The sequence below is a fragment of the Mobula hypostoma genome, chromosome 9 (genome assembly GCF_963921235.1).
Source record: "Mobula hypostoma chromosome 9, sMobHyp1.1, whole genome shotgun sequence".
Classification (NCBI taxonomy): Eukaryota; Metazoa; Chordata; class Chondrichthyes; order Myliobatiformes; family Myliobatidae; genus Mobula; species Mobula hypostoma.
The window spans coordinates 12,040,772-12,162,667 of record NC_086105.1 but is presented as its reverse complement, the minus strand read 5'-3'; the positions used below and the strand labels follow the sequence as shown (position 1 = coordinate 12,162,667).

Sequence of the window (121,896 nt, the reverse complement as noted above, 5' to 3'; positions counted from 1 at the left end):
AATTGCTGTGCTGTACGTTATTAGCAGTTACAAGTTCAGAGAATATGATTGTCCCAGGTGAACAAAATGAGGAAATGCCCATGATATGCCCTCCCATCTCCAGTTGGCTTTGAGCCTGAAACTCAACCTCTTAAGATATTGGACCTTAAGACTCATTGTAACGAGGAAGTGAGGCACAGGTTGTGGCTAACAGGTCCAAAGATTAGGAATACAAACATGAGAAAATCTGCAGATTTTGAAAATCCAAAGCAACACACTCAAAATGCTGGAGGAATTCAGCAGGTCAGGCAGCATCTATGGAAAAGAGTAAACAGTCAGTGCTTCGGGCTGAGACCCTTCTTCAGGACTTGCTTGTCCAGTTCTGAAGAAGGGTCTCAGCCCGAAACTTCAACTGTTTACTCTTTTCCATAGATGCTGCCTGGCTGCTGATTTTCTCCAGCATTTTGTGTGTGTTGCCAAAGGTGTTGAATTGGGAGAGGGCCCAGTAAGAAGGAATGAACTTGAGAACTTAGAGGCAGTTGTGTGGACTGTGGGTGGAATCTGAGCCGGAGTCCATATTGGGTTCAGAATCTGCAGGATTCAGGCCTCAGGTAGAATGGTCTTTATGCATGACCATTAGGGAGAAAAACCGGTACATTTTTTAATGTTTGGTTAGAAGAGCTCCTACTTCACCTGCTGTTACATTCAGATAAGTTCAATCATCTTCTTTCATACAGACCAATTCCTCCAAGTCCAGCCTAGAAACTGATTGCCTGACTCGGGGTCAGAAAAGTGCCTGACCCTTTGCACACATAAATAAAAGCCACAAAGGTTTCTGACAGAAATCTCTTGGCCATTGTAGCGACTGTACTCTTTCAGCCAGCAATCTCTTAATCATCACACTGGGGCTTCAGTAACAATTAAAAAAAAGCACTTGAAAAAGTCTTAGAGAATTGAAACTACTGTATTTTTGCCTCAGTGCCAATCCTTGCCCTGTGGGTAAGACTGTGGGTGTCGTAAAAGGATAATCCCCTCTACAAACCTCAATTTTTAAAAATAAAATTATGTACTGGGGTTTCATTGTTGTTGCTCCTCCCCGCGCCTTTTGCTGCATCAAGCGGCAATCTTGCCATTTCCTTAGCATGTATCTGTCTTTTACGAGGCCAAGTTGCTAGCTCGATGCTCAGCCCAGCATGGATGGAAAGCGTGCAAGGAGACGGCCGGATCTGAACCTGGGACCACACGCCCCGAAGTCCGGTGTGGATGTCACTACACCACCGGCTGGCTAAGGGGTTTCATAAGCTAGTAAATAATTTGCAACAATATCAGTTTACATTCTTAGTTCAGTGTTCAAATTAATCCTAAATGTCTGCATATGTCATGTAAAGTTTAGAAATGAGAATTCCATACATTTGATGATTTACATTGATAAAGGGTAATCTGTGACTGAGAAACGAACAGTTTTTTCTTCAAAAAAGATGATTACTTTTTTTTTCCTTATAGGGATCACTGAATACAATCTTATAGAACTAGAAATTCAGAGCTACTGGCAGGGACAGTATTTCAGTATCACTAATATGGAAAAATATAGTCTATCTACAGGATATACATGGTACATATGCCACATTCATACTCTGCGTGCTTCTGAGTGGCAATTTTGCGCAATGTAACAACATACACACAGCCAGGCAAAGCTCAATCAGAAGCTACAAGTCCGATTCAGGCATGTCAGCCATTAAGTATCCAATGCCGTAGCGGCCATTCGGAGCAGTGTCTGCTTCTGGAGTGGGGGATCCAGTCTGCTTGCGGTAAATGCTGTTACCAACCACTGGGGAGGGCATCTCACTTCGGGTTTTGCTCTGCAGGAGACTGGCATCATCTTCCTCCAGGTTGGAGTTCTCCGTCAGGATCCGTCCTTTTTTGTAGGAGACCGAGGCCAGAGAATTGGAACCATCATCAATAAGGTTGAAATAACGAGTGATGAAGACTATAGGGACGGGGAGAACTGCCATAATGATGAGGCCGATGCAGACGGTCAAGCCCCACACTGGGAAACTCAGAAACTTTTCACCAGCCTACGAAAATTGATAGAACATTGATCAAGAAGATGGTTAAGAAAGCATATGACAGGCTTGCCTTTATCAGTCAAGGCACTGCACTCAAAAGTCAGGAATGCTACAGTTTTATGAAACTCTAGACAAGCTGCATCTGGAGTATTGCATATATTTTTGATTGCCCCATTGCAGGAAGCACATCGAAGCTTCTTGAAAAGGTGCAGAAAAGGTTTATCAGGATGCTGCCTGGATTAGAAGGCATGTGCTATAATGAGAAGCTGGACAACTTGGGTTGTTTTTTTCTGAAGCGGCGGAGTCTGAGGGGAGATCTGATAGAAGCTTATAAGATTGTGAGAGGCATAGACAGAGTAGACAGGCAGTACCTGTCTCCCAGGGTTGAAATGTCAAAAACCAGAGGGTATGCCCTTTAGGTGAGGGGGGAATGTTTAAAGGAGGTATGAGGGGCATTTTTTTTGATAACACTGAGTGGTGGGTGTAGAGACAGCTACGTTAGGGACTTTTAAGAGACTGTTTAGATAGGCACATGAATGTGAGGATGTGAGGGAAATGGAAAGATATGGGCATTGTGCAGGCAGAAGGGATTTGTACACTTGGCAATTTGATTTAACAGATTCTGCACAACATTGTGGGTCAAGGGCCTGTTCCTCTGTTATAACTGTTCTATGCTCTGGTAACGATTCAAATCAATTGAATAATCTAATAATTGCTTCCATTACACTTCAGGCAATATATAGACGGTTTAAACAAGAGGATTAAGGTATTAAAATAACCAGTATCAATGGATCAGGGATAAGGGCAACTATTTATATTTCATTGGAACAAAATCAGGGAAAGTGTGAAGTGAGTCTGCTACCTGATTCTGCTCTCTCCCTTCAAAATTTTACAGATTTCAATCCCAATTTACGGTTTTAAGTCACACATTCTGCAACTTTTCTGTTCAAACAATCTTGATACAATCCAACTGGCAATGGCAACAATAAATGTAGTGCATCACTCCTGCCAGTTTCAGTCACAAGATCCTGGGACATGAGCGTTGTGGGATGAAATTGAGATGGTGATGCACTATCAATTACTCCAAAAGACTGGAAGTAGAGTAAATACTGAAAAGCTTTTATTAACAGTAAATGGACCAACGTCCATGCTGAATATCTGCCCTGGACTGAGGGAGGCGCAGTGACACAATCACCTTTATTCAGGGGTCTGTGGGAGGAGCCACAGGAGCAGTCAGCAGAGGGGCATGTCCAGGCGTGTCCAGACAGGTAACCCAGTTACAACCTATATATATGGTTTACCACAGATGGTAACAGTGAAGGTGGGATGGCAAAAGTGGGGACAGCTATTGCAGTACCCAAACAAAATTCACTTTGAATTACCTGCCACGCCCCGTCTTAGAAGTGTAATAGATGGTGAGTTAAGCAGTCTTTTTAAAATTTACATTTGTCAATCTTGATTTTCTTAATTATTACCTCCTAAAAATTAATCTGAGAATGGCTGAAGAATTATGCTCTCTCTCAAAGAACTTGCTGAACAATTTCTTCTTCAGAAAAATATGACATACCATCCTTGATTGGAGCATGGTTTAAACTGGCGTAGTGCCAAATTTACAGTTGAACTGGCACTTTGGTACCCAATTTCAGGCAGGTTAAAAACCAAAATGAGAAAAAAATTGACATCTTAACATCTAGGCAACACTTCCACATAGATTACAAACCAGGCTATAATCTCTCTCTTCCAGTTGACATAATTTTATAACGTTGTGACTAATGTCAATGCTCCTACAGGATTACATGTACTAAGTGCAAAGCTACTTCTCCTTCCGATATTGGTTGTTTCTGAATTTCTGGTGCAGAGAGCAATCAGGAACACTGGAGTAGACGTACTGCCTATGGAATTCCCTGCTATAAATTATTTTAAAAATCATAGGTGCGAAAGAGTAATACGTACAGACACATATATGCACATGAACAAACTCACACATGTCTGGTAGCATTCCTTGCCAGTATTACAGAGCAACATTTGATCAAAATAACACTCACCAATTCACTTATCCAGGCATAGTAGCCCGGTGGACTTAAGCACATCTGGACGATGCTTGCTATGAGCAGAGCAATAAGAATTAGTGGAGAGACGTATTTCCATGTATAATAGTAGTATCGGAATGGAGTAAAACCCAGCATATCCTTTAAGTCCTCCATGAACCTATGGAAATGAAACACAGTTGTGCATTATAATATGCTAGCTTGCGTTTTAATTGTAGTCAACTTGTTTTTTGCAGATAGATTTTTAATGTGATTCTTTACAAATGAGCTTGTCACTTTTAAATCTGGCCTGTTGACTTTGGTGAAGTTAAGATACAAATCGAGTGTGAATCCCCGTGGGGAATTTACACGCGATTTTTCACAGATCTCTTGAGAGTGCAATTGTCAGTGAGAAGGCAAATCCTTAACTTAAGACCATAAAATATAGGAGCAGAATTGGACCATTTGGCCCTTCGAGTCTGCTCTGCTACGTCAACATGGCTAATCCATTTCCCATTTCTGCCTTCTCCCTGTATGACTTCATGCCCTGACTAATCAAGAATCTATCAACCTCTGCTTTAAACATCACCAATGACTTGGTATCCACAGTCACCTGTGGCAATGAATTCCACAGATTCAACACTCACCGGCTGAAGGAATTCCTCATCTACATTCTAAATGGACTTATCTCTATTCTGAGGTTGTGTCCTCTAGTCTTAAACTCCCCCACCTTTGGGAACATACTCTCTGCATCCACTGTATCGAGGCCTTTCAACATTCAATAGATTTCAATGAGCTCACCCCTCGCTCTTCTGAATTCCAGTAAGTTCAGGCCTTTCATCCCAGAACCATTTTTGTAACTCTCCTTTGAGCCCTCTCCAATGTCAATACATCTTTTCTTAGATAAAGGGGCCCAAAACTGCTCAAAATACTCCAAATGAGACCTCACGAGTACCTTATCAAGCCTCAACATTACATACTTGCTTTTATATTCCAGTCCTCTTGAAACGAATGGTAACATCATATTTACCTTCCCCACCACCAGCTCAACCTGTAAATTAACCTTCAGGGAATCCATTTCCAATCAATGAATGAGTTGAGAGCGCAACAACTAAATTAGAAATAGATTCCACTAGTTTGCTCCTATGGGGTTGCAGTGAACTGTTTGAAAGGTGTTGTGTGCAAGTGTCACAGCAGCTCAGGTTACCAGGCCAGAATTTGCAGTCAGTAGGAAGCCAAATGTTGATTTACAGCCCAAACCTTCCTGATCCTGAAAGGGCAAGCCCTTGCCTTAACACAATGCCTCCACATGGATATGCCAGAGCAAACCCCACACAAGAAACATTGGATAGCTGGCTAAGCAATGCCTGCAAATTTAGCCAGGTGTCACTCTATCAAAGACATATACTGTACATTAACAAGTTAAAGGACTTATTAACTTACATATAACTAAACACATTTATTTAAGTGAAATCAGTTAAATGTAAATTAACTAATACCTAACAAAGTTTCTCAAAACTATTTTTCACTGAAAGCCACAAGACCATAAAACATAAGAGCAGAATTAGACCATTTGGCCCATCGTGTCTGCTCTGCCATTTCATCATGGCTGATCTATTTTTCCTCTCAGCACCAATCTTCTGCATTACCTCTGTATCCCTTCATGCCTTGACCAATCAACCTCTGCCTTAAATATACATAAAGACTTGGCCTCCATAGCTGCCTGTGGCAAAGAATTCCCTCGCTAAAGAAATTCCCCCTCCTCTCCGTTCTAAAAGGACGTCCTTCTATTCTGAGGCTGTATCCACTGGTCTTAGACACTCCCATCATAGGAAACATTCTCTCCACGTCCACTCTATCAAGACCTTTCACCATTCAATAGGTTTCAATAAGGTCACCCCCCCTCATTCTTCTGAATTCCAGTGAACACAACCACAGAGCCATGAAACGCCCTTCATATGACAAGCCATTCAATCCTGGAATTGTTTTCATGAACCTCCTTTGAACCCGCTCCAGTTTCAGCACATTCTTTCTCAGATAAGGGGCCCAAACCTGCTCACAATGCTCCAAGTGAGGCCTAAACAGTGCTTTATAAAGTTTCAACATTATACCCTTGCTTTGTACTCTTGTCCTCTTGAAATGAATGTTAACATTGCATTTGCCTTCTTTGCCACAGACTCAACCTGCAAATTAATCTTTAGGGAATCCTGCACAAGGACTACCAAATCCCTTTGCACCTCAGATTTTCGTATTTCCTCTCCATTTAGAAAATGGACAACCCTTTCATTTTTGGCCAGCTGAGTTCACCAGCAATTTTTATGTGTGTTGCTTGAAATTACAGCATCTGCAAATTTCCTTGTGGTTGCCTTTCATTTTTTCTACCAAAGTGAATGACCATACACTTCCCAACATTGTATTCCATCTACCATTTCTTTGACAATTCTTCTAATCTAAGTCCTTCTGTCGCCTTTTTATTTTCTCAAAACTACCTGCCCCTCCATTTATTTTCATATCATCTGCAAACTGCAACAAAGCCATCAATACCATCATCCAAATCAGTGACATATAACGTAAAAAGAACTGGTTCCAACACAGACCCCTGTGGAATGCCACTAGTCACTGGAAGCCAACCAGAAAAAGTTCCGTTTATTCCCACTCTTTGTCTCCTGCCAATCAGCCACTGCTATATCCACGCTAGAATGTCTTCTGTAATACCACGGACTAGTAGCTTGTTAACCAGCACCATGTGTGACACCTTGTCAAAGGCCTTCAGAAAATCCAAGTACACAACATCAACCAAATTTCCTTTGTCTATCCTGTTTGTTATTTCTTCAAACAATTCCAATAGATTTGTCAGGCAAGATTTTCCCTTGAGGAAACCGTGCTAACTATGGCCTATTTTATCATGTGCCTCCAAGTACCCCAAAACCACATTCATAACAATCAGCTCCAACATCTTCCCAACCACTGAGTTCGGACTAACTGGCCTATAATTTCCTTTCCTCTGCCTCTCTCCCTTCTTGAAGAGTGGAGTGACATTTGCAATTTTCCAGTCTTCCAGAACCATTCTAGAATCAAGTGATTCTTCAAAGATCATTACTAATGCCTCCGCAATCTCTCCAGCCACCTCCTTCAGAACCCTGGGGTGTACACCATCTGGTCCAGCTGACTTATCTACCTTCATACCTTTCAGTTTTCAGGAATTTTCTCCCTAGTAATGGTAACTTCATACACTTCATGTCCCTGACACCTGGACCTTCCACCATACTGCTAGTGTCTTCCACAGTAAAGACTGATGCAAAATATTTATTCAGTTTGTCCGCCATTTCCTTGTCCATCATTACTACCTCTCCAGCATTGTTTTCCAATGGGTCAATATCCACTCTCACCTCTCTTTTACACTTTTATGTATCTGGAGAAACTTTTGGTATCCCCTTTAATATTATTGGCTAGCTTACTTTCATATTCCATCTTCAACTTCTTAATGAATTTTTTTAATTGTCTTCTGTGGGTATTTAAAAGTTTCCCAATCCTCTAACTTCCCATTAATTTCTGGTCTATTATATGCCCTCTCTTTGGCTTTTATGTTGGCTTTGACTTCTCTTGTTAGCTGTTTATTCTCATTTATACCATCAAATGAGACGACGTTTCTCTGGACCAGGGTGAAAATCACAGTAGTACATGTAACACACAGTAATAGGAAAGTAAGAATTATATCTACAATTAAATTATGCATAAGTAAACTAAGTAAAGTGCATAAATTAAATATGTAGGGATCAGAACAAGTCAACTGGTGACACTTCAAATACGATGTGGCAGGGAGTTCAGAAGTCTAATGGCCTGAGGGAAGAAACTGTTTCCCATCCTGACGGTTCTTGTCTTCATGCATCGGAGTCTCCTGCCTGATGGTAGAAAGTCAAAGAGAATGCTGGATGGATGCATAGGATCCCTGATCATACTAAGGGCCCTGCGTATGCAGCGATCCTGATAAATATTCCCGATGGATGGTGGGGAGACCTCAGGGATATCACTATAACACTATAATGGAGACACACAAAGGACGACTTGTGCTCCTGCTGCTGAAAAGGCCTTGTACAATGAATATATAAAGTAAAGTAAGAAGGCGTAATGTGAAGAATTAATTACATTTTCAGTTATCCATTTCTTTTGTTATACATTTTACCAAATGAAGTAAAATTATCATCGGGGTGTGGATGCGTACTTATCTGTGCCATAAACCCAAGCAACAGCGACGTTCTCCAGGATAACCACAATCAGAAGGGGCAGGGTAGCTGAGTAATCATCAAACATGGTAACAAAGTAGTTTCCAGAGCGCTGTACAAAGACCAGGCCAATACCGAAAGCTATGAGACAACAGCCAACTAGAGCAAAGAAAAATAGATATTATGGAGCTGACAGGCGGCCAAGGTACATTGCAAATCAGCTACAAATAAGCTGACTGTAATCCTCTAATTGCTAGCAGGGTAAGCATGAAAAGGAGGCAGAATTTGAAAATCGCAAGCCTTTTCCGCACAGTGTTTGCAGAATAAAGGCACCAGTGTTTCTTGTCCAAAACCTTTCACAACTCCACACTGGAAATAAAATTTATACATTGTCCACTGTGAGACTTTCAATACTTATTTTATTCACGTACGGAGATGGGAACAGAGCTCACTCTTGTTGGCTGATTTGGAATTTAAAGTATAGCTCTCAAGTCGGAGCTAAACAATGAAATGCTGAAACTTTAATATAATTCCCATGCAAGATAGAACCCCCGGATCAACAAAGGTAAACTGCGTGAGCAAACTTTTAGCTAACTCAGCAAACAATAACCATTTTGTAACAAAGACCCTGTTGGATTTTCATAATTTTCGAAGGGGTTGCTAGTAATCAACATACAGCACACGGAGCTGAAGAGGGGTGTGGAATTTGAGAGGTTTTATCAGGCCACTGTTGAGTCCTGTCGACCTCAGTCTCAGCATCACAAAACACTGGGCCACAGGCCATGAATAAAACATAAGGAGCTGTCTGGAGTCTGGACCACGATGGGAGGTGCTGGCAAGGTCCATTTATGTCATGTTTAGATTGGATAATGGCATGCAGTCTAGACCTCCCAAACAATGGAGTAATGGACAGTTCTCTTAATTTTCAATGTATATATGACAGTATTGGACATTGTTGTACTTCATTTAATTATACTTACAAACACACACAAACTTGAAGATGCACTGATGTATGCCCGCAGGAAAACTAATCTCAGGGTTGTCTAATGTGACATATATGTACTCTGATAATAAAATTTACTTTGAACTTTGATATATCCAGTAAGAAACATCTACATGAAAGGCTGTCGTAGGAAAGCAGCATCCATCATCAAGAGATCCACACCACCCGGGCCATGCTCTTTTCCCGCCACTGCCATCAGGTAGAAGGTACAAGAGCCTCAGGACTCGCACCTCCAGGTTCAGGAACAGTTACTACCCCTCAACCATGAGGCTCTTGTACCAAAGGGGACAACTACACTCACTTGCCCATCCATTGAAATGTTTCCATAACCAATGATCTCTTTTTTTAAGGACTCTCTACCTTGTTATTTCATGTTCTCATTATCTATTGTTATTCACTTATATTTGCAGTTGCACAGTTTGATGTCTTCTGGTTGACCTTCTATTAATCCTGTTATAGTTACTAATCTATAGATTTACTGAGGAGGCCGACAGGAAAAGGAAGCTCAGGTTGTATGTGGTGACATACGTATACTTTGAACTTTGACAGAAACTTTGAAGGAAGTCTCCTTAAGTCGTATCCATATTCATTCACCTTCCATATTATCTAAGTTGAATTTTCTTGATGCATGCAATTTTTGTTAAGGAATAAAACTTTGGAAGAGTCACTTCATGACCTTTCTACTCACTGGTCAAGATTTCTTTGCGTACTTTGAACGTATCCACCAGTGGTGTGAGTATTCCTTCAATGGTGCCGAACATGCTGCCCAAGCCTAGGTTTACCAGCATTAGGAAGAACAACACTGACCAGAAAGGGGATGCTGGGAAATGAGTCATGGCCTCAGTGAAGGCAATAAAGGCTAAACCAGTACCTTGCACAGCCTGCAAAACACAGTGGAAGATTAAGTAAGACATTACACTTGCAGACTATGACATTACAGCAGAACAGCAGCTTTATGCATAGGTCATATGAAGAGCATTTGATGACTCTGGGCCTGTATTCACTGGAATTCAGAAGAATGAGGGGTGACCTCATTGAAACCTATTGAATGTTGATAGGCCTCGATAGAGTGGATGTGGACAAGATGCTTCCTATGGTGGGAGAGTCTAGGACCAAAGCACACAGCCTCAGGATAGAGGGGCGTCTTTTACAAATGGAGATGAGGAGGTATTTCTTTAGGCAGAATAGAAACATAGAAACATAGAAAATAGGTGCAGGAGTAGGCCATTCGGCCCTTCGAGCCTGCACCACTATTTATTATGATCATGGCTGATCATCCAACTCAGAACCCCGCCCCAGCCTTCCCTCCATACCCCCTGAGCCCCGTAGCCACAAGGGCCATATCTAACTCCCTCTTAAATATAGCCAATGAACTGGCCTCAACAGTTTCCTGTGGCAGAGAATTCCACAGATTCACCACTCTCTGTGTGAAGAAGTTTTTCCTAATCTCGGTCCTAAAAGGCTTCCCCTCTATCCTCAAACTGTGACCCCTCGTTCTGGACTTCCCCAACATCGGGAACAATCTTCCTGCATCTAGCCTGTCCAATCCCTTTAGGATCTTATACGTTTCAATCAGATCCCCCCTCAATCTTCTAAATTCCAACGAGTACAAGCCCAATTCATCCAGTCTTTCTTCATATGAAAGTCCCGCCATCCCCGGAATCAATCTGGTGAACCTTCTTTGTACTCCCTCTATGGCAAAGATGTCTTTCCTCAGATTAGGGGACCAAAACTGCACACAATACTCCAGGTGTGGTCTCACCAAGGCCTTGTACAACTGCAGTAGTACCTCCCTGCTCCTGTACTCGAATCCTCTCGCTATAAATGCCAGCATACCATTCGCCTTTTTCACCGCCTGCTGTACCTGCATGCCCACTTTCAATGACTGGTGTATAATGACACCCAGGTCTCATTGCACCTCCCCTTTTCCTAATCGGCCACCATTCAGATAATAATCTGTTTTCCTATTTTTGCCACCAAAGTGGATAACTTCACATTTATCCACATTAAATTGCATCTGCCATGAATTTGCCCACTCACCCAACCTATCCAAGTCACCCTGCATCCTCTTAGCATCCTCCTCACTGCTAACACTGCCACCCAGCTTCGTGTCATCCGCAAACTTGGAGATGCTGCATTTAATTACCTCATCCAAGTCATTAATATATATTGTAAACAACTGGGGTCCCAGCACTGAGCCTTGCGGTACCCCACTAGTCACTGCCTGCCATTCTGAAAAGGTGAATGGTGACTATGGAACTTGTTGTCACATGTGCCTGTGGAAACCAAGTTATTGGGCATATTTAAGGAAGAGGTTGATAGATTCTTGATTGGTCAGGGCATGAAGGGATACGGGGAGAAGGCGGGAGATTGGGGCTGAGAGGGAAAATGGATCAGCTATGATGAAATGGTGGAGCAGACCCGATGGGCCAAATGGCTGATTTCAGCTCCTGTATCTTATGGCCTTTTGGTCTATATCATTCCCTTAGGGTATCAGAGATATGGGGGTAAATTTGATACTTTGCTACCCATGAGCCTTGGATGGTTCCACAGATTATAATCCTGCAGCCCTCTAAAGACAAAGACAATTTGCAGCTCAGGCACCTGAATACTGAATGGCTAAACAGGTTCAAAGCTGTTCAGTCATTTCCACTTTGTTGACTGTTAAGAGCATATTCTGGATTTAGGGTGTATAGCAGTATATTCACTTCAGCAACCGAACTTTAGATCTGAATGTGGATTGTAGATTATATTTAAAATTCAGCTCTGGACGGTAGATTCCTAGAGCCAAGAATTGCAATTAACAGGAAAACCAGACAATGCTGATTTAATATTCATTTTGGGAGTCTGCAGTGTGGGTGCGAGGAAGGAGATGTGAAAGTTATATGTAATTCAAAGAAAGCATTGTAGATAAATAGTACATATAGAAATGCCCTTTGAACTTTAGCATGTAATAAGTGTAATACTGGGTCGAACAGGCCTCTTCCTCTGAAAGGGCCTTAACATGTTGCCTGCTGTGTCTCATTTTGTTGACTAAAAGACTTCTTCATAACTATCAGCTGCATCTCTCTGGTGATTTTGTTCACACTACAACGTCATCTATATCACCAACAAACACTTACTCAACTTAAATACACATAATCCTGATATATAAGATTATGGTTATTTATTCTCATTAATATCTGAAATGCCTGCTTCACTGCCGTTGCTACTGTGCGATCGAGAGTCTCCGGAGGGGAAGGCCCCAAATCCTCGGCTTTGCCTATTGCCAGGGCCGGGGTTGAAGCGCTCGGCAGAGATGGTGCTCGGTGTCGGAGGGCTGGTCAGAGGCTCGAAGTTTTCGGACGGACTCGAGTCGGCTGTGGTCAGGTGCTTCCAGGGTGCTGCATCGGCAAGTTTGTGGTGCTGGAGGTTCATTGCAGGGAGAGAGTTTCTCTTCCTTCTACCGTCTGCGTGAGATGATGGGACTTTCAAGAGACTTTGAGACTTTTTTCTACCGTGCCCATGGTCTGTTCTTTATCAAATTATGGTATTGCTTTGCATTGTTGTAACTATATGTTACAATTATGTGGTTTTTGTCAGTTTTTTTAGTCTTGGTTTGTCTTGTGTTTCTGTGATATCATTCTGGAGGAACAATGTATCATTTCTTAATGCATGCATTACTAAATGACAATAAAAGAGGACTGCGTGTCCTCATAATCTAATTTAATCATCTAATATCTCATCATTGTGCCATTATTTCTGCTTGTCTACTTGGTGCAGATGTTCACTGACATCAAATTAAGTGGATGAAGACCCTTTCTCAAGTTCATCTCTCTGCCCAGATAACGTGATCTTCCCCACCCAAACAAAAAGCTGGAACAACTGCAGTGCTCTGACCCTACTCAGTTTAATTATTAACTGACCTGGTTAAGTTCATCCTCCAGTTGACATGAATCCAAACCTAACTTCTGAAAGTCTTCTTCTTTCACTTCCTTTATGATGTTGTACATCTGATGGTAATCGGTGGCTGAAACATCGGACAGATTAACGTGGTGAGGGATGAGATCATGACTGATAACTCCTGCCTTCAGCATTTCCAGGATCTTGTCTGTATTTCTGCAACGTAACCAACAGGACTTCATCAAATTGAGGAAGAGTGCTCATACCTGGGCAAAAACATGTTCATCATCATTCAACGGCACCCACCTAGCAACACACTTCTCATTTATTATATTTGCCTTGAAGCCCAAGACAGCAAACACCACAAGCGTCGCTAAGATAGACGTGAAGAAATTGATCAAGGACACGAGGACTGCATCGAAATGGCAGTTGTTGTTACGTTTGTTGTAGCTGGAGAAAGCAATCACACCTCCAAATCCCAGGCCAAGAGCAAAGAACACTTGTGTTGCAGCTCCTCTCCAGACCTGAGGATCCAACATGATCTCCAGCTGTGACGGAGAAAACAACGTGTGAGTAATCCACAGTTCAACTTCAGTCATCACTGCAAAAGGAACCCAATCAAAATGCCGGAATCTAAATTGATAAAATTGAAGAAATAAATCAAATATTAAATGAAGATCATCTGGAAACACTTTAAAAATAAGCAGTGGATCTCTCCTGATATTTGTATTGGATCGAGCTTCCTCACCTTTTGGATTTAGAGATCTACAGCAAGATAACAGGCCTTTCTGGCCCAACAAGCCCATGCCACCCAATTCCACCCATGTGTCCTGTACATCTGTGGAATGTGGGAGGAAACCAGAGCATCCGGAGAAAACCCACATGGTTACGGGAAGAATGTACAAACTCATTAACAACAGCAGAGTGGAAAAAGACTTTTGCTACTCGACACTGCGGAGATTTCAATCCAATTGCTGATAACACAGAAGTTTGTTCACAATGCCTCCTTCCACTGACTAAACTTAGTAGCTTTCTATCAGCAGGTGTTCCCAACCTAGGACCCAGGGACCCCTCAGTTCATGGCAGGGGTCCATGGCATAAAAAAGGTTGGAAACCCCCCACACTAAAGCAATAATAGGAATAATTTCTGTGAGTTCCTGCAGGCTTTTTGCATTCGATGGGAGTCATGTTTATATTATTGTGCATGAGTTGTGTGACCTCTGTAAAAGTAGAGAAGGGAAAATGGTTCTCCTTGTAAACCAGGTTGGAAGAGAGAGGTACCCAACAATGTTCCCTCTAATTTGAAATTACCAGTGTGTGCAAAACTGTTACGCTGTGCACATTTTTACCCCGTGACAACAACATGTGCACACTGAATCTTTAAGTGGAAGTAAACCTGAAGGATATTAAGCTGCCAAATCCAGTCTGATGTACATTGTTTAAAAGAAATAAAACTACATGAGAAACCAGAAAAGATAACGTGATTGTATATAATCATGAAATATAACATGCCAATGAGGTTGAGGGTGACAAAAGTTTAAATTCCTCAGTGCGCTAGTAGCAAAAGATATGTGGACACGCACATGCACACGCCTCAGAGGGAACACTGGTACCCAACATAGCTCTGATCCTGACGGCCAACTTAGTATGTGGCTACGTTAAACTGTGCATAGGCTTGGCGCTTGCAAACACTAGGAGTCACCATGTGACAAAGTCACAGGAAAGCACAGCATGTAATCAGGCCTTTCAGCCCATCTAGTCCATGCTGAACCATTTAAAGTGCCTACTCCCATCGACCTACACCGGGGCCATAGCCCTCCATACCCCTAACATCCATGCACCTATCCAAACTTAAGTATTGAGATTGAACTTGCATGTACCACTTGTGCTGACAGCTTGTTCCGCACTGTCTTGACCTTCTGAGTGAAGAAGCTTCCCCTTAAATGTTTCACCTTTCACCCTTAATCATGACCTTTGGTTGTAGTCCCACCCAACCTTAGTTGAAAAAGCCTGCTTGCATTTATCCTATCTATACCCCTCAATTTTGTATACCACGATTAAATCTCCTCTCAATCTTCTATGTTCCAAGACATAAAGTCCTAACCTATTCAATCTTTCCTCACAACTCAGGTGCTCCAGACCCAGCAACATCCTTGTAAATTTTCACTGTACTCTTTCAAACTGATTTGCATCTTTCCTGCAGGTGGATGACCAAAACTGCACACGTACTCCAAATAGGGTCTCAACGATATCTTGTGTGACTTCAACATAACATCCCACGTGCTGAAGTTCTACTTGTATTACAAAGGCTTGGCCTGGTCCAATTGTCATACAATGTTCCATTCGCTTAGGCCTCACTACACTATCCATCCTTCATTAAAAAAAGTTACTGCACAAAAACACCTTTGTTAACAGATCTATCAGCCAGTGTCCTGTAGAAAAGGGGCACAATTGCTCCTGCGGGGTAGTTTCCTGAGGAAAGTGCACAAGCCATAATGTCTCATCACTAAAATCTCACAAACAAGCTGGCGTGAGAGGGGCCTTTGCCATCAGTTCCTCTATGGATAGCTGTACACTGCCCCTCATACAGCAGCCGTGTGGAGGAGACCACACCCATCCTGGTTATGGGCTGTTTGTCCCAGCCCCATCAGGGAAGAGGCTACATAGCATCCAATCGACTTAAAACAGTTACTTACCCCAAGCCGTCAGACTGATCCAACACCTCCACCTACTGACCCACGCCATCACTCCTCACCACTAAAATCATCCATAATCAGCCACTCCTATCCACAGCCCAGCAGCATCCTCCATTCCCACCCCCCCGCCACTTTATGCTTACACTTCACACCTACACACTACTGTAACGTCACAGTGAGCACGGCGCTATTACAGCTCGGGGCGCCAGAGTTCAGAGTTCAATCCCAGTGTCACCTGTAAGGAGTCCGAATGTCCTCCCTGTGGAATGTGTGTGTTTTCTCCGGCTGCTCCCGTTTCCTCCCACAGTCCAGTAAGTTGGTCTTTGCAAACTGCCCCATGATTAGACTAGGATTAAGTCGGGGAGGTTGCTGGGCAGTGCAGCTCGTAGAGCCAGAAAGGTCGATTCTACTCTGTATCTCAACAAACAAATAAATAATACCAACACTGACACAGTCACCATCTTTTCATTTGCTCTGCTGCCACCTTGAAGAGTTCCTTTTGTCAAAAGTCACTGTGTCACTTCCTCATTTCCTGTCAACCACCTTATGTACAGGTTCACCTGCACCTAGTGTCCCGCTATGTACTGTACATTCAGTCGCTCTATGTATGCTGTATAAGCTAATCTTACGCATATACGGCTACACTCAGTTACTTGTATGTTATGTTTTACAGGATTGCTTTTACATTTATATTTATTGTGTTTTTTTAATGCAGCATCAGATCCGGAGTGACAAAAACTTTGTTCTTCTTTTCCCTCGGCTACTGAAGAATGACAATAAACAATCTTGTACAATTGTTCATCTCCTTCTGGCAAGAAGACCTGGAAAGGGATGCAGTGGATCTTAACGAGATTCACCCAGGCCAGAGGTAGGCTGTTCCTAGGGACACAAATTTGTTGATCTTCCAGTGCAAGGAGATATCTGACCGGCTCAGTCTAGGGTCCATGAATACCTGTTGTGGGATACAGAGAAGCGCAGTGAGACTACTGAAAATGTTTCTTGGGGAAGGACCACAGCCTAGGGTCTTGCCACTATGGGACACTGAGGTGATGTACCCTATATAACAGCATCACAAATGCTTCACTGATGAGATGCTTAAAGAAGAAATGATTCCGGGGTTGAAAAGTTTGTCATATGAAGAGCATTTGAAGATTCAGGGCCTGTACTCATTGACCTCAATGAAACCTATCAAGTGTTAAAAGGCCTCAAAAGAGTGGATGTGGAGAATGTTTCTTATGGTGGGAGAGCCTAAGATCAGAGGACACAGCCTCAAAATAGAGGCACGTCCTTTCAGACAGAGATGAGGAATTTCTTTAGCCTGAGAATGGTGAATCTGTAGAATTCTTGTCACAGGTGCCTGTGGAGACAAGTCATTGGGTATATTTAATGTAGATGTTGATAGATTCTTCATTAGTCAGGGCATGAAGGGATATGGGGAGAAGGCAGGAGATTGGGACTGAGAGGAAAAATGGATCAGTTATGATAAAATCACCTAATTCTACTCCTATATCTAATGGTCTTATGATCTTATTTATGGCATTTGTACATTGTCAGAGAATGCTTTGTATTGCTTGATAAAATGAACTTAGATGACGTCCTAATTGATTTAATCTACACAATAAAGTATACTTACAGATGAATAGAACATGCTGGGAATTGTATACACCATTGTGTCTGACCACTTAGTGTTCTCCAAATTCCAGAACCCCCTTGAGAGGTGTGTACCATACAAAACACTGGTGGGGAGTCCCTACCAAAAAGCTGGTCTCAAAATTTCTATGTATTAGAAGTAGACATTATGTGCCGTGCCATACGACATGGGTGCTCATGGTCTTTGACCATGATTATTTTTGACAAATTTTTCCACAGAAGTGCTTTGCTATTGTCTTCTTTTGGGTAGTGTCTTTACTAGAGAGGTGACCCAGCCATTATCAATACTCTGCAGAGACTGTCTGTCTGACATCAATGATTGCATAAGACCATAAGACATAGGAGCAGAATTAGGCCATCTGGCCCATCGGGTCTTCTCTCCCATTCAATCATGACTAATCCTTTTTTTTTCTCCTCCTCAACCCCAGTACCTGGCCTTCAACCCATAACCTTTGATGCCATGTTCAATCAAGAACCTATCAATCTCTGCCTTAAATACACCAACTACCTGGCCTCCACAGCTGCATGTGGCAACAAATTCCATAAATTCACCACCCCTTGGCTAAAGAAATTTCTCCACATCTCTGTCTTGAAAGGGTGCCCCTCTATCCTAAGGCTATGCCCTTCTGTCCTCGACTATCCCACTGTGGGAAACATCCTTTCCAAATTTACTCTATCTAGGCCTTTCAACGTTTGAAAGGTTCAATGAGATCCCCCCCACCACCCCATCGTTCTAAACTCCAGCGAGTGCAAACCCAGAACCGTCAAACGTTCCACGTATGATAACTCTTTCATTCCTGGAATCTTCCTTGTGAACCTCCTCTCTACCCTCTCCAATACCAGCACATCTTTTCTAAGATGAGGGGCCTAAAACTGCTCAAAATACTCAAGGTGAGGCCTCACCAGTGCCTTATAAAGCCTCAGCATCACATCCCTGCTCTTGTATTCTAGACCTCTTGAAATGAGTGCTAACATGGCATTTGCCTTCCTCACCACTTCCTCAACTTGCAAGTTAACCTTTAGGACGTTCTGCTCAAGGACTCCCAAGTCCCTTTGCATCTCAGCTTTTTGGATTTTCGATTTTGGATTTTAGAAAATAGTCCGCACATTTATTTCTACTACCAAAGTGCATGACCATGCATTTTTCAATATTGCATTTCATTTGCTACCTTCTTGCCCATTTTCCTAAGCTGCCTAAGTCCTTCTGCATCCTACCTACTTCCTCAACACTACCTGCCCCTCCACCAATCTTCATATCATCTGCAAACTTGGCAACAAAGCCAACTGTTCCACTAAATCATTGGTATACGGCATAAGAAGAAACGGTCCCAACACTGACCCCAGTGGAACACCAGTAGTCACAAGCAGTCAACCAGAAAAGGATCCTTTTATTCCCACTCGCTGCCTCCTACCAATCAGCCAATGCTCTAACCATGTAAGTAAGTTTCCTGTAATACCATGGGCTCTTAACTTGGTAAGCAGCCTCATGTGTGGCACCTTGTCAAAGGCCTTCTGAAAGTCCAAATATACAACATCCACTGCATCCCCTTTATCTATCCTGCTTGTAACCTCCTCAAAGAATTCCAACAGGCTTGTCGGGCAGGATTTTCCCTGAAGGAAACCATGCTGACTTTGTCCTATCTTGTCCTGTGTCACCAAGTACTCCATCACCTCATCCTCAACAACTGATTCCAACACCTTCCCAGTCACTGAGGTCAGGCTAACTGGTCTATAATTTCCTTTCACTGCATTCCTCAAAGAGTTGTGATATGCACCACCTGCTCATACAACCATCCATCACCTGCTTCCGTGGCTTCACGTGACCCTGATCGACGTGGTGGGGAGGGCGGTTTAAGCACCTTGCCCAGGGGTGACCCGCAGAATAGCAGAGGGAAGGAGCACCATTGGTGGAGATGTATCTCCACCCTGCCACCCAAGCAGACGTAGTACTGTTTCTTTACTTGCTATTTAAAATGGGATCATACTACTTATGCCCAAAAACATTTGAATGTTCAATCTGTCATTACCAGCTTTGCCAGTAACTACCAGTTTTTATAATTTTTATAAAATGAAATATTTAATCTTGAAAAAAATTGTTACAATTGTTAAACAGCAATCTTAAAAATGAAGATATTCTGATTTTTCAAAATAGACGGTCTTTAACCGCAGTACATTTAATTATAATGGGCATATGACAACTTCATACCTACACATAATTAGCGTACAATAGATAATTCTCATGTGAAAATGCGTTTAGATAATTGAAAGTTAGAAATAGGGCACTTGGATCCACTGATGTGGTGTACAAATCTCCTCCTACCCTTCTTCATCTACATTCATCAGCATTCCCTTTCCTTCCTTTCTCCCTTCTGTATTTATCCATTTTTCCTTCTACAAACTTCAGTTACCAAGTTCAAATCATTCTAATCATTGCCTGGTTAAAGATATTTCTCTTAAATTATGTCCAGAACTTACCAATAGCTAACAGTTCTATATCCCTTTTACTTATGAAATTATTTGCTCTCCCCCCCCATGCTACCAAGACTTGTGCAATACTGCCTGGTCTACTGGTCTGGGGGTGTATGGGGTATCCAGGGAGGATTAGCACCTCTGGTGAAGGGGCTTGCTGGGACAAGTCTAGGGCAGCTCACTCACCTTTGGTCCCCACTAGACACTCAGCTCTCACCTGTGGCTCCAAGTTGCTGCTTGCATGTGACAGTGGCCACACTCTGGTACACCACCTCGACAGGTGGGCTGAACCAGGTGAGGATAGCTGGCGGCCTCATACCCCGGTGAGATAGGGACATGCCTGACCCTGCCGGTGAAGTCAGCTCCAGCGGACTGGGCGGATGAGATCCAACGGCCAAGAAGGTGGTACTGCCACACTCCGTGGAGAGAAAAGGGCACGACAAGGCACAGAAGATGTCATGGTCATCCACTGCAACCAACGAAGACCCTAGTTTGTGACTCTTGTCCGTACCACTGGACCTGGACTTCTGAGGTCAAGAGAGTTGAAATATCCTAGTGCAATAGCACTTCCACTTTAAAAACTTTCCGTGTGGGTATCCTGTCATCATTGAATACAATGGACAACCACAACTGGTCCAAGTTTTTAACCCTTTCAGGCATATAAACCTGCACCTGATATGTTATACATACATTCGTCTTTATACGACGACATATGATTCTATTGACTGATCATAAAGTATTTGGAGTGTGTACATTTCCAATTAAAATGAGACTTGCTTGCAATTTTTTGCTTGTATTAGACAAACATTCAGCTTAAAGGAATAAAAAACAGTTTGTTTGCATCGTGTGACCTTCCTTGAAGTAACAGGATCAGCATTGTCAGTTATTACCATATCCACACCACTAGGTGGCGAGAAATAGAATAATTGGAAGTGTTGAATTGAAAACCTACCACTAGGTGGCACCATTAACCATAAAGCAGATTGTTCAGAGCATATTAGAAACATAGTCTAAAAATCAGCTTTTTTTTAAACTTATTCCATTCGGTTTCAAAAAACTGTGCCTCCCCATGCAGGCTGCATGTTAATAGTACGATGTCTCAGAACATACCTTCGGGGTAAACATGTAACGGATGCCATCAAAAGAACCCTTCAGAAGAAGGCCTCGAACCAGAAAGCAGATAAGTACAACGTAGGGAAATAGAGAGCTAAAATACATCACCTGAAAAACAATGCATGAAGAGACGTTAGTCCACAGCACCGCACAAAGACATGAAGACTAATGGCTTGGTATGTATAATGTAACTAAGTCTGCTTGACTTTGCTATACGGAGCAATACACATTAATCCTGCTGGGTTTATTCTGTATAGTGGACTTACAGATGAAGAGTAAAAAATAACCATCTTTGAAATGATGACTTCTGGTCCAGTACAACAGACAATATATATCTGTGAATGGATGCTGCGAAAATTCAGATCACAAGGGCACGGCTAATGTTAGGGGGACATAGGTAGAACGCAGAACAGAAAACACTACATCACAGTGCAGGTCCTTTGGCCCATGATGTCTTGCCAGCGTTCTAACCTACTCCAAGATCAATCTAACCCTTCCCTCTCACATAGGTCTCCATCTTTCTTTCATCTATGTGCCTACCCAAGAACCTCTTAGATCTCCCTAAGTTATTTGTGTCTATCCCCAATCCCAGCACTTACCACGCTGTACAAAAAATCTGCCTTTGACATCCCCCTATGCTTTCCTCCAATCACCTTAACATTATGTCCCCTCATGCTAGCTATTACTGCCCCGAGGAAATGAAGCTGGCTGTCCAGTCTAGCCATGCTGGTCATACACCTCTATCAATTCAACTCTCATCCTCCTCTGCTCCAAAGAGAATAGCCTTAGCTCAGTCAACCTTTCTTCATGAGACATGCTCTCTCATCCACACAGCATCCTGGTAAATCTCCTCTGCACCTCCTCTCAACCTTCCACATCTTTCCTATAATGGGCAACCAGAACTGAACATAATGTTCCAAGTGTGGACTAACTAGCATTATAAAGAGCTGCAACATTGCCTCACAACTCCTGAATTCATTCCCCCTGTTTAATAAACGCTAAAACACCATACACTATGGACATACATAATACATAATCATAATCTATGGACATGGACCCTAAGAAATCTCTGTCCTCCATAATGCTGATAATCTTGCAAATAACCTTGTATTCTGCCTTCAGGTTCAACCTTCCTAAGTGAATCACTTCACAGTTCGCCTGATTGAAGCCCATCTGCCACTTCTCAGCCCTGCTTTGCGTCATACCGATGTCCCATTGTAACCTTCGACACTACATACATCACCAACCATCATGTCATCTACAAACTTACTGATTCAACCTTCCACTTCATCATCTAAGTCATTTATAAAAATCACAAAGGGCAGGAGTTCCAGAAAAGATCCCTGTGGAACTCCAGTAGTCACAGACCTTCAGGCAGAATATACTCCATCGACTGTAGTTCTTTAAAAGTAAAAATCTACAAATACTGGAAATCTGAAATCAAAACAGAAAATGCTTGAGAAACTCAGAAGGTCAGACAGCATCTGTGGAGAAAGTCATAGGGGGGCAATGCTTCAAGTCTGTAACTCTTAATTAGTGAAGTTAGGGGAGACATGTCTTGACTGTAAACAGAAGGTACCGAGAACAGAAGAGATCACAAATACTTGATCTTATCATCCAACCCCAAATGTTGCTTTTGAACTCTTTTGAAATAAAAGACAAATAACCATAATTAGTTCCTTGGATACAGAACATTTGAGCTAGTTCAACATCAGCCATGCCCTTGTGATTACTGAAATAAGATTATTTCAGTAACCTTACTAAATGGAAAAATTTGGATTGTTGACATGACATCAGCTCACTGACTACTGAGTACATGATGTTCTTTTTCCAAGATGCACGGATATATTGAATAAATTCAGTGGAGCTGGATTAATATTACAGGTATACACTCTGATCTTCAATCCCAAACAAAAATAGGGTGCACTTTGGGTAGCAACAGGAGCAATCGCACCGCTTAAATGCGCCAGCACAAGTACCAGTCTGAAGAAGTACTGGAATTTGTTTGGTGTTCAGTATAGCAATTTTATCAATATCATCAAAACTGATGCCGTTGATGCTACTGGACTATTACATGGCCTTTGCAAAACAAAACTTCCCATTCTCTGATGCTATCAAGGATGATCACACAGAAATGTATTATCAGTGCCGGACATGTAATACGGTAGAAAGGAAATGTATAATCCTCCTGCAGTTTGATTCAATTAACATCAGTGTAAATAAGGCACATACTCCTTCACTGTGTACCTTGGGGCAGCAAGGATCAATGTTCAAAGTTCCAAGTAAATTTATTATCAAAATACATACATGTCACCATATACAACCCTGAGATTCGGTTTCTTGCGGGCATAGAAAATCCAATAACCATAATGGAATCAATGGGAGGCCACACCCAACAGCGTGGGCAAACAACCAATGTGCAAAAGACAACAAACTGTGCAAATATAAAAGAAAGAAATAACAACAATGATAAATAAATAAGCAATAAATATCAAGAACATGAGATGAAGAGTCCTTGAAGGTGAGTTCATAGGTTGTTTGAACAGTTCAGTGATGAGGCATGGCGGTTAGTGTAACGCTACTACAGCGCTGGCAACCTGGGTACAATTCTACCGCTGTCCGTACGGTCTCCCCTCCCCATGACCAGGTGGGTTTTCTCCCAGTGCTCTGGTTTCCTCCCACATCCTGTCGGGGTACAGGTTAGGATTAGTAAGTTGTGGCCACACAATGAAGAATGGCAACACCTACTGGCTGCCCCCAGCACATCCGCGGACTTGGACTGTGTTGACCAACAACCCTTTTTCACTGTATGTTCCCATGTACATGTGATAATCCTGCCATGTCACTGCCTGTGGAATAGACATCTGGAAACATAGAACAATCATCATTATGTGCCGTGTCCTATGACATGGGTAACCATACTCTTGACCATGGTGATTCTTGGCAAATTTTTCTACAGAAGATGTTTGCCATTGCCTCCTTCTGGGCAGTGTCTTTACAAGACGGGTGACCCCAGCCATTATCAATACTCTTCGGAGATTGTCTGCCTGATGTCAGTGGTCACATAACCAGGACATGTGATATGCACCAGCTGCTTATGTGACAATCCACCATCTCCCACATGGCTTCACCTGACTCCTATCAGGGGGCTAAGCAGGTGCTACATCTTGCCCAAGGGTGACTTGCAGGCTGGTGGAGGGAAGCAGCACCTTATACCTCCTTTGGTAGAGATGCATCTTCACCTTGCCACCCTAAGAAACAATGGGTTATTTAAAGAATGTGAAACTAGCCTACAATTGATTGAAGATTGCTTTAAATTGTTTAAGGTTCTTTCTGCTGCGAGAGATTGGCTTTCTGTACATGTGGGTTTTGCGGATCTGGGCAACTTCTTCAAGTTCGTCTATGCAACAGTTCAATTTCTCTGGCAGGTGTATGGGGTTGAGTGTGATCCGGACCTCTAGAGTGTGAATGGCCTAACTCTGCTTCTATGTCTTATGGTCTTATGGAACCAGAAGCAAGGGTTGAGCTGGTTCTACGCTCCGTGACGTTTGCTCAGCTCTGCACTGAACTGAGGGCGTGGCCTACTCCAGCTGAAGTGATGCCTGGCTTCATGTCTGTGCTCTCACTTTTGTTCTGAATGCTATTTGCTTGCTTTTAATGTTTGCACCATTTGTTTATTTCCTCTCTGCACGTTGGGTGTTTGACTGTCTTTTTTCAGCGTCTTTGTTTTGTGGCTGCCTGTAAGGAGATGAATCTTAAGGTTATATAATGTATGCACACTTAAATACTAAATGTACTTTGAACTTTAAAGTTCCATTTTGCTTGTCTTGTTCTGTGAAGACTATGGGTATGCTAGGTTGGCACCGGAAGGTGTGGTGCAGTTGCGGGCTGCCCCCAGCACATCCTTAGGTTTTGTTCGCTGTTTTTTAAAAAAAAATTTAATTCAATTTTCAAATTTGATTACGTAGAATAATATCTACCCTCCCCCCTCCCCTTAGCCCTTCTCCCGGTAACATACCCCTATCTAAAAAAAAAGGAAAAAAGTGAAAGAAAGAAGGAAGGGAGGAAGGGAGGGAGGAAGGGAGGGAGGGAGGAAGGGAGGGAGGAAGGGAGGGAGGAAGGGAGGGAGGGAGGAAGGGAGGGAGGGAGGAAGGGAGGGAGGAAGGGAGGGAGGGAGGAAGGGAGGGAGGAAGGGAGGGAGGAAGGGAGGGAGGGAGGAAGGAAGGAAGGAATATTGGAAGGTCTCCACATGCTCCATGGGATTCGAAATAAATTTAATATATGTATTTGTTTCTTTCCCCAAAGGACCAACATCTTTATCATCGGGTTCCATTCACTGTTAATGCAAACAATGCATTTTACTCTATATTTCAATGTACACGTTTCCCAAGAGGACCACGACCTTGTCGTTGGGTTTGGAGGCTTGTGTGCCTCAATGACCCAGAGAGCGATGTTGGCTGGAGTCAGGACTTTATGCTTTGGCTCTCGGCAAGGTCCACTATGCCAAACAGGTCAAAAGGTAGAGGCCAGACTAAGAGTGGCACACCGATCCTCCAGGTTTAGGGGTTCAGCTCAGGGCTAACATCCCTGACTGGTCAAGGAAGACTGTTGCAGAAACAGTAACAAAGAACCCTTCTACATCTGAGTGCGACGGTATTCCCGAGCGTCCACCCAGAACTTGCATGACTGACAGTTGTGAAAACCGAGCAGAAGCTACTGACAAGGTGAAGGAAGCCCTGAACACTGCCAAAGATGGAGGATCTTTACTGCTGCCCCAAACACCAGCGGCATAACGGGCAAACAGTAAGTCAAAGTACACGTGATAAATAAATGATTGTGAATTTTAACATGTATACGGAATGAAATTGGTCAACTGCTGTGCAAGGTTTGGGAGTAGGTGGAGCCAAGGCAGCGGATAGAACATATCATTAAACAAAATTATTGTCTTTAGAAATTATTAATCAAGAAGTGCCCACTTAATTACCCGACTCCTCTATGTAGATGAACAGCTCACGTTGAAGGATTAAGTGAGCATCATTTGTGTGGCTCATGTGCACTGGCCAGATGGCACATCATTAAAATTCTGATTTCTGAGCAGCCAGTGATCACACAACAATGCTTCCGAGCCAACCTCATTTACATCTCGCCTGCTTCACTGTGGGTGCTTTCACAGATGGATGGCCGAGGAACTTTCTTGCTACTAATGGCAACAATCAGGATTTGTGTTTCCAAGGGGTAAAACGCTGGCAGTATTAGAACCTAACTCCCAAGAGCAAAACAAAATGGAAACTCCAATGTGAATAAATATTTAGCCTTTGCCAAAAATTTATATGATTGAAATTAATATATAGGTATAAAAAATATGCATTTTTGTTAAAAAAAAATACATCATTGTTTAAATAATATTTGTTAAAAATTTAGGGGGAACACGAGGGTAAACTTCTTCACTCAAAGGGCTGTGAGAGTTTCAAACAAGCTGCCAAATGGTAGATGCCAGCTTGATTTCCATGGTTAAGAGAAGTTTGGATAGGTACATGAATGGTAGGTGTATAGAAGGCAGGCCAATAGGAGTAGGTAGTTTAAGTGTTTCCGCACAGACTAGATGGGCTGAAGGGCCCGTTTCTATGCTGTACTTTTTTTATGACTCTCTATAAGCAGTTTGGACCCGGCAGCTGGTGTAGTGGCATCAGCACTGGACTTCGGGACGAAAGGTCCCGAGTTCGAATCCAGCCAGCTGGCTCCCCGGCACGTTTTCCATCTGTGCTGGGTTACGAGCTGGTGATCTCTCTGGAAACTCACCCGGCAGAAGGCAATGGCAAACCACTGCTGTAACTTGCCTCGTACGTGATTCCCCACTACGTCAGAGAGGCATGGAGGGAAATCGTCCGCTAACAGGTGAACCCCTGCATGTGAAGTACTTTTCCTTCCTTTCCTAAGCAGTTTAATGATCTTTCCTCTAAAATGACAGGCAAAGAACCAACGTGTTCTTTATCAATAATGGGAAACGTGATTTTGAAACTGTAGATTTTAAAGACAATTAATACAAATATTATTTTTCCCCAAAAGGCAGCTTTCTCAAGGTAGCAAATTGCCACCACTAAAGATCCAGATAATGATCATCTACATTTCTGCTAAATCTATCATTACCAATCCCAGAAACGTCTGCTGAGCTATCCATCTGTCTCTTTATTCTTCCTGGTAATACACCTTTAGGAATTATGCTAGAAAATCCTTGCTCAGACCACATACTTATTCTGATATCGTGGTACATATAGGTACCAATGACATAGGTAGGAAAAGGGATGAGGTCCTGAAAGGAGAATATAGGGAGCTAGGAAGGGAGTTGAGAAAAAGGACCTCAAAGGTAGTAATCTCGGGATTACTGCCTGTGCCACGCGACAGTGAGAGTAGGAATGCGATGAGGTGGAGGATAAATGCGTGGCTGAGGGATTGGAGCAGGGGGCAGGGATTCAAGTTTTTGGATCATTGGGACCTCTTTTGGCACAGGCGTGACCTGTACAAAAAGGACGGGTTACACTTGAATCCTAGGGGGACCAATACCCTGGCACGGAGATTAGCGGGGGCTACTGAGGTGACTTTAAACTAGAATGGTTGGGGGGTGGGAATCAAATTAAAGAGGCTAGGCGTGAGGAGGTTAGTTCACAACAGAGGGATGGGAACCAGTGCAGAGCGACAGAGGGGTGTAAAGTGAGGGTAGAAGCAAAAAATACAAAGGAGAAAAGTAAAAGTGGCAGGCCGACAAATCCAGGGCAAGCATTAAAAAGGGCCACTTTTCAACATAATTGTATAAGGGCTAAGAGAGTTGTAAAAGAGCGCCTGAAGGCTTTATGTGTCAATGCAAGGAGCATTCGTAATAAGGTGGATGAATTGAAAGTGCAGATTGTTATTAATCATTATGATATAGTTGGGATCACAGAGACATGGCTCCAGGGTGACCAGGGATGGGAGCTCAACGTTCAGGGATATTCAATATTCAGGAGGGATAGACATGAAGGAAGGGGAGGTGGGGTGGCGTTGCTGGTTAAAGTAGAGATTAACACAATAGAAAGGAAGGACATAAGCCGGGAAGATGTGGAATCGATATGGGTAGAGCTGCGTAACACTAAGGGGCAGAAAACCCTGGTGGGAGTTGTGTACAGGCCACCTAACAGTAGTAGTGAGGTCGGAGATGGTATTAAACAGGAAATTAGAAATGTGTGCAATAAAGGAACAGCAGTTATAATGGGTGACTTCAATCTACATGTAGACTGGGTGAACCAAATTGGTAAAGGTGCTGAGGAAGAGGATTTCTTGGAATGTATGCGGGATGGTTTTTTGAACCAACAGGTCGAGGAACCAACTGGAGAGCAGGCTATTCTGGACTGGGTTTTGAGCAATGAGGAAGGGTTAATTAGCGATCTTGTCGTGAGAGGCCCCTTGGGTAAGAGTGACCATAATATGGTGGAATTCTTCATTAAGATGGAGAGTGACATAGTTAATTCAGAAACAAAGGTTCTGAACTTAAAGAGGGGTAACTTTGAAGGTATGAGACGTGAATTAGCTAAGATAGACTGGCAAATGACACTAAAAAGGATTGACGGTGGATATGCAATGGCAAGCATTTAAAGGTTGCATGGATAAACTACAACAATTGTTCATCCCAGTTTGGCAAAAGAATAAATCAAGGAAGGTAGTGCACCCGTGGCTGACAAGAGAAATTAGGGATAGTATCAATTCCAAAGAAGAAGCATACAAATTAGCCAGAGAAAGTGGCTCACCTGAGGACTGGGAGAAATTCAGAGTTCAGCAGAGGAGGACAAAGGGCTTAATTAGGAAGGGGAAAAAAGATTATGAGAGAAAACTGGCAGGGAACATAAAAACAGACTGTAAAAGCTTTTATAGATATGTAAAAAGGAAAAGCCTGGTAAAGACAAATGTAGGTCCCCTGCAGACAGAAACAGGTGAATTGATTATGGGGAGCAAGGACATGGCAGACCAATTGAATAATTACTTTGGTTCTGTCTTCACTAAGGAGGACATAAATAATCTTCCTGAAATAGTAAGGGACAGAGGGTCCAGTGAGATGGAGGAACTGAGTGAAATACATGTTAGTAGGGAAGTGGTGTTAGGTAAATTGAAGGGATTGAAGGCAGAAAAATCCCCAGGGCCAGATGGTCTGCATCCTAGAGTGCTTAAGGAAGTAGCCCAAGAAATAGTGGATGCATTAGTGATAATTTTTCAAAACTCATTAGATTCTGGGCTAGTTCCTGAGGATTGGAGGGTAGCTAATGTAACCCCACTTTTTAAAAAAGGAGGGAGAGAGAAACGGGGGAATTATAGACCGGTTAATCTAACGTCGGTGGTGGGGAAACTGCTGGAGTCAGTTATCAAGGATGTGATAACAGCACATTTGGAAAGCGGAGAAATGATCGGACAAAGTCAGCATGGATTTGTGAAAGGAAAATCATGTCTGACGAATCTCATAGAATTTTTTGAGGATGTAACTAGTAGAGAGTGGATAGGGGAGAACCAGTGGATGCGGTATATTTGGATTTTCAAAAGGCTTTTGACAAGGTCCCACACAGGAGATTAGTGTGCAAACTTAAAGCACACGGTATTGGGGGTAAGGTATTGGTGTGGGTGGAGAATTGGTGAGCAGACAGGAAGCAAAGAGTGGGAATAAACGGGACCTTTTCAGAATGGCAGGCGGTGACTAGTGGGGTACCGCAAGGCTCAGTGCTGGGACCCCGGTTGTTTACAATATATATTAATGACTTGGATGAGGGAATTAAATGCAGCATCTTCAAGTTTGCGGATGACACGAAGCTGGGTGGCAGTGTTAGCAGTGAGGAGGATGCTAAGAGGATGCAGGGTGACTTGGATAGGTTGGGTGAGTGGGCAAATTCATGGCAGATGCAATTTAATGTGGATAAATGTGAAGTTATCCACTTTGGTGGCAAAAATAGGAAAACAGATTATTATCTGAATGGTGGCCGATTAGGAAAAGGGGAGGTGCAACGAGACCTGGGTGTCCTTATACACCAGTCATTGAAAGTGGGCATGCAGGTACAGCAGGCGGTGAAAAAGGCGAATGGTATGCTGGCATTTATAGCGCGAGGATTCGAGTACAGGAGCAGGGAGGTACTACTGCAGTTGTACAAGGCCTTGGTGAGACCACACCTGGAGTATTGTGTGCAGTTTTGGTCTCCTAATCTGAGGAAAGACATATTTGCCATAGAGGGAGTACAAAGAAGGTTCACCAGATTGATTCCTGGGATGGCAGGACTTTCATATGAAGAAAGACTGGATGAACTGGGCTTGTACTCGTTGGAATTTAGAAGATTGAGGGGGGATCTGATTGAAACGTATAAGATCCTAAAGGGATTGGACAGGCTAGATGCAGGAAGATTGTTCCTGATGTTGGGGAAGTCCAGAACGAGGGGCCACCGTTTGAGGATAGAGGGGAAGCCTTTTAGGACCGAGATTAGGAAAAACTTCTTCACACAGAGAGCGGTGAATCTGTGGAATTCTCTACCACAGGAAACTGTTGAGGCCAGTTCTTGGCTATATTTAAGAGGGAGTTAGATATGGCCCTTGTGGCTATGGGGGTCAGGGGGTATGGAGGGAAGGCTGGGGCGGGGTTCTGAGTTGGATGATCAGCCATGATCATAATAAATGGCGGTGCAGGCTCGAACGGCCGAATGGCCTACTCCTGCACCTATTTTCTATGTTTCTATGTTTCTATATATCTCACCATGAATGTTCAGGTTAACACCTATGACTGTTACGTTTCTCAGCCAAGTTGTCTCTTCCTATTAGGAAACTGTCTGCTGGTAGTCATTCATCGAGTTGTACAAGACTACCCTTCCTAATTTCACATTTTCTAGCCAATCACGTTTGTGGGGGAAAATATATTTGAAGTATTAGATGCTCTTCCACACCCTTGTGCCTCAGCCAATTAGGAAATGAAATATCAATCAATAAAACCAGACTCCTTTCCATTGATTCTGTCTACACTTCTCGCTGCCACAGAAAAATAAACAGCATAACCAAGAATCCCTCCCACTTAAGACATTCTCTCTTTTTGCCCCTTCCATCAGGCAGAAGAGATGCACAGTCAGTTCGAAAACATGCACCACTAGGCTTAAGGACTGTTTCGGTCCTGTTATAAGGCCCTTGAATGGACCTTTTGCATATTAGAGATGAACACTTGATATCATAGTCTACCTCAGCAGGGCCGTTGCACCTTAGTGCCTATCTGCACAACAATCCCTCTGTCACTGTAACTCTATAATCTGTATTCTGTTATTACCTTTCCCTTGTAATACCTGAATGCACCTACATTTTGAAATGATTTGTATGGATGGCACAGAAAACTAAGATTTTTCACTGTATCTTGGCATATGTGACAATAATAAGTCAATTCAATTCACCTAAAATCTCAGCTCCCATTGTCCTTATCCCCACCTCCCCCTTCCTCCATCTCCCCCTCCAATTTTTACCAAGGTCTATGGAATATGGCAATTGTCCCGTATCGGACTGCAAAGCACTCCAGTGGGTGGTGAAAACTGCCCAGCGGAATATCGGCACCCACTTGCCCACCATTGAGAACATCTACCATAAACGCTGCCCGGGCAGGGTGAAAAGCATTATCAAGGATGCATCTCACCCTAACCATGGACTTTTTACTTTCCTGCCATCCGGTAGGCACTACAGGAGCCTCCGCTCCCGCACCAGCAGGCTCAGGAAGAGCTTCTTCCCTGAGGCTGTGACCCTGCTGAACCTCACATCACACCGCTAAGCAGTATTGCACCCATATTGTACTGTCTCAGTACTTTTATATTTGTGTGCTGTAGTACTTACTTTTTATTTGCAGTTATTTTGTAAATAACATTACTCTTTGCATTTCTGGTCAGATGCTAACAGCATTTCATTGGCTTTGCATCTGTACTTGGCACAATGACAATAAAGTTGAATCTAATCTAAGAAAGCATTCTCTGTTGCTGTATAGTGACTTGGTACAGCAACTCTTCTGCATGTGACCTCAAAAAAACAGCAGAGTTGTGGACTGCACATCACAGGAACGAACCTCCGCCTGTGGACTCTGTACTTCTTTCTGCCTCAGTAAAGCAGCCAGCATAATCAACGATCCCACCCTTCCCGGACATTCCCTCGTTTCTCCTCTCCCATTCAGCAGAAGATATTCCTCCAGGTACTGTACCTGGAGAAGGTTCCTCTGGGTGCTCTTGTTTCCTCCCACAATCCAGAAGATACCGGTTGGTAGATTAATTAGTCATTGTAAATTGTCCTGTGTTTAGGCTAGGGTTAAGTCGGGCATTGCTGGGTGGCAAGTTCAAAGGGCCAGAACAGCCTATTCCACACTATGTCTCAATAAATAAGTAAAAATATAAAGTAAGATACAAAAGCTGAAAGGCATGTATTACCGGGCTCAGGGGTGGTGTTGTTGAGCCTGGTGGTACATGCCTACAGGTTTTGTATCCCACTGTTTTCAGTCTCCTGAGTGGACCTCTTGTATGATAAGATGAGTTCTTGGCCTCACAACCTACCTCGCTACGATCTTCTACTTTTATCATTTACCTGCACTGCAATTTTTTGGTAGCTTTTACATTTTATCCTATATTGTTATTGCTTCATCTTATTCTAGCTCAGCTGGCACGTGGCCAAGTGGTTAAGGCGTTCGCCTAGTGATCTAAAGGTCGCTAGTTCGAGCCTTGGCTGAGGCAACGTGTTGTGTCCTTGAGCAAGGCACTTAATCACACAGTGCTCTACGATGACACTGGTGTCAAGCTGTACGAGTCCTAATGCCCTTCCCTTGGACAACATCGGTGACGTGGAGAGGGGAGACTTGCAGCACAGGCAACTGCCGGTCTTCCATACAACCTTGCCCAGGCCTGCGTCCTGGAAACCTTCCAAGGTGCAAATCCATGGTCTCACAAGACTAACAGATGCCTATTATTCTAGCTCAATGCACTGTGTAATGATTTGATCTGTAAAAAACAGAATGCAAGACAAGCTTTTCACTGTATCTTGGTATATGTGACAGTAATAAACTAAACCAATATCAATCTCTTTATGATTTCCAGAACTTCAAGTACAGTTCTTTTCTCTGCCGTACTTGACTAAACCAACTGAGGGTAGCAGGTGGTAGCCTGTCCTAGCATGTAAAGTCAGCTCTGGCAGTCGGGGCAGATGAGATTAGTAGAAAGATCCAACAGTCAGGAAGGTAGTTCTGCAAGCCTAGGTGAAGAGTGAAGGGCCTGACGAGGCATAGAACAAGTCATGGCCATCCACTGCCACCTCAGTTGTGTTGGTACCATTGGATATGGACCCAGTGCAAAAGCTTTTCCTCTTTAGAAACTCTGCCGCACTGGTTTCAAACAGTCATCATTGGATATGACAGACAACCAATTACTATCTCTAATGTTCAAAATTCAGAGACACCAGTATCAACAGACTAAATTAATGCTGGTGGAAAATACCATCTGTATGTGCCACTTCAAGCAGTCTTGAGCAAAAGTCTTAGGCACATATACAGTTATTTTCCAGGGTGCCTAAATTTTTTGCACAATACTGTAGTAACTTTACAATTTTGCACTGTACTGCTGCTACAAAAAAAAAACAAATTTCACGACACATGTGAGTGATGATAAACCTGATTCTGATATTGGTCTCTATTCGTGGACTGAGAGTGGGAAGGGGGCAGGGAGAAGAAGGAAATTGTGGTTGGGAAAAGGGGAAGTGAAAGGGGAGGGAGCAGGAAGCACCAGAGTCATTCTGTAATGGTCAATAAACTGATTGCTTGCAATCAAATGACCTTGCCTGGTGTCTCAGGGCTGGGTGTGTCTGCACCTGCACCGCCCCCACAACACTCCTTCTCTGCCACCTGTCCAGCACCCCTCCCATGGCGCTCCACCCTCACTATTTCCAACATCCTTTGCTCCACTTGTTCTCTGCTCCACACTGACAAGTACAGAACTGTGCAAAAGTCTTAGCTATATATATGTACCTAAAACCTTTGCACAATACTGTCGTTCAAAGCAAGCTTCTTCATGTAACATACATGTAATGTATCCACAAGGGGATTCTGACTCCAATGCTAAAGCCTCTCCCTGATTTAGTTTCCCAAATGTGGCATAGTTTAGAAGAGAAGAGACAGAAGTAAAAAAAATGCTCAGTGGCATTAAGGGAAAGAGCTAGATCCCATTGAGGGAGTGAAAGAGAGCTAAAGATATGACAGCTGACATTGTTGTGGATGGAAGGACAGCTTCTCTGTTTGTCCCTTAATTCCAGCAGAACAACCAATTACCTTTGGTTGTCATGGTGACAGTTGGGCACCAATGTGAAAATAGCCAACTGCTTATAGGCTGCCTACAACTTAATCTGCCAAGGCAAAGAGCAAGGATTTTATGGCAAAATCTAAAACGTGTGAGGGTCAAACTGAGCAGAAGATTTCAACCATGGCAATTTTGACTAGCGGCAGGCATCTTGAAGCCCTTAAGGCTATGCATTCTAATGATACCAAAACATCATGAATTTGAATTTCTTCCCGATTTTCCCTACTGGAATTAATGATCCCTTGAGGTCATCCTATGATGAAATTCTCCTAACTTGTACTCTCAATGGTGTGTGGATAGTTTAGGTAACCAACATTGCAATGCTGCTTGACTTAAGAATGGCATTGAGCTGTACTCACTTGAATGTTTTAATTACTCCGGCCTGATTCTATTTAGAATCCACAGCCGTAAATTGGAGGTCATGGAGCCTGAAACTATCTCGCCCTTATTCTGATCCCTTCACATACTTAGGGACCAGAATGGGGCTAAGATAGATACAATTGGCATCAGGAGGCACCAAGGTGCTCTATCATAAGTGGGCAAGGGAAGGGAGTAACATCTGTGGAAAATGGATAGAGAAATAACCATTCAAGTTGAGAGAACTCTCTTATGGAGGAATGGGTCTAAAGAGATGTTTAAGACCATAAGAGATAGCAGCAGAATTAGGCCATTCAGCCCATTGAGTCTGGTCCACCATTTTCATCAGGGCTGATCCACTTTCCCTTTCAACCTCCTTAAGGTCTTATGGAGGGAAAGGTCTATGCAGAGTGGAATTACATCTCGACTCAGAGGATCAAAGCTCTAGCCAGGTTTAAAACATTTCTTTCTGGCACTGTTTTGTTAGAGTCTGAAACAATAAGTTAGCAGTAAAATCTGTATGTAAGCTTTATCCTTATTTAAACTCTAACAGATATGTGAACCGCCAAGCAGGTGATGGCAAAAAAATGAGATATAACACAAGCCCAAACATTACATTGCTCAAAAAGCTCCACCTGATTTTGTTCATACTCAAATCATGAATACACCATCAACTCGGCAGAGCAACGATGAAAAGTGTTTGAACAGCAAGTTTTTGTTTGCTCGGAAAAGAGTGAACTAGCTCAGCAGCTTCGCTTAGTTTGTTCAAGCTGAGAGTACTTCAGCTGAAAATTAAAGTGCAAACTTTGGATATACATTGCGTAGACATTGCTTCTCACTCAGGGATACCCAGAAAACTGTGGGTATTTCCTTTCGCGGATTAAAGCATCCATTAATCGCCGATTGAAGCATCAAGGGAGATTGAAACATCAAGGTGAATGCAGAAGGTGAGGGAGGGCTCAGTGACAACTGCCTGCCTTTTGATCACTGATGGGTTCCCTCTGCTGCCAGAAAGGGAGACTGTGTGCGCAGTGGGTAGGCCACTGTGTTCGAGTGGTCTCTCTCTCTCTCTTTCAATGGTGTTGGGGGATGTTACCGAGGTTCTGCATTTATGGATTGGACTATGGACTATGGATGTTTTAAATCTTATGGTTTTTATATTCTGTGTTTCACCCATTCTTTCTCTTGGGTTTTTTTTGTGCGGGATGAGGAGGATTTGGGCATAGATGTTCTTGTTGTGTTTTGTTTGGTGGAGTGGGGTTTGGGGGTTGATGTTCTTGTTAGCATTCTATTTTGTATGGGAGGGTGAGTTTGATGTTTATCTTTGAATGATTTCCATGCTTTTCTTTGTTTCATGGCTATCTGGAGAAGATGAATCTCAGAGTTGCATTGATACTTTGATAATAAATTAGCCTTTGAACCTTTCCTTGCTTCAAATTTTGACAAATCCTTTCCTCCTACATTTGCTGCTCAACCCTTCGATTTCCCCCAGTAGATTGTTTGCTGCGTGATTTACATTCAACTTTGCTAAATGCATGGTATGGAATTACAATGGACAACAGAGATTTGGTTCCTGAATACTTTTGGATGTATCTTATCGATCTTGGGCTGCTGATCATGAAAATCAGTATGAAATTTCCCTATTGTGCACCATTTTTAAAAAATCTCCTATATTTGTTATTCTAACTCATAATTCAAGTCAGAGTAATTGATACCAAGATTAAGAAAGGCATCTTTGTTGGTCCACAAATCAAACTGGATATCAATGACAGGCAATTCAAGGAACTTCTAGTGGGACTGGAGAAAATTGCATGGAAGGCATTCAAGGATGCTGCTGAAAATTTTCTTGGCAATTACAGAGCGGCAAACTAGGTGTAGCTGGTTGGCAACATGCTTCAAGCATACAAAACCATGAAGTGCAACATGTCACTAAAGATTCATTTTTTGCATTCCCATTTAGACCTCTTTTCTGCAAATCTTAGCCCTGTCAGTGACGAGCATGGTGAAAGGTTTCACCAGGACATTGTGGTCATGGAGAAACTGAATCAGGGCAACTGGAACCTAAAGCAAAATTTATCACCAAAACATTTTTAGCTGAGTTGAACGATTGCAAACCGTCAGCGCTATTTTGCAATTAAACACATTGTATTCAATAAAAGCTACATTTTTGTTTCTCTAAGTTCCTACATTATACAAGTAGTCTGCAATTATATTTGTGTTCAGCTTCTAGCGGTCTATCCTAAACAAAAAGAAATCCTGAGGAAGCAGGACTTTTCAAAAAAATGTGTTGTCCACTGCAATGTACCCTGCCTCTGAAATTCATTCCACTGACTTTATGACATGAATTTCAGAGCAATATCAGAAGACATTAATGTTACTTCGTGATGTATTTATTGATAAAGACAGTGGTTAAATAAATCTTTTAAGTTGACGGTATATAATTTAAGAAACAGTGATAACAAACGGGGACACTTAAACAGGTGGCAATCAGTTTTGAATACACTTCATTTTATTGCTGAAAGTTTGTATTGCTACCTTTTAAGGGCTGCGATCATCCAATTTCCAGACTAAATAATGTATTCAACAGCTAGAACAAAGAGCACAACGAATGTAATCCTTTGATTTGACATCGGTTGAATGAGCTCTCACTCCACATACACTATTCAAACTCTTCCCTTCTGCTTGATAACAAATACACATTATCATTCATATTTAAAAATGTGTTTAGAAAATAAGTATGTTGGCTAACTGTAAAATAGCCAAAATTAAAGATAATGACCTTACTAAAGATATTCATGACAGGTAATGATAACAAAACCACCAACCTTTCCAGAGGATTGAATGCCTTTGATCATGGCAAGACACACCATAAACCAAGCAATGAATAGGCAAATACTCATCTTCCAGTTCAGGCCCGCACTCTCAGAAATGGAGTCAGATATGTCCAGCGCTTCTCTGTACCAAAAGTAGGTTGTGGCGGAACTCTTTTCACATTCAGGAACAACAACTGAGACAAACAGAAGGACATCACTTTATTTCCATCACTGAGTGCAATATGTGAGTCATAGACATAGGATGAATCAAAAAGATTGCAAATGCTGACACTCTAAAACAAAAGAAGAAAATTCTCGAAGAAATCAGGAGGCCAGGTTGCATCTGTGGTATGCGAAAAAACCAACATTTCAGGTGAGGGACCGTTCATCAGATCTAAAAAGGACTCAAAACAAGCTTATAAAGCTGCAGGAAGGGTGAGAGTGTTTGTCTCTTGGTGTAAAACTCTGGGTAACCATGGGGATAATCTGTAAACAAGGTGTTCTGCTCAGTGCGTGAAGGGGAGTAGTTTGAGTTGAGAACATTACAGGAGGCCATAGACAATTGAGAGTGGGATGAGGAGTTAAAATGGCAGACAATGGAAGCTCTGGTTCACCTGGTACACTCAACATGGAAGCTCCTATCTCAATCTGCATTGGTTTCTCCGATGTAGAAGAGTCCACATTGTGAGCAGTAAATGCAGCCCACAACATTAGTAGTTTAATTTGCTTACTGAGATACAGCGCGGAATAGGCCCTTCTGGAGCCTCGAGCCACACCACCCAGCAATCTCCTGATCTAATCACAGGACAACATTACAATAACCAATTAACTAACCAACCAGTACACCCATGCAGTCACAGGGAGAAATACAAGCTCCTTTCAGACAGCAGTGGGAATTGAACCTGGGTCACTGGTAATGTAAAGCGTTATGCTAACCACTACACTACCATACCACCAAGGGGCACTGGTAAATGTGTAAGTGAATCTCCTGCTTCACCAGGAAACACTGCCTGGCCCCTGGACACTGGAAGGAAAGAGGTGGAAGGTCAAGGATCCCGTTCCTACTCTGATCTATCAGTCTGTGACCTCTCTACCGTCATTGTGAGAGCCAATATAAGCTTGAGGAACAACACCTCATCTTCCACCCGGATACAATGCAGCCTTCTGGAATCAATATTAGATTCTGCAACAACAAACAATCTGCTGGAAGGACTCAGTGGATGAAGCAGTATCATTGGGAGGAAAGAAAGTGTCAACAGTCCAGGTCAAAACCATTCTGGTGCTGGGTTCTGACTGAAATATCGACCATTCCTTTCCTTCCACAGAGACAACTTCACACAGCAGGTTATTTGTTGCTCCAGATTCCAACATCTACAGTTCTGTGTCTCTCCAGTGAATTCTTCAACTTCCGCTAACTTTATTTCTTGGTCTACATCAGTCATATATTTGCAACTTTAGCCCAGCGTGTTTCACGTTTCCTTCCTTTGCTTCTCTCTGGAGTGGAGACTATGTCCAGTCTGACCTGCTGAGGTAGTCCCCTTACCCTGTACTTTGCAACCCCCATATTCTTTTGTCTATGTTCTTCCCCTCTAGCTATTCCCATACACTCACGGACGAGATAACCTTATGCCCCTGGTCAGCCTGGTTTTAGTTTATAAGAGACATCCCTCTGCCATTCTTCCTGCAGCTTTACAAACTTCTGACATTTAATTTTCAGCTCTGGCGAAGGGCCTCTGATCTGAAACATTGACTCTGCTTCTCTTCCCACAGATTCAGCCAGACCTGCTGAGTATTTCCAGCATTTTTGAATTTTATTTTACATGTGCACAACATCGTTGTATACTCACAGGTCTGGGTCCCATTCTTTTCCAACGGGCACTGATCCCAGGGCAGTGGGTGCTGGAAGGACTTGGAGAAATAAAATAAGCTCCAACCAATAATAACATTGTAGTAAAGAGCTACAAAGAAGCACACCTAAAATAAACAAAAGATATATTTTACATTGCTTTTCTTGGATTAAATATATGATGCCATAGTACAGGCTTCATAGATAGTTAGATACATAGATACTTTATTGATTCCAAAGGAAATTACACTGTCACAGTAGCATTACAAGTGCACAGATATAAATATTAGAAGTAGAAGGAATATAAAATAGGTTACCTCAGTCTAACAGGAGAGGGAGGACGTCATCACTTTCCCAACTAAAGGTTGACTCACCATAGAGCCTAATGACTGTGGCTAAGAATGACCTCATATAACGCGCAGTTGTCTTAGTCTATTACTAAAAGTGCTCCTCTGTTCAGCCAAGGTGGATGAGAAATAATAAAATTTTTAACCTGCAAATTATGTTATGAACTTGGTAGGGTTAACCATGCCAGTCAAGTCAAAGGGTAGAAGCCAGATTAAGTGTGGTCTATCGGTCCTCCAAGTTGTCAGGGCTAACAACTCTGAATGGTGAAACAACATTGTGGCAGAAACCGCAGTGAAGAATCCTTCTACATCTGAGTGTGACGGTATTCTTGAGTCTGCACCCGGGACTTGCATGACTGACAGTACTGAAAACTGAGAGGAAGCTACTGACATGATGAAGGAAGTCCTAAACACGGCCAGAGATGGAGGACTTTCATTGCTGCCCTAAATGCCAGCAGCATAACGGGCAGTAGAGAGAGAGTAGTTTGCGAACGTGTAATGTATTCACATCATATTTCCTTTGCTGAGGACTTCGCGCTTGTTAATTTGAAGTTCAGAAGTTAAGCTTATGACTAAATATTCTATAGTTTGCCAGTATCCTACAGCATTTTTTTTTCTCTGTGAAGTTTGTCTTTAAGACTTCACCATAAATCATTGGGAGATTATCCACTACAGTATCTTGGTGCAAAAGCATTAAATAAAACTACATTGTTTAATTAATGATTAGTTATTAAAGAAAATCTACTTTAAATGGGAGTGATCTTTTATTACAATCATAATAAAAAATGTGTTTTTAGTAAAACTGCATCGATTTAAAATGCAACAATCTAATCAAGTACAGAATTCATGTTCTCTACAACTCATGTTCTCAATATTATTTCTGACTTATTTATCTACTAAACAATGTAATCCATTTTTTTGTACTTGTACATTTTTTTGACTTGTGCACGTATATTGTGTTTGTGTAGTTTTTTCTATTGATTCTATTGTGTTTCTTTGTATTTACCGTGAATGCTCAAACAAAAATGAATCTCCGGATAGTATCTAGTGACATATACTGTATGTACTTTGATAATAAACTTACTATGAATTTTTGAAGATTTGAAAGTAATTGACCACGTGAAAGTCAAAAAGAAATGTGCCAACATCGAAGGCATTGTGCACATTATACATAAGGAGCAATTAACAGATACAAGTACCAATACTACTTCAAAAGCAAGCTGTTTTCTTGCATTACTATGTACTGTATTTGGGGGCACATTTATCATACTTCCTGTTCTGAGCAAATTTCTGCTTCATTCTTAAAAATGATTTCTGAACTTCAACAATCTTTCTGAACTTCAAAAATCACCAAGGGTAATTTCTGATTGATTTCAGGAGATGCAAATTTCAGGAGAATTAATCTCTAATTATTAATTTTAGAGTCTTGTTTGAAGGGGTGTCAATTCTTTACGTCACAAATTCTAACAAGCAAAAAGAAGGCAAGAAAGAAGCTGGGTCCATGAAATAACAGTCAAAATTACAAATTTTGCCTCTTGTGTAGTTGTACCCAATGATCTGCTGACTCCATTACCTTCTCTGATATGGCTTTTGACACATCAGAGGCCATTGGCATGTTTCATTCAGTACCCAGTATTTAGATTCATCCTGCCCACACCACTGGCCTAGGGCTTCCTGATACATCAAATTACTTGATATTCTCTCCCCACCAAATTCCCCAGCTGATTAACTGGAAAATCTGACTGGCATGCAGGCTGGAAATGTGTTTAACACAGGTTAAGAAAGCAGCATCAATTAATGTCTCCAGCATATTCAGGAAATACACATTCTGAGCTTGTCATCCCAAAAAATACAATTGGTGCTCCTCCATCCACTGGGTCTCCAAAGGTGGGAACTGGAGTATGAACAAGATGGCTACAGGACCTCACACAAAATGTTGGAGGAACTCAGCAGGTCAGGCAGCATCTATGGAAAGGAATAAACCGTCAACGTTTGGGGCTGAGACCCTTTGTCAGCGCTCACGAAGTCCTCTCCAGCATTTTGTGTGCGTTGCCTTGGATTTCCTGCATCTGCAGATGTTCTCCTGTTTGTGGCTACAAGACTTGCTAGAAGTGGAGTGTGTCCTAGATATGAGTGGAATGGGAGGTTTATGGTGATATTATTTCAGTGCAAAGCATAAGCTTAGGATATTTACTGGAATTACATTATCAGACACAGAATCTGCAGGCCCACCCACCTGTGGTGGTCTAAGAGACCCATTTTGGACTCATCTGCCACTGAAGTGATGTGGAAGCAAACTACCCATGAGTAGAATGGATTGTGTAAGAAGAATATGTGCTATAAAATATCAATTAGGTGCCAACAAAACAACCTGTAGTAACTTGCCCCTGCTTTTCATCATGTTCCCACATGTGACTTGGAACTCAGCCTGAAATTCTTTAAAGCACTGTCCATATAGAAATGCTGTACATGCCCTTGCCAATCTGCTCCTCGTTGGATTAGAAGCAGGGAGAGGGAACCACTGCAGGTCATTAGGTGGGACATACTGGAGCATCAATTCTCAGTGCTGATTTCAACTAGGGAATGTGGCTACACCAGCGGCTGAGAGACGCAGGGCTGTCAGATCAGTTCCCTGGGCTTCACATGCTCCGTGCGAATGGGACCATTAGCAAGATTGCAAGTTTCAGCTTGAAGCTACAAATTGGCAGGTCTGGGAACCAGTATGTATGTCAGATGGAAAGAATAAAGTCTTGAAAAACTATGGTTTCAAAATAAAGATGTGGAAGCAAGATAATGTGAGAATTATTGTTAACTTCCTACATTTCTCATATACGTTTGGTAGACTACAAATAGCCAGCCAGTGATGGTTCATTCAGTGGAGTGACAGAACTGCCTTAAATTGCCATTAACAGCTTGCCCATAGAATAAAGCACAGACTATGCCAAATTTGGATTAGTTTCTGATCCTGTTGTGTAACAATCCTGGTAAACTGAACAGACCATGAGACATAGGAGCAGAATTAGGCCATTTGGCCCATTGAGTCTGCTGCACCATTCTATGGCCGATTTATTATCCCCCTCAACCCCATTCTCCTGTGTTCTCCCTTAACTAAAAGTGTGGGAAGTAAAGGACTCCTCCCATCCCTAGAGGATTAAAGAGTGAAATTAAATAGTGTCTTGAGGTTCTGGGAAGAATCGAAGAGGAAGTGTAATTGTATTTGTTTACTTGTTCTTCATCATTATTATGTGCCGTGCCAAGAAGAATTCTTGGCAAATTTTTCTACAGTAGTGGTTTGCCATTGCCTTCTTCTGGGCAGTGTCTTGGTGACCCCAGTCATTATCAATACTCTTCAGAGATTGTCTGCCTAGCGTCAGTGGTCGCATAACCAGGACTTGTGATATGCACCCGCTGCTCGTACGACCATCCACCACCTGCTCCCGTGTCTTCACGTGACCCTGGTCGGGGGTGGGGGAGCTAAGCAGGTGCTACACCTTGCCCAGGGTGACCTAGTGGAGGGAAGGAGTGCCTTTCTCCTCCTTTGGTCGAGACGTATCACCACACTGCTTACTTGTTATTGCCTGTTACTAGCCGCTATTAAATACCCTCTGTCCTGTTTATAACCATATGGTTGAAACTATGATTGAAATGTATGGTGCAGTGCTTACTCCCAGTAAGCTTTGTTTCACAGAACAATCTTTTTGATTTCTAGATTGTGTCAAGGTTTTTCCCGTATTCAAATAGTAAACTAGCAAAACAACGCAGGGCATATTTCATAATAATTTGTATGGAATTATGGTACTTTACCAAATTGCCTACATATATTGTTAATGGGGGTCAATGTTGGCAGAAATATTGCTGAAGAAGCCTTAGACTTAAACCGTAAACCATGGTTTTACTTTTGGGCAGTTTCATCAGTATACTCATATTTTTATTGTATTTCACATTTCATTTCTGGAAGAGCAAGACTCAAAAATGTTGCTTCCTGAGACAGTATTATTTCGGGCTGCTACTTCTTTACAGCCATTTGCTTTTACCATTTGAATAATTTATGTTGGAAGGCCAAAGATTGCAAACCAGCATTTCCACTGACCTGACCCTGAATAACCATAAGAAATTGCTTCTACCACTTTGTACAATGATCTGATTGCCAGACTAGAGCTCGCAAAGCTAATAAACGCACAAAGTGGCTTCAATTACTGTTTAGAATGATCCATAATTGTGAGCAACTATGAACATTGTTGTTTCATCTAACAAGTTCAGAGGGGAGAAGCCATGAAAGAATGAAGCTGTGTTTTGACTTACACGTATACTTCAACAATATGCTAGAATGGTTTAAAACATCGTGGTGTTAATCGCTCCTTTCATTTGCGAATGCTCACATGATTGGATCTTGAAGAAAGAACTTCTGTCTATTTACATAAATGGGGGGGGGGGTTAGAAAGATTTCCCCAGGCATTGTTAACACACGCTTCAAGTGTTTGCATAGAAAAGAAACAGCAGTTTTTGAAAGATTCAACATACAACACAGCTGGAAAATCCTATTCCACCCAGTCTTGGGCTGATGTAGTTCCACACACCGATACTGCCTCGCCTGATTCTCTGGCCCACCGCAAGTTCCAGGAAAAAGAGAGGGATGCCAATAACAAGGAGCAAAATCAAATATGGCACGAGGTAGGCACCTGCGGAAAGACAATGTAGATTTGAAAACCTACTGTTGGCATCGTTATTGCAGGTCAGATTTAGCGGACATTTTTATCCAACTTCCAAAGAATGACAGATTTATTTTTGAAATGTATCGATGCCAATTCATTAAATTTCAGATATTCTGTTCAAATTGACTGAGATTTATTCAGTTAGGACTAATCACTTTATTCCACATTTTCCTCATTAAAAATAATTGAATTTAATGCACTGCTATTTAATGTGACATGAATCCCTTTAATTATGTGCGTAACAATTCGTGAATGTGCAAATAAGTCTCAGGGTGCAATACAGAGAAATCAAATCACAATGAATTGTATGCCTGTCTATTGGATGTGAGGTCCATGATGAACTTATTAGCATTAGGAATTAACATAAAACACAAAAATCAGACAATACATGAATTGATTCTATTAAATTATCCAATAATAATTATGAACATGAAAAGCTGATAGTGATTCTCCAAATTATTAAGAAACCAGCCAATTATAAGGAAAAAAAAATTCTAAATGTAAAACAAAGTGATGCTGGTAATTGTAAAGTTTTGAAACTTATTTTTCAGCCCAGATCACCAGCAGTCAGGGTTGCTCACCATGGCATCTGACTGGCAACTAAAAGTCGATTTTGGCAAGAAACTATAAGTACCCTGACTTCCTCATTCCTGAGGCCTGACATGGTCATTCTGTCAGAAACTGTGGTAATGGTAGAACAGGCAATTCCTTGGGAAGACTGGAGTGAGGGGGCTTTTGAGTGTAAGAAAGTCAAATACCAGAAGATGATAGAGCAGTGTCAGAGACTGAGGTGGAGGGCATGATGGGAGCCTATCGATGTGGGGTGCAGAGGTTCTGCTGACTGCTCGCTCTGCAGAACCCACTCTCTCCTTGGCATTGTGGAGGCTACTAAGAAAAAGAGCCATCAGGACTGTCACAGAGACTGCTGAGCGAGCCTCCAGATGGCTATGGATCAAGAGGTGTGACCCATGGGCCGGTGCTGCTGGGACACAATCCACAGACTGATCAGCCCTGACTGGGTTGCCTGGGCGACAATGTCTGATATTGAAAGACCCAAAACATCCGATGACTCAAGGTTAAGTCACTGATGATGTGTCCCAGCGCATCCTAGGATGCATCTCGGCATCTTAAATCTAACCTTGCCTCCTTTAAGAATTTTATTAACATTATGGTTGATTAGCTATAAACAGATCGTGGTCATGACCACAGTGTGTTCTTACCTCCACCATTTTTCTGACATAAGTATGGAAACCTCCATACGTTGCCTAAACCAACAGAGAATCCAACTTGTGCCAGAATGTACTGAAGTTTATTACTCCAGGCAGGCCTTTCATCATCAGTATCAAATCCTTCTTCAATGTCCACGTCTTTGTCAGCAGGCGAATCATCTACATATAACGCACTCTTTTTAAACTGGTTATCATTCATATCCTCATTCGAAAGAAGATCTTTGACGGACTCTGTGACATCTTCATCCAGTTCCCTCTTTGCAACTTTGCTATTTTTAGGCATTGGAAAAACCGGGCTGCAAATTCTGTAACGCTCTACAAATGTCCAGCAAAACTTCCAGCCACGAGTAACTCAATGTCAGGCAGGTAAGGGAGGAGCCCAACCAACAAATTACTGGAGGTCTCTGGTGAATCTGCAGTGAGTCTGATGAAATATTCTACGTTTCAAATCTGTTGGGAAAGAGCATTTAATTTTGCTCGTCAGAACAGCAAAATTTGAGGCTGTAGTTGCACTAACATTTTCAAGGTGTATCATTTTATATATAATTAATTCCTATTATTATTATTGTTGTTATTAGTATTCATGAAATTAGCTGCAAAGTAAAAACAGTGAACATTTCTTCCCCACCATTTCTTTTCAGATATTCAAGATGGTAAACTGAAGTTGAGCTAAGGGGCAAAGGCAGAGGAAAATAACTTATGGTAATGGACCAAAAGCATTCATGAAACATGACTATAAAGGCAGCTTATAATTTGGCAAAAATTATGAACCCCAGAAGGACCACTGAAAGCTCCATTCCAAATGGCAGACTGGAGAAAAGCAGGCAAAAAATGGAAAATTCACATTCCGTCCCATTACTCATTTTGAGTAATCTAAGTTTATTGATATAAGAAGATAATCTCCACAAAATAAATATATCACCAATTAGTGACCAGCTGCATTTATCATAGAATCAGAATCTGGTTTAATATGTCCTGAAATGTGTTGTTTTTGCATAGCAGTACATAATAAAAACTGTATTACAGTAAGTATATATTTAATTTAACTTTTTAAAAATATATAAGTAGTGCAAAAAAGCAGTAAGATAGTGTTGGTGGGTTCAATGTCCATTCAGAAATCTGACAGCAGAGGGGAAGAAGCTGTCCCTGAACAGATATTCCTGATAGATGTAAATATCTAGAATGACATGGGTCTCAGAAATTTGCATTCAATTTAGTGTGCAAGTGATCAAATTCTGATTATAAGGAACATTCGAAAAGTTTAATATTGATAAAATGAGGGTGAGTATTGGTTGCCTATTTTATGGAGAAGAGGTTTCTGTTCTTCTCATAAATATCAACTGTATTTACCTGAAAAAAAAAGTCTGATCAAGGCAACTTCAGGAAAACAAATAAAACAGATATTTTGGAACAATCTAAATAAAGGACATTGTTTTGCTTGCACAATAAGATAGCACAGCTGTGGTGTGTGGGTAAAATTATGATCATTTCTCAATAATTTCTGTTTAGGAACTGTATGGAAAGATAAGCATCAGAATTAGTTGTTGCAGTCAAAAAACTTACAATTGTAACAACGGAAGAAAATAAAAGAGCTGTATTGTGTAACACTGCAGGCGTAGAAAATTCTGGGCAAATTACCTCAAAGTTACAAAAAATAGAACTTGCTAACTCAGTGAACTACAATATTTATAAATAAATTCTTTTTACAAGTTATGTACAAGACTTGTTTCACTTAGCATCTGAAGGATGGGATAATTCCACTATGTCAAAGACTTTTTCAAAGGGACAAAGTAACAAGGTTCCTAATAAATGGATGGATAAACTTAGGTTGCATTCTCCAGAGTCGCAGAGGGTGAGGGGAGGTTTATAAAATTTTGAGATTCACAGATAGAGTAGACTGCCAGTATACTTTTATCCAGAGTTGAAATGTCCAATCCGAGAGGGGAAGCCTTTAAGATAAGAGGGGGGAAGTTCAAAGCAGATGTGTAGGGCAAATTATTTTTTTACACACAGAGACTGCTGGGTGCCAGGAATGTTCTGACTGGTGGTGATGGAGGTCTTCAAGAATAATGTGCACAAATAGAAAACGGACATTGTGTTGGCAGAATGGACAAGGTTAGTTGTGCATTTGATTACTCATTTTATTCATTCAGTACAGTATAATGGGCTGAAGGGCCTGTTCCTGTGCTGTACTACTCTATATTATACATTCTATGATCTATTGTTAAGTTACTAACATCAATTTTTGCAACATTAGCAAGATATGGTCTAAGCAATCTCTGTGGTATTGAAGATACACTTTCCCCAAGGAAATACAAATAGTCATAGTCACACTTTATTGATCCTGAGGGAAATTGGTTTTGGTTACAGTTGCACCTTAAATAATTAAATAGTGATAAAACCATAAATAATTAAATAGTAATATGTAAATTATGCCAGGAAATAAGTCCAGGACCAGCCTATTGGCTCAGGGCTCATTTTATTTTCAAAATAAATGTAAATTTTCCAACATGGTGATCTTTTATTGAAGCATAAAAAGAATTAATTTTGCTAATGACAAAATTTTCCATTTTATTGGCAGCAAGTTCATAATTTTGTCTTGGGCTTCTGACAAAATGTAAAAGGGTTTCCCATTTGAGCTGTACCTACCCAATATTGTCCAAAGTATGATCTCTGTTTATTTGCCCTGTTAGCTTGCTGGGGTTGATTAGAAGTGTTTTTTTTTAATTAAGTCCAGCAAAATTAGTTAAAACTTTCACAACATACAGCGATGGAAGGATTTGCATTCAGTCAAATGACCTCTCCTTATCTGTTATGAACTTAGTTTAACTGAAACATAACTTGCCTGTTCAAAATTATAGATAACAACCTGAGTTCATATAAGTTTCACGGTGATATCTTCACTTGAACTCACGCTTGATATTGACATTTATTTTCAGCCAGGGCTAATGTTAGTCAATATTAAGACTTTGTAAAAAGCCTAAATGTAGACCAACTTGACATGGTTAGAGAGTGAAATAGATGCCCCTTTGAGAAGTACTAGAATAATGAATATGTGGCACGGGAGTAGTAGTGAGATCACTTGAACTGAGTATGGTGTTCTCCTCAGGGGTAATTCCCTTAATCCATATGTGGCAGAGTTTGTGGAATTGAGACAGGGAACTCCACTGGCTAATAAAATGGTGTTTTGTGATCAATGTACCCAACCTTAGCGTGCGTAGCATAGCAGTTAGGATGACTCTATTAGAGCTGAGGGCGTCAGAGTTCAGAGTTCCGTCGCAGTGTCTTATGTAAACAGTTTGTATGTTCGCCCTGTAGAACTTACGGGTTTCCACTAGATGCCCCCAGTCTCCTCCCATGCTCCAAAGGTGTAGCGGTGGTAGGTTAATTCGTCATTGTAAACCGTCGCGTGATTAAACTAGGGTTAAAATCAGGGGTTGCCTCCGATCCCACACAAAGGGCCCAAAGAGCCTATTCTGCACTTATCTCGAAATAAATAAATTCTAGTGGTGTCCCTTTGTTCCTGTGTTTTACTTGGTGGGAAATTACTCCTCTCCTCTTTAGGACAGGATGCTTGTAGCAGAAAATTATTTAAGAGTGCTTTAGGAAAAGAGATAATGGGAAGACACTGAGACCTCACAGAAGCAAATACAACCAAAGTTACTTATTTTAATCAAGAATTACCATCAATCCATTTCAACCACATTACCAAACATGTAAAAGATGCATTTACATGATGATTATCACTCTTTCCTTTCAGGTTTAGAACACTTGAAACAGTTAAAATTATTTTCTGCCTCTGTTATTAAACATGTGCGATTACTAGCTGTTGGTTGCACTCAAGTCTCCATATTCAGGTCTGCTGATATTACTGTAGCTCAATGTAAAGAGGTATTGTAAATGGTACAGTATATATTTAGAGCCATCAACGAAAGGCAAATATCTCTCCCACAGACTGAGAATGAAATCATTGGAGATGATCAAGATGATTTGATAGAGATTCAACCTTTGGAGGAGTTTTACTAAGGTTAATAGCTTAATAGCTCCACTTAAAGGAGAAATATATGCAATATACATACTGAAATTCCTTTTCTTTGCAGACATCCATGAAAACAGAAGAGTGCCCCAAAGAATGAGTGACAGTTAAAATACTGGAACCCCAAAAACCCCTGCTCCCCTCTCCCACATACAAGCAGCCCAAAGCAATGACTCTCCCCCACCCACTTCCACAAAAAAGCATCAGCCCCCTCCACCCACCAAGCAAGCAACAGCAAAGCCCCCAGTAAAGACCATGATCTGCAGTACGACAAAAACTAATTGTTCACCCGACATCTTGAGACGCCACAGTCTCTCTCTCTCCCCACCCCGCCAATAAAGGGAAAAAGGGGTGTCCCCTTTCACAGCAAGAGGGGAGACATAAACAAAACTCACAAAATACATAAAAACCATTTCTGTTGGATGGGGAGTCAATTAACAGAAAACTTTACTTTAGACTGAAAAAATTGGAAGATTTTTTTTATTCTTGCAGCAGTATTCCTGAGCATGCAATGTTCTAACAGAATTTAGACTGATATTCCTTTGTTATCTAGAGACACAAAAGACTATCCATGTTGGAATCTGGACTCATAAATGAGCTGTTGGAGGAACTCAGCTGCTTTATGCTACTTCGTAAGAGCCTTGAGAAATGTAAATGCATTTTTTAAAAAGTCTGTGAAGATCAGGTATTGTTGTTCTACTAACCCAGGGGTTCCCAACCTGGGGTCCATGGACTCCTCGGTTAATGGTAAGGTTCCATGGCATAAAAAAGATTGGGAACCCCTGTTCTAACTCTCACATTAAAACATTTATGATTCTAACTATTTTGACATAATTTTATGGCATGCAGTAGAGAAGACTGAAGTAGAACAGGTCTTCCAATAAGGGACCATTTTAGCCTGAAACAACCGAAGGCGGGTGACCTCTGCAAACCCATTCAATTTCTTTGGATATCCCCTGTTGGATGCACACCCCATTCCAAATGGTGTACTTGTAAATATGATCCAGATACAGAAACACTCCTGGATTCACATACTTAGATAAAGGCAGGCCATGAGATGAGCCTGTTAGAATAAAAATATTATGGATCTTTGACTTTCTAAGTAGTCATGGAATGTATCATAATGATAAACCTTTGGTAAGGCCTCAGTAGAAATACTGTGCAGAGTCCAAGCCTTCACACCATGGGAATGATATCAAAGCTTTGACAAGGATATAGGGGAACTCTCTCATTCTGGTAAGAGAGCCCTCTGCAGAGAAATAAAGCAGAGATTACATGGAATGTTAGGGGAAAGTGTTTGGGATACTGCTTCTATCAAGAATAGAAATAGTTCCTGTTGACTGAAGGGTTGGTTATCAAATAACTCAGATTTAAGATAATTGGTAAAATATTCAGCAAGAATTTATGAGGACTTTTTAATGCAACAAATTGCTATGATCTCACATGATCTTCCCAAAAAGTAAGTCTCATATACTGAAACAGAGAACAATGGACTAGTTGCTTCTGTGAGACAAGAGGTCTGACTGACATTATTCTGCACTGTGAATTGTATGAAAGTGACCTATTTCTTTGCTACAGACTCTATATAAACTGTATGTCAATCCAGTTGTTACTTCTTCTGAGAAACAATACCCTCATTGCTCCAAGCAAACTAAAAGACTTAAATATTGAAAAATATTGAATTTATTTCATAACAGTTCCCCTGATTCCAGTATCAAAAATTGCACCAGCATTGGATCTATACAAATGACTTTAATTTTTAGATAAATCTTATTTCCTAAATGATGTGGGCTTCTGTTGACTCCGTAATGGGACAAATATCAGATCCGCACCATACGCAGAATTATTTGTATAATTTACAACACGCATCATTGACGAATCACAGTATTTACTTACAGATCATAACATAATAACATAAATTTCTATATTGGTAATATTTTAAATGTTTAGTCACTAAAGATTCGGCAGGCAACTAATGTATTCAATGGATTTAGTTATCATGACGGCGCCGGTTATTAGGGCAAACTGGGCAGATTGCAGAGTTTGGGAATTTCGAATCGAAAAAAAGGTTAATAACGACCATTCGACCTTCAGACTTGTTTCACCAATTAGCCAAATGGTTTAATCTCGATATTCCCGCAAGGATAAATTGGGATTCTGCCTCACGAGTCTGATTGCTGCTGAGTCACCGAACCGGAGGAGTATTTGAGAACCGAATCAGACCTTGCAAATATTCTATTGTTTAGCTGCGGCTTGAAGCAGACAGACAACGGAATGATAAATTTACCCGTCGCTTTCTCGGCCAAGGGTCAAAGTCCATACGTCAGGAAAGTTAAGCCATTGTTTTCAGATGCAATGTCTTCTCTTGCATCTGCTGCAGTTCCGGAGAGCGACGAAACGGACCCACACCGGCGCCTGCCTCCACCAAATCAATAGTTCTGACGGTGCAAACCCTCATGAAGAGGGACAGCCTGTTACCGCAGTGCGCGGAAAGATCCTTTCCACCGGTATCAGGCTGCCCTGTGGAACAGGAACGAAATGTGCTGCAAATTGCCGTGACACGCCGCAAAGATTCGCGTGCCTGACACAGTCAAGCATAAATCATCCTTTTTTTTAAATTGAATTATGCGAGGGGTGCGTATTGCTCTCCGCAGTCCGGTCCACCTCCAATTGCGAGGCTGCCTGTGTGCACACGGATCTCCTCCACTCGCACCGAAATCTGTCTGAGACCTTCAGCCTCGACAGGGGATTGTCGGACCTTTAAATCCCGCACAGACATAATCGCGGCTGGTGGACCGCGTCGCGGACTCGCGGCGACTGTCCGCGAGAAACCAAAGGGACATGAACAGGGTGATATTCCCCACAGAGTCAGAAGAAATCGCCGGCCACATTGGACAAGTGTAGTCCGGGCAGTCTGAGAGGAGTAAGGGGTGGGTGGGGGTCGCGCTAATCGTGGGAGGGACTGGAATAACCTTGGGAGGTAACTTGTCAAATCCAGCCCGTGCAGAACAGATACATAACAGAATATATGAACAGATAATGTGATTACACGGTCGAGCAAATAATTCGCTCTCTCTCTTTCTGATCCTGTGTTTATACCCGCCCACATATGCATGTGTGTTTCTTTGTATGTTAATATGATTTACCGTTTGTCAATGTAGATCTATTTTGTGTATTTTTATATGTCCATTTTGTCCATATATATCTGATGCTGTTATGTGTGGCTGTGAATTTAATTCTGTGCGTTTATTTACATGGTTGGAATACGACACCAGGGTGTGTTGCAGCATGCATGTCGATGTATTTGCGTCTGCAGGTGTATTTGTGTACGCGTTGATATATTTTTGCATTTGTGGGCGCATGGCGTTTGTCCCTGTACGTCGATATTTTCGTGTATGTGTACATATTCGTGTGTGTGTGTGTGTGTGTGTGTGTGTGTAACAGCATTTGTGAATATTTGTTGTGCGTTTGAGTACTAAGCGGGTTTAGGAAACAGAGCCGTCACTATAAATTTGCATACAACTCCAAACATACACAATCATCTCCAAGGTACCTAATCTCCCGACTGCTCGCCCGTTTTAGCAAACCATCGAGTGCACATGCGATTCCGCTGGCCTGTGTTTCTCCCACCACCCACCGCGAGAAAAAACATCGTTTATTCCCCTGTACCCAATAAATCGAAATTCTGCAACGCATTGAATGGAATGCCGTAAAAACCTAACGGGCTCTTCGTGCGGTGACAACTGAATATTTTCTTCAAAATTTCAAATACACAAACTCGATTACATTTACTCCACTCTCATGAAATCAGGATGCAACCTACTTATTAACCATTTCAAATTATAACCATGATCCTTCCAAAGCAGAACGCGATTTTTAGTCGAAGGCTTCAAAATAGACGTCTTATCATACCTTTTCAAAAATAAAATTGTTTAATAGATGACGAGCGTGTCTGGCCGCTGCTGAATAATCTGATTCACGGTGCTCCGGAGCTGAAGAAAGCGCGTTCAGCTGATGAGAGGGTCGAGTGTTTCTAACATTGAACCACACCTTCACTGAACTCCAACCCCCCCAGAGTGACGACAGTCATCAACATTCACCATTCATTTAAAGGGGAATGCCTTGAAATTGACTACAAGTCAAATGAAACAACCTATGGTTGTTTCAAATGGTTTTCAGTAGAGATTCCCTCAGTTGCATCGAATTACTCCTGCATCTGGATTAAACCATTCTGCTGACTGGTTACCTCCGATTTGGCCACATGCTTAAAATTGGATTGTAGCAGTTTCCACCTTAATCCAGCAACGTTGAATAAAATATAAGGTCGGAATCATTTCCTCGAAAATCAAAATTCAGCTATTTTGCTAATCTCAACAAAAATTTATTCTAAATTTGCAAACTTTAAATTGACTGCTGCTAACACACTGAGAAATGTTATGAGAGATTAGGAACAGTGGAAATTCTCCAATGGAAATCTCACTAAAGTCAATATTTAAGGAGAAAAGTTGACAGGAAGTCTAAATGAATCAGGGTCCATCGAGACCTTTAAGCCTGCCCAAGAGGACCCATTTAGCAAGATCTATAGGTACAGCTGCACTCTGGAACAAACGCCCTGCAGCACCAAAGCAAGCCCTTCGGCCCATCTAGTCCATGGCAAACTTTCTAGTGCCATTGACTTGCACCTGGAACACAGACCTCCATGCCCTTACCTTCGCAGACACGAGGAAATCTGCAGATGCTGGAAATTCAAGCAACACACGCAAAAATGCTGGTGAACACAGCAGGTCAGGCAGCATCTCTAGGAAGAGGTACAGTCGACGTTTCGGACCGAGACCCTTCGTCAGGACTAACTGAAGAGATGGTAAGAGATTTGAAAGTGGGGGGGAGAGGGAAGATCCTGTCTGTCTGTCTGTGTCTCGTTTTGCGGCGGTTGGCACCCAGCTTAATGGTACATTACTGCCACATTCTGCTCTTGTGTGTGTGTGTGTGTGTGTGTGTGTGTGTGTGTGTGTGTGTGTGTGAGATTGGGTGAAGGGATTTAGAATGTATGTCTAGTGCACATTCTGGAGCAGAGGGTGGCGGTAATGCACCATTAAGCTGGATGCCAACCGCCGTAAAACAAGATACAGACAGGCAGACAGACCTTCTGCTCTGGAGTGTGCAATAGACGTGCATTCTAAATCCCTTCACCAAATCTCTCACACACACACACACACACACACACTTACCCTAACCTATACTTTATCCTCCCATCTTTGGCCATCCTAGTACCCTATTCCTGTTTATCCATCATATCCTATAAAAAAAACCCCTGTACCCCTTAAGAAAGCTAAAAATACCCTGACCTGTGCTCTCCCACCCATGCCCAGCAACCCTTTTAATGTGAATTCCTGCACCCCCAATTCCCTTAGATTGATTATCATCATCTCTCTCTGTATCCTATACTTGCTGCAACTCAGAACTACATGTTCTACTGACTCCTCTTCCTGACATTCCTCACACAATCCTGTCTGGTGTTTCCCTATCATTTTCAATGTTTTGTTTAACGCACAGTGCCCCAGCCTTAACCTAGTCCACACAGTCTCCTCTCTTCTGTTTCCACTATCTACCCTAGTACCTGCAACACTTTTTTGTGAGGGGGAGAACCGAAATGATAGGAGAAGACAGGAGGGGAGGGGTGGATCTAAGAGTTGGAGAAGGGAGAGGATCATGGGACGGGAAGCCTGGGGAGAAAGACAGGGGGGAGAGGAGCAAGGAGGGTGGAGAGCAGGCAAGGAGTTATAGTGCGAGGGACAGAGGGAGAAAAAAGAGAGAGAGAGAAAAAAGGGGGGGAATTAAAAATATATAAAATAAATAAATAAGGGATGGGGTGTGAATGGGAGGAGGGGCATTAACGGAAGTTAGAGAAGTCAATATTCATGCCATCAGGTTGGAGGCTACCCAGACGGAATATAAGGTGCTGTTCCTCCAACCTGAGTGTGGCTTCATCTTGACACTAGAGGAGGCCGTGGATAGACATATCAGAATGGGAATGGGACGTGGAATTAAAATGAGCGGAACAAGTGCTACACATGCCCTTACACTTCCTCCCTCACCACCATTCAGGGCCCCAGACAGTCCTTCCAGGTGAGGTGACACTTCAGCTGTGAGTCGGCTGGGGTGATATACTGCGTCCGGTGCTCCCGCTGCGGCCTTCTATATATTGGCGAGACCCGACGCAGACTGGGAGACCATTCCGCTGAACACCTATGCTCTGTCCGCCAGAGAAAGCAGGATCTCCCAGAGGCCACACATTTTAATTCCACATCCCATTCCCATTCAGATATGTCTATCCATGGCCTCCTCTACTGTAAAGATGAAGCTACACTCAGGTTGGAGGAACAACACCTTATATTCTGTCTGGGTAGCCTCCAACCTATGGCATGAACATTGACTTCTCTAACTTCTGTTAATGCCCCTCCTCCCCTTCACACCCATCCCTTATTTATTTATTTAATATATTTTTCATTCCCCCCCTTTTTTTCTCTCTCTTTTTTGTCCCTCTCACTATAACTCCTTGCCTGCTCTCCACCCTCCTTGCTCCCCTCCCCCCTTCTCTTTCTCCCCAGGCTTCCCGTCCCATTATCCTCTCCTTTCTCCAGCTCTTGGATCCACGCCTCCCCAACTGTCTTCTCCTATCATTTCGGATCTCCCCCTCCCCCTTCCACTTTCAAATTTCTTACTATCTCTTCTTTCAGTTAATCCTGACGAAGGGTCCTGGCCCGAAACATCGACTGTTCCTCTTCCTATAGATGCTGCCAGACCTGCTGCGTTCACAAGCATTTTTTGTGTGTGTTGCCCCTACCTTCATGTAGTTATTCAAATTTCACGTAAATGTTGAAGTCAAACCTGCATCCACCATTTCAGTTGTAAAACTTCAAAGAAGTTTAAAAAACACAAGAGATTCTGCAGAGACTGGAAAATCCATCCAGCATTTTGTTTGTGTTGTTTCAGAGAAGTTTAATTTCTTACTAGAGCTGGCCCTGCAATTAACGTCCTCTGGACCACATATTTCACTGAGGCAGGAAAAGTCATCACTACTGTACGCTTCAATGTCACAGTCTCAATTGATGGATGCAAAGAGGATTTTGACAAGGTCAGCCAACTTGAATACACTCCCTTTTAAGGCACTGTTGCCAATGCTCTCTTTGTCAAGTAATTTCAACCTAGAGAAATGGTCTGATCTTTCGCCGAAAACTGAAAAGTTCCGTGTGTTATTCAGGGTTACTAACCACCCCAGGAGTGTAAGGTATTAATTCCAATCATGTAGTGGTGGACAAAAGTAAACTCTAAAAACTGATTTGAGTACCAAAGCTATAAAGATACATTAATTCCAGTATTTTCTGATTTTATTTAGGATTTTCAGTACCTTCAACATTTTGCTGGGGGTGGGGGGTAAAAAGCCATCACTATTTTAAAATTCCGTTCTTTCATTTCCAATCCTGCCATGGTCTTCTCTCCGCCCATGTTTGCATAGTCTTCAACCTTACATTCAATTCTTCAGAATATCTCTGGTCTGACAACTTCAATTTTAATCATTTCACTGCTGGTGGTGTTTACCCTTCCTCAGGTCCGACTGTTGCAGATACAATAGCAATTGATACCTATATTTTATCATGATACAAGATATTTGTAGTCCCTGGTCAAAGTTCAAAGTTCAAAGTAAATTTTATTATCGAACTATATATTTATGTCACCATATACAACCCTAAAATTTGTTTTCTTCTCAGCATACTCAGCAAATCTATAGAATAGCAACTATAACAGGATCAATAATGTATCAATTAGAGTGCAGAAGACAACAAACTCTGCAAATGACAATATAAATAAATAGCAATAAATAATGAGAACGTAAGATAATGAGATAAAGAGTCCTTAAAGTGAGATCATTGGTTGCGGGAATATTTCAGTGATGCAACGAGTGTAGTTATCCCCTTTTATTCAAGAGCCTGACAGTTGAAGGATAGTAACTGTTCTTCAGCCTGGTGGAGTGAGTCCTGAGGCTCTCGTGCCTTCTACCCGATGGCAGCAGCGAGAAAAGAGCATGTCCTGGGTGGTGGGGATTTCTGATGATGGATGCTGCTTTCCCATGACAGTGTTTCATGTAGATGTGCTCAATGGTTGGGAGGGCCTTATCTGTGATGTACTGGACAGAATCCATTACGTTTTGTAGGATATTCCATTCAAAGGCATGGTGTTCCCATACCAATCAATGATGTAGCCAGTCAATATACTCTCCACTACATATCTCTAGAAATTTGTCAGCGAGATCATTCATGAATTCTGTGTCCAAACTCTCCAGCTCCCTACCAATTGGTCTTTCTTTCAGATATTTAATAAGTACCATGTCAACTAACATATGTTTGTCATACCAGATAAATACCCTGTGGCTCAAGTCCATGCCAAACCTTCATGCCCATATACACTACTCCATCATTAATCCTATTGTATTTCCCCCATATTTCCCTCAACTCCCCCAGGATTCTAACACTGACCTACACACAAAGGAGGATATCTGTACAACCAGACAAAGTTCATGAGGTTACAGGGGATATGTACAAACATGGAGGACCAGGAAATCACTGCTGAGTACATAGATATTTGAAGGCATTTAGAGGTCAAGGAGGAGGAAGTATCGGGTCTCCTAATGAGTATTAAGATGGATAAGTCCCCAGGGCCTGATGGGATTTACCCCAGGTTATTAAAGGAGGCAAGAGAAGAGATTGCTGGGGCCTTGACCAGTATCTTTGTGTCCTCTTTAGGCACGGGCGAGGTCCTGGAGGACTGGAAAATGGCTAATGTTGTACCTCTATTTAAGAAGGGAACAAAGGAAAATCCTGGGAACTATAGACTGGTGAGTCTCAGGTCAGTTGTAGGAAAATTGCTGGAGAAAATTCTTAGGATAGGATATATAAGCATTTGGATACACATGGCCAAATTAGGGAGAGTTGGCATGGTTTTGTGCAGGGAAGGTCATGTCATAACAACTCAATGGAGTTGTTTGACAAGAGACTATTGAAGGTAGAACAGTGACTGTTGTCTACATGGATTTTAGTAAGGCATTTGACAAAGTCCTTCATGGGAGGCTAATCCAGAAGATTAGGATGCATGGGCCCGTGGCGAATTGGCCGTTTGGATTCAGAACTGGCTAGAAGACAGAGAATAGTGGTCAAAGGGACTTATTCGAGCTGGAGGTCTGTAATTCGTGGTGTTCCATGGGGATCTGTGCCGGGATCTCTGCTGATGGCTGTAATGTATAGAAATGACCCAGATGAAAATGTAGATGGGTGGGTTAGCATGTTTGCAGATGATACCCAAGATTGGTGGAGTTATGGACAATGTAGAAGACTGGCAAAGAATTCAGCGTGATATAGATCAGTTGTAGATATGAGCCTAGAAATGGCAGATGGAGTTTAACCCAGATAAATGTGAAGTGTTGCACCATTGTAGGACAAATGCTAGGAGGACAAGACTCTTAACAGTGTTGCTGAGCAAAGCGATCTTGGAATCCACGTTCATAGCTCCATGAAAGTAGCTACACAGCTCGATAATTTGGCTAAGAAGGCTTATGGAATGCAAGCTTTTATTAGTCAAAGCACTGAGTTCAAAAGTCAAGAGGTTTTGTTGCAAAGTTAGAAAATTCTAGTGAGGCCATATCTAGAGTATTGCATACATTTCTGTTCACCCATTATAGGAAGAACATTGAGGCTTTGGAGAGGGTGCAGAAAAGGTTTATCAGGATGCTGTCTGGTTTAGAGGGATAGGCTTAGGCAACATGAAAGGCTGGATAAACTTGGATTGTTTTCTGTGGAGTGCCAGAGGCTGAGGGGAGATCTGACAAAAGTTTATTAGATTACGAAGGGCATAGATAGAGCAAACAGGGAGCATCTTTCCCAGGGTAGAAATGTCGAATACCTGAGGGCATGCATTGAAGGTGAGAGGAGGTAGTTTCAAAGGGGATGTGAGGGATAAGATTTTTACTCAGAGTGGTGGATGACTGGAATGCACTGCCTGGTATGGTGGTAGGGACAAATATATTAGAGGCTTTTAAGAGACATTTAGATAGGCACATGAATATGCGGAAGATGGAGGGATATGTACATTGTGTAGGTTGGAGGGATCCGTTTTTTCTGGCGAGGGGATTGGTTTACTTTTTATCTGGTCCAGCCCAACATTGTGGGCTGAAGGGTCTGTTCCTGTTCTATGTTCTATGAAAGCAGCGTGGACATGAGAGTCCGCACTAATATATCCAAATGTAGCTTTGCAAGAAACATTGTATGATAATATTCCTGCAAATTGTCTTTGGGCATATGCATATTACTTTGTTAACATTGCTCTTCTTTCTTTCCACTAAACTTTGTACTTTGCCCGTTGTTTGCAAACATCACACTTTCTCTGCTTTGAAGCAAAGAGTTGCACCTCTCTCGAATGGTATTGCATGGGTTTTTACATTTACCCCAGCCATTTGTTGCAACCTTGGGAAAGGGCATTAAACACTTGATCAGTTTCCGATTTTGCTAACATCATTCCCTTTCCAGTAAAGTCTATGAGATTATCATCTCTTTGGTTCTATGGACGTTGATGATGAAGTGTTCTTTACTTTTGCTTAATTATGTCAGAACCTTTTTTTTAACACTGTAATATTGGCTGCCTTATACATATTAATTTCTTACACATATCCTCTATACATAGGTAGGAATCTCTGTAGTGCTATGTGGGAATTAATTAATTAATGAATTTGAAATTGAGATTCAGTGTGGAATAGGCCCTTCCAGTCCTTGGAGCTGTGCTGCCCAGCAATCCCTCGAATTAATCCCAGCCTAATCACCAGGACAATTTACAATGAACAAATAATCTACCAATCGGTATGTCTCTCACTGTAGAAGGAAACTCACGCAGTCACATGGAGAACATACAAACTCCATATAGGCAGTGAGAGGAATTGAACCCAGGGTCGCCAGTACTGTAAAGAGTTCTGGTACCGTGCCACCCCACAGCGTAAAATAAAGAGTAAAATAGTATGCAGTACGGGTGACTAGTGGCCAGCAGTACCAAATATGGAAAAGGCTGTACATCCATGGCCTTGAGCAATGTTGTCAGTTGTCACATTGTTTGTAACCTCGGCAGGGAAATCAGCTCAATTTGTATTGTGACTGAGCTTTTTTTCAATTGATATGATATACTATATGGGTTTCTTACAAAGAGAGCTATAACTCAAAGTCAAATTTGAGTGCACTGTCTTGTGCGGTAGCACATTTAAGACCAAAAGATATGGGAGCAGGATTAGGCCATTTGGCCCATCGAGTCTGCTTCGCCGTTTCATCGTGGCTCATCCAAATTTCCCCTCCGCCCCAATATCCTGCATTCTCCCCATATTCCTTCAATCCCTGACCAACTAAAAATCTATCAACCTCTGCCTTAAATATACATAAAGACTTGGCCTCCACAGCTGCCAGTGGCAAAAAATTCCACAGATTCACGGCTCTCTGGCTAAAGAAGTTCCTCCTCATCTCAATTCTAAAAGGGCGCCTTTCTATTCTGAGGCTGTGTCCTCTAGTCTTAGACTCTCCCAGTAGAGGGAGCATCCTCTCCACATCCACTATGAGGACTTTCGCCATTCAATAGGTTTCAATGAGGTCACCCGCACCCCCCCCAATTCTTCTGAATTCGAGTGAATACAGACCAAGCCATCAAATGCTCTTCATGTGACAAGCCTTTCAACCCTGAAATCATTTTCATGAACTTCCTTTGAACACTCTCCAGTTTCAGCACATCCTTTCTAATATAGGGGGGCCCAAAACTGCTCACAATACCTCAAGTGAGGCCTCACCAGTGCTTTATAAAGTCTCAAAATTACATCCTTGCTTTTATGTTCTATTCCTCTTGAAATGAATGCTAACTTTGCATTTGCCTTCATCACCACAGGTTAAACTTGCAAATTGACCTTTAGGGAATCCTGCACAAGGAGTCCAAACTCTTTTTGCACCTCAGGTTTTTTGTATTTTCACTCCATTTAGCAAAGAGCCAACCCTTTCATTTCTTCTACCAAAGTACATGACCATATATTTGCCAACATTGTATTCCATCTGTCATTTATTTGCCTATTCTCCTAATCTGTCTAAGTCCTTCTGCAGCTTCTCTACTTCCTCAAACCATCTGCCCCTCCACCTGTATTCATATTGTCTCCAAACTTTTTAACAAATCCATCAATTCCATCATCCGAATCATTGACATGTAGTGTAAAAAGAATCGGTCTCAACACTGACCCCTGTGGAATACCAGTAGTCACCAGCAGGCAGCCAGAAAAGGATCCCTTTATTTCCATTCCTGGCATCCTGCTAATCAGCTACTCCTTTATTCATGCTAGAATCTTTCCTGTAATACCATGTGCTCATAGCTTGCTAAGCAGCCTCATGTGTGGCATCTTGTCAAAGACCTTCTGAAAATCCAAGTACACAACATCAACAGATTCTCCTTTGTCTATCCTGCTGGTTATTTCTTCAAAGGATTCCAACTGATTTGTCAGGCAAGGTTTCGGCTTCATGAAACCATGCTGATTATGGCCTATTTTATCATGTGTATCCAAGTACCCTGAGACCTCTTCCTTAATAATTGACTCCAACATCTTCCCAACCACTGAGGTCAGACTAATTGGCCCATAGTTTCTTTTTCTGCTTCTTTCCCTTCTTGAGGATTGGAGTGACATTTCCAATTTTCTGGTCTTTCAGAACCATTCCAGAATATAGTGATTCTTGAAAGATCTTTTCTGATGCCTCCAAAATCTCTGCAGCCACCTCTTTCAGAGCTCTATGGTGTACACCATCTGGTCCAGGTGACTTATCTACCTTCAGACCTTCAGTTTCCCAAGAACCTTCTCTCTAGTTATGGTAACTTCACACATATCATGACCTGGAACTCTCACCATACTGCTCCTGTCTTCCACACTGAAGACATGCAAAATACTTATTCAGTTCATCCACCATTTCCTTGTACCCCAGTACTACCTCTCCAGCATCACTTTCCAGCGGTCTGATATCCACTTTCGCTTCTTTTTTACACTTTATGTATCTGAAGAAACTTTTGGCATTCTCTTTAATGCTATTGACTAGCTTACTTTCATATACCATCTTTACCTTCTTAATGACTTTTTAGTTGCCTTCTGTTGGTTTTTAAAAGTTTCCCAATCCTCTAACTTCCCACTGATTTTGGCTCTATTATATGCCCTCTCTTTGGCTTTTAAGTTAGCTTTGACTTCTCTTGTTAGCCACAATTGTGTCATCTTTTTATTAGAATACTTATTCCTCTTTGGGGTGTATATATATCCTGTGCCTTCCGAATTAATTCCAGAAATTCCAGCCATTGGTGCTGTGCCATCATCCCTGTGTGTGTTCTTTTCCAATCAATTCTGGCCAACTCCTCGCTCATGGCTCTGTAATTCCCTTTACTCCACTGTAATACTGATACATCTGACTTTAGCTTCTCCTTCTCAGATTTCAGGTATCCAGTGATACAATGAAGAACCTACTTGCAGCAGCTTCACTGACACATAGCATCATGTCAGCAACATTCACAAGAAAAACATAAAACAAATATAAATTATATTCATTTTTTACAAGAAAAGAACAATTAGAACAAAAAGATTTTTTAGTGCAAAGAGATCAAAATTTGTCATAAGAGTTGCTAAACAGAACTGATAAGGGTTTACTGGTTGGTTGATGAACTGAAGGTAGATTCATAAAAAGATTGCAACGTATATAAAAGTATTTTAGAAATTAGATCTACTCTCACACCTCTATCGTTAAATGGCTGAAGAGAATGGATTCAATTTGCTTCCTCTTCATGTGGTGTCAAATGTCAGATGAAGGCAGGCCAAAGAAGAAAAAGAAGATGGAAGGATATTAATTGTTTGCTCCAATCACTAAATACCTCAGACTTAGCCAATTAAGATAAGTGGAGTGTATAGACGTACCTCTGGGTAGTGGGGGAAAAAATAATCAAAAGTTTTGGGACATGCACAATTGAGAGCATGTGAAATGCTGAGGCTCGGAGATCTGTCCACAAAATACATAGTGAGTAATATAAATGCATTGAACTCCACTTCTGCATGTCAGATCCATTGATGTAGTGTTGTATGCTACATTCACCCATAATCACAATACTCAGGATAATCCATAAGTATTGTGGTTCCGAAATGCCATTCCACTTCTTTATGATCCAATTTACTTGGTTTTAATTACCTGTAAACTCTCTTACCTTGACAGGATCATGAACTTCTTCCACATTTCGATCTGAGATTTCCTGATGAAGGGTCTCAGCCAGAAATGTTGACTGGTTATTCCTGCCCATAGATGTTGACTGATTTGCTGAGCTCTTCCAGCACTTTGTGTGTATTGCTAAACATTTCCAGCATCTGTAGAACCTCTTGTATCATTCTCTTCCTGTTTCTTCACACCATCGTAAGATGTGATGTTAGGAGCCATGCATATGGTTCTATCTGCATTGTACTCTGTGTGCGCATTTATTATGTGTATTTTGGTAACTAGTCACATGAGTGGGGGTGCGGTAAAATCGAAGGGAATAAGTTGCGCATTCGTGCTTTGTTCTGGTCAATTTGGAGCTAGGGAACAACAGAACTCATATCTTTTGTTGACTGCTTAGTTACACTTAATTATACCTAAATTTCATCGCTTCAAGATAGTATGCTTTGATAATTGCTAATAAAGGATCAAGCACAGTTCTTTGACTTTTCGAACATCTTTACTGAAGTGATCGAAGGGCACGCCATACGAGGATAGCAACCCATGCTCGGTCAGCAGAGCGGCAATTGATTTGTTAGAACTGGCTGCTACCGGATATGTGTCCCTTTTAACATAGAACATTGTCAATGCTCATGTTGCAGTTTATCATCAGCAGTGATGCATTAGAATCATACTCTCAATGTACAGTACATTTTCCCATGAATGGTAACGTAGGGTCTTTGTTTATAGATATAGATACTTTATAGACCCCAAGGGAAATTCAGTGTCACAGTAGCATTACAAGTGCACAAATCTAAATATTAGAAGAGAATTAGAAAGAATAACAAATAATTTACCACAAACAGTCTAACAGGAGGGTGTCATCATTTCCCTGGCTATAGGTTGACTCATTATAGAGCCTAATGGCCGAGGGTAAGAATGACCTCATATAGCGCTCTTTAGAGCAGTGCAGTTATCTTAGTCTATTACGAAAACTACTTCTCTGTTCAGCAAAGATAGCATGCAGAGGGTGGGAAACATTGTCCAGAATTGCTAGGGTTTTCCGTAGGGTCCTTTGTTCTACCGAAGCATCCAGTGTGTCCAAGGTGGCCCTTCTTCCACACAGCCTTTGTGTTGGTGCTCCACTCATGTCGGTCATCCAGGTGCACCACAAGGTACTTGAGGTCCTTACCACATCCACACCCTCACCATCAACACTAACAGGGAACAATGCAGGCTTAGTCTTCCTAAAGTCCATCACCATCTCCTTTGTCTTACTGATGTTGAGCTGCAGGTGATTCAGCTTGCATTTTTTGACAAAGTCCTCCACCATGGCGCTATATTCATCCTCCCGTCCTCCCTTTACACACCCAATTTCTGCAGATGACATGACTCAGTGTTGTATCTAAAGTCTGAGATATATAGGGTAAACAGGAAGGGAGCCAGTACAGTCCCCCGATTCCGCAGATTGTTATAGACACTGAAAACCTAATTTATAGATTTTCACCAACAAAGGATCACCAATTATTTTCAACTCCTTTGTTCCTTTTAAGACAGGTAATTCATCCCTTACCTTTCAAAAAACACAGATGAGTGAAAAAAAGCAACGGCATTCCGGAGAAATCATGGGAAGATATAAGGAGATGGTGAAAAACAAATTGGTGAGTGAAATCAAGAAACTTGATTGATCTATTAATAGAGGCCTGACATGTAGCAACCTCCAAAGGGAACCTTGTCATGGTTTAGAGGCTTCTGAGCTTCATTGATTCACAGATCTACGTTGGCTGGAGTCAGGGCTTTATGCTTTGGCTCTTGGTAGAGTCACCCATGCCAAACAGGTCAATGTGTAGAGGCTGGATGAAGAGTCGGCCTCTAGTCTTCCAAGTTCGGGGGTTCAGCTCAGGGCTGATAATCCTGACTGGTAAAACTAAATTGTTATAGAAAAAGCAATGAAGAATCCTTTTACATCTGAATGTGATGATATTCCTGAATCTCCCCCGGTACTTGTCTGCCTGACAGTAGTGAAAACCAAGAAGAAGCTACTGACATGATGAAGGAAGCCCTGCATACTGGGAAAGATGAAGAACCTTCATTATTGCCCTAAATGCATGAGGCATAACAGGCAGTAGGTAGGTAAGGCGTGCAACAAAACAAAACTGTAACATTAGTAAAATCAACAAGAAAATGGACAGTATGTTGAAGGTGTTGAGTATGGGATTTTGATTAATTCAATGCAATATATATACCCAACAAACAAATCCTAGGTACAAAGACAAAGCAACCATTTTCCTTCATCAAGCCTAGAAAATTTGTTGCTTTTGTTAACATTTATATTCTAGCAGCACATCTGACTTGTTACGAAAGCAATAATTTTAAATTATTATTTCATGTGCTTACTTTAAGTTTCTGCAAATTAACAAAGCATTTGAACAGTTTTTTGTTCACTGATCTGTTAAGTCAGAAAGGAAATGGCTCCTGTAATAATTTTTTTATATTGCAATATCCACACCAATTATATTTTTATGGGTATTCTTTTTTTATATTTTATGTTGTTTCGTCTAAACAAATGTCAGAATCAGCTTTATTACCACTAACATATGTTGTGAAATGTGTTGGTCCACAGTAGCAATACAAATGCAAGACATAAAAATTATTATATTACAAAATAATTAAGTAGAGTAAAAGACGAATGCTAATTTAATTAGAGTTCTGATATGGGGAGCTGGGGGGGTGGGGGGACTGCACAGGATTGAAAGAAGCTGCAGAAAGTTGTGAACTTAGTCATCTCCATCATGGGCTCTAGACTCCTAAACTTTCAGGACCTCTTCACAGAAGCACTGCCTCAAGAAAGTGGAATCTGTTATTAAGGACTCCCATCACCCAGGACATGCCCTGTTCTCATTGCTACCATCAGGAACAAGGTACAAGAGCCTGAAGGCACACACGCAACGATTCAGGAACAGCTTCTCCCCCTCTACCATCTGATTTCTGAATGGACATTGAACCCATGAACACCACCTCACTACCTCACTACTTTTGTTTGTGCTATTTATTCAAAGTTCAAAATACATTTATTATCAAAGTACCTATGTATTAGAACATTAGAAAGTTTTTGTCAAGAACAGGCCATTCAGCCCAACAAAGCTTGCCAAGTTCCTAGTCACATAGTGCGTTGAAATAGCTATCAAGTTTTGATTTGAAATTCTTTAAGGTACTACTCTAAACTACAGAACTAGGTAGCTTGTTCCATGTGTCCACAACTTGCTGTGTAAAGAAATGCTTCCTGATGTTAGTCTGAAATCTTCCTTTAACCAGTCTCCACCTATGGCTCCATGTCCTCCTTGATAGATTAATTTTGAAATAGCAGCTGGCATCCACCTTACTTACACCCCTAATGATTTTGAACACTTCTATCATGTCTTCTCTCATTATACATCTACTTAGGCAAAAGAGATATAATTCTTTCAATCCTTCCTCATAGCTCATACCCTGCAGACCTGGAATGAGTCTCGTTGCCCTTCTCTGAACTCTCTCCAGTGACTTTACATCCCATACAAAATATAGAGACCAAAATTTTACACAGTCTTCAAGGTGTGACCTCATACAGCTTAAGGAGAACGTCTCTAGATTTGAACTCCACTGAGTGCATTATATAACCCAACATCCTATTAGTCTTCCTAATCACTTCTATGCATTAGTTAGATGTTGATAGTGATGAGTCTACCAGCATGCCTATACAGTGCACTTTCTAACTCAAGACTCCCCATTGGATATTTATATATATGTAATATTTTACATTTACTTACATTAAATTTCATCTGCCACTTATCTGTCCCCATATGAATTTTGTTTAGATCTAACTGTACTGATTCTGCTGCCTGAATGTTATTAGCCTGTCCCCCTAATTTTGTGTCATTTGCAAACTTTACTAGTTTATTTGTTATGTGCTTACCCAAATCATAAATATAAATTAAAAACAACAGCAGCCCCAAAACAGATTCCTGCAGAACCCCGCTTTTAAAATCTTAATGTTCCTCTCGCCATAACTCATTGTTTTCTGTTTTTGGGCTAATTCTGCACTGATTCACACACCTTTCCCTGAATCCCTACCTCCTGTAATTTGATTATTAACCTCTCATGGCTTACCTTGTCAAAAGCCTCCTGAAAGTCTAAGTAAATTATATCAACCGCTCTATTGTTATCATAAATTTTAGCTGTTTCTTCATAGAACTCCGGCATATTAGTAAAACATGATTTCTCCTTTCTGAACCTATGCTGGCTTTTCTGCTAACATGCCCATCCTTATCAACTGCTTTTCCAACTCATTCTCTATTAATGACTCCATTATCTTACCTACGATACACATTAATCTCACTGGTCTGTAGGTATCAGGGTCAGTGCAGTCAACCTCCTTACTTACCGGAACAATGTTAACCCATTTCCTGTCCTTAGGGATTTCACCAGTCTTCACTGACTTTTGAAAAATACATGTTCGGGGTTTGTATATATAATCACAGACCTCTTTAAGTGTGCTTGGATACGTGTTGTCTCCTAACAGGCAAGAAACCCAAAAGAAACCATAAAAAAAGAAGACTGTCAAACACAAAATGTGCAGAGGAAAAAAGATAAATCATGTAAACAGTAAACACAAGCAAATATCATTCTGAACTGAAGTCCACAAAGAGAGTCCGTCTACAGACCCTTAATTCCGTGCAGTATGGAGCAGTGAGCTGAACTGACCCACCCCGGCCCCAAAACTCTGACCTTTTCAATCTGGCCAAGCACCTAAGTCATCGGGTTCAGTCACTTCCATATGCACTGGGCTCTGGACCCCACCCCCTCAATTCAGCCTGTATCTGACCTTTCAAATTTGGCCTGGTACATAAATCATTGTCCAAACACCGGGTTCAGCCCAAAGTAACTTAAAGAACAAAATAAAAGTGAGATCCCAGCTTCACCATGTTACTTATACCAAAGGGGCTGTTCAATAATTTGTGTAAAATCTGTAACATAAAATAATTTAACTTTAATTGGGACAGTTTCTGACCATATTAAACTTGATAAAGTTAGAGTGGCAACTTGTCCTGGTGTCAGACTTAATCTAATGCTTATTTCTTTTTAACTCACCACTTTACACAATTTAATTCTTACTTATTGTCAGTTACTACTGGGAATTGAATAAAAGGAAGGTTGCTAACACCACTTAATTGAATGAAATTAACAAGTGGATAATTATGGGTTTTTGTATCCTCTATTTCATATCTGCCTCGATTCCTCAGGCTTCCTTCTGGAAGCATGCATGAAAATATAACAGTCTAACTGAAACTTCAATGATAATTAACTATAAAGATGCAAATAAGAGGAATCAATGCAATTAGAGTTGATAGCCAAGAGGAAGATTTTTTTTATCATTATCGATGGCCGTCCATGATCTATCTCTATACTGCAATATCTATGATGATACAAGATGCACAGAATCTTCTAGAGCTCATTATTCCTCCCAATATCATAAGTGTGATTGCAGTCTGACAGAGTTAATCAAATTAATGATAATAACCTCATTAATATGAAAATGTGTAACATAATCTTGGAATTGCAATTACCACAAACAAAATAAAGGCAAGCTAACTTCTGCGGATCAGTATTCACTTAGTAACTATAGATACTAGAGCAACAATAATCTTAGATTCATAAAGCACAGAGAAAGACTCTGCCGCCCACCATATGCCAGCTATTGTACTTAGCTATACAGGTCTCATTTAGCTACATTTGGTCTGTTTTGGAGATTCATTCTTTTTTGGCATGTGCGTGCGTGTTCGCTGTTGGTGGGACAATGTCTTTTTCATGCCTTTTACAAGGCGCGGAGCGAGAGAGAGAGACTGTGTGGCTCGCCACTCCTCACACAGGCATTTTCGCAGTATTTTTCCCTTTATTTTATGAGGTCGAGTTGCGATCTCGACACTCAACCCGGCACGGATGGAAAGCGTACTCGGGAGTGGATCCGACTGGGTTCAAACCCGGGAACCTCCATTCCAGAGTCTGGCGCTGATGTCATTGCACCACCACCCAGTTTTTTTTTCAGATTCAAATGCTTGTCCGAATGTTTCTTTCAGGTCCCACCCCTCCAGCCCATCCACTTTCTCCTTATAACTGAAATGCACCGTTCCAGTCAATATCTTGCTAAATTTCCGCTGCTTCCTCTCCAGTGTGATCATATCCTCATAAGACTGTTGCAAGCAGAATACTAATGGCTAATAAATGGTTAATACAGGGGGCCATAACTTCAAAATGTTGCGAGGAAAGTATAGGGGTATGTCAAAGGTGTTCTTTTTTTACACGGAGAGTGGTAGGTGTATGGAACATGTTGCCTGGGGTGGTGGTAGAGTCGGGTACATAAGTGGCAGTTAAGAGACTCTTAGATATGCACACGGACGAAAGAAAATTTTGGAGGGGGAAATTAGGTGAGAGGAATAGGCTAGATTGATCTTGGAGTAGGTTAAAGGGTTGGCACAAAATCATGGGCCGAATGGCCTGTACTGTGCATACTGTTCTATGTTCTATGTCCAATGTATCCAACATATTCCAAAACAGAAATGAAACATTATACCTTTGTTTTCTTGTTGCTCTGGAACAATGGCACTGGGATCAAATTAGCGACTGGACACACAACTCTATTTAAGTGCCAGATTCACCTTGAAAATTAAACTTAATTAAATAAGTGTAAGTGCCAGATTGCTCCTTATGAACATATGTACATTGTTACCTGTGCATATTCAACTGCGTTAATGAGGTAATCTCCTCCAATCCCAGGTATTTATGTGAAGTCAGGAGCGAAGTTCTTTGGTATTCACTCAGTGCGTTGGCCAGGAAGTTGGGTTAAAAACTTACTGCCCATACTCCGTAAGTATTTCATTTTAAAGCATAGAGTTTGGCATGCTTTAAATAGGTATCCATGCCAACATCCTATCCTGCAGTTGTTGTGAAACACTCCACAGAACAATATTAACTGTGATGAGAGTTGTTTATCTTTAAGCACTGAATTGTCTTTGTCACACTCTCACATTGGAAAGCCAATTACAATGCTACGATTGTTAATAGGATCCAACTCACTGAATGCTAATGTTCCTTAATACCTTCCCTGGCATATTATGAGACACTTACCACATCCTACATTGCATTACAGTTAGCAAAATGTTAGGCTCCCATGAGTCATTTAATACTGAAAGCAAATAGCAAAGCAAATTGTCAGTATGAATGCAAGACAGAATCAAGTCCCTAATTGGCTATCTTTATGATGAATCCCAACAAATCACAACAGAAAGTAACACCACTTTATTCTAATCAGATGATCTTCCTTTGCATTATTTTTCATGATTATTAGGCAATGTTTCTGTCTAAGTAATAATGGTGTCTAACTATTCATTAGAATTTAATTTCTTATTTCTTTAAGTCTATCTATAATTAAATGACCTGCTCATGAACAGAAAGAGTGGCTAAAATTGCTCTCAAGTCAAGTTTATTGTCATGTAACAACGTACCTGTATACCGTTAAACGAGACAACATTTCTCCCAACCGAGATGTAAAGCACAGTAGTACACATAACACAGATATAACACACAATAACTTATGAAGATGAGGATAAAATCTACACATAAGTAAACAAAGTAAAGTGCATACATTGGATATTGTAAGGAACAGAACAAATTAAATTTGAATTGAAATGAATTGAAACTGTGATTATATCTGTTCTCTTAGGTGGCAGGGAGTTCAGAAGCCTACTGGCCTGAGGGAAGAAACTGTTTCCCGTCCTGACCATTCTTATTTTTATGCAATGGAGCATCCTGCCGGATGGCAGAAATTCAAAGAGGATGCTGGATGGATGGGTGGGATCCTTGTTAATACCCACAGTTTGTCGTAGGGACTTCCAGTCTGATGCTCTGTTGCTCCCATACCAGATGGAGATGCAACTTGTCAGTATGCTCACAATGGTGCTCCTGTAAAACAGTTAAAATGGGGCGGGGAGAGGGGGGATAATCTTGCTTGCCTAAATAACCTTAGAAAGTGGAGGTGCTGCTATGCTATCTTGTTCGGGGAGGTGATATTGAGGAACAGGGCTCCCAGGACCATGATGTGAATGCCCAGGGATAGGAGATGTGAAATATAGGAAACAATTTTTGCAGAATTCAGTCTCAAAAGTTTTAGCAATGAATTTACTGTACAAACTGGTGGTTTATTAGAAAACGGACATAGCTGTTTGACAGAGTAGTGTGATGTCTGGCCCAACTTACCACAATGGGCTTCTGCCAAAGCAGCTGATTATCTATTGTGCCAAATGGGATTGATCATATTAGGTCAAAAATTGTGATTGCAAATGCAATAGCTAACACCAAGGAGATGCTATGTGGAAGGGAGCTCCAGGGCAGATTGCAGCATGTGAAATTCTTCCACCACAGACTCCTTTCAAAGTAATGGCATTTGCCTTTGAACAAGGTTAGAGGGCTTCTCTCTGGGCCTTGGCTGCTGTGCTCAGACCCATGCAATCTGAGTAACCTGGCTTTCCTCCACTGTTTCCATCAGGAACTAATGAAAGGAAATTGCAAGACACGGCCAAAAGTACAAAGCCAAAGGCAAATTACTTGCAATGAGGAAAAAAGATAAATTAAATCTCAAGAAAACAAATTAGTTTTACAGGAAAACTTCTGCAATGAGTGCATGTACCTGCTGAGTTCATTAATTGCTTGACTATCTTCTTCAGGAAGATCAGCCTTGATGGAGGTTCAATCACAAACAAGAAAACGTCCGCAGACACTGGAAACCCAAGCAACACACACAAGACACAGGAGGAACTCAACAGGCCAGGCGGCATCTGCGGAAAACAGTGAACAGTCGACGTTTCAGGCCGAGACCAAGTGGAGGTTCCTTCAGTATGGATGAGATGAGAAAACAGTACATCTGAAGAACAACCTATGGAAATTGAATCAGTTGCAATTTTCACTAACAGGATTGTTTACCGTGAGAACATAAGACCATAATACATAAGAGCAGAATTAGACAATACAGCCCATTGAGTTTGCTCCACCATTCCATCATGGCTGACTTATTTTCCCTACCTTCTCCTGATAACTTTTGACACCCTTGCTAATCAAGTACCTATCAACCTCCACTTTAAATATACCCAATGATTTGGCTTCCATAGCTGCCTCCGGAAATGAATTCCACATATTCACCATCCTCCAGCTAAAGAAATTCCCCCTCATCTCTGTTCTAAAGGGATTTCCTTCCAATCTGAGGCTTTGCCCTCTGGTCTTGGACTCTCCCACTATAAACATCATGGAGTCTCTGTCTAGGCCTTTTAGTATTCAAGATTTCTAAGAATCCCTAGCAAAGATGAAAATTTGATGATCATGATGGAGAATTTATGCCTAAAGATATGATCATGGTTCCTCCAGAGAGCAGCTTTATCAAATAGGATAATAGATGAAATGAGCTGAAATATTTAATTCTGTACTGGGACAGAATTTATACTCACCATAATGTTAAAGTGGAACCTATTTTTAAGTATAGGAGATTAGTACAACGCAGGGCGTAATGGAATGGTGGAACAGACCTGATGGATAGAATTGCCTAATTCTCCTCCAATGGGTCTGATAAAACATTTTTATTTTAAAATATTATTTTCCCGATACCACAAAATGAATACAAAATGTCCAGTATTTAAGAAGTCATCTGTACCCATGACATCTCTGAGTATACATCAGTGAATAGCTAAGGAATTGGACAAAAAGAGCCAAAAAAGACAATTGTGGTGAATAATTATACCAGGTTTAAATTATGAAGTATCAATTATTCAGGATCCCCACAAAGAATAACCAAAGGGGAAATTCATACTCCTCATTAAAAAAACAGTTTACTATCACATCAATGTTTCTTTGAAATGAATGGAAGAAGTAAGTAACTTGATTGAAACAAAATGGGAAATATGATGTTAAATAATAAAAAAGAAAGACCTATATTTATATAATGAAGTTCAACTATCTTATAGAAAACCAAATAGCACTTTCTGGCCAATTTGTGATATGTGTTCTTGATTACAGTGCAGGAAATAGAGCACCCAAAATGCATCCTGGAAAGGTCGTGCCACAATGAATTTGATTAAGGGTTAACGGCATCAAGTAGCTTATCATTATGGCACCATGTTTCTTTTTCATCCATCTGAGAGAACAGATATACCACATTTTCAATTCAATTCATTTCAATTCAAGTTTAATTGTCATTCAACCATACATAAATACAGCCAAACAAGACAGCATTACTCTGGGCTAAGGTGCAAAACACAGTACCAACAGTCACACAGGGCACAAGTCACACATAGCACGTACAAGAGAGCAAAAACGTATTCAGCAAAATACAACCACACAATAAAAAAGTCCATCAATGCTGCAGAAATCTGCAGTTGACCACAATAGACAACAACTTAACATTTGATCTAACAGAAGGTGCACTGAACATTGCAACATTCCCTTCATGTCTAGGAAGTAGGATTTAGGACCTTCTCACAGATTAAAGTGCTCTTGACAGAGGTATAGCTGACACTAAAATGGGACACAATGGGGCAAGCATTCTGATTGCTTCTGGCATCTGCTCAATACTTAATGGATGCAAACAGATCATATATTTGAGAAGAAGGTGGTAACAAGCAGCTAACATATTCATTTCACCAGTTTGCAGTTAGGAACTAAAGTTGAAGAAGAATCTTACATAATGATCAGTGCTTTGATTTGACTAAACTTGGACCATGATAAAAGGATTTAGAAGATTGGCAAAATTGTGCTACAGAAAGCACCATATATTTCCTTATCAAATTACAAGGGTAGATGCCCATAAACCTTTGCAAAGTGTTGTGAGCAGAGCACAAAAGAAATGTAGGCTCCCACAACCAATGGATTCATTTTCATGGACTCCATCTCGTGTTCTTGCTATTTATTGTTAAATAATTTATTTTTTTTTCCTTTTGTCTCTGCATGGTTTGTTGTCTTTTGCACACTGGTTGAATGCTAAAGCTGATGCAGTCTTTCATTGAATCTGTTATGGTTATTAATCTGTGGATTTATTGAGTATACCTGTAAGACAGTGAATCTCAGGGTTGTATATGGTGACGTACATGAAATCACCTGCTTTCCTTGGCTGCGTAAGTCAAGGGAAGACACACTCTGGTCCTGCTAAACCAATGAGATTGATACAGCTCTCCCACCCCAAACCCTGGTTTGTGTGGATGCTGTGTAATTTGTTACCCTGATACAACTCAGTGCCAAGAAATAACAGACAGCACGCTGCATACAATTAAAGGAATTATGTAATTTTTATGAATCTTAACTAACACTTAAGTTAAGAAATAAAAAGGAAAAATGAAAAGGGCCCATTATATTTTTTTTAATACTTTGTTTAAAATTTTCAAGAAAAAAAGCAATGAAAAAAACAAGAACATACCAGCTCAGACATGTGTAAAAATGAAATAAGCAAAAAAAAGGGACGTAACATTAGAGGGATGCTTCTTGTACAAAGTGCTCAAAAATACTAAACATTAAATCTCCAATGAGGGCCGTGAGAAATCAGCTGGGGGGAAGTTGCTCATCCGCCCCCGGCCTCGTCCAGGTCGGCAAGAAGTGGATCCCAGATTGCCGAAAATTTTTTAATTGAATTGGTTCTCAAGAGCCTAAGTTTCTCCACCTGTATGACTGAGATCATATCAGCCATCCATCTCTGAAAGGAAGGGGGAGAAGGTGATTTCCATTCCCTCAAGATAACTCTTTTGACGACAATCATCCCCAGCATCAGAGACCGTTGTATGGCTGCAGGGAAACAAATAGTAGATTGTGAGCAGCCAAAGGTGGCGAGACCAGCTTCCAAGGGGAAGGACCTTTTATAGGCCTTTGAGTACCAGTCAAATATTTTGGACCAAAATCCAGTCAATAATGGGCAAAACCAAAAGGTGTGTGACAATGTGGCTTCTGTCCCTTGGCATCTATCACAGATTGGCGAGGCAGAAGGGTAAATCCTATGCTATCTAAGTTTAGAGTAGTGGAGATGGTAGACAACTTTAAACTGGATCAGTTGGTGTCTGCTGTTAAAATAGCAAGCCTGCATCATAGACAAACAACATACATCAAAGTTGCTGGTGAACGCAGCAGGCCAGGCAGCATCTATAGGAAGAAGCGCAGTCGACGTTTCAGGCCGAGACCCTTCGTCAGGATCATAGACAAACTCTTGGCCCAGGCAGCTTCAGATAATTCAATGCCCAACTCCTCTCTCCAGGCGTCTCTAATCTTCACAGTAGATGCTACAGTGCAATCATCGAACAAACGTACAAACTTAGAAATGAGATGCTTGGAGTCAGAAGGGTTCTTTGAAATATCAAAAAATGTATGCTTCCCTGGAAGGATTTCAAAATTACAAATCTTAGATTGAATGTAGTGTCTAATTTGTAAGTAACGAAAAAAGTGCGAATGAGACAGCTCAAATTTCTCTTTCAGCAGACTAAATGTTGCAAACTGTCCCTCTATGTACAGGTCTTCAATAGAAACTAGACCATTCTCCCTCCAAGCATGGTAGGTTTTATCTGACCATGAGGGTAGAAAGGAGTGATTGAAACAGATTGGTGTTTGTACAGAGGTCTCTGGTAAATTCAGAGTGCTCCTAATCTGATTGGGCCCATTATAATTAAACAGGCAAATGTGCACAAGCTGGAGCTTAAATCTTCCAAAAGTCATACATATTCCCCGATCCTCAGAAGACCTCAGCACCTTGCTCCATCGAATCACGGTCCCCCACTGGGTCGAATCCTATGACTGGTTCTTTCCAGCGTCTGCTCTCTTCGTCTCCCACCAAACAAAGGACCCAGCTCTAACCAAATCACCCATTATCTCTAACCATAACCCAAACACTGCTTCTACAGAAAGACCATTACATTAGCAGTGAAACCTTTCCCAGGGTGTTACATATATGTACTTTGATAATAAATTTACTTTGAACTTTAATATTTAGTGGCTTGGATCAAAAATTAGGTGACCTGATTAGTAAGCTTGTTGATGACACAAAAATTGCTGGAGTCATAAATAGTGAAATAAGTTGTCAGAGCGATATAGATCAGCTGAGGTAATAGTGGCAGACGGAATTTAATTCAGTGTGAGGTAATGCAGCTTGAGACATCAAATACTGGCAAGACAGTTACAGTAAATGGCTAGAGTGTTAGGAACTTTGATTTACAGAGAGGATTTAGGGTGCATTTATAGTTCACTGAAAATAGTGAGACAGGTGGATAGGATAGTAAGGGCATTTGGCATGCTTGCTTGCAAAGATTGAGATAGTAAGTGTACAAGTTGGAACATCATGGTGCAGCCGTACAAGATACTGGTTAGGCCATGTGGAGTATCGAGTGCAGTTCTGGTTGCTGCATGCCAAGAAGGATGTGACAGCATTTGATACAGCATAGAAGAGATTCACAGAGATGTTGCCTGGAACAGAAAGCTTTTGTTACAAGAAGAGATTGCTTAAGCTAGCTTTGTTCTCACTGGAACATAGCATGCAGAATGGTAATCCTTTAGAGCAGGGGCCAAGGACCACTTACTTAATGATATGAGTCCATGGCATAAAAAAAGCTTGGGAACCCCAGTACAGAAGTTTAAAGTTTATGAAGGTCATACAGTAGATAGGGTAGATGGTCGGAATCCTTTCATTATGTTGTGGGAGTTTAACACTAGATATCTCAGGTTCAGTGAGAGAGGAATTACTTTAGAAGAGATTCGTTCAAAGAGAGGGTCTTGGTTATATGGAACAAGGTGCCAGAGGAGAAAGTTGATGAAGGTGCTACTACAAAGTTTAACATACATTTGGAGAAGGAAGCCTGTGCTTTTGTCTCAAAGTAAACCAATAATTTCATCTAGTTTTCAAAAAGACCATTATCTGATGGTCAAAAATGTCCTCCATCTCTCTTAATTTGGGTTTAGAGCTATCATTGCACATATAGAAAGTTATTTAGACTATCACTCACAATGTGACTCTAATGTCAGTCACAATGTGAGTATGATTCCTTGCATTCCTTTGGAAATGTAATATCATTCTTTTATCCTTCTTAATGTTCTTTGCCTCTCCTTTATTCTCCTACAAAGTGGTCCCAAAGAATCTGTCTTCCATCTCTTCCATCTCCATACTTCTGTTCAATCCATGAACACTCAGCACAGATCCAGTGGCAGTCAATGACTGGCTGGGGCGAACAGAGACAATGACTCTTTGCTAATGGCGCAAGGTAATTGTAGTGATATACAGCACTGTGTAAAAGTCTTAGGCATCCCAGAATTTTATATGGTTTCAGATAGTGTGGCCTCCACAGAGCCCTGATCTCAACATCATTGACCCAGTCTGTGATTACCTGGAGAGACAGAAGTAAGTGACACAGCCAAAGTCTGCAGAAGAACTGTGAAAAGTTCTCTGAGATGCTTGGAACAACTATCAGCCAATTTTCTTATAAAACTGCATGATATTTAGAAACTTTTCATTATTTTTGAAAGCGTCTTCGCTTTTTCACATTTTGGACTTTTGCATGGGCCAGCCTGTGTTGCATTGGCATCAGCACTGGACTTTGAATCTGGCCGGATCAGCACCCGGGCAGCAGCAGTATCTGCATGAAAGAGAGGCCTAGCAATCTACTTCCATATCTTGCCACAAAAGCCCTATGGACACCTATACTATCCATTGGGTCACCATGAGTTGACGATGACTCAACAGTACTCAACAACAAGACCTTCGCATAGCATTGCATTTATTTAGCATCCTTGAAAGTCTGAACTTGTTGATTTCCAACTGTGTTTTAATGGCACTGCAAAACATGCTCAGCCATCAAGAAATTCCAGTTTCTAATAGATTGAGATAGTTCTACATGTTTTATCATTTTTGTCTGCCATGAACACAATTGAGCTTCATTTCAGCTTTGTAAATCTGCAGTTCCATCTTTTTCACATTCATTTGCTTATAAATAGTAAAAAAAAACTAGCGACATCATAACTCATTTGTAATTTTGTCAGTGCCTGGATAAGCATTGTATCCACAAAGTCCCTGGTATGTGTCCTCAATATTCTCAATTACTATTTTGAAATTCCTTCTGTGGATGTTAACAAAGTTCTTGAGTATATCATTAAGTTGTTCCCAGACTATTAAACCACTGTGAAGGAATAAAGCAATCAATCTTCTGAAAACAACTCTGAATAAACTAGAAAAAAAAATTAGTGAACATATAATCCTCCTTCAGAAGATCAGGGTTACAGACAGTTCATAACTGTTTCTTTTCTATGACCTTGGCTCATATATTACAAAACATTGAATCTTTGTTGTCAATTCCTTATCTGTGCTTCCTCATGTACAATGGATTCTTTAAGCATATTCCATCAATTTAAATTCTACCTGAATAATTTCAACAGCTTCAGCTGAGTGCACCCAATGATTGATTGTTGACATGAAAATTATGAAAACATGTAACTCCAGTAATGCAGAACATCACTGACCTGATGTAATGAATAACACAGAGATCCATCCTCACATATTTGAAATGGATCCTTCTGGAAGTGAGATTAAAAGAGATTACATTTTAACTTGACCATCCCTGTGTTTGCAAACAGTCAGAGGTGGCGACATTAACTCCAATGCTCTGTTTCCCCAAATTGCAAACTAACTCATTGCGCCAATCCCTTCACTTTTCTGGCTGTTATTGAACTTCACTCTTTCACTTTGGGTCATCAGTAATGTACTTGGGATCCGGTCGATTTCAAGCAATTTGACATTGGCAGCCAATCTTGACTTGGGCACTCAACGTGAGGATTCATAGGAAACTGTGAGATGATAAGCTGAGAAGTTTTTTTTGAACCTGACAATGATAGACGTAGATGGGAAAAGGTGAGAGGATTCTTAGGTACAACATTTATGCAAGCTTCAAACTTCCTAAAATTGCACTAACAGAAAATTTAAGTTTGACAATAACTTGACCAACATAACCTTAAACTTGAAACTGGAAACTGTGAGATATAAGATCACCAGATATGACTAGAATGGACCTTGATGTCAGGTACAAGTGGAGGCACAGGAGTATAAAGACACACTCTCGACATTTTAGGAACTGCTTCTTCCCTTCACCATCAGATTTCTGAATAGACAATGAGCCCGTGAACACTACCTCACTATATTTGCTCTCTTTTTTCTCCATTTGTTTATTTTTTATACATATTTCTTATTGGTATTTTATGTAATGCACTGTACTTCTGTTGCAGAACAATACATTTCACAACATATGTCACCGAAAATAAACCTGATTCCGAATATGAAATTGAGTACTTATGGGATGCCTCTCAAAGTCCAATCCTACATCCCCGTTGTGAGAGGTCAGTCAAAAGGAATCTGCTGAAGCTGGATTGGCCAACCCCCTGTACAGTGGATACTATGGATTACAGAAACATTGATGAACTTCACCCATACTCTCAACTTTGAACAACGGAGGTGGGAGGTTATCAATGGCCTATGCTCCACTGGTAAGTATTCAGGAAGCAAAATCTTTGATATCCAGTGTTAACAGATTAAATGAACATTATCATATTTCTATTTGTGACAGCTTGCTGGTGGAAAATGAAACACAGAAACCTAGAAACCCTACAGCACAATATAGGCCCTTTGGCCCACAATGCTGCGCCAAATATGTACTTACTTTAGAAATTACCTTGAGTTACCCATAGCCCTCTATTTTTCTAAGCTTCATGTACCTATTCAATAGTCTCTTAAAAGACCCTATTGTATCTGCCTCCACCACCGTCACTGGCAGCCCATTCCACGCACTTACCACTCTCTGCGTAAAAAACTTACGCCTGACATCCCCTTGGTACCTACTCCCCAGCACCTTAAGATTGATCCCTCTCGTGTTAGCTATTTCAGCCTTGGGAAATAGCCTCTGACTATCCACACGATCAATGCCTCTCATCATCTTATACACTTCTAACAGATCAGCTCTCATCCTCCGTCTTTCCAAGGAGAAAAGGCCAAGTTCACTCAACATATTCTCATAAGGCATGCTCCCCAATCCAGGCAACATCCTTTTAAGTCTCCTCTGCATCCTTTCTATAGTTTCCACATCCTTCCTGTAGTGAGGTGACCAGAACTGAGCACAGTACTCCAAATGGAGTCTGAGCAGGGACCTATATAGCTGTAACGTTACCTCTTGGCTCTTGAACTCAATCCCACAGTTGATGAAGGCCAATACACCATATGCCTTCTTAACTACAGAGTCAACCTGCGCAGCAGCTTTGAGTGTCCTATGGACTCGGACCTCAAGATCCCTTTGATCCTCCACACTGCCAAGAGTAATGTCTTTTACATCTCCTAAAATCCAACATTGACAACACCTCAAGCTGTCCATTTACTGTAATATTGTGGACAACATAAGTGTCAGTTTTGCTTTACTTTCATGCTCCCCTCTTGCTGAAGACATTGCCTGTCAGAAACACAAACAAAATGCCGGAGAAATTCAGAAAGTCAGGCAGCATCCATGGAAATGAATAAACAGTCGATGCTTCAGGCCAAGACCCTTCTTCAGGACTGCCTCTCAGAAGCCAAGTTTACTAATTATCAGCACCTTGGGTTTCACTTAATATAATCATCCTTAGCTCAACACAGGACAGGCATATGAATCTAGTACTAAGAACTTGACTTATGTATTTCAGTGGGATGACACAGGCCTGACATGACTTGCATTTTCTCTGAAATGCTAAGAAACTGCCAGTATGGTATAAAATGAAACTGATAGTGTCTTTATTTTTTCAAAGAAGTCCAAGCAAACATTGAAATACAATTTAATAATCATGTCCAAAAATATACTTGTTATTGATTGACATGTTGCAATGTTACACTGTCTCTTCCCAGCAGAATGGAAGAGTGATGGTTGTATAAAAAATCTTAAAACCACGACAGCATCAATGTAAAAATACACTAATATCTACAAAGTGTATGAAATTTTAGCAATAATGTGTGACTATACTGTGTATTGGGACCGTGTTTTTACTCTTTTATAAAATTATATTTGTTTTATTGTACAGAAGAGCCACAAACATTTTTATGGGAAAGTAGCTGAAAATAGCTGTGGACTTGGTGATGCACAGAAGTCCAAAGGGTGCTCCAAACCTGACTTCTTTTGCCAAGTTCCCAGGTGAGGGAGATTTCACTGATTCTCGAGTTGAGGGAACTCGAATAAGCGACGCTACGGACTGTAACATCAAAACAGCGAGCTGTTGGCCTACCCCTCGCTGTGGCAAAAGCGATATCTCTCTCTGCCTTGTCAGTGAGAGAGAGGGCCTGTTGAGATGTTGAACTGTTGGGGTGGGCAGTAGTTTTCGATGGACTTTAGATCATGGTCTCGGGGGGGGGGCTTGCTAATGCATGGTGGGTTGTGGGGGAGCTGATGCTTTTGCTGGGGTGAGTTGGGGGAGGAGGGGGGAGGGTCAATGCTTTTGCTGCTGCTTGTGCATGGGAGGGGGGAGGGGGACTTTGGGCTTCTAACATTTTTCTGTCATTCATTCTTTGGGGTTTTTTCTCTCCGTTTCATGGACGTCTGCAAAGTGTAAGGTTGTATATTGTACACATTCTGTGATATTAAATTGAACCATTGATCCATTGTACTGGTAATTATTTAACCATTTGCGATGGGTGAATGAAGCGAGAATCTTGAAAATACCAAGAAGGTTGGAGGAAGCTCACATTGTGCACAAAGCCAGGCAAAGGTTGTTTCGGAAATGGCTGTTTCTATGCTATATACGTTACCTAGCTCCAACCGAGCACGTGGCCAAGTGGTTAAGGCATTGGACTAGCGACCTGAAGGTCGTGAGTTTGAGCCCCAGCCGAGGCAACGTGTTGTGTCCTTGAGCAAGGCACTTAATCACACATTGCCCTGCGATGACACTGGTGCCAAGCTGTATGGGTCCTAATGTCCTTCCCTTGGACAACATTGGTGTCGTGGAGAGGGGAGACTTGCAGCATGGGCAACTGCTGGTCTTCCATACAACCTTGCCAGGCGCAGATCCATGGTCTCGCAAGACTAACGGATGCCTTTACTTTTAGCTCCAACCATGACAGTGCCCAGAGGTACATTGTGGCAGAGTGTGGGAGTGGGGTGAATACAGAAGATCAGCTGCCAGAGTTTCTATAAGGAGCATGGGACAATACGCGTACTCTATTTGAATGCAATAAAAAATGAATATTTTCAATAGCTATCTTTTGAGTGATCACCAATTGTCTGTTTTAGAAGAAGTCTCTTCAGGACGCAGAAGGAATAATTGAAATCTGCATAGTACATGCAACACTGCCCTAGCAAGCCATGATAGAGATGGACCCCTTACTCAACAATACCTCACGTAGATTTTGGGCATATTTCGGGTGCATCTCATGGACAAGTATTCAATAGCCCGAATAGCTGTAGAGCATGAGTGCATCGCTGTTTACCGCTGAAGTGATTATCATGTTTCCTGTTTCCTGGCCCTTTTCAGAAAGTGTGTTGAATTTAGACTTATAATTATACAGAACAGAAACACATTGTTTGGCCTAACTCATGCATGTTACAAAGGTGTCTTCCAGCTCTAGTCCCATTTACCTGCATTTGGTCCATATTCTTCTAGACCTTTCCTATCCATGTACCTATCTGAATGCTTTTTTTCCGTTAAAAGCTGTAGTTGTACCCACCCGTACCATTTCCTCTGGCAGCTCATTCCACAGACCCACCATCGTCATGATGTGCCGTGTTGTATGACGTGGCGATCCACGTCTTCCATCTGCCTTTAATCTGAGAAGTTCTAATAAGCTTTTCAAAACTTTTGCCTGTCTATCCCTTGATGTAACTCATGGATGTCATGCGCTGTTGACCGCGACTTTTTATTTGGTCATTGGGTATATTTAAAGCAGAGATTGATAGATTCTTGAAGGGCATGAAGGGATATGGGGAGAAGGCAGGAGATTTGGGCTGAGAGGGGAAATGAATCAGCCATGATAAAATGGTGGAACAGACTTGATGGGCAAAATGGCCTAATTCTGCTCCAAATCTTATGGTCTTATGGTCGTACAACAATCTTTCCTGTCACTGCAAGATGTTCAAACTTCTCTTTCCTCAATACATGTCCCAGAATTTTCAGCTGTCATTTCCTAATTGATTTTATCAGCTCTCTTCTTATTCCGGATTTTCACAATACTTTCTCATTTGTTACTCTGTCCTTCCACGATATTCTTTACAAAAACCACATTTCTGCAGTTTTGAGTCTTCCTCATTGTGCTCTGATATTGTCCAACATTTGCTTCCATAAGTTCGTGTGGAAAGAACGTAGCACTGCAACACCCTGAGTTTCGTATCCATTGAAATTAAGTTATTCTTTAGTATCTGCAGCGGTAGTATCACCTACCAGCTTTGTAAAAAAACTTGCCTCTCAGGTTCCCTCTCACCTTCAACCTATGGACCTAGAGTTTTAGACTCCCCTACCATTCAAAATCAGTGTGTAGCAATCTACCTTATCTCTGCCTCTCATGATTTTAGAAGATAGAACATAAAACTTTATAGCACAGTACAGGCCCTTCAGCCCACAATATTGTGCTAACATTTTAACCTGCTATAAGATCAATCCAATTCTTCCCTCCTGCATAGCCCTCCATTTTTCTATCAACCATCTTGTAAACTTTTATTAGGTCACTGTCAGTCTTCTGTTCGCCAGGGAGAATATTCCCAGCCTATCCTGTTATTTATCATTTTGCCTAAAAAAAATAATATTTAAATATGTTAAAGTGACAGACAAAAAATTAGCAGTAAGAATAGCTACTGATGGACTGTAGACTGAGTAATAACATAATATTAATGCTGTTATTGTGTGTAGGTATGAAATGTCATTATTTGGTTAAGTTCCAACCAGTCTTTTCTTTGGAACCAGGATAAAGGAATTCTGCATAATTCCTGGGAAGCCTGCTCCACTTGTGAAATTGGCTACATGATGCCTGTGCTTCAGGGGTTTTCAGGGGAAGTTGGATCTCAGGTAACATAAAAGAAAGATCCAAGTGATTAGATGGTTGAGGATGACAGACACATTGGAAGTGCCAAGTCATGATGCATCATGAGATATGGGACAGTCAACGATGAATTATTTCCTAGTGATTTATTTTATAATTTCAGAAGAATTGGTACTTACTTTTTATCACTGTGAGTGATGATTAAAAACCTGGATTCAAACCTGACTTTAGACCATACACAAAATGCTGGAGGAACTCAGCAGGCCTGGTAGCATCTATGGAAAAGAGTAAACGTTGACGTTGTGGGCCGAGACCCTTCTTCAGGACTTTGGGTTCTATGTGTGTGCAGTTTACATATTTGTCCTCTTACCACCTGGGTTCCCTCTAGTTTCTTGCTACATGTCAAAGGTGTGCAGGCCAATAAGTTAATCAGCCATTGTAAATTGTCCCCTGCTACTGTAACTGGTAGAATTTGGGAGAGTTAATGGAAATGCGAAGACAATGCGAGCAGGATTCAGGAAGAATAAGTATAAATGGGTGTCTGATGAACTGTGTAGAATGGCTGGGCTGACAGACCTGTTTCCGCAATACATAGAACAGTACCATGGGTTATGACCAAAAAAAAAATGGCTGGACTCGCTTAGCGTTTTTGTTCAAGTGTGTTTATTCGGTTTCGGTGCATCAAAAATCAAACGTACAAAAATTAGTGAAGATAACGAAGAGAAAATTGCTAATACTTACAAAAAGGTATCTACTATAAAACACACAACAACTCAATGCTATTTTCGTCCAGTGTGAAGTCCTGGCAGCACAATCTCTCTCTCTCCCACCAAGAGCGATCAGTCTCCATTTATTAGATACCTGGACACACCATCTTCAATTATCCACAAAGTTAACTTAAGACTACTCATGAATTAGAACACGATGCAACCCACAATGTAGTTATAATCAGATTACAAAATAAACAGACGTGTCAACCTACAAACAATATAGACACACTTATACCTCCCCATTACTAAAGAAGGGGAATATTCCGCCGTGTATGGCGGAAAAGGCACCACAAAGCTGCTCCTTTAGGACCCATTATGAGAATATACTGGGAAAGATATTGAAGTCTTGCAGAATGACAAGGCTATGCTTGTGTGTGTGTGCGTTTACTGAGCGTTCTCCATCACAGTCACACAGCAGCAGAGCCTATGGCCCACAAAGTCTGTGCCGAGCATGGCGCCAAATCAAACCGATTTCTTTTATCTGCTCATGATCCACATCCCTCCATTCCCTGCATATCCCTATGTCTATCCAAAAGACTCCCAAATGCTACTATCGCACCTATTTTTAAGACTCATTTACAGGGTGTGGGTGTCACCAGCTAAGCCAGCTGAGGTGTCCCCCACCAGAATCCTCAGAAGAACACTACAGGCGGTCACCTGCCTCTTGCCCCACACATATCCTTCAGAGTTTCCCCAATCACTCTAAATGTCCTCTAGCATTCGACACCTCCACCCTGCAAAAGGACTCCAGCTGTCTGCATTCTCTATGCCCCTCATAACTTCATAAATATCTACTACATCATCCCTTAGCCCCTGACACTTCTGAGAAAGCAATACAACTTTGTCCCACCTCATTCCACTGCAAACACTCTCTAACAGTAAACTACCAAAAATTGTTCCAAGCTATTTTTTTTCTTGGAGAGATATAATTTTCTAAAGCAAACAAAATATATTAAATTCAATGCCCGACTATTCCACATTGTTCACTACTGTTTGACTCTGTGAACTGGCTTCAAATGCTTTTAATGGCGGGACACACTTAGAGACAGGGGGTATAATTTGTACACTGTGGCCATTTTAATAGGTACACCTGTACACCTGCTCATTAATGCAAATATTTAATCAGCCGATTACGTAGCATAAATGCACACAGATATGGTCAAGGAATTCAGTTGTTATTCATATCAAACATCAGAAAGGGGGAGAAATGTCAGTTTGATTCTGGAATAATTTTGGTGTCAGACAGGGTTGTTGAGTAGCTAAGAAACTGCTGATCTCTTGGGATATTCACGCACAACTGTCTCTAGAGTTTACAAAGAATGGTGAGAAAAACACAAAAAAGAAATCAGCGACAGCTCTTCTGCAGGTGAAAATGTCTTATCAATGATAGAGGTCAGAGGAAAATGGCCAGACAGGTTCAAGCTGACTGGAAGGTGACAGTAACTCAAATAACGACATGTTACAACAGTAACTCACACAAATTGCTGGAGGAATTCAGCAGGCCAGGCAGCATCTATGGAAAAGAGTAAACAGTTGACATTTCAGGCTGAGACCCTTCATCAGGACTGATCATGTTGGCTTGAAACATTGACTGTTTACTCTTTTTCATAGATGCTGCCTGGCCTGCTGAGTTCCTCCAGCATTTTTGAGTGTGTAGCTTTGGCTTTGAGGGAGGACAAGATGGTGGCGCGACGCAGCACGCACGGGCGTTCCGAATGAATATCGTATGTGTTAACTAGGGGGCCGTGCCAAATCCTGATTTGATGGAGACAGCCATGAGAAGCACAGAGGAACACGTGGAGGAACTTCTGAAATGCCCACTTCGCTGCCGCTGCTACTGTGTGATCGAGAATCTCCGGAGGGCAAGGCCGCAAATCCTCGGCTTTGCCTATTGCCTGTTGCTGGGGCCGGGGTCGAAGCGCTTGGCAGAGATGGTGCTCGGTGCTCGGTGTCAGAGAGCTGGTCGGAGGCTCGGAGTTTTCGGACGGACTCGGAGTCGGACTGTGGTCGGATGCTTCCGGGATGCTGCATCGGCAAGTTTGCGGCGCTGGAGGTTTACCGTCTGTGTGAGATGATGGGACTTTCGAGAGACTTTGAGACTTCTACCGTGCCATGGTCTGTTCTTATCAAACTACGGTATTGCTTTGCACTGTTGTAACTATATGTTATAATAATGTGGTTTTGTTAGCTTTTAAGTCGGTTTGTCATGTGTTTCTGTGATATCATTCTGGAAAAACATTGTATCATTTCCTAATGCATACATTACTGAATGACAATAAAAGAGGACTGCCTGTCCTCATAATCTAATAATCTAATCTAATCTAATGTAATCTGCAGAGATTCTCACGTTTCTATTACAATGGTGGAGTACAGAAGAGCATCTGTGAATGCACAGCATGCTGAATCTTGAAGTGGATGAGCTACAGCAGCAGAAGACCACGAGCACACACTCAGTGGCCACGTCATGAGTGTACCTAATAAAGTGGTCACCAAGTGAGTGTCGGTGATAATAAGCCTGATTTAGATTCAGCCTTGCTGTTGACAAAGAACTCATTGGCAAGTGAGGAGGAAATAACCAGTGGCTCTCTTCAAATTGCTGGCCAAGTTATCACATTATCATCAATACCCGGCATTTATTTCAGTTAACAAATCTGCATCAATCATTTTGGCAATTTCCTTCTGTACTTCATTTTCACTCAACTTTTGTTTCACCTGGTATTCATTAAGATGACGCTTGGAGCCCTTGATGGTGGGGGTGGGGAGTTAGTTTTTATTATCTACAACTGTTAATCCTTTCACAGCTACAAGCTATGTTAGGCAATTTCAAATTAGAGCCATGCATCATTAATACTTAATACATGTACGCAGTCATGGTACCCTATTGCTTTGTGAAAAAACACAAATATAGCATCAGTTCCATTGACACTGATCCAGAGAGGAAATTTATCTCTTTATAGAGTTGAGAAAGGCAAAAATGAATATATTTATGACTGTGTTTGTTTTTCTTTGTTTAGCAATACAGCACAATAACAGCCCAGTGAGTCCTCACCACTCAATAACACCCATGAGACCAACTAACCTACTAACCACCATTGAGGAGGAGGAGAAGATGGCGGCGCGACACAGCATGCGCGGCCTCTCCGGTGAATGATATCTGTAATCTGTCAAGTAGGGTACCGTGCACAATTCTGATTTGATGGAGACAGACATGAGAGTATGGAGGAACATCTGGAGAGACTTCTGAAATGATAGGTTCGCTGCCGCTGTTACTGTGTGGTCCAGAATCTCCGGAGCAGAAGGCCCTGAATCCTCGGCTTTGCCTGTTTCAGCGGCCGGGGTGAGGTCGAAGGCGCTCGGCAGAGGATGGAGCTCAAGAGGCTGTATCGGGGGGCAGGTCGGAGGCTTGAAGTTTTCAGACGGACGGACTCTATATTGGCTGTGGTCGGGTGCTTCTAATGCATTGGCAGTTGTCAGTGCCTGGAGGTTTATGGCAGGGAGTTTCTCCCTTTTGCCGCCTGCTATCGGGGACTCGGGAGTTGATCGGGACTTGAGACTTTATTTTACCGTGCCCGTGGTCTGTTCTTTATCAAATTATGGTATTGCTTTGCACTACTGTAACTATATGTTATAGTTCTGTGGTTCTGTCAGTGTTAGTCTTTAGTTTGTCCTGTTCTTCTGTGATATCACTCTGGAGGAATATTGTATCATTTCTTAATGCATGCATGCATTTCTAAATGACAATAGATGAGGACTAAGTGTTCTCATAATCTAATCTAATCTAACCTATACATCTTCTGGAATGTAGGAGGAAACTCATGCGGTCACAGGAAGGATGTACAAATTCCTTACAGACAGCACAAGCTCTTACTGCCTAACATCACTCACCCGACCAATTAACCTATTAACCCATATGTCATTTGGGATGTGGGAGCAACTCATGCAGTCACGAGAAGAACATACAAATTCCTTATAGACAGCAGCAGAATTGAACCAGGGTTGCTGGCACTGTAATAGTGTTATGCTAACTGCCATATTACTGTGCTGCCCAGTACATTTCAAAGCACCCTACAGTCAACCAGAAACAAGGAACTGGACTTCCAGTACAGATGGTACCTGCATACAATGTTCCTTTGGTCGACGTCTACTGGATAGATCATGAAACCCTCGATTTTACTTCTCTTATGTCTTTTGCATTAGTTTCTCATCTTGGAGGTGATTCTGGAACTGTTGGAGAATGTATTTTGCTGTTTGGAGATCATTTGGGTGCTTCAGAGCTCAGCTATCTCTGAGGTTCTGAGAGACGAGGTAGGGTGAGTGAACCTTGTGGCAAGAAGCCTGCAGGATGGTGTATGAGCAAATGTTTGATCCCATTTCACCAATTATAGCTTACATGGTTCACCAATTAAAGCGACGAGGGCAATTGAAACATTGGGGCAAGTGCGAAAGTTTGGAGATCGTTTGGGTGTTCAAGCACTCTGCAGACTTCGAGAGGATTCCAGAGTGCACAAACCTTGTAGTGGGCAGGCTGCAGGACAGGGTGCAAGCCAATAATTGGCTCCATTTCACTAATTAAAGCTTCAATTGTTCACTGACTAAAACGACGAGGAGGATTGAAGCATTGAAATGAATGCGGAGGGTGAGCACCTGCTGCCTGTCTTTTGAGTGCTCTGTTACGCTACCAGCGAGGGGAGAGTCTGCCCTTGCGAGAGTGTTGCCCAGGTTTTCTCTGCATTTTCGATGTGGACTTTGAACTATAAAATCCTTTTTTTTCAGCTTTATATAATTTTTATATTTTTTTTGCAGGGAGAGGGATTTGGGGGCGATGTGCCTGATCCATTTTGTTTGGTCTCTTGTGCAGGAGGAAGGATTTGGGGGTTGACGTCCTTGATCTATTTTGTTCTTTTTTTGTGTGGGAGGAGGGATTTGGGGGTGTTCAATTTGCCTGAACCATTTTGTTTGCTTTTTTTTGTGCTGGAGGAGGGATTTGAGGGTGGGGTAGATGTGCCTGATCTGTTTTGTTCAGTTCTTGTGCAGGAGGAGCGATTTGGGGGTTGAAGTGCCTGTCCTATTTTTGTTTGTTTATTGGGGTTGATGATTGTGCTGCTTTTCTTTTCTTTCTTGGTTTCATGGCTACCAGAGGATTGAAGAATTTCAGAGTTCCATACTTTGATAATAACTGACCCTCTGAACCTTAGACTTTTGAAAGCTGAGGAGTACAAAATCAGAGGATTTCTAAAAGGGTGAAGCAAACAATTTTTTCCCTTAGCTGAAAGACCCAATAGATTTGCATGTGGGGGAGGTTTTTGATGTTCGAGTTGCCATTTGCACAATTTGGGCTTTTGCTGTGCGTGGTGGGGGGGGGGTGGTGTTTTTCTTTGAACGGTTTCCATGGTTTTCTATGTTTCCTGGCTGTCCAGAGAAGATGAATCTCAGAGTTGTATACTGCACACATACTTTAATAATAAATGCACCTTGAATCTTGAACCTTAATGCAAATGGATTTGAGGAAAGAAAGTAAACACAAGTCATTGCGATGGAGGGAAAATTATAGCTCATTTATGACAGAGAATCACAGAGTCACAGAAATTTATTCCACAGATTTGGCAGTAGAAGGATTAACTGTCAAAAGACCATCCAGAGCTGGAATGTAGACAATCCTGCTGTGACTACAATAGCTGGGCACTGTCAATCAAGTTAACCAAGGCCAAACAAATCACAGGTTAACCTCTTCCATCTATACAATAGTAATGTGTACAAAATGCTCTTCCAAGAGCTACCCTGAGAAGAAGAAAAGCAAAGTTAATACCAGGAACAACGTCGCCAGATAGGGTCGCATCCAGCCAAGCTCAGAGCTCTGGGCTAACCGCATTTGTTATTCTAGAGCTGGGAAGCACTTGGCTCAGTAAAAGAACTGGCTGTTCACCCAAAAATCATGTTGCTGAATGGCAGATGCAAAGCCACCTGACTGCCTCAGGCCAATAGATTGTACGTCTTCACTGTAATAGGACTAGCAGAGAACACACTGGAGGAGTGAGGGAACAATAGAGTATGTTGGATCCTCTGCATTGTCCCAATACAGCTAAAAAAACTAAAGTTGCCTCATCATAACCATTCCCCTGCAGACACCCACAGGATGTGGTAGCAGACGTGATCTGCAGACGGTGACGGCCTGGTTAGCAAAGACATCAGAGTGACTGAGCCTGACTGGACTAAGGGAGAAATAGAGCATATGGAAAACTATGACCATCTCCATTACAAAATCTGGAGCTGCCATTCTGAGTTGTTGGGAGAGAAAGACCATGCACCAGCTTTTGGAAAGCTCATCATTTTGGGACAGGTCATACATGGTGAATCATGTATCTTCACTGGGCCATCTCATGACTTGTTCAAATTCAAGCTCAAGTTTAAATGTCATTCAACCATACATGAATACCTATGAGTACAACCAAATGAAATACCGTTACTCCAGGGCCAAGGTGAATTGTACCCTTCAATGGAGAGACATAGGTCATTAGATGGGCATCAGAAGGCATCACAAAATCTTTCCTTGAAACAAAGATTGTCCAGGCTTGGGAGAATTCCGTTGATCTCCTCCGCTTCCTCTCTCATGCCTTCACACACTCTTTGTGATGTTATGAACAAACTAAAACTGATACTCCAAGTATAATCAGAAAAGTATCTTACACAGTTGCAGAATAGCCTCTCTGACCATATGTTCTCTGCTGCAGTCACTACAGGCAAGCAGTCCTGATAAAGGGTCTTGGCCCAAAACATTGATTGTTTATTCATTTCCATAGATGCTGCCTGACCTGCTGAGTTCCTCCAGCATTTTGTGTGTGTTGCTTTGGATTTCCAGCATCTGCAGAATCACTTGTGTTTAGTCTTCTTGGCACTTACTTATTTCTGTTTCCTTTAGGCACTTGTGGACATACATTCCAAGATCGCTGTTACAGTATAATGTTTTCTACATTATACAAAAAAAAAATAAAATAAGGCATCCGTTAGTCTTGTGAGACCATGGACCTGCGCCTGGAAAGTCTTCACTCTCCAGGGCGCAGGCCTGGGCAAGGTTGTATGGAAGACCAGCAGTTGCCCATGCTGCAAGTCTCCCCTCTCCACGCCACCAATGTTGTCCAAGGGAAGGGCATTAGGACCCATACAGCTTGGCATTGGTGTCGTCGCAGAGCAATGTGTGGTTAAGTGCCTTGCTCAAGGACACAACACGTTCCCTCGGCTGGGGCTCGAACTCACGACCTTCAGGTCGCTAGTCGGAAGTCTTAACCACTTGGCCGAGTGGACATTATACAATGTCCACTCTTTCTGACCATCCTGCACAAACAGAAATAAAATAATATAATAAAAATATCCACCAGAACTCCAGGGAGAACCAGTCAGCTTTCCTTTGAGTGTTGGGGTGAAATATCTACCATTGATGAGCTAGCAGTTTCACATCTGACTTAAGGTTTGGACCCTCCAATTATGGGAATCTCCCTCAGTATCAGATTGAAAGCTATTGCATCCATATCAGGGCTTCCTAACCTTTTCATGCTATAAACCATACTATTAAGCAAGGGGTTTGTGGACCCTTGGTTGGGAACTCCTGATCTATCCCAGTAACTTTAGAAAGCCAATTAACCTATTTTGTTTAAGCAGAAGATGAAATAAAAACCTGTGGATAAAGACAGCTTCCTCTCTGGAAATTGGGGATTTTAAATTCAGTTAATTACCTCCATGAGTAATCTCCTTACATAACAATGGCCCATGAATGAGTTAATAAATGTCATATATTCACCCAAAGCAAATAAAAGAAAACTAAATTTCTAATAGAAAGCCGGGTATTTTAGGTGGTAAAGTATTCAGTATTTTAAAAGCTATCAATTGCATAAAAAAATAGGAGGAAGGTCTATTAAGTGGTAAAATATTTATTATTTTAACAGCTATCAATTGTGTAAAAAAAGAAAATGAGAAATTTCTAGTAGGAGAGAGGGTCTTTTAGGTGTTAAAATATTCAGTATCGTGTTAAACAGCAGCAAAGAAATATTAACAGCAATCAAAACATATTGTAAAAAAAATCTCAAAGGCAAAGTATGCCTTGTGAAATCTGCAGCACCGGCTGTAATCTGCAATTTCAATGTATAATTCATTTGCTCTGCTCCGTCTGTCTTTCCATGAAAGCAGTTGGTTTACATGTATAAGGTTTCAGTATTTGAGATATCATGTAACAAAACGTGCTTTGTGTTTTGACAAAAAACTTCTTGCAAATGTCCATGCTGATACTTTTATCATTATAGCCAGGGTCAGACAGAAAAATAAAAATATCCAAATTGCACAATATAAAGGACACAGCATATATAATGTACTGAGGAAATGTTCGCTTCACCGTAGTCATATTAACATGTGCCCAGTTTCATTAGAGCGTTCAGGTCAATTACATATTCAAGAGCGCAAGTTTCCTATGATGCTGAGCATGTGATGGTTTCTTATGTTTGATTCTGAATAGAAATGACCAGAATGACGCCAGAAGCTGCATCAGAAAGTCATTAGTCATTGTTCCTTCATTTTCAATGATCTGCTTGTAGGTACGTTAAATGGTTTGGCAAAGCTATTAAAAATCATAGTTAGGCTTGTAAGGAAACCTCTCCAAAAAGTCAGCCTTTAAGATAGATCATTAGAGCAGTTTGGCAGAATCAGACTCAGATTGAAAACATGTTGCACTACAGACGTAGGAATGTGGAATAGTGTGTTCCTGATTATTCTGCGATTTCCTTTTCCTTTTCCTTTCTGTAGTAAAAATCTAATGGGCCAGCCTTGACAGGTTAATTCGCATAACTAAATTCCATGCCTTTGGTTGTCATTTGTAGAAAAATGCAAGTCAAATTGAGAATCAGTTGGCTTTCCTTTCATGTTCTTTGCTACACATGTCAACTGAGTCATATTCCTAAAATGCCACAGTAACCTTTCTACACATTTATTTAGAAATGGTTGCATATATTAAATCAAATGTGAATCAAACAAAACGTTAAAATTGCTATTACAAATACTGTCACTGAACTGCAGGAATTAAACTCAGTACAGTGACACACAGATGCAATGTGGTTTAAACTGGTCAATAAATGGCATTAAATAGCAATTTGAGCAGTTTGAAAAATGATAATTAGTGATTTTACTTCACATAAGGACGTCTGACAGCATTAGCCTTGAGAATGACGTGCATTATGAACACAAGTGCAATGAAAATGGAAGTTAGTCATTAAAAACTCACAAAATTGATGAAGTGATGTACGCAAGCTCAATTTCAATGTTTAAGAGAAGTTTGGATAAATACTTGAATAATAGGGGTATGGAGCACTATGGTCCTGGTGCACATTGATGGGAGTAGACGGATTAAATAGTTCAGCATGGACTAGATGGGCTGAAGGGCCTGTTTCTGCACTCTCCTTTTCTATTACTCTATAATACAGAGGAATTTTACAAGTATTTTGCTGGGTCTGGAGAACCTGAGTTATATGGAAAGATTGACTAGATTAGGAATTTGTTCCTTGGAATGTAGAAGATTGGGGGGAGATTTGATGGAGATATACAAAATTATGAGGGGTATAGATAGGATAAATGCCAGCAGGCTTTTTCACTGAGAAGAGAAAATCTGTAGATGCTGGAAATCAAAGTAATACACACAAAATGCTGGAGACACTCAACAGGCCAGGCAGCATCTATGGAAAAGAGTAAACAGTCAATGTTTCAGGCTGAGACCCTTCAGCAGGACTGGAAAAAGAAATTAGAAGGCAGAGTAAGAAGGTGGGAATAGGAGAGGAAAGAGTACAAGGTGAAAGCAGGAGAGAAGGGGGAGTGAGGTAAGGAGCTGGGAAGTTGATTGGTGAAAGAAATAAAGGGCTGGGGAAGGGGGAATCTGATAGGAGAGGACAGAAGGCCACAGAAGAAAGAAAAGGGGAGGAGCACCAGAGGGAAGTGTTGGGCAGGTAAGGAGATAAAGTGAGAGAGGGAAATGGGAGTGGCGAATTGTGAAAGAGAAGTGGGGGACAGTTACAGAAAGTTCAAGAAATTGATGATAATGCCATCAGGTTGGAGGTTACCCAGATGGAATACAAGGTGTTGCTCCTCCAACCTGAGCATGGCCTTATCGAGGCAGTAGACTGACATGTTGGAATAGGCCATGTCACCTATCACCTTGTACTTCTACCTTATACTTCTTCCTCACTTCCCTCCACCTTCTTGCTCTGATTTCAAATCCTTTTTTTCCCCAGTCCTGATGAAGGGTCTTAGCCCAAAACATCAACTGTTTACTTTTTTCCGTTGGTGCTGCCTAGCCTTCTGAGTTCCACCAGCATTTTATGTGCATTACTTTTTCCACTGAGGTTGAGTGGGACTACAACTAATGGTCATGGGTTAAGAGTAAAAGGTGAAATAATTTAAGTGGAACATGTGGGGAACCTCTTCACTTAGAGGTTCATAAGATTTTGGAACAAGCTGCCAACACAAATGGTACATGCAAGCTCGATTTCAACAGTTAAGAGAAGTTTGGATAGGTACATGGATGGTAGGGGTATGGAGGGCTATGGGAATAGGCAGTTTAAATGGTTCTCCATGGACTAGATGGGTCGAAGGGCACAGTTCTATGTTGTACTTTTCTATAACCCTATAATAACAACATTATTTTCATGTTAGTCAATATTTTATCAGCTGTTTTTGAATCAGTGGGTGAAATAAAGGAAAGACTTAGAGAAATAAATGTCTTTATTTCTGCTACAAGTTAACAAATTTAGATAACAGAACTTTTATCCGAGTCACTGGACAAAGCTTTTGTGACAATGTCTCTGTCTTATGTTGTTGATGCAGTTTTATCTTCTGATTCTGATACCAAACTAAACCACAAAATAGTTCATTTTATAGCCAGATGTTAGGAATAGTTTGTAGGCATAAATAAGTCATTTCATAATATAGAAATGATGTTCAAACAGCAGAACGTCAGCAAATTATGAAGGCCACTGTCAGAGAAAGGCACAGTGTCATGGCGTATGCATTCAATAAAATGACAACACTCGCCAGATAACCGAAGAGTAATTTATTGAGACATAGAAGACCAAAAGACCGTAGACTTAGGAGCAGAACTAGGTCATCTGACCCATCCATTCAGAAACTTCTTCACTCTGAGGGTGGTGAGAGTGTGGAATGAGTTGCCAGCAGAAGTGGTGGATGCAGATTGGATTTCAATAGGTATATGGATGGGAGGGATATGGAAGGCTATGGTCCATGTGCAGGTCATTGGGACTAGGCAGATTAATAGTTTGGCATGAGCTAGATGGGCCTAAGGGCTTATTTCTATGCTGTAGCATTCTATAACTCTATGACTCTGCTCCACCATTCCACCAATGCTGACTTGTTATCCCTCTCAACCCCTTTCTCCTGCCTTCTTCCCATAATCTATGATGCCCTTACTAATCAACAACCTATAAACCTCTGTTTTAAACATGCCAAATGACTTGGTCTCCACAGACATCTCTGGCAATGAATACCGCAGATTCAACCCCAACTGGATAAAGAAATTCTTCCTCATTTCTGTTTTAAAGGGGCATCATTCTATCTGGATGTTGTGCGACTCTCCCACTGTAGGAAACATCCTCTCCACCTTCACTCCATCAAGGACTTTCAATATTTGACATGTTTCAATGAGAACCCCCCTCATTCTTCTGAACTCCAGCGAGTACAGGCCCAGAGTCACCAAATGGTCCTCAAACGTTAACCCTTTCATTCCCAGAAGCGTTCTTGTGAAACTCATCTGGACCCTCTCCAATGCACATTGTTTCATAGACAATACCTTGTGTGGCTTTCTAAAGCCTCAGCATTACCTCCTTGCCTTTATATTCTAATCCTCTCAGAATGAATGCTAACATTGCAAAAGTCTTCCTTACCACTGATTCAACCTGCAAGTTAAACTTTAGGCACTCCCAAGTCCCTTTGCACCCCCGATTTCTGAATTTTCTTCCCATTTAGAAAATAGTCTATGCTTTTATTCCGTTTACCACGGCGCATGAACAGACACTACCCAGTGCTGTATTCCATCATCCACTTTGCCCGTTCTCTCAATCTGTCGAAGTCCTCTTGCAGATTCCCTGCTTCCTCAACACTACTTGCACCTCCACCTACCTTTGTATTGTCCACAAGCCTGGCCACAGAACCATCAATTCCATCATCCAAATGATTGACCCATAACATGAGAAGAAACAGTCCCAACACTGGCCACTGCAGAACACATAATCAGCAGCTGAAGTACTTTTGGAGTTGGGGAGAGAGGGACAGGTTGATAGATGGGTGGGAGTTTGTTGCTTGTCTCATTAAAGTAATTTTATGTCAGACATGAATAATCGAACAGAATGTTCTTGTGTTTCTAGCAGAGTAGTGTTTAAAAAGGCAAATTGGAATCCATACACTTTTCAGCAATAGGTGGGGGACAAATTCATGATGATAATATTTTAAAACTTCAGATTCAGAGTTATTTATCACATACAATAAAATGTGCCATTTCCACTAACAATCTACACAGTCAAGGATGTGCTGGGGGAAGCCCACAAGTGTTGCCACACATTCTGATGCCAACACAGCCTGCCCACAATATTCAGCAGAACAACACAAACAGCAACAACAAACAAGACAACAGCAGCCAGACAACTTAACTTCCTCTGTTTGCCATTCAAGACCACTCAGAAATGGGGAAGGATCCAAGTGACTGTGTGAAGTTTTTGTCGTAAAACCTACTACAGATAAAGATGGGGATTAGTGTTCAGCATATGGAACCTTCCAGAGAAACTACCAATTTTCCTTAATTTCAGTGTCCGTTTTTGGGTGGACTCCCAACAATGAGCTTTCAGAGATGACCTTGTTCACGATACTAACTGAAGAATAAAGATTGACCAACATATTAGAGATAAAAGCCCTGCTCTTTCTTAAAGCTGTGCTTTTTGTGAGTCTTGATATTGTCTCAGTTTGACATCTTATCAGGAAGAAGGTAGCATTGCATTCACAACCATTCTTCCATTCTCACCACTAACATACTACAGCAATACAAAGTTCAAAGTAAATTGTTTATCAAAGTACACACACACACACACACACACACACACACACATATATATATATATATATATATATATATATATATATATATGTCACCATATGCATCCCTAAGATTCATTTCCTTGTGGGCATACTCAATAAATCTAGAGAACAATAACTATGACAGAATCAATGAAAGACTGCCCAACTTGGCTGTTTAATCAGAGTGCAGATGACAACAAACTTTATTTATTTATTTAATGACATACAATGCGGAATAGGATCCCGTACTTTCTTCCTGATGACAGCAGCGAGAAGAGAAATAATTCCAACCCTTCTTTAAGAGTAACTTACTGTTAATGCTGGATCAGGCTGGTGTAAAAAATTCTCTGCAGACTAAAATGCCAAATTTATAAGCAATTATAAACTCAATTGTCATTCTTGCATCTTTCAATTGAATTGGGAACACAGTGAGATCCGTTGTGAAGCAGTCCAGGATTCGTACGTGTAACCCTCAGGTTTGACCAGCATGCGTTTGCTTAGGGGAAGACAGCCTATAGCCCAGCCAAACTGAGAAATCTCATTTGTATGATGTATTGCCCGGTCACAAATCCGAACCACAAAATATCAGACAGTACACCATATGCAATTTAACAATTGAACTTTATAAATCTTACTCTGACTGTAGGGTTAGTAAAGAAAAGAAAAAGAAAAAGGGCCCGTTTTAATGAAACAATCTAATGTGCCTGCCCGTTGGAGCTCACAGAACCATCCATTCATTCTCCATCGACCTCCTCTGAGCATCACTGACCCTCGGACCCTTGCTCTGAGTCCACTCCGTCCAGCGGCCTACCAACTCTCTCCATTTGCGTCTTCTCTCTTCATCTCTCGCTGACAAAAGACCGTGAAATCCCTGCTCCCAGACCCACAAGAGAGAACAACATTCCTCCCATTGGCTAGCATACATTCCAAAGCCCCCGTTATCTCTAGTCATAACCCAAACATTGCTGCTACAGAGAAACCATTACCTTAGTGGCGAAACATTACGTAGAAACATAGAAACATAGAAAATAGGTGCAGGAGTAGGCCATTCGGCCCTTCGAGCCTGCACCATTTATTATGATCATGGCTGATCATCCAACTCAGAACCCCGCCCCAGCCTTCCCTCCATACCCCCTGACCCCCGTAGCCACAAGGGCCATATCTAACTCCCTCTTAAATATAGCCAATGAACTGGCCTCAACTGTTTCCTGTGGCAGAGAATTCCACAGATTCACCACTCTCTGTGTGAAGAAGTTTTTCCTAATCTCGGTCCTAAAAGGCTTCCCCTCTATCTTCAAACTGTGGCCCCTCGTCCTGGACTTCCCCAACATCGGGAACAATCTTCCTGCATCTAGCCTGTCCAATCCCTTTAGGATCTTATATGTTTCAATCAGATCCCCCCTCAATCTTCTAAATTCCAATGGGTACAAGCCCAGTTCATCCAGTCTTTCTTCATATGAAAGTCTTGCCATCCCAGGAATCAATCTGGTGAACCTTCTTTGTACTCCCTCTATGACAAGGATGTCTTTCCTCAGATTAGGGGACCAAAACTGCACACAATACTCCAGGTGTGGTCTCACCAAGGCCTTGTACAACTGCAGTAGTACCTCCCTGCTCCTGTACTCGAATCCTCTCGCTATAAATGCCAGCATACCATTCGTCTTTTTCACCGCCTGCTGTACCTGCATGCCCACTTTCAATGACTGGTGTATAAGGACACCCAGGTCTCGTTGCACCTCCCCTTTTCCTAATCGGCCACCATTCAGATAATAATGTTTTCCTATTTTTGCCACCAAAGTGGATAACTTCACATTTATCCACATTAAATTGCATCTGCCATGAATTTGCCCACTCACCCAACCTATCCAAGTCACCCTGCATCCTCTTAGCATCCTCCTCACAGCTAACACTGCCACCCAGCTTCGTGTCATCTGCAAACTTGGAGATGCTGCATTTAATTCCCTCATCCAAGTCATTAATATATATTGTAAACAACTGGGGTCCCAGCACTGAGCCTTGCGGTACCCCACTAGTCACCGCCTGCCATTCTGAAAAGGTCCCGTTTATTCCCACTCTTTGCTTCCTGTCTGCTAACCAATTCTCCACCCACACCAATACCTTACCCCCAATACCGTGTGCTTTAAGTTTGCACACTAATCTCCTGTGTGGGACCTTGTCAAAAGCCTTTTGAAAATCCAAATATACCACATCCACTGGTTCTCCCCTATCCACTCTACTAGTTACATCCTCAAAAAATTCTATGAGATTTGTCAGACATGATTTTCCTTTCACAAATCCATGCTGACTTTGTCCGATCATCTCACCGCTTTCCAAATGTGCTGTTATCACATCCTTGATAACTGACTCCAGCAGATTACAGAGAGGCTATTATGTTAGCAGTGCAACCTTACAGCACGTTACATACGCAACACACAAAGGACTATTAAACATTCTCACGACTATGAAAATTGTTTTCAGGAATTGTGAGCTCAAGATCATACTTTCAGAAAGGACTTAACATGAGGCCATTCAAATTTTGCTGCCCCATTTTAACAGGCCCCATTTTAACCATACCTGAGCATCCTCATCCATATTGAAAGCAAAGGCCCAGTTAGAAAATTGTCATTTATGTTTTCCGAACTTCCCCAATCTCTGCAAACCTTTGCAGCATTACAATACCCTATGATATTTGTTTTGGCCAATTCTCCAAATTTAACTGCTTCTCTGACTTCTAAAGACTCCAAATATCTCTCCACCCTTCCATGTCTCTTTCCTCATCGAATCATAGAGCACAGAAGCGGGTTGTTTTGCCCAGTAAGTCAATGATGCAAACACCCACTTACACTAATCCTACACTACTTACTTATACACTTACTGCCTGTTACGCCACTAGCGTTTATGACAGCAATGAAAGTCCTCTATCTCTGGCAATGTTCAGGGCTTCCATCATCATGTCAATAACCTCCTCTCAGTCTTCACTACTGTCAGTCATGCAAGTCCTGGGTGGAGACTCACGAATACCATCGCACTCAGGTGCAGAAGGATACTTCATTGCTGTTTCCGTAACAAATTTGTTTTTACCAGTCAGGGTTGTTAACCCCAGACCTAGAGGACCAGTAGACCACTTTTAGTCTGGCCTCTCCCCTTTGACCTGTTTAGCATGGGTGAGCTACCAAAAGCAAAAGCATAAAGCCTTGACTCCAGCCAATGTAGCTCAGCAGGTCATTGGGCATGCAAGCCTCCAAACTCAATGAGAAGGTTGTGGTCCTCTTGGAGGACTAATCCTACACTAATCCCACTTTATTTTCCCAATATTCCCCTTTAATGCTCATGTATAGTTTTCTTTGCGCAAGATGCTACACCTCCCTGGACACCCTTTACACCTTCCCATGTCCATTCCAGGGCAGCTCACTCACCTGTGGCTGCAAGTAGCTGTTTGCAACAGTGGCCACACCCTGGCACACCACTTTGACAGGCAGTCTAAACCAGGTGAGAGTAGCAGACGAGCTTCATACCCCAGTGGGATAGAGACATGCCTGTCCCAGCATGAAAGTCAGCTCGGGCAAACTGAGCCGATGAGATCTACAGTGAGATCCAACAGCCAGGAAAGCAGTACTGCAATGCTGTGAGAGCGAGGGCATAACAAGGCACAGAAGACATCATGGTTATCCACTGCAATCAAGGAAGACCCCATTTTGCGATGCTTGTTTGTACTACTGGAGTTAGACTTCCGAGGTCGTGAGAGTGGGACTGTCCCAGTGTAACAGCTTTTCCACTTTACAAGCTCTACCACACAGGTTTCCTGTCATTGTCGGACTCGATGGACAAGCACCCTCAGTCACAGTTTGCTTCACCTCAGAATCAGAATCACATCAGATTTATTATCACTGATTTAGATGACATGAAATGTGTCGTTTTGCGGCAGCAGTGCAGTACAAGGACATCAAATTACTGTAAGATTCAAGATTTGAGTGTATTTGTCACATGTACATTGAAACATACAGTGAAATGTGTTGTTTGTATTTACAACCAATTTACAAGAGGGTGTGCTGGGGCAGCCTGCCAGTGTCACCACCAACATAGCACATCCGCAACGCTCAACAGAACAACACAGAACACAACGAGCAACAAAGAGCAACGGAAAAAAAAGCAAGCCCAGGTCCTCCCAACCGCCCACACACATACAAACTTCTTTAACCCTAGGACAGCTCCAGCATCCAGTAGACATGGTCTTGGGCTTGCAGACACCAGGCTATGATCGCCCCAGCTGACTCACAGAGATCCATACCCAACAGGACTCAATTTCGGGCCTCTGAGTCATCTTCAGGCCTTAATCCTTGGCATCGATTCCAGGACATGCTGATAACCAAACGCCAAGACTTTGAAATCCGGAATCACGATGGAGGGAATCTGAACACTAGGCCTTGAACTCTGGTCTCACCAAATCATGAACCCAGCAGGTCACCAGATCTCATTCTTCCTGCCCGCATGGAACAAGATATATCAGTTACAAATATAAATATATAGTGCAAAAAAAAGGAGTAAACAAGGTAGTGTTCATGATGTTACAGATGGTTCAAAAATCTGATGGCAGATGAGAAGAAGTTGTTTCTGAATGATAAGTGGATTCATGAAATCGGTTTCTAAATTATGAGACAACACCTTGTTTCACCACTTTCGATATTCTTCATAGCTTTTGGGTGAAATGTTTCCTGAATTCTGTGTTGGATTTATTAATGATTATTTTATTTATAAGGATTTCTATTAATGGCAAACACAAATGGAAATATTTACTAAAAGTTGTAGCCTGTAAAAACTCCTTAAATTAAGGCCTCTTTCAGGTCAACCTCAGCTTTCCCTTCTCAAGAGCAAAAAGCCCATGCAGTTCAGCCTTTTCCAATTCTCAAAGATAAACTAAGGTACTGGTATCCTTTCTAGTCAGTTTCCAAACATCACTAATTGAGGTGGGGGGAACCTATATAGAAATGAGAATTTTATACGCCTGTGTTTCTGGATTAAATTTCTTTGCCCACATATTAACAGAGGAGATTCTTCTTTTTTTGCCCGTTACGCCACTGGTGTTTGGGACAGCAATGAGGGTCCTCCATCTCTGGTGGTGTTCACGGCTTCCTTCCTTGCGTCAGTAGCTTCTCCTCGGTTTTCACTACTGTCAGTCATGCAAGTCCCGGGTGGAGACTCAGGAATACTGTCACACTCAGATCTAGAAGAATTCTTCATTGCTATTTCCAAACAAATTTTGTTGGCCAGTCAGGGTTTTTAACCCAGAGGCGAACCCCTGAACCTGGAGGACCTTAGCTGCCCTCTACCCTTTGACCCGTTTGGCATGGGTGACCCTACCAAGAGCCAAAGCATAAAGCTCTGACTCCAGGCAACATAGCTTTATGTGTTATTATCAGCACCCAACTGTGCCAGCTTCTGAGGTTTAGACACTCTGACTCTCCAGAATACGGAGCTGGCGCTGCCAATTTAAAGATTCAAGTTTGTCCTTCTCATTGGCGGCCATGTTTTTGCACCGGGATTTTAATATTTAAAGAGCACCGGAGTTGGAGTTCAGGGCTCAACTTTGGATTCTCATGGAGCATCTAGTTTAGAACCCCGTCCTCGTTTCAGTCTTGTATTGTGTCTCAATTCTAACTTGGATTCTCCAGCACTTGGATCCTAACCATGCTTGCCTCGATCTCTCGTCACACTGGGTCACTACGACAAACAAGCCTCCAAACTATGATGAGGTTCTGGTCCTTTTGGAAGAACAGAGGTGATAAACCATTTTAAATCAATTGCTTTAATGACTTCATTTAAATAGCAGATATAGGACTTTGATATGATTGTGTTCTGGGAACAGAATAATATAGCTCAATGCATTACCTTTGTATTCCCAAATTCTTGATAGCCGAGAAAAATCTTGTGCAATAGATCGGTACAATGCTTTTCAAAAAAAGAAAATTTACCAGCAGCTCAGGTTGTGTTTCAGTCAGTGGCATCTTTCCAAATGGCTGAAGGAGTAGCTGTTCTTGTGTTCACTATTCACACCAGTATGAAAAGAGTGTGTTAAGTAAGTAGCTTTTTGGATTGCCAACTTCCACCCATCACTAAAGAAAATGACATTGGCCTTTATTAAGATTAATAATGTATTTTACAAATTATCTTGAAATGAATAGTTGAATTGCTTCTTTTCATATACTGTTCTCTTTGGAAATTATCAAGAACAGGTCATCCTTGTTATGAATTTATAGTTCATTTCTAATAAAAATACAGATGTTATATCTGAAAAAAGAATCACCACTTTCTCATGGACAATAAACCCTGGTCTCACTGATACCTACACCTCATAAATCATTTTGTTCCATCTTCACTAATGTAATTTCAGGAAACAGTCACTAGGAAGTATGAAGATATATTCAGATTTCCTGGAAAACTGCTGTTACTTATAAAGTAACCAGTTACAAAATTTGTGAGACTTTAACAGATTGATATATGGTATATAAATTCTATAATGTACTCACAACTGTCAGAGTGAATCTAAGGGTACAGATGAAAGATAGCTTCAGTTACTAGCCAGTTTAATTTCTCTTTGCTAAACCAACACAGCTTTATTTCTCCTATGAACACATCAGCTTAGGACACTCAAGGCCAAATCATTCGAAACCATTATACAATTTGTCACATGACAAGCAGCCTCCGGCCTCAACCACCTGCATCATTCTCCATGACAACAAAGGCACATGACTGGTATTAAGTATTGCATTGCCCGACCATGAGGATTTAAATATTCTGGCAGAGAAATTAATTCTCGGCCTTTAAAATTGCTTCTTCTGCTTTGCTGCCTGACACTGATATTTTGTCAAAAAGAACAAATGCCTGATTTCTTGTACGTTTTGTTTCTGTTGCCAAAATGTTGCTGCCCTGAAACAAAACCCGATAAGTGTTTATTTAATATCATAACATGGCTGTATTTTGTGTTCTGGTAATTAGGTCACATTCCAGGAGATATCTACATCATTATCTATGTATTTGAGAAAACTGCCTGCCTTTATGTTAAGGCTCCACCCATGAAAATCCATCAATCACCAGCTCACTCCTTTTCTCACCCCCGTCACTAGTAGAATGGTCCCAGTGCCCTTACGATGGTACTGCATTCAAAGTCATAATGAAGTATGAAATTCAGATTAAATTCTCCTCAAAACTGGAAATCGTGTAGTGCATTTCTTTTCTTTAAAAAGAAGCACACAATTGACAACAATTGAAGATCCACTAAACGTAAGCTGAACTCGTTGGTAAAGCACACAGAATGCTGGAAGAGCTCAGCAGGTCAGGCAGCATCTATGGAAAGGAATAAAGAGTCGACGTGTCAGGCTGAGACCTGAGCCCTGATGCTCCATTTTCTGTGCGTGCAGGTGTTACTCTACGTTTCCAGCATCTGCAGAATCTCTTGTGCTTCTGTACTCCCCGGTTGAAGGCTGTCTATCCCTGCCAAAATCTCACAACCGTGCAAACCTTGTTAGCTTTAACTACTGGAACTCGTCAGGGGTCACATTTTAACTTGGCCCGTGTCTGTTATTTGTTGTATATTTACCTTTACTGTGCATTCTGTGAGTTTAATCCCTTTTCTCTAATCCAGTGAAATTTGATTCGCACTCTTTCTGGGTTAATTGGGCTCTGCACCCAATTGCCATTCCTCCTGGCCTCTGGATAAGAGGCTATCAGTGTTTTATGAAGGAGCTTCCCATTACTTATTCTTACCAGCTACTATTTTCACATGAATATTTTATTTTCTACCAGGTACTGCAGTTTGTGCTTACTGTGCAATTGCTTTGTTCAGTTCCTCGCTTTGAGCTAAGTGAGGAGGATCCTTATATTTCAATTCACATCCATCCCAGATTGAATTTTCAATTCCACGATAATTTAAAATTAAAATAAAAGGGAGAAACAAGTCATGGAACTTTTAAACTACTCATAAAGTATAACAATAATTTGCAACCACAAAAGACAAATCATATGCCTTAAAGCAACACACACTAAATGCTGGAGAACTCAGCAAGCCAGGCAGCACCTATGGAAAAAGGTACAGTTGATGTTTTGGGCCAAGACCCTTCGGCAACACTGGAGGAAAAAAGATGATTAGATTTAAATTATGGGGGGAGGGGCGAGAGTAACACAAGGTGATAGATGAAATCGGGATGGGCAGGGATGGCAAAGAGCTGGGAAATTGACTGGAGAAAGAGATATAGGGCTGGATAAGTTGGGGGGGGGTCTGTTCAGAGAGGATAGAAGGCCATGGAAGATAAAAAGGGGGGAGGAGCACCAGAGGGAGGCAATGAGTAGGCAAGGAGATAAGGTATGAGAGGAAAAAGGGGATGGGGAATGGTGAAGGGGGGCATTAACAGAAATTTGAGAAATCAGTATTTATGCCATCAGGTTGTTATCCAGACTGAATATAAGGTGTTGTTCTTCCAACCTGAGTGTGGCCTCATTGTGACAAAAAAAACCCACTAAATTTGATGCTCAGTTTTCAGGCCACGTAAAACTTTCCTGCTTGGAGCAATGGTTGGTCCGCACAGCTGTAGAAGAAGTCTTGAGGGAAACCCAAAATCTTATCAGTCAGGACATCAACAATTTACATTTAATGAATAAAATATAATTTAGCATTTCTTATTTATTTACTTTGGCTTTGATTATTTAATATATTAAAATTAGTCAGCTTTATAATGTAATACAGATTAATAGAAATACATAATTAAAATTATGGAAAAGATTCACAACAGTCTACATCATTATAGAAAGACGAAACTCAACTTTGTTAATTATTTTCAAACCTATTTGCAAATTCATTAAAGCATAACATAGCTTGTAACTTTAAATGAATTGCACTGGCATTTTTTCCATGTAATCCATGTTGTTTAACACATCAGTGCTGAGGGTAAAGACCAGCAATTTAGTAGGGTGTGAGCACACATCAACGTGACAATTGAAAATTGTAGCTCATGATGAACTCAGCGTCCTGTCAATCATACTAAATTAGAAGCTGTGGGTTTCAGCAACTCACAAGGGATTAGAAAATGCTTAAAAGCTTTTTGACAGCAATTTAGTTTTTATTAATTTCACAGGGAGCCTTTTTTTTTTGAGGTCAGAGGAAATGAGCACTGCTCCTAAGCTTTTCCAGCACACATTTTCTTTCACAATATCAGTTACGAGGTCAGATGGTTTTCTGTGATATTCTTGGATCGTCTCTGCTGTAAAACTAGTCTCATCTTTAATTGCTGAAATGCAGATGCCAGTAATTTTAAACAAAATTTTCCACACACTGCGTAGATCCATTATACTGGGTAAAGAAACATCACGAGACAACTTCCAGTGGGTTGGTTGTTCCTTATAAATCCTGCACTTCCTTTCTTGTGAGAGATCCAGATCTGGAGAAAAGAAACTGGAAGAAAACGTTTGCCTTTTTTACTCTTGACATGTATTGAAGTATGACACAGTTGAAAAGGTCTCTCTTTTAATGTTTCCTATTCATGTTGAAATGGACAGTAATGAATTTATAAACAACTAAAACCCACAGGAAGTTGTCTCAATGGAAAGACATTTGCAAAAAATGGGTTATGTCTGAATAGCATAATCAGGACATGGGTTCGTGATTTTTAAGGCAGGGCTTGGTTTTATGGAAAATGTGAAATAGAATCCAAGAATAACTGTACAACAGTAGTATTTTAAGATCTGCTACCACCCGAAGAATGATTCTAGATTGTAGGAATACCACAGAAGATATGCAGAGAGTGCATTTTACAACTAACAATAGGGTTTCGGAGATGTTAGACTGCTTAGAAGAGGAAATCTGACTCTGAGAACCTTAGGAGCATCAAGAAGCATTAGGAAGAGGGCAAATTTATTTATTTATTTATTTATTAAGATACAGTGCACAATAGGCCCTTCCAGCCCTTCGAGCTGCAACACCCAGCAATCTCCCGATTTAATCTTAGCCTAATCACAACACAGCTTACAATGACTAATTAACCTATCAACCGGTACGTCTTTGGATTGTAGGAGGAAACCGGAGCACCCAGAGGAAACCGGAGCACCCAAAGGAAACCCATGCAGTCGCGGGGAGAACGTACAAACTTCCTTACGGGCAGCAACAGGAATTGAAGCTGGATCTCTGGTATTGTAAAGCATTGTGTTAACAAGTACACTGCAGTTGGTTGGTTGGCACCCATCTGTCTCAAAGCACAATGGGTGATGATCATCATCATCACAAACCTGGGCAGAAGGATTGGAGATCCTGAGATGCCCAGTCATCAAAATCCCCCTCTTGGCCTCACCAGTCAAGTCCAAAGGAAAGCTTATGAAGCAATACCTTTGGCACCAACTTGGCTGCAGGAGCTGTCGGAAGGATGTTCAATGATGTCCAGGCGCCTTAGGGGCTCCACTCCGGATTTGCTGTTTGTGTTTACTCCTGTAGTCTTCGTCTCTCCCAAGGCTGCCCATAAAGTAGTGGGGCTACTCACCCATAGCACCAGGACGCATCGACGCACCAATGGGCCTGCGTGCTATGTGTGCAGGGGCCAGACATTCTCCATGTCCTCTGTAGTTCAGCCTGAGTCTGAACGGAGTTCAATTTTCGTGTGTTGTCACCAAGGAGGTACCACATGAGGCTTGCTGTTGGAAAGACTATGTACTGGCAAGGAGAGACTTACAGGCTCAGCTCTCCTTTTCACAAGACTGTTAGCCAGTGGTGGAAGCTGAAGGTGAGACCAACAAGCACTACCCACTACATTACTACACTAAACAATTCACAACAATCATTTTGACACTTCAGTGTCTTCTATGTCTTGTGTCATATATATCAGGAGATGAGTCTTCATGCCAGAATCTGGCAACATTAAAAGGTCACTGAAATTTGTTGTTCTGTGACAGAAGGATGGAGATAGAACACCAGAGATATATCATTGCCTTAGGATATTTTGGGAGTATGAGAGACATCTGTCCTCAACAGCGCAGATCCACTTGATAACTTATCTCAATGCTATCCATTGCATTTTTCTTTGAGGTCAAACATCTCACACTATTTCCACAACCACAAACAGCTTCTGGATTTTATGTTCCTGCCTTAAAACAATATATACACTTTAACAAGAGTGCTAATTAAATAGCATTTAAAAAGTCAAATCACCTTACACAAGTCCCTCATTAAGCATTCAGAAATTCAACAAAAAATTAATATACTGTATAGTAAATATTGTGGACAGCAGATAAACAGAAGAAATTCAATCATTCTAAATTTATCTTTCATCTTTTCAGTTTTCTTACAGGGATAAAAAACTCATTCTTATTAAGTGTGCTTCAGCTCCAAGAAGTGAAATCTCAGATGCTGCTCTCCGTGGGTGTTGTATACAGCGTGTGGCTAGTTTATTATTAAAGATTAATTATTATTGTTTCAAGTCTGACAGCTGTCTGTACCAACCTTATGAATTCAATATTCTGTTTCTTTTAACACGCTTTACAAAAGGCACGGGATCTCAAGGATGAATTCCCATGCCAGTTAATTTTAATGGTGTCCAAAAATTTAGCATTCTCAATGTTGAGCTCACTGAAATAGACAATGGTTGAAAATAAATCAAAAACAATTTGAGGTCAGCTTTCTTAGTGTAGAAAATTCTAAGAATTTACAACACACTGAGCGATCACATTTTTTGTGAGTCCTGATGAAGGGTCCCTGCCTGAAACTTCAACTGTTCACTCTTTTCCAGGGATGCTGCCTGGCCTGTTGAGTTCCTCCAGCGATCTGTGTGTGTTGCTTGGATTGCCAGCATCTGCAGATTTTCTCTTGTTTGTGAGGCATTTCTTTTTATCTCATGTACGTGAACATCTTACTGTCAACCTAAACACGAGGTTTAATCGATTTAAGCTCCGGGCCGATTTGGAAAGGTCGGGTATGGGCTGAAACATGGTGGTGGAATGCAGGCCCAGAGAATATTGATCTGTCCTAGAATGAGGAGCGACATGATATTTGGATGATTTAAATGCCGGGCTAGATGGATCGAAAAGGCAGGGTAATGGGACAAGAGGCAAGGGTCGGGCCAGTTCTACTCACTACCCTGCAACATTTACTCTGCTCTTCACTGCACTGAGGCTGCGGTTGTGGCCTGCAGGCTCTATGATGTTTACTCTGCTATGCACTGAACTGAGCCTGAGCCTGAGCCTGAGGCTGTGGCCTGAGCCGGCTGCTCTGGGCTTCATATTTGTGGACTCACTTTCACTCTAAATGCTATTTGTTTACATTTTTACCATTTGAATGATTGTTTTTCTCTATCTGCATATTGGGTGTTTGTCAGACTTCATTTTAGATTAGTTTAGATTATGAGGACACTCAGTCCTCATTTATTGTCATTTAGAAATGCATGCATTAAAAAATGATACAATATTCCTCCAGAAAGATATCACAGAAACACAGGACAAACTAAGATTAAAACTGACAAAACCACATAATTATAACGTATAGTTACAACAGTGCAAAGCAATACCATAATTTGATAAAGAGCAGACCATGGATACAGTTAAAAAAGTCTCAAGTCCCGATAGCCCCATCATCTCACGCAGACGGAAGCGCCGCAAACTTGCCGATGCATTGGAAGCACCCGACCGCAGCTGACTCTGAGTCCGTCCAAAAACTTTGAGCCTCCGACCAGCCCTCCGACACCAAGCATCGAGCACCATCTCTGCCGAGCTCTTTGACCACACCCTGGCCACCGAGCAACAAGCAAAGCCGAGGACTCGGGGCCTTCCCCTCCGGAGATTCTGGATCGCACAGTAGCAGCGGCAGCGAAACAGGCATTTCAGAAGTTTCACCAGATGTTCCTCCGTACTCTCACGTCTGTTTCCATCAAATCAGAATTGTGCACGGCACCCTACTTGACAGATAACAGATATCATTCACCTGGGTGGCGGCTGCGAGCTGCGTTGCGTCACCACCTTCTCCTCCATTTATTATGAGTTCTTTGAATTTCTTTGTTTTGTGGCTGCCTGTAAGGAGATGAATCCAAGGTGTATAATGTGTACATACTTTGATAATAAATGTACTTTGAACTTTGAACCAGTTCCTTCTACAACTGGTTTGGTGTCCTTTGGGTCTTAATTCTTCAGTAAAAAAATGCTGTTTTTGCATTTATCTAGCCTATTCATTTCTTAAATTATATTATTCAGTAAAATTGGTTCTCATTCTTTTAAATAGTGAAGAAAGACTAATTCTACACCCAATCTCAAAGATTCGAAGTTCAAAGGTTCATATATTATCAAAGTATACAACTCTGAAATTTTTCTTCTCCAGATAGCCATAAAACCAAGAAAGAAAAGAACAGCAGTGTGATCATCAACTCCAATCCCTCCCGCCACACATTAAAACAAACAAAAACAGCGCAGACACATAAATCTCCAAATTCTCTTCCCCTGCACTCAAAAAAAACGAGAAAGATTGGACAAAAAAAACACAGAAAATAAAAAACAATAAGAAGAAAAGGAAGCCTATAGTCCAAGTCCATATCCAAAACGGAGAAAACCTGGGTAATATTCCTGGGCACAGTGGCAGGTCTTTCCCTTGGCGGCAGCAGAGCGATCCCACCAGCGATCAAAAGGCAGTCTCCCCCTCTCCAGCAGCAGAGCGATCCCACCAGCGATCAAAAGGCAGTCTCCCCCTCTCCAGCAGCAGAGCGATCCCACCAGCGATCAAAAGGCAGTCTCCCCCTCTCCAGCAGCAGAGCGATCCCACCAGCGATCAAAAGGCAGTCTCCCCCTCTCCAGCAGCAGAGCGATCCCACCAGCGATCAAAAGGCAGTCTCCCCCTCTCCAGCAGCAGAGCGATCCCACCAGCGATCAAAAGGCAGTCTCCCCCTCTCCAGCAGCAGAGCGATCCCACCAGCGATCAAAAGGCAGTCTCCCCCTCTCCAGCAGCAGAGCGATCCCACCAGCGATCAAAAGGCAGTCTCCCCCTCTCCAGCAGCAGAGCAACCCTAACAGTGATCAACATGAAGGCAGCCGCACTCACATACCGCATTCGCCTCGCTGTTTCACTGTCTCTCGTCACTTTAATTGGCGACAGTGGAAGCTTTAATCGGTGAAATGGAGTCAAACATCAACTCGCATCCTGCAGCCTTCTTGCCACGAGGTTTGCGCACGCTGCCTCTGCCTCCCGCAGTCCTCTCGGAGACTGCAAAGTGCTGAAACATGCAAACAGTCTCTAAACTGCAAATCACAGGATCCAACAGTTCCAGAATCACATCCAACATGAAAAAAAAATTGAAAGACATAAAAATAGTGAAAAACATGGTTTCATGCTCTATGCAGAAGATGTCAACTGAAGGAATGTTGTACGCAGGCGCCATCTGGACTGGATGTCAATCTTTATTTTTGGAACAACCCCTCAAATAACAAATCAATCCTGTGACTGTAAAGCAGTGACGAAAGCTCTCAGTAAACACACTCCTTACACCCTTGAATTCGCTCACACACAAACTTTGCCTTGTCATTCTGCTCTCGCTGCGGTGACTCTACGCACTTCAATGTCTTCCCCGGCATATTCTCATAATTAACCCATTGTTTTCCCCTCTGCATTGCTGCACACATTCAGAGTGAGACACCAAAATTTAATTTAATTTCATTTCATTCTCTATTTGTACTTGACTGTAAGTGTGAATTGTGTTGAGCGTTCTGCTGGTTCACACTGTCATTCTCCAGTAGTCACATGGCGTCCGATGGGTTCCAAACCGAGCTGATGTGCTCCTGTTAGCTTTGTGATGTCTTTCCCGCCATGCACAGCGGAATATCCAATTTCTTTAGTAACAGAAAATGTGTAAATGTGTATATATTGTTTATATACTGTGTTTAAGGTACAAACTTCTGTTTATTTTGTAATATGATTGTAACTACGTTGTGGGGTGCATTATATTCTGATCCATGTGTAGTCTTAAGTTAATTCTGTGCATAATTAAAGATGGTATGGTCTAGTACCTAATGAAAAAGGAGCTCTTTCCCCTCAGTCTGGCAGGAGATAGGAGCTGCTAGGAGTTCACACTGGACAAGGTTAAGTACAGAGCTGTTATTATGTGTTTTGTAGATATCATTTTGTAAATATTGGCATTTTTCTTTTTACCCTTTTCACTAATTGTTGGAAATTCGATTAATGACACAGCTAATAAACACATTTGCACTAAAATGCTCAGTGCTCCAGCCGTTTTTCTGTGGTCCTAACCCATGTTTCTAACAACCTCATGTGCTGAGAGACAGATTGTGAGGCAGAAAATCCTCTTATTTTACAAGATGTCCAAATAAGAGTTTGACAAAAGTTGGATAGAAGCTGTCCTTAAGCCAGGTGGTACATGCTGTCAGGCTTTTACATCTTCTGCCCAATAGGAGGGGGGAGAAGAGACGATGTCCTGGATGGCTGGGCGTTGGTTATACTGGCTGCTATACGAAGGCAGTGAGAAGCATAGTCAGAACCATAGAGTCAAGATTCATGATTCAAAACAGGAAATCCAAATGACCCAATTAAAACAGAAGAAAGACTAAAAACCACTGTGCAGAGAAAAAGAGAAAAAAACACACACACACAAATCACGCAAACAATAGAAGCAAGCCAACAGCAATCTGAACCAGATTGAGTCCCAGACCCGCTCCCAGTAGAGGGCAGGCAGGTTCGTGTCATGTGTCAAGTTGTGTCCACAGCTCTCTGCAGTTTCTTTCAGTCATGTGTACTGTGGTTAACATATCAAACCATTATGCATCCAAACGGAATCCTTTCTTTGAAGCATCAATGAGAATTCGGGACAAATCAAATTTCTTTAATCTCCTGAGGAAATAGAGGCATTGGTGAGCTACCTTGGCTATGCCATTAACGTAGCAGGACCAGGACATGCGATTGGTGACATCAGTTGGATTTCCTTAACCCTGTACTCCAATCACATTGCAATAAATGGGAGCATAACAATTGTTTTCCCAATCACTTGTCATACCTACATGTGGACTCTTCACATTTCATGAACCAGCACACCAAGGTGCCTCTATACAAATTAGTTCCTCGCCATCAGCTTCAGTGGATTTGAATTTTCGAACCATGCAAATTCACCATTTGTTGTTTGCAATCACCGATAATCGTCTACATTCTAGCTTTCCTTAGAAATATGCAATGTGAGGAATGATCAGTTTGTGAACAAAGTGCGGACAGAACCTAGAACATAAAACACAGAACAGTACAGGCCCTTCGGTCCACGATGTTGTGCCAACCTTTTAATCTATTGTAAGGTCAATCCAATTCCCCCCCGCCCCCTACACAGCCCTCCATTTTCTGGAGATATTGGAATGTTGTCATTACATCATGCATGACTTCTAAAAGAAATTTGTATTTGTTCGGAATAAAAAGCACATGTTTCTTGGAGTTATTTACCACATCCAAAGAAGTGTGAGCCGTGTATTATCTCAAAACGTAAATGAAGGATATAACCCCAGCTCTGTGTTCCCTCTCCTACCCTGAGCCACAACTCGGGTGATTTCTCATGTCAGTATCAAGTGGTGAACATTTATCTGTGTCAGTGTGGAGAGCGGAGGAACCATGCCATTTACATTTTCACAGGTCTCTTGATTTTGGGTGAAGAGACAACTGCTGGTGTGTAGATACCCACCATGACATTGAAATAGGTGGAATAAGATACATTGACCGGTGTTTAAATGATTGAAAAGAGACTTGTCTCTTACTGAGCTTTGGGGCTCCGATATATCAAGCAGGTTATCAGCATGTCCATGAATTAATCTTACTCTACTGGATTTTATACCAAATGGAAGTAATCGTAAATAAAAATCACTGCTTTATGTTCTTGGCTGTGGTAGTTTAAAGCAACACACACAGAATGCTGGAGGAACTCAGCAGGTCCGGCAGCATCTATGGAAATGAATAAACAGTCGACGTTTTGGGACGAGACCCTTCTTCAGGACTGGAAATTAAAAGGGAGGACACCAGAATAAGAAGTTGGGGGAGTGCTAGGGGAAGGACACTATCTGGAAGAAGATAGGTGAAGCCAGGTGGGTGAGAAAGGTAAAGAAATAGAGAGGAAGGAATCTGATGGAGGGGAGAGTGAACCATAGGAGAAAGGGACTCAGGGTAAAGTGATGGGCAGGTGAGAAGAGGGAAAAAGCCAGAGTTGGGAATAGAAGAAGATGGGAGGGGGAGGGAATTTTTTTCTACTGGAAGCAGAAATCAATATTCATACCATCGGGTTGGAATCTATCCAGTCGGAATATAAGGTGTTGCTCCTCCACCCTGAAGGTAGCCTCATTGAGATTCATCTTCTTCTCCATAATCTCCATCAGCACAGTTGCACCACAAGGCTGTGTGCTTAGTCTTCTGCTCTGCCCACTTTACGCTTATGAATATATGGCTAAGCATAGCTCCAATGCCATATTTATGTTTGCTGAGCACACCATTGTCATTAGCCTCTACTTCCTTAGAAGTTTGTGAAGATTCAGCATGACATCCAAAACTTTGACAAACTTCTATCAATGTGTCGTGGAGATTATATTGACTGGTTGTATCACAGCCTGGTATGGAAGCACCAATATCGTTGAATGGAAAAGCCTACAACAAGTAGTGGATATGGCCCAGTCCATCATGGATAAAGCTCTCCTCATCACTGAGTACATCTGCACGGAGCGCTGTCGCACAAAAGCTGCATCCATCATCAAGGATCCCACCACCCAGACCATGCACTCTTCTCACTGCTGCCATCAGGAGCCTCAGGACTCACACCACCGGGTTCCAGAACAGTTATTACCCTTTAATCATCAGGCTCTTGAACTAGTGGGGATACCTTCACTCAGTTTTACTCCCCTCATCACTGAACAGTTCCCAGAACCCATGAACTCAATTTCAATGACTCTTCATCTCATGTTCTTGATACTTATTGATTATTTATTATTATATTTTTTGTTTGTATTTGCACAGTTTGTTGTCTTTTGCACACTGGTTGTTCTTCCACGAGGAATTCTGCAGATGCTGGAAATTCAAGCAACACACATCAAAGTTGCTGGTGAACCTTACTAGCTCTTCCTTCAGTTAGTCCTGACGAAGGGTCTCGGCCCGAAACGTTGGCTGTACCTCTTCCTAGAGATGCTGCCTGGCCTGCTGCATTCACCAGCAACTTTTGTGTGTGTTGGTTGTTTTTCCATCCTGTTTGGTGTGGTCTTTCATTGATTCTATATATTGTGTATGCCCACGTGAAAACAAATATCAGGGTTGTATAGGGTGACATACATGAACTTTGATAGTATATTTACTTTGAACTTTGAACTTCTTAAGCTGTCCTTTGGGTTTCAGATGATATCCACACACAAATTGGATAACTACACATTGCTGAATGGTCGATTCAAAGGTTTTTGTAAGGGCATAAAAAGGCCCTGAGTGCTGGTTGCTCTTTGTACTTTTCTGGGGCTTGTGACATGGGGAAGCTTAGTCTCATAGTGGCCCTGAAAAAGCAGCTCTGTGACCATTGGTAGGATGTGGTAGAGGGAGACCCTTCTGATGACTTTTCTTGTGACAGACAGGTAGATGGCACTTCTGCAATTACTGCCAAGGGACATTAATTGCCACATTTACTACAATCTGCAATTTTTCTTCTTTCTAAAAGATAGTCATGAAGAAGGCATCTCTGAGATTTCCTTCCATGTGGGGAATAAAGCTGTGAATTTGTACTTGAAGTTCATTTCCTCCAATATTTGCCCTTGTAATGGCAAGTATGCACATGAACTTGTCTTTAAACTGGCTTTCTCTGCCTATTGTGTCTTACTCAGCAATATCAATGTCAGAAGGTCTGAATTACTTGGCAGTAGTACCTGAGTGAAGTTCCAGTTATCTCCATTAAGTGTTGTATGGTTACATGTCCTGAACTTCATATTAGGTTGTGAAAAATGCTTGCGCAATTTAGAATGGCTCTTGCATATTGGATATGTCATCAGCTTGACAAAGTCCTATCTTGCTCCAGTGGCAATTGGGTCAAAGGTGGCAGAAGCCAAAACTCTACTGCATGGACAGTAATGCACCTCTGTACATACTCTATGCAGAAACACCTTTTGGACATCGACGCTGCACAATCCTCATCACCCATCATTGTTTCCTGGATCTGAGAGTGATAAATAAACCAATGTTTAGTTGATCTGAGCACCAAGCCAAATTAAAATGATTAAGGCATCGTGGCCAAGGGCGAAGGATGACCGGTGTTCAGCTCACTATGTGTGTGAAGCTTTACTCGTCTCAGCACAGAAATGACACTGTGGCTACGGACTTACTTTCTGGGGCTCTGCGGTTCATGTTCTGTGGAGTGTTTGTTTGCTCTTTTTTATCGTTTGCACAATTTGTTCTTTTTTGCACATTGGATATTTGCCTTTGAGGTATGGGTTTTTTAATGAATTCTATTGTGTGGCTGCCTGCAAGAAGATGAATCTCAAGGTTGAATATAGCATACGTACTTTGATAATAAATGTAATTTGAACTTTGAACTTTTAAACCAATTTACCATGATTGTTTCCCCTACCGACTCAAGGCTCCCTCAGTGCACCCCACCTAGCACTTCCAACCACCTAGAATTTCTTTGACTCTGAGGTACATTAGTTTTAAACCAAATTCAACATTCAAAAGCACGAAGTATACTTATTATTAACGCATGTAAATGCCACCATATGAGATTCATTTCCTTGCAGGCATTCGCAGTAGAACAAAGAAATGCAATAAATGAAAAACCACACACAAACAAAAACTTGTACATCTATAACCAAAAGGCTTGTGTGTTAACAACTCTCAGCACTCTCAAATCAATCAGCACTCTTTCTTTTCAAAGAATCATGGATAAATAGAACTGGAAAGGTTTGGGCTTTCACTTGAAGTTGACAACACACATTTTAAACAGCACAGGTTTGGAACATCAGAAATGAACTAACACTGAGCTTTCAAAAAAAAAGAAGCAAAGATCTTCATTATCCATGTCATGCCCTCTTATTGTTACTCCCATTGCGAAAGAGGAATGAGCGCCTTATGTCCTGTTCAGGAATAGTTGTTACACTACAACCACCAGGATCTTGAAACAGCGTGGAACTTCATTGACAATTTCTCTTAACTGATTTATATGATCTACAGATTCATTTTCAAAAACTCTTTACAATGCATGTTCTCAGTATTATTCTTATTTGCAGAGTTTGTCTTCTTTTGCACATATTTGATATTTCTTTTTTCTATGTAAATACCTGCAAAAAAATCTATCTCACATATGTTGATAATAAATTAGCATTGAACTTTCAACTATGAACTTTGAAGAAATCCAGCCATTCGGTGAGGCCTGGGATGAAGTGGCCAGGCTTCAACCACCAATGAGCCAATGGCTAAATGTTATCCCATCATGCCTGCATGTTCATAGTTCAAAGTACAAAGTTCAAAGTAAAATTTGTTATCAGAGTACATTCATGTCACCGCATACAACTCTGAGATTCTTTATCCTGCGCGCACACTTAGCAAATCTATAGAATGGTAACTGTAAACAGGATCAATAAACAACCTGTGTAAGTGCAAATGTAAATAAATAGCAATAAATAATGAGCATGAGATAACAAATGAGATCATTGGCTGTGGGAGTACCAGAAAGAGAATGAGTGTAGTTATCTCCTTTTGTTCAGAATCCTGATGGTTGACAGACAGTAACTGTTCTTGAACCTGGTGGTGCCAGTCCTGAGGCTCTTGTACCTTCCAGCTGATGGCAGCAGCAAGAACAAAACACGGCCTGGGTGGGGAAGATCTTTGATGATGGATGCTGTTTTCCTACAGCAATGTTTCATGTAGATGTGTTCAATGTCTGGGAGGACTCCCCATTTGGAAAATAGTCTGTACATTTATTTCTACTACCAAAGTGCATGACTGTGCATTTCCCAACATTTTCATTTGCCACTCTCTTGTCCATTCTCCTAATTTGTCTGTGTCCTTCTGTAGCCTTCCAGCTTCCTCAACACTACCTTCCCCTCCACCAATCTTTGTATCATCTGAAAATTTGGCAAAAAAGTCATCTAAATCATTGATATACAGCATAAAAAGAAGCAGTCCCAACTCTGACCCCCATGGAACACCACTAGTCACTGGCAGCCAACCAGAAAAGGATCATTTTATTCCCACTCACTGCCTCCTACCAATCAGCCACTGCTCTAACAATGCCTGGAACTTTCATTACTAGGATCATTACTAATACCTCCACAAGCTGTACTGCTACCTCTTTCAGAACCCTAGGGTGCATTCACTTCTATTCCCTCACACCCTTCAACCTAGCATCTTCCATAGCGAAGACTGATGCAAAAACTCACTTAGTTCATCTGCCATTCCCTTGTCCCCCGTTATTATTTCTCCAGCCTCATTTTCTAGCGGTCCTGTATCCACTCTCATTTCTCTTTTAGTTTTTATAAACTTTGAAAAGCTTTTACTGTCCACTTTGTTATTGCTTGCTAGCTTGCTTTCATATTCCATCTTTTCCCTTCTAATGATTCTTTTAGTTGCTCTCTGTAGGGTTTTAAAAGCTTCCAATCCTGTCTTCCCACTGATTTTTGCTTTGTTGTGTGTCCTCTCTTCTGCTTTTACATTAGCTTTGACTTCCCTTGTCAGCCACAGTTGTACTATTTTGCCATTTGAGAATTTCTTTGTTTTTGTAATAAATATATCCTGAACCTTCCTCATTTTCCCCAGAAACTCACACCATTGCTGCTCTGCTGTCATTCCTGCCAGCATCTCCTTCCAATTTACTTTGGCCAACTCCTGTCTCACTGCAATTTCCCTTACCCCACTGAAATACTGCTACATCAGCCTTTGCTTTCTCCCTATCGAATTTCAAGTTGAACTCAATCACATTGTGATCACTGGCTCCTAAAGGTTCCTTTACCTTAAGGTTCCCAAATACTTCTGGTTCATTACATAACACTCAATGCAGTATAGCTGATCCCCTAGTAGGCTGAACAACAAACTGCTCTAAAAAGCCACCTCATTTGTCGTTCAACAAACTCACTCTCTTGGGATCCATTTTCAACCTGATTTTCCCAATCGACCTGCATGTTGAAATCTCCGGTGACTATTGTACATTGCCCTTTGCCACGCCTTTTCTGTTTCCTGTTGTAATCTGTGGTCCACATCCCAGCTAGAGTTGGGAGGCCTGTATAAAACTGCCATCAGAGTCCTTTTACCCTTGCAGTTTCTTAACTTAACCCACAAAGATTCAACATCTTCAGATCCTATGTCACATCTTTCTACTGATTCAATGCCATCTTTTACCAGTAGAGCCATGTCACTCCCTCTGCCGACCTTCCTGTCCCTCCATTACAAAGTGTAAACTTGGACTTTCAGCTTCCAACTACAACCATCAATCAGCCATGATTCAGTGAAGGCCATAACATCATGCTTGGCAACCTGTGATAGTGCAACAAGATCATCCACCTTATTTCTCCTACTCCGTGCATTGAGATATAACACTTAGAGCACTGTATTTGTAACCCTTTTTGATCCTGCATCCCTGATGCACTGATACTCACCCTGCTGGCTGCAATTATGTCCTATCATCTGCCTGCCCTTCCTGACAGTCTGACTGCATGATATCTTTGCTTTCTTATTATCCATCCTATCCTGAGTCCCTTCACTCCAGTTCCCACCCTCCTGCCAAATTAGTTTAAACCCTCCCCAACAGCTCCAACAAACCTGCCCGCAAGAATATTGGTCCCCCTCGAGTTCAGGTGCTACCCATCCCTTTTGTACAGGTCGTATCTCCCCCAGAAGAGATCCCAATGATCCAAGAACCTGAAG

At 41.5% G+C, this 121,896-nt stretch overlaps 1 protein-coding gene across 3 annotated transcripts; it reads right to left on the bottom strand.

Annotated features, from left to right (window-relative positions):
- Positions 1-389: 389 nt before the first annotated feature.
- On the bottom strand, positions 390-72,822 carry slc6a15 (solute carrier family 6 member 15). 3 transcript variants are annotated; one of them, XM_063057739.1, is made up of 12 exons: positions 72,799-72,822; positions 45,759-46,217; positions 44,348-44,505; positions 39,481-39,607; positions 37,646-37,827; positions 21,106-21,216; positions 13,487-13,728; positions 13,204-13,396; positions 9,987-10,179; positions 8,295-8,454; positions 4,091-4,253; positions 390-2,054 (listed from the first exon to the last, which is right to left on the bottom strand). In XM_063057739.1, the coding sequence occupies exons 2-12, from the start codon at positions 46,048-46,050 to the stop codon at positions 1,686-1,688; spliced, it is 2,190 nt and encodes a 729-aa protein (XP_062913809.1). In that variant the 5' UTR covers positions 46,051-46,217; positions 72,799-72,822; the 3' UTR covers positions 390-1,685. The 3 variants fall into 3 exon arrangements, with proteins under 3 accessions (XP_062913809.1, XP_062913807.1, XP_062913808.1); XM_063057737.1 differs by lacking the exon at positions 72,799-72,822 and adding an exon at positions 53,716-53,848; XM_063057738.1 differs by lacking the exon at positions 72,799-72,822 and adding an exon at positions 52,091-52,689.
- Positions 72,823-121,896: the final 49,074 nt, after the last annotated feature.

What these genes read in the sequence shown, in the direction of transcription:
- slc6a15 (XM_063057739.1), bottom strand. Translation starts at nt 46,050, where the DNA reads ATGCCTAAAAATAGCAAAGTTGCAAAGAGGGAACTGGATGAAGATGTC. An exon ending in TGGAGGATGAACTTAACCAG is followed by an intron (nt 10,180 to 13,203) that starts GTCAGTTAATAA and finishes TGTGTTTTGCAG; the next exon opens with GCTGTGCAAGGTACTGGTTT. An exon ending in ACGCAAAGAAATCTTGACCA is followed by an intron (nt 8,455 to 9,986) that starts GTGAGTAGAAAG and finishes TCTTTGCTCTAG; the next exon opens with TTGGCTGTTGTCTCATAGCT.